This window comes from Melospiza georgiana, chromosome 5 (genome assembly GCF_028018845.1).
Source record: "Melospiza georgiana isolate bMelGeo1 chromosome 5, bMelGeo1.pri, whole genome shotgun sequence".
NCBI lineage: Eukaryota > Metazoa > Chordata > Aves > Passeriformes > Passerellidae > Melospiza > Melospiza georgiana.
In genome coordinates this window covers 51099287-51238197 of record NC_080434.1, presented here as the reverse complement: position 1 = coordinate 51238197, position 138911 = coordinate 51099287, and the positions used below count along the sequence as shown (strand labels likewise).

Sequence of the window (138911 nt, the reverse complement as noted above, 5' to 3'; positions counted from 1 at the left end):
AGAGAACTCTGCTAGAAGATGAAGTGGGCTCAAGCCACAATGCTGTACATTCCTTGTGAATTGTGGTGGTCCCCTCCTTCTCATGTTATCTGTCCCCTCGGTCCTGCACCCCCTCTCAGGTCTTGCAGACCTGTCTCATCCCAAGAGAATTTCTTACTGCAGCAAGATTTTCCTTGTCCCTTTTCCTGTCCTTCAGCTAGCTAGGAACTAACCTTTGAGGAGGTTATAGCATGGTGCCATAAAAGGTAGGATTATCTCACCTGTGATGTAGGTGAGCGAGTGTTTACCCAGTGGGCACCTTGATTACCAGTGGGACACAGAACACCCAGAGTTGTGATTGTCCCACCAGCTTCTGGACTGTTGAATATTTACCACTCATCAACCTGATTGTGAGGGAGGCTTCTGACCATAAAAATATCCTGGTCTTATCTGAGGTTTTTATATCAGCCTTAAATCTTTACAAACTTCTGCATCTGAGCACAGAAGACACCGACTTCTGTGACCACCCATCTTCCCTAAATTCTTCTCTTTCCTACTTCTCTTCTCAAGTGTTGATTTGTTACTGAAACACTAAAACTGACATATTTGTAAAAGAATCTGAATGGCATTGTACTTGTGTAGAGATACTCAAGTTGCCAAGTATTTGCGGTCCTCGGTTAAATATCTTTTAGCTTTTGGGAGAAATATTCTTCTACATGTCAACTCTTGCAACACCTCTCCACTGGAAGTCTTAGGTTTTGTAACTCTAATTTAAAAGTAGCCATTGTTATGTTTGAACATTAAAGATTGCTTGAAAAATGTCATGTTATGAATTTTCAAATCTGTTACAACTGGGGACATTTTTGTTATGTTCCCTACTCCACTAATGGATTGAATACCTGGTTTCAACTATTTTTAAGACATATTTTTTCCAGAATGCTCTGTTCAGTTGTCTTTTTTTTTTTTTCCTCAGTGGGTTAAAGTCTGTTTACAACAGTTCATGCAGTTTTTTTGTGCTGAAGAGCAGTAATCACCAGGTGAGAATGCTGTGTTGTGGTATCTACCACAAAGTGCCACATTCAGGCACCAAAAGGCTCCACAGAATTGTTATCAAAGACTAAACCAGACAAAGATGTAACTGAAAATCTCATCTGTATTAGCTTCACAAAACTTGTTATGGTGTGTTACAAAATTAAGAAATTGATGTCTGTTGCAATTCAGTGAAGCCAGGTGGATAGGCTTCTTTGAGATGTCTGAACTGACAATACAGGGTACACAGGAAATGTAGGGATGGCTTGATATACTCTTGATTGTGCATTCTAGAGCCAGTGCAAAATGTGAGGCCACTGGAAGCCAGCTGATTTTTAAAATAAATTTGGAAAGAGTATAGAGTAATGGGGATTTTGGTTTCATGCTCTGTGAAAAAAACCAGTTCAAATTTTCACAGCCTGGTAATTTTCAGACTCTCAAAGCAAAAGGTGCTTTTCCCCGGGAGCAAACTGTGAGACACATATATTTTAGTGCCTGTAATGCAGTTTTCCCAGAGCTATAGAACCCATGTACTCAAAAAGTGTGGCAGCCCCAAACAGAGGTTGAAATCTGGACACAGCAGAACCCAGCTGAAGATTTGGCCCAGTGGTATATTGGGGTTTGCTGCTTGCACAAGTGCGGCCCTGTTCTCTGTGGTGGGAACAACGAGGGACTGCTGAGGTCTCCTGTGAAACTCTTCCAGGGTGGTTTTGCTTGTGTTTACTTGGGTAACAGGGTCTGGGTACTGTTTAGAGGTTAAAATCTGGCTCTGGTATTTAAAATACATTAAAATGACACATGTGGATTTTCAATTCCTTTTGCTTTGAAAAACAGAAAAACAGAAAAAATGTTCAGCCCTGCCTTGGTTGGGTCAAGCTTTCAGCTGAGAGAAGGGACCTTGCCCAAATATTTTCCTTCTGTCTTCTCAAACAGATCCCTTTCCATTTGTTGTTCAGTTGCCAATCTTCTTTTTGCTTGTTATTAAAACAGGTTAACAGTTTTATTTAAAAAATAATTATTTTGCATACAGAATTCCCAGGCTTTTAAACTTACTTGATATGCAGCACACAATAGAAATATTTTCTACCAGTAAACAGTAAAAATATGTTTCAAATAATCACTCTTGCCCCCTCCCCCGATTTTTCATGGAGAAAATTATTCAAGCTTGGTAGATAGAATTGATACTGTTTTGCCTGATATTTGCAATTAACAGTTTGCAAATTTTTGTGGGAACTCTATGTTTACTAAAGTGTGTGAACACAAACTAGCTGATACTTGTGTTAATAAAGAAAATGTGTTTAAGGGACTCTATATATGGCACCATTATAAAAGAAATCACCAGAGGGATCGGACATGAAGGAAAAAGAAATGTCAGCACTCTTTACATCTCAGCCTTTCCTGTACTACTATAGCATTTGAGTGAATGCAGCCATTAGAATAATTTACAATAAATAGGGCAATCCATGTCTTTTTAGCACTTTCTCTTAGTGCTTTGGTTGCACACAGCTCAGGTTAATATAAAAGGAATAAAAAGCTTCATTTCAGAACATCAGAATGCTTGTCTGCTCTTGCCTTTGTGAGCAAGTTAACTACCTTAACTTAATTACAAGTCAGTTCAGCTTCTTAAACAAGCCAGATATGACCACAACTGGATTAGCCAAACTCCCTTGCTCTGAAATGACAACAACAAATTTATGTCCTTGAGTATGAGGAAATGTATTTTACCTCTCAGAGATTTCCTTCACAATGGTAAGAGCTGACCAGCTATCAGCATGTACCTTGCATGGCAGACCTGTGTGCCCTTCACCTTGTGCTCTGAGCAGCCAGATATTTGAAAACAAAATTCAGGGGGAAAACAACTTTTGTGTGTATCTAGGCATTTTTATTATATAGCTGCTTACCTGCAGCTGTGGTGGCCTTTCCACTGGCCTGGACCTCTTGCTCACTGTGATGTGACACTGCAGCCTCGGTGTGTCAGCAGGGTCCCTGTCACTTGGGAGGCAGAAGGGCATCATGATGAAGCTGCCCTGTGTATTCAGCAGGACAGAGGAGATGCTCCTTAGGACTCCTCTTACCTGCACCCTAGGTGACTGCCCTACTCTGCAAACAGAGCTGGCCCTGCCTCAGTCAGACTTCTGTCACTTACAGGTGGCCTGCAGTAACGCATTTATTTTGTGTGCCATTTCTAAAATCAGTGTCAGTATCCAAGTCACTGCCAAGGCCTGGCTTCTGCAGCCGCTGTTGTACTGGTAGCTGGATTTTGTACTCCAGCTGCTGCATTTTGGAAGTGGGAGGAGGGGGGATGTCTCAAAGCACTGAGATGTCTCAAAGCACTGATGTCTCAAAGCATTAAAACCTGTGGCACATCCCTTCCTGAGAGTGGGAAGCTGGCCTCCAGCCTTGCATGAGAAGTGAGCTATTAGCAAGCAAAAGAATAGCTATTTCTGCCTTTCTGGTTATGAAGTGAATGAGTGACATGTCTGTCTCAGGTCTTTCTCAACCACCCTACGCAAGGCTGGCAGGGGCATTTCTGTCGTTGCTCCTCTCAGCCTGGTATGATTCATAGAGGGCGGAGCAGCAGGGCACGGGCTCTGTGTGGTGCTGTGGTTGTTTCTGTCTCTGGAAAAGAGGAAGGAAACGACGATTGGTGTCTTCACTTGGTGTGAGGCGCTCACTCGCCGCATCTGCAGTGTTTCTGAGAAGTCTCCAGTGGGCACTGGCTCCCACTGGCACCCAGCAGCTCTGGACTGTGGGACTGTGCCTCAGAGGACACAAGCTGAGCTGGGACAACTCTCATGCCAAGACCTGGGTGTCTCCCTTCACTCCCTTGGCTGTCTTCCCAAAATGCTCTATTGCTGTTCAGTTACCACAGAACGGTGAGACTTTCAAAAGAGATGTCTTTGCTTTGAAAAGCAAGATCCCTTCCAAGTGTCATCTGCTCAGGATGTGGCTGTGTCTGCTAGCTACAGTCAGGGCGGTGGTGGCCAAAGCTGCACAGCCACTCTCAGGGTGAAAGGGGAGAGATCCAACCCTGATACTTCTCAGCTTAGCCGATGAATTAAGTAGAAGCAGCTGGAGAGAGAGGTGTCTTATATGCCAAACCTCTTCTAATACATAAGAACTGCTGATTTTTCTCTTTCTTAGAAAGCTCCATTTTTAAAATATATGAAATGTTAAGTGTCTTTCTGGCTATTGCCTTATCACTTTCATTTATCTGTCACCGTGACACCAGATCTGACACTTAAAGGCCAGTGATGCAGTGTTCTACACAGCATGTGTCTGAGCAAGCGTTAAAGGTCACACGATTCCACAAGAGACTAATTTAGAACTTCTTATGTGTCTTGGGCATTGAAGTGTATACAGGTATTTTAAATTATTCTCTTGTATATGGAATTAGTGCTGGTATCTGATCCATCATAGAATTATTGATCAACTAAACCAGAGCTGCAGTCTTGGCTCATAATTAGGGCATTGGCTGAGACAGTGATCTTTGCTGTTCAGTCCCTCCCCCATTGTGCAGAGCTTGGCCCAAGCTCAACCAGGTCAGGTGGGGAGCTTTAAAATTTAACCAGGCTCTGGGCCAGACCTGTGTAAGCCTGCACAATTAACTTCTAGCTACACAACTCCAAACTGACTGGTGGCATGACTGACCAGTTTAGGATCAGCTTGACCCAAATGAGTTCATTTTGCCTGAGCCTGCTCCCCGTGGCTGTCTGGTGGATGGCAGGAGATGAACTGCAAGCAAGAAATGCTACTACACAGACCCACTGGATGTCTCTGGCCCACTCCTGCAGCTGGGTGACACCAGGCAAGCCACGGCACTAGTGGGCCTCCACATGAGATGGGCACAGGCCAGTGACCTTTTTTAAAGCACATTCATTTGATCATGAAAGATCTTGCTGCTCGTGGGTACTTTTGCATTTGTCAGGCCTGTCAGTTGTTCCTTCTCACAGGCTTGACCTGCAGAGTTTGCTCAGAATGGATCTGTAGCACACATATTGGGACTAGGACTTTCCAGAATTTCAACTCACTGAAGCCACAGGGAGTGGGTAAGCATAAGGGACAGAAAGAGAAGGGACAAGATACAACAAAAAATTAATTGCTTTACTACTTTAACAGTTTGTAATTAACATAATTCCCTTTTTGATTTTACAGAACATCAGTATGGGTTGTGCTAACATCTCGTTCATCAATGACATGTTTAGAAATCAAATTCTTCCTGAGAGAGTTGTGCTGAATGCTGGGAAGGTAGAGAGAATGTCCCTCTATGGTTATTCCTATCCCTCTTTTTGGAGCATGCTCTTACATTCCCTGTAATGACTAGGGTTTGGGCTGGAGTGATCTCAGTGTGTGCATCATGAACATTCTTACAGCCCTTTGTGATGGTAAAGGTTTATTTTCTGCAGAGGGAGCAGTCAAGGGTACTAATTTAGAGTCTCAGGCTCACAATGAGGTACAAGACACAATTTGAGGAGATTAACTAAAGGGGAGGAGCATCTCACTCTGCTCCACATCTTCCACAACTTTCCATCTGGCTGCCAAGAAAACCAATGCAGTGACCTTGATTTAGAGCATTCTCAAGTTTTTGTCTCCCTGTTGTGCAGGGATATATCTCTGTTATTTTTCCATGAATATCCAGAGACATTTAAAGAAAATGAGGCATCCTTACCAGACATATTTCCCTCTTTCAAAGCTGACATGTGCTTCTGGCTCCCACTACAGATAGGTCACAATTTAACTTTTAGTTTACAGATGAAAGAAAACCCATGAGTCTTGCCTGGCAAAAACTGCATCTTCCCAACCACACCCTGCAAAGAATAGCTAGTTCTGGTGCAGCTGATCTCTGCAATAGGTGACAGCCAATGCTGGTGGAGTTGAGTCTTTGGGAAACTGTGCAGAAGAGACTGGAGGAATACCACTACATTGTTTATTAAATACATGAGGGATATGGCTTTGAGCTAAGAGCACAAATAGCATATGTATAGCTATATGTTGGTTAACTGGGTTAAAAGACTAAGACCTGATTGGGATCTGGGACAAATCACTCAGGGATGCTATTGAAAAATCCAGAATTAACAGGGCATTCACCAAGCATAGAATCTTAGATGTGTGCAGGGTAGTAATCTGGTGTGGTGCCTATGATAGAAGAATCGAAACAATGGGAAAACTGAAAGCTAAGGCAGGGTGAAAAAACCTGCCTTTAACTTCTCAAAATCAGTCTGCTGAGCTGTGTGTATCATGAAAAACATGAGAAGCTATGGGAGTGCCAGGCACGATGAGTGAAATATAGAAGCAGCAGTGAATCGTGTATTTACATCATGAAACTGGAGTCTGCAAGCACCAAGAGAGGATGCCTGGCATGGGAAGAGGAGAAAGCAAAAGCCTGGGAGCTCAGAGGTGCTCTTCACAAGAGCAGTGAACAAAGTTGCAGCAGGAGATGGGCCAAGTCAGCATGAATGTGGATGGAAATTACATTCATTTCTGTACAGTGCTGAGGTATGAAAGCAACTGCAGTGCTAAAGTAACCCCTGAAAAAATCCCTGGGCTGTGGAAAAAAGTTATACAGGGCCTCTGAGGACTTGCAGGTGCATAAGAAAATAGGGAAATAAAAGTCTTTGAATGGACCAGGGGGTCCCAAAGCTGTTAGCGCTCTGTGGAGGTGATGCTGTGATTTTCTGGTGGGAACTATGGACAGTGAGATTCTGAAGCATGAGCCTGTGCTGGTGTTCCCTGGCAGACACAGGTTACAGGGAAATGAGCCACACTTTCTCTGGAGCCCAAGGGGAAAGAGGTGAGGAATCAGCCATTTTGCTGGAAAGGTCTCCCATATGCAGCAGCCTGAGAAACCCAAGCTATGACCAAAACAAAAGAGAGGAGCTGTGTCAATATCCAGGGTGGCAGCAATGGGTCCCCAAGGCCCTGTGGACATCCCAGGGGCTGTGGCAGGACCATGTCTGACAGCAAGACTGAGTCTGACACATCCCATTCCCTGTCTTGGCTTGGCTGAGGTGGAGGGGTGTGGGATACAGCCCTTTGAGGGACACCTATAGCCCACGCAGGCAGAGGTGCCTGAGCTAAAGCCACTGGTCCCTGAGGCAGGCAGCTTGTACCTCTGTTGATATGGCACTGAGAGATGGGCTCACCTCAGTAACAGATCCCACTCAGACCTGCATTTAACAGGGTGCAATGGGCTTTGGGACTGGGCTGAAAGACACTACGTGTGGTGGAGCACCAAAATTTTCAAGAGAAGCTTGCCAGAATAATACAGCAATCACAATAAGAGGTACAAAAAGGAATTGAAGTAAAATAATGACAAGTTCATTGTGTGCCTCCAGTGTGTGCAGAGTTTTACATGACAGCAAGCAGCTGTGAGGAACTTTGCATCCCTGCAAGCATTTTATGATTTGGTGCTCCCACTAGGATGTGAGTGAAGGAGCCACAGCTGGATCAGGCAGTGACTGTGGTGGACAGAAATCTGCTCATCCTTGACCTCACAGATATTGTGCAGGACAGAGGGAAAACAGGAGGCAGAATCAGAGACCAGCAGGGTCAGACTCAAGTCTACAAAAAAAAAAAAGGTTTTCTGTCAGTACTTTTTATTCACTGGCAATGTAAACGAAGGTATGTGGTAAAAAACATCAAGCTTTAAAACATCAGCTAGGTAGATAGGATTGTCACTTTTGGGGGGTAGTGCAGGGACTCCATTTTTCTCCGTGGATGGAGGATCAGGGCACAAGGCTGGTGCCAGATGTATTTGTACTCAACTAAGAGGCAGGAGATGTGCAAGTCCAGTTGTCATGGGCCTCATCACACCAGCTGGAGGTGTAAAACACCCATTGTGCTTGACAATGCAGTCAGTCCTATTTTCTGCTTCTCTGTGAGGAACAGAGCGTGGCCTGGGGAGCCAGCCTGTAGTACCATGGCCTCACTGACCATGTTAAATGCTTGGACCACGTTAAAAGCAAAACTCCCTTGTGAATTCCTCTGCATTCAATTACTCAAGGTTGTCTGGGACAAGATGTAGAGGATTGAGCCACATTCTGCTGATATGGTGACCACCACCCTTGAACCCATTGGCAACACGATGTCAAAAGAGCAATATGGCTTTCTTCTTGCTCCCTGTCTGGCCTGTTTAGCACAGGAGATTCCCATCTATTTCAGTCCAGAGGCCTCCACTGATGATCTTCCAATATGTGCAGTACAACCTTTGCAAAAACCTTTTCCCTTCACAGGCTGAATGCACGGGTGAATCACTGAGAATCAGGCCTGCATCTTGTGCCTCCAGTGTGCTCCAGATCAATGAGAAAGCTCCCTCTTCATGTAGCAAATATCGATCAAATTGCAAAACCAATTAATTCTGTCAGAGGTGCTGCTTGGACACAGCAAGGCAACTCTCTTAAGACAAATATAAACTCAGACATTTCTACTGTGCAAAGAGGGTGAGGGTCACAGAATGAAAAATACCATCAAGCTGAAGGATAGAGATGATGCAGTCTGCAAAAGCTGACACAAGCTGGATTTTGTGATCACTTCTCCATGCCCTTTGTAGAAAAGAATAAATGCTGCTGGTGGTGTAATGAGAATTCAGTCATGTACCTGTGCTTTAGGGAGCTCAAGTCTGAATAATCCCTGGATGATCCAAGAATTCACAGATTTAGCATCAGTGGCCACAAAATTAAGCCCAGAGTAAATGGCACAAACAGGAATAATTCTTTTTCTTTCACTGAAGTGTCCAGCAGTTTGATACTTGCTGTGTCCAAGCAGCAGTTTGTTTAGCAAACTGTTTTTATTGGACCACAAACCTGCACTGAGTTTCAAATTCATGGACAGCTTGAACTTATTGCAAGGAATAATTTTACAATTTTGAGGTGTATATGGCATTGCTGAGGAGAACATAGTTCAAACATGTAAAATAAGCTTACTGGGATAGTCTGCACACCTGCAGATGAGAACATCTGGAAAGCACTTAAGTTCATAGCTGTACTGAGACCACTTTATCAAAAAGTAATGAAGAACCATAACAACAGCAGGGCTGGAGGCTCTAACAATGAGAAGACTGTAAGGATGTGGTTTGCTCTCGAGAAGGTCTTCAAAGAAGCTAGGAAGGGGAGAGAGAGGAGAGAGGTGGGCTGCTGTAAGCAGAACGGCAGGAGCTAGAGAGTAGCAAAAGGAAATAGCTGAGGCTGTAAGAAGTGAAAAAAGTTGCTGAGAACTGAAGAAAGCTGAGAAGAGACCATGTTGCTGAAGGGATCTTTTTGTCAGCCCTGCACTCCTGTTTTCAAAACTGTTCATTATGCGGTTTGCAGCACAAGAATTCATTTGAACAATTTATTCTGACGTTCCTACTAGGAGAAAACCAATGTGATATCTCAACTAGGAATTCCTTGGGAAAAAAATAGACTGCATGAGGAATGACCTGCATTTGGTGGTCTATTTGAAGGACTCTTCAGTAAGGTCAGTCTGCCATGCAGGAGAGTGCAGAAGTACATCTAAGGCCACCCCCAACCCAGCACTCTCAGGCAGAGTTAAAGCAAAGTTTAATATGCACGCTTAAAAAAGCAAATTTTTTTTTTTGTACCTGCCCTGCAGCAGGCTGAGACACCCATGCATGGCCCTGTGTTCACCTCCCCACCTGCTCCTCTCCCAGACCTTGCCCAGGCCTCAGGGCATGTGTCCTTGGCTCTGGGGACTGGCACGGGGAAGGTTCCCCTTGGCCTGTGCAGCTCTGCCCAGGGCCAGAGCTTGGACCTGTGCCCACAGGAGGAAGTCTGAGCTTAGAAGCAGGTGAGATGGCTGTTTCAGTGGTGGTGCTGGGTGAGGGGGGCTGTGGAGAGAGGACAAAACAACATCTGTGAATGCCCTGGGGTGTGGAATGGCACAAGAACTATGACAGCCAGTGACACCAAGTGGTAGCAGCCAGGGTGCAGTTGTGTTTGTGGCAGTGAAATTGCTGATATTTTCCTTGGAGTCTGCATATTTAATATGTCTGCTTTGGAGCCTGCATATTTAATAAAAACATTATAGCTCTGGTAGGGAAACCCAAGGCTTGGTAGCCTTGTGTTGCTAAAGGAAAGGTTTCCAAGATACACCCTCACCTTAGAAGTAACCTCATCTTAGAAGTAAGATGCAAAACTTCTGGAAATGGAGGTATGGTGTTGCTGAGACCTGACAAGCATGCAAAGGTCTCATTTTCCAGTTGAGTGATCGGAGTAAAATCACCTAGTGCCTAAGATAAAGGGACACAGAAAGCCTTCAGAGCATGTGCTGAGGGACTGGCATTCTCCTATGAAGTCCTGCAGATGTTAGGTGGCTTCTGGTGGCACAGGGTCCCCTTGGAATATGAGCTCTACATACCAATGGGTTTTTGCAGGGTTTGCTTTTGGCGCAGCATCACTCTGAGCACAGCTTAGAGCAGAGCTGCTGGCCCACCAGGTGGCATTTCAAGGTGCTTCAGACCCACATGTCCGTCCCTGTAACACTGCAGAGGTATTGTCAGGAAAGAAGCATTGGCAGAATTGAAGAAATGTGGGGTTAGCAATCAGCAGCTGCTGGCAGTGTGGTCATGGGCTGTGCTCTGTCCTCTGCTTGCAGAAGTGTTCTCATGGGCTCCATCAGCGCCAGCTGCTTGCAGATGTGCAGCAGCGTGGGCAGGAGTCTGCCCTGCCTCCCACCCACTCTCCCAGAAAGCAAACCCAGAAGCAGAGCAGACATAAATAGGTGCTTCTGACATGTGATTCCCTCTGTCTGTTCCAGACATTGGTAAGGTGAACCATGCCCCAGAAAAATGTGTTGCTCAGTCTCAACTGTAAAAGGAGCCTAAACAACTTGCTCAGCCTTAGGTGTCCATACTGTGACATCTGAAGGTGGGGAGATTCATTCCACCCTTGTCTACAGACAGTGCCACAGACCAAGCGCAGCTCTGGGACCCTCCCTGCCTTTTCTGACATGGGTCTGGTGAACCTGGCACAGCTACTGCTGCTGTGGTGCCTCCATGTCACAGCAGAATGGGTGAAGCTGTGTTTCCCAGGGATCTGTGTCTCAAAAGTGGATGACTCCAACTCAGATAACAGCTTTTTCACATTTCCATGACATTTTTAATACCTGAGAATCTCTGAGGTTATTGCTTCTCCACTGAATTTAATTGAAATTTGCCAGTGACTGAACAGGTTATTGAAAAGAAAACAAGCAGAAAGCAATCACATCAGCCTTGTTTTCCTAGGAGTTAAGGTGAGTAGAGTGATCACCTTATTTTTGTGCTTAGTCTGATCCCTAGGGAAAAATCTTTCCAAACACCATATTCCACAACATCATACACAATTGAGACACTGCTATTGAAACTGTGAACATACATATAACAGATTTCTACTTGCATTTACACCTTATTTTATATTACAATGTCATCAAGAAGGATAGAAGCACTTGTCACAGCTATTGTTTGTCTTTCTGAAGATAATTGAACTTTACAGGTTCTTTTTTCCCCACCAAAAGCAGAACTATAAACTGCCAGGAATGACTGTACAAGAAAGCAGCATAAAGGTATGATCATGTATATTTGATGTAGGATCAAATAAAACTCAGAGGAATTAGAGACAGAGATAAGTATATGGGACTGAATCTTTGGAGTTCAAATTCTGCATCAAGATCAAGACAGGGACATTCTGCCCTGTAGATTTGAGGCATTTAATCTCAGAGCAGCCACTTCAGAGCTTTCCTGTTAGTGGGGCATAAAGTCAGTTGTGATGACTTGATGTCAGATTTAGGATTTATTGAGACAGGGATGGATATAGATGGGGTGTGAGGGATGTGCAGTGTGAAGGCACAGCCTGATGCTAATAAAATGGGTGAGCCCTCCCTCTTTAGCTATCTTTTCTTATAAAAGAATCCCTGTTAACTTTGCAGCTGGAGTTACATCCAGAGAGAAATCCAGAGTTCATTTTAACACTGGGTTAACAGTGAAATTTGTCAGCTCTTGGACTTTTAGCAGATGTGTTATAAGTCTAACCATTTAAGTGAAGAAATGTTCACCAGTCACTCACTAAGGTTAAGACATTAAAATCTTTCACAACATGGTGCACAGTGTTTGGGCAATCACCCAGCTGGAGTATGTCCCTCAGTCCTGAAGGGAATGGAAATTATTAAACTCAGCACAGGCTTAGTGAGCTGCAGCATGGAGAGAGGTTCTGGCTCATCTACTCTGCAAACAACCACATGAGGCTGCAGTTTTACTTTTTGATGTGGTCTCATTGCAGAAGAGTATGCCAGCTGAATTATCAAAATGAAATACTATTCCTCTTACCTGCCTAAGCACTTGGTAATTTTACTTGAGGTTTTGGGGGAGGAGAGGTGAAACTGCTGGAGAGGGAATCATACCCACAGTTCAAGCAATGATTTAGTCCACAGTACCTCATAGAGGAGCTGAGGTCTCACAACTGGTGTCACTCCTGATGCCCTTCATGGAGGAGGAAAGGAAGACAAGACCTAGATCTAGAAAGGACCAGGTCTTGTCCTCTGAGGTCACACACATAAGAAACTGCAGTGAAATAGGGAGGCCTCTGCTGCCTGCATGCCAGACAATGTTTGCTGTATAAAATCTTTGGTGAGATTAGGGTGTGCTCCTGTTCTTTTATCAGAAGGATGTAATGAGAGAAGGGGCAGCTCTCAGACTCAGAGTCCCTCCTTTGATAGCAGATGAACTTCCCTCTCCCTTACTGCACACATCTGTAGATCACTGTGCTGAGCTGCTGCTTGGATGTGGGAATGGTTTTTATTATAAGCATGCCTGGTATGTATTTATAAATTATATTTATTTTGGCAACTTTCTTACCTATACCAAAAGTTACTAACAGCGGTCACAGGCACTGGCTACTGAACACCTTCCCTGTTGTGTGGTCTCCAGCAGATCCTCCTACTGCAAATAGTATTCCCCCACTTTAACATTCACTAGTCCTTACATTAAACTTCACCTGGAGTATTTCCTGAGTGATGATTTCAGAACAAAAAGTATTTCACTGAAAAGTTTGTCACTGGCATTCTCATCATTTGTCAACCCTCCTTCAGAGATAAATGCCACGGGGACAGTGGTGAGATGCTTCTGGGTTCAAAGTGATGAAAAATTGTCTGTTTGACATAAATTAAATTGACCTGGAAGTTTCTGACTCAGCCTGATCAATTGCAAGTGTACATCTCCAAGTCTGAAGATAAGATTCTTGGCTCAAGATAAGAGCTCTTGCCTGTGTAATCTTACTCCTCTTCTGAATTTTAAGTGCTGGTTCTTACCTAGGATGAGAAGACACACCATCATATAAATGAAACCACTGGACAGCTCTGTGAAAGTCTGAGCTCTGTACTAACAAATATTTGGCTGTTTGACCCTTTTATCTCCCACTCAACAGGAGATAATATACCCTGTTCAGTGGGAGCCTGACCATTTGAAAAGGAATTGAAGTCTTTTTTATCTTATACCACAGAACAGAAATATGGCACCCCAAAATAGAGACAGATAATTCGATTAGAGGATATGTGAAAGCTTTAGCTTTGCCAGGGAGCTAATTCCCTCAAAGGACACAATCTGGACTGGATTAGAGGCAAAGCTTACTGTGGAGTAAACTGCGTGGTTGCAAACCTCTGGGTGAATGCTCTTGCTCTTTGATGAAGTGTGAAGTCATTTACACCTTTTTGCCATATGTTTTGCTGAGTGGGAGTGTGTATGCAAGGGTAGTTACCATGGAATAAATGACATGCTGTAAAGTCACACTGTCAATTAAATTTATTTATGTGCCCGTGCTTTTAGCCAGAGGAACACCCTGTTTCTAGATGGTGGGTGAGGAGCAGTGTGAGGAAAATGCACTGTCAAAACAAAGCTGCCTCTGTGCACATGTAGTAGGAAAATCAAGTGTTTTTGAAACAGTACGATCACAAATAGTGTGCCTACAGGCTTCCCCGTGTTCTTGGCTGTCTCAGTCTGACTCAAAGGTAGCACATGGGGTCAGCCCTGGAGAGCTGCAAAGGGAAGAGACTGCTGGCAGAAATGGGAGACTGAGTGTTTGAGATGATACCTTCAATTCACGTGCCAATTAAAATTGATGGGCACCCAGATCCTTTCCTCAGGGTTTGTAGACACAAAAAGAACAATAAAAAATATTATTCCTGGCTTCTGCAGGGCAAGGTGGGGAAATTTTGTGAAAAAAGGAAAAAAATCTGGACTTGCATCAGTGCTTACTGTATGGTTAGAGGTGTAGTGGCAGGCATGCTCCTGAATGTTTGGCCCAGGAAGCCTTCCTCTGTTCTCTGCACTCACACTGGGCTTGGCTGCACTCTGCCTGTGGGAGTATTACCATGTGCTGCATCACTGGATTTTTCAGCTTAATTTTGCTCCTTAGTTTTCCTCCAGGACTCTTCAGAGCTCTTTATTTTTCCTGTCTCCCTGGTGGAAAGGAGATAGGTAACAACACTTCCACTCAGGTTAGGATGAGCAAGTCCAGCAAAGGGGATGTGCTCAGGGGGCTGGGGAAGCCTGGGAAGCTTTTCCTGACCCGTGAGAGCTGCTGGCAGCTCCTGATGCACCACTGCCCTTGCCCAGCTTTTGCAGCCATGGTCACAAAAAACTAAGTAAATTAATTGTGGGTTTGGGTTTTTCAGCTACCTTCTTTGAGTGATATTAAGTACAGAGGTTAGTGGTGGGTGTTAAAATACTCTCATGGCTCTGGAGCTTTTTCACAAGGGCTCAGATAAGGTGGGGGAGTTTCTTGTGTTCGGTGCCGATTGGAGAATAGACTCAAGTATGCTATGTGGCTTAACCACAGGGACCTGTTTTCTTTCTCTGCCGGAAACACCTGCCAAAAAAGCTGTGTTCACTTGGGCTCTATAAAGAAAAACCCCAAATGAAACGTCCAGCCTTATAGCAACAGGTCAGGAGGTGATACTCACAGTACACTTGTTTAAATTCAAAGCATCTCACTATGCCAACTGGATATGAAAAAATTATGGCTGTTAATTAAAATGAAGTGTCAAAATAAAGGACCTAACAATGCTTTCCCTATCATAATTACCAAAGAAATACCTTTAATTCTTACTGAATTGGCTAACTTACAAGAAGAATACGGTTGCACTCAGAAAGAGTCAAACTAAATATGTGTGGAGATTTTCCCTTACACGGGGAGAGTGGTTTATGCTGACAGAAACAGAAGCTGAGGGTGAGTGGGGACCTGGGGTTTTTTAACCACAGGAAGTAAGAGCTCGCTGGTCCCTCACCCAAAGAGCCATGTATTGGGCTGTGAGGTTGAGTTCCCCTGGAGACAGGCAATCCAATTGCTGCAGTAACTTCTATGGACTGAACGTGTCCCAAAGGCTGCAAGCCCCCAGGTAATGCATGAACACATCTGGAACCTGATTAGGGCTCTCTGATGAGCATGCCAGGGGATCCAGATTCACATTCACAAATATGAGCAAGACGATTGGGACCATGGCTTGTAGTAAAGCTGCAGAAAGGGAGATGCCTTGTGTGCCAGGGAATTCACAGATTGTTGTCTACTATCACAGCTGTTTCTACAGAGTGAGCTTCCTCGAACTAAAGATCTTCTTGGAAACTAGCTGCAGGGCTGTGGAGTGCAATATGATGCTGGCTGTTTCCTGAACACCCAGTTGTCACCCCGTTCAGTTGAGCATTGAGCACTCTGATGCGAGGCACTATCCAGGATGCCATTTCTTCAAAGACCCTTGGGTATGAGAGGTGACACTCAACCTTGTTATGATCATGCTTCTCAGACACTACTCGTGTAATCTGTGCTAAAAGCCTAACAAGTGCACCAATTACAGAGCGAGTATTATTTATGTTAGCTATCTCTTTTGTGTCCTCAGCTGCTTTTGAACTGAGCAGGGCCAACTTTGATGTGTCAGCCAGGCTTCAATTAAAGGCTACTTTTGAACGGGATGTATCCAGGTTTGATACATCCTTTCAAGAGGGATCAGTGAAGGATGCTAAGGATTGTCAAGGGAAGGCTTCTCTAGGTAAGGAGACTGAGACTGCAGCAGGGACAGGTAAGGTTGGGTGCAGCTGTGATGGAACTGCAGCTTGGACAGAGGAGTAACTTCACTGCTGGTGTCACATTATCACCAGCTCTCAGCTTTACTTCTCATCACACTAGACAGTACAAAGTGTGCAGATTTGTATAAAGTTACATGTCACCCCTGCAAGCAACGGCCTTTGACAGGGTGTAAAAAAAAAAAAAACAACAAACAAAAAAAACCAACACAGAGAAGTTCTTGAAAGAAAACACCATTTAATGTGAGATTACACAAGGTCAAAGTGCAATTAGAACAAACATGCTGAATACCATGTGCACTGCCCCACAAGTCCCAGTTTTAAAACCATGATATTTCATTCTCAAAACCACCACAGGTGTGAAGTCCCTTCCCTTCCACTTGTTCCTCCTGTTCTCTCTAGCTTTACAGAGTGCTGAAAATTCAGTCTGTATGAAGTATAAAATTTGTGCATTGCAGAAGATTCCCTCTACCGAGAAAGTGCATCAGAGACAGAAGTAGGTCTTTTTCAGAATCTTCACCACCGCCTTGCCATTCTGTTAATCACTTTGTGGGAATGCCCATGAGAAGCTCCTGTTAGGGTTCCTCAGCCAGAAGGAGTGCACCGCATACTGGTTTGGAGGGAGTCCAGCGAAGCGAAGGCCAGCGCGGAAGACAGCGAGGAACTCCCTCTTGGTCACAGCCGTGCTGTCTGAGTGCACAAAGAGAGGGCCCTCCCCTGGCGGCCGTGCTCTCACGTAGGTGCGGAGCGCCTCAACAGGACAGACCCACATCTCTTTGCGTAGTCTCAGCCGGACCAAGCACCTCTGTTGGCCCATATGAGATGGATGCAGAAAAAGGGCTGCACTTCCTTCTGCCAGCTGGAGGTCACTCAAGTACAGGAGGTCTGGCTGTGCCATATTTGGGTGATTTGCCACCATATCTCCTATATGGAGCACACCAAAAAAAGCTACAGTAAAAATGGCACGATACAACAGACACTCATAAGGAGAGCTGCACACAGACTCCAGAGTGCCCAGGAGAGATCTTAACACTTCAATTGTTACAGGAGAGTATTCATCATTTGGATGGCTAGTCCTCCGTTTCAGCCTTGACATCATGTGACAGAGATGAGGATCTGGAAGAGGATCAGGATGATTTACCATTCTGGAGATGAAGGACAGTCCTTCCACATACGTTATTATTTTCGTGGGAGGCTGGTTCTGGGACTCCATGGCGACCAGAAACTCTCTAATTTGTTCAACTGGAATTGGCCAGACTGCAGATAGAGACATGCTTTCTCTAAAGCCAAGAAAGTTTTTCAGGCCTTCATGGTAGACTTGCCATAAGTGTCCCTCTCTCGAGTCCTCCAGTAGCTGCAGAGCCTTCAGGGGCCAAGGGCCCAAGGAATTCTCCTCAGGAACCTGGCTGAGCTTATCTGCTGAAAGAAAACCATGTTAGTAATGGTAAACAAAAGCAGATAGAAGTTCCCTCCCTTTCAACATGCTTTAGCCTTTACTTGAACTTTTTGGGAAAAAAAGTCTGTCCCATGCATTCTTACGACTCTCATCTGCAGAATTTTTTAACAGCCAGAACACAGGAGGAGGATTACATTCTCAAAACCCACAAACCACCACTTATTTGTCTCTTTAAAGCAATATCTCAAGCCTGGTGACAGATCTGACACCCAATTGCAAGGTTTCTGTGACCTCAGACCTCCACCAGTAAACGCGAGTGGCCGGGAGTGACAAAGGCACCACAAAGTTAGAATATATTGAGGAGTTCACAGAGGTCTCAGAAGTCTTCCAACAGTGTGGTCAGACCTCATGGAAGAACCTGGCAGGACCCTACCCACCTCCCCCACCACTCAGCTGTCCCCAAGGGCACAGTTACCTCCAGCTCCTTCCCCGCTGCCAGCCTCCAGTCCCCCGGTGCCGCCCGATCCAGCGCAGCCACCGGGACCGCACGGCAGCCACTCCATGCCGGGCTCCCGCCGCAGCAGCGCCAGCAGCGCCCAGAAGGGTGAAGGGGCAGCCGGCAGCTGGTCTGGTCTCTCCATCACCAACGAAACAGCAGCCTCGCAGCGAGAAGCACGAAACAGCAACTCCTCTCTGGTGCCGCGGTGCTGCCCTTTTACACCCTGGCCCTCCAATGCCATCTGGAACGCCCCCCGTGCGCGCCCTGCTGCGGCCCAATCCGAGCCTGTGCTGGGGGTCCCTGCGGGCCCCCCATCCTGCCTCCTCCGCCCTCTTCCCACGGGGAACCCTGCGGGGGACTTGGCTGGAATGCGACAATTCCAGTGCCAGGAACTGCTAATCGGCCCATTATCGCCTCCATTGTGCTGCAGCTGAGGCCAAGGAAGGAGCAGAGAATGTGTCCGCGGGTGGCTTAATCTGTTCCCGGCCCTATTGTTCTGCCCTGCCACAAACCCGTGCCATTTTGTTAGCAAAAGGAGAGTGCCAGCAGCAGGGGGACTTACAGAGGCAGTACAGGTCTCTAGGACGGCCAGGAGTAATAGTCAGACCTTGACGGGGTGGAAGCTCCTCGGGAAGGCGGCCGCCGCCGTCCCTGGACAGCTTTCTTCAAAAAGCTTAAGTTGTCGGCGGAGGAGCCTGGTAGCTTTGGTTTTTTCTTAGGATTTTTCTGGGATAGCTGCTCTGGAAGGCAGCTGTCTCGTTGAACCTTGCAAAAGCATCTCAGCCTGCACTTCAGCGGGGGAAGGCAGCTGAGTAATTCAGAACAGAGCCAGCTGCCCTCAGCGATTCTCTGCCAAACCTGGACACCACATCTCGCAGAGTCCAGGAGGTAACTGGGGGGGTAATACAAGTACATTTCTCTCCTTTTTAACGTTATCACTAAACCCACTCACAGCTCAGACTCTGGCAGAGAACGAATAAAGGCCTGGCGGTTTCACACCTTCCCGTTCTCAGGCCGCGCCCGGCTTCCCATCCCCCACCCAATCAGCCGGGGCAGCGCTCGGACCGCACCGGGGCTGTTCCGAGGAGGCCTCTCGATAAAAGGGCCCCCAGGGCTTAGCCTGGCAGTCTCCGTCCGCTGCTCGTCCCGCTGCCATGGCCTGCTCTGCCCCTGCGGCCTCGCCCTTCTGGGACATGCTGGCGCTGCTGGCCCGGGAGCCGGGCATGGAGTGGCTGGAGCCGAGACTGGCCGGGCGCGGGGTCACCTCCCCGCCTCGCAGCCGGGAAGCGCCGCGGAGCGGTAAGTGCGGGCCGGGGCCGGGGGCACCGCACCGGGCAGCGCCTCGGTTCTCCTAGGGTTCTTGTGTGAGGCTGCAGGGTTCGGAGGGATGTGTAGGGAGAGTTCTCTCTCCCAGGCTGGGAAATAATGCTACCTACTGGAGGGAGTGGGCTGTGGGACCTTTGTTGTTACTTCTGTGGCCATCCCTTAGTTTAAAAATTGCTTTCTATTTGTCTTCATTACTACTCGGCAACCTTGTAAATTCGCGGAGTGTTACCACATCCAGTGCCTGAAACGGGCTTGATATGTTGCTTGTTTCTTATTTGAAAAATATATCCGGTGCTCCTGTGCGAGAGCTGCCTATGAGACAAACTCACAGCGTTATCTGGAGGTGTGATGCGCTCAGGAGTGCTGGAGTCTTCATTGCCGTTTAAACAGTATGCTTATGCCTCTTGTCATCCTGTGCTGATGTGGATCTTCTCTTGCAGGAGGCGAGATCAGTTATCAGCAGAAGCATTCCTTGAGACCTTGGCCTCTGAAGACTTTGTCGTTGCTGGAGCACTCAGGGGACAGTAGGCTTTGGCAAGCCTACCTCGAAGGACTGAAGAAATTCCTTGTCTTCAGGGAAAGCACGGGAATGCCTGCAGCCTGGCCAATTCCAGTGGAACAAATTAGAGGGTTTTTGGCCGTGGAATCTAATTATTCCTCCTCGAAGACACTCATATACGTGGCAGCACTTTCTTATTTATCAAAATTGACTGGTAACGCTGATCCTCTGGAAGATCCTATGACCTGTTGCATGGTGACAGGGTTGAAACGTCGAGCGGGTATCCTGAGGGATAAATACTTGCCTGTAACAATTGAGATGTTGCGGTCTCTCTTAGGAGTCCTGGAGTCTGCATGCATAACTCACTATGAATGCTTATTGTTTCGTGCATTATTCACTGTGGCTTTTTTTGGGGCACTTCGAATAAGAGAGATTGTGGCCAAGCACCGTGATGTACTGCAGCCTGAGCTGCTGTACCTGAGCGATCTCCAGCTGACGGAGAGGAAGGCGCTGCTTTTCCTGCCTTATTCTCCCGTGGATCACGAGAGGCATGTCATCGCGCTGGCGCTGTCCGGAGAGCCGTGGGTGTGCCCGGTGCTGGCCCTGCGGAGCTACCTGGCGGCCCGAGCCCGGCAGGAGGGGCCGCTCTTCGTGCGCTCGGACTCGCGGCCCGTGACCGGGCGGGAGTTCCGGGCGGTGCTCAGGCGCGCCCTGTGCCTGCTGGGGCTGCCCCCGGAGCACTACGGCCCGCACTCCTTCTGGCTGGGCACGGCCCTCACCGCGGCGCGCTGCGGATACCCCCGGGAAGAGGTCACTCGCCTGGCAAGATGGCCCTGCGTGATCCCAGGGAGATTCCTGCCGAGGAGAACAACGGGAGAATAGAAGCTAAGGAATCATCTTCTTTATGTAGAGTCAAATTTAGCTGTATAGTTTGTAGCTTTTGACAGGAATTTAGTGTTAACACCTGAAATTAATTTTCTACCTCACAGTGGGGTGATCCTAAATTAACACAGAACTTGTTTGTTCTGTCTGTGTTTTAAGGTGGGGGAATGTTAAACCCTTGTGCATGAACTGCATTTTTATCTTGTATAGTATCCTTATTATCTTGAGATAATAAATATTGCCTTTTTAAAAACAGTTTCTGCCTACTAGTACTATTGCTGGTATTTACTCAGAAATCATAATCGTGGCTTTGAGAGCAAAGAATGACAAACTAACTTTTCTCAGTTTGTCATTCTTTGCTCTCAAAGGAAAACAGAGCTTTTAAGGTACTAGTTCTAAAGAGGAAGCTGTTAAATAGTATTGTATTTTGACATAGCTCTACACGTTTTGACACTAACATTTCACTAAGGTCAAAAGGAAAGTATAAGCTACATTATTAGCCAAATAACAGACACCAAAGGATGATCTTCTTAAAATGTTGATCATCATAAAATGTTCAAAATAATACCTTTTGCTGCTTAAATGGATGATAGTAGCTTTTCATCAAACTCTGCCTCTGAAAAGATTTAATTTAATCTTCTAGACTCAATTCCCTGTGAGCATAATTAGCTTAATCAGTATTTTAAATAACAAAAATAGCACATGGTTCACCTAACAGTTAATGATTTCCTTAGGATGTGCTATATGCTGGCCTTAATTTGACCTGCTTTTTTCCTGAATTTTAAGTTACTTTTTTAAATTGAGTTTTCAACCATAACCATTAAGTACAATGGCTTGAACTGGAAGTACAATTTCTTATTTTGGTGTTAATAGCATTCGTAGCACTTTGATAGCCTCTGGTGGAAAATATTTTTCATCATATGGCTGGATGGGGACAGGAGTTGGTGAGTCAGACAATCCTCTGAGAACGGTGGTGAGCAAGCCTTTTAGATCACCCTTATTCCTATCACTGCTTCCATCCTGTACTATGACTATAGCTCAACAGCGTGGTTTTGTATCTTGCTCTGCACTGCACTCTTCTCTAACGAAGAAATTATTATGGGGAACAGAAAGATGGTAGCTGGCTGAAATTGAATGCTGACTTCATCTCCATGTGGGTAATCAGCCGTGATTTCTGAGACTTTTTGGTTTTAGTTGAAATACACCCTGTCCATGCAGGGCAGCCCCTCAGTCTCTGCTGTGCACAGTGTTGGGCTCACTGTGGGAGTTACCTGCAGCACAACAACACTTCTGTGGTTGTGCTGATATCAGAGACAGCAGCTAAAAGCTGTCTTTTTCACTTCTTTCCTTTGTTCACCTGAACAAAGGTGCACAATAATTTCCATTTCTGTGCATGAAATCTTCAGTGTAAATAGAGCTAAGCAAAAGTAGCATCTCCCCAGGAATTATTCTGAGGTGCCCACCGGCTGCTGCGGCTCTTTAGGCCGAGCAGGTACTTAGAACACACCTGCCTAAGGAAGTGCTTTGTGCTCCGTGGAAGCTTTGGGTTTTTGCTGTCCCCTGTGTATGTGATGTGTCTGCTCACTGGCTGGGGCTCCATCTGGGCAGGCTGATTTCTGGTGTTGTCTTTTCACCTTGCTCTGAAAGGTCTGTGTATTGGCCTTGTGTTGCACGGCTTCAGTCGTGGTGGGAGGGGGAACTGCAGGGGTGGCTCTGTAGAAAGAGGTAAAAGGGGCTGCCCCATTCATACTTTTGTTACTCCCAGTACCCAAATATTTTTTAACAGCCTGACAATTTAACTAACTGCTAGGACTCTTCCTTTTAATTGATTTCAGCAATAAATTGTGTTTCCCAAATGGGGATACAGGAAAGTTTTTTGCAAGCATTTTAGGGGTACGAATAGCTGTCCTAGCAGACAGCAATGGTTATATTAATGCTTGCACATTTAATATAGGTGCTGTTATGAAAGCTTTTAGGTAACTCTGTCTTCTGGGGAACCTGGTATTTGGCAAACAAATGTCATGATGATTGCTCAGGAATATAGGGAAAGTGGATGTCTGCCTTATCTGTAATTTCTATGTCTCTGATACACGAAGCAGAAAAAAGGATTATCTTTGCTCTTATTTCTGCCTACGTTTTATACCTATAGCCAGAGTTTTGATCTTGTACTATTCCCTAGTGGAAGTAAAACCTCAGAAGCGGCACCTCCTGCCCCTCCTTCTCCACTGACCTGGGTGTCTGCAGAGTTGCTCCTTTTGCATATTCTCGCCCTTCTCTTGCCACACTTACATCTGCACGATAACTTTCTTTCTTCCTCCTCAGATATGTTATCACAGAGTCACTGCCACCATTTCTAACTGGCCCAGGCTTGGCCAGCAGCACGGCTGTCCTGCAGCCATCTGGCACTGGCTCTGCCTGACACAGGGGAAGCTCCTGGCAGCTTCTCACAGAAGCCACAGCTTTAACCCCCTGCTACTAAAACCTGGCCATGCAAACCCAACACACTAGTTCTTTTCATTTAGCAGTTCTACAGTATAGAAAAATAATAGGCAATAAGAAGGGTATTTACTTCAAGGTGTAAAGTAGGGAACTACTTCATTTTTCCCTACCATGTCAATTAATGGTTTCATGCATTTTTATCATGTTCAGGATGAAAAGCTAAGTGTACTGACTAGAAAAAGCTAAAAAAAACCCCTTTGTCATAGGTTGCAATGCAAGATGTAACCAAAAGTGTTCTATCACCATCAGTTAAAACCAGGCAGAGCAGTGTTCTTTATCTCTTCCATGACCCATAACTCCAGGGGGGATGTCCTCTGTGAATAGGCCAGCTATCAAAACCCAGTAGGGTAGTTTTCTTTATCTCTTCCATGACTCATCCTTTGTCTAGGGAAATATTAATAGGCCATTAAGTCTCACTGCATCTACACCACCACTAGACCTTCAGAAGAAAACTGCAGCCTTCTACAAGGCCACTGCTTCAACAAAACTGCATCTGTCACTCCAAAAACACTGCAGCCACCATTTCAATTTGACTGCTACCAATACCCTGACCAACAGGGTGCCAGGCTGTATTCTGACTCTGTCAGTGCTGTTTTGTATTACTACATTTTTATTTTAATTTTCCTAATAAAAACCTGTTATTTCTATTCTCATATCTTTGCCTGCAAGCCCCTTAATTTCAAAATTATAATATTTCAGAAAGAGGGGGTTTACATTTTCTATTTCAAGAGAAGCTCCTTCTTCCTTAACAGACACCTGTCTTTCAAACCAAGACACTCTTGCATTACTGATGGCTCTTCTGTGGGATTTCACTGTATTATGTGCAGATACTGGTGAATCATTCATGTGAAAGTTCAAACTCTTAAAATTTCTAGAATTTTTAATTGTTAATTTAAGTAGCTAGACTCTTCAAGAATGAAGGGGAAGTAATAGAATAATAGAATCACATAGAATTTTTTGTTGAGATCTTTAAGACCATCCAGTTGCAGCCACTCTGCCATAGGCAGGGACACCTTTACTAACTTCACCAATTTACTCAGAGCTCCATCCAGCCTCCAATGCCTCCAGGAATGGGGCATCCACAAGTTCTGTGGGGAAACTCTGGGAATACCTTATCCCTCACAAAGTGAAAAAAAAAAATAAATCCTGATATCTAATCTAAACCTACTGTTTTAATTGGATCCATTTCCCATTGTCCTACCACTACATGATCCTGTAAAAAATCCCTCTCAATCTTTCTTTTAGGCTCCATTCAATTACATCATCGCTAAACCTTCTCTTTTCCAGGCTGAACAATCCCAGGTCTCTCAGCCTTTCCTCATAGGAGAGGTGCTCCATCCCTCTAATCAGCTTGGTGGCCCTGCTCTAACAGGTCCATGTTCTTCCTGTGCTGTGCCCCCAGAGCTGCCTGCAGCCCTGCAGGTGGGGTCTCACCAGAGCAGAGCAGAGCAGAGGGGCAGAATCCCCTCCCTGCCCTGCTGCCCACGGGGCTCTGGATGCAGCCCAGGACACCTTTGGCTCTCTGGGCTGTGAGTGCCCATGGCTGGGTCATGTCCAGCCTCTCATCCAGCAGCATCACCAAATCCTCCCTGGCAGGGCTGCTCTGGGTCTCTGCATCCCCCAGACGGGGCTGATACCAGAGGCTGTCCTGACTGAGGTGCAGCACCCTGTGTTGGTCTTGTTAAACCACAAGGGCTCACTTCTCAAGCTTGTCCAGGCCCTTCTGGATGGCACCGGGTCCCTTGGGAGTGTCAACTGCACCACTCAGCCTGGTGTCATCTGCAAATTTGCTGAGGGTGCACTTAATCCTTTCATCTATGTCCTTAATGATGATATTAAGTAACACTGGCCCCAGTACAGATCCCTGAGGGGCACCACTGATGTCCATTGACCACTACCCTCTGGATGTGACCTTTCTACCAATTTCTCATCCATCTAGCAGTCCACCCATCAAATCCATCTCTTTCAAATTTAGACAGGAGGATGTTGTGGGGGACTCTGTCGAAGTCTTTGCAGAAATCCAGATAAATGATGTCTGTAGCCCTTCCCTTGTACCCCGAGGCAGCCACTCCATTGTAGAAGGCCCCTGGCTTGGTCAGGCAGGGCTTGCCCTTGGTGAAGCTGTGCTGGCTCCTCAAATCACCTCCCTGTTCTCCACCTGCCCTAGCACAGCTCCTAAGAGGATCTGTTCCATGATTTTCCCAAGCTCAGAGGTGAGGCTGACAGGTTGGCTGTTTCCCCTTTCTACCCTTTTTAAAGATGGATACAATGTTTCCCTTTTCCCAGTCATCCGGGACTTCACCTGACTTTTCAAATATCTCTTTTCAAATATCACAGAATATGGCTCAGCAACTCTATCAGCCAATTTTCCCCAGACTCTGCGGTGCATCTCATCACAGACTTATGTGAGTGCAGGTTCTTCAGGTGCTCATAAACCTGATCTTCTCTTACAAGTGCTCTGCTTCCCTCTCCCATCCTGCTGCCCACCTGCTCGAGAGGTGTGGGAAGAAAGGCTGGTATTAGAGACTGAAGCAAAAAATTTGTTGAGTACCTCAGCCTTTTCCTCATCCATTTTTACCAATTTTCTAATGTTGTTTTTCAGGGAGGTGACACCTTCTTTGAGGTTCCTTTCCTGGTTTACATATCTGTGCCTAGGGTTTTTTTTTTTCATTAAAAAGATCAAAAATTTTTCTTCTACACCTGGTTGGGATGTATTTGAGTCGCCTGCTCATTACTCCAGTACTAATCAAACACATGTAAATCTTATATCCTTATACAGCTAAAATTTTAAATTTTTTAATTGTTAAGAAAGGCTGTACTCATACTGTTGATTTTCATTTACAAAATTCCAAGCAATCATCCAAAAACCTTATATTGTTTTCTTCATTTCAACCCATAACAAATGTATTGAAATGAAGTTTCTTAACTGAGCCACTGTGCTTACAGATACTTCAGAAAAGGGATGCTGTCTTCAGCTGAAATGGTGGTGCTTTGTTCCCGAGATACAGATGACTCTCTTGTGCCAGAATGAGTGTAGCTGCAGAGTTTGAATAAATCAGCAGGTTTACTACAATATTTTGCTCAAGAGGAAATATTTTTGCTTAAACCACAGCATAATGTAGGTTGTTCATGCTAGGACATTTTAAAGAATGTCAGTGCCCATGTACCACAAGATGTTTCAGTAGCTAAACCCATGGTTTATCAGAAGTTTTTTTTCCCTCAGAGATGAGTAGTTGCTGCTTGCTTTATCCCACAGGGAGGTTTGTTTGGGCCTAAATGCATTGTGGTAATTTAGAGTTGTGTCCTCCCCTATGCAGTAGTGCCATATTTTGTGTTGCAAGGTGGATGTGAGTTCACCAGGAAAACATATGTTTTCAGGAAATGCTAAACCCTCTATGCAGGTACCCTTGTGGTCATGATGAGTTTTGGTAGTGTTTTAAAGGGCTGTTCCTATCAATCTCTAAATTTTGGAGAGAGTGAAACTTCAGTTTTGAATTAGTGTCTAAACTGTTGCCTTTCAGTCTCACCTCTTCAGACATCAGTTTAATGTCTGGGGTTTTTTGTGATACACATACAAGCTGGGACACCTAGAGCCGTCTTCAGCCTGGAATGGGAGCTGGGAGACTTCCTTCTGCTCCAAAAGCTGAGGTAGTGTGCTGCCTTCCATGGCTCCAGAGTGACCATCAGGAGGAAGATGTTCAGCACACTTCTGGCTGAAAAAATGCAACCTAGAATTTTTTCTCTAATTCAGCTTGCTTTGGAGCATCAGGCTGCCTATCAGAGCAAACTTGTGATTTGTGTCTAAGCCCAGAGGTAACCTTTCTGTAGAGCTCAGATTCTGCAATTGGCCATTCAAAGGCATGTTCCAAGCTGGAAATTATCCCAATGAGAAAGAGCTGTGTATAAAATAGCTTTCTGACACCTAAAATTATAAACTATTTTTGTCCTTAACCCTGCCAGAGACTGATGGACAAGATACTAATGAGCTTGTAAGCGTTGTGCTGGAAAACGGGTAACCTGCTGCATATTAGAACACATTAAGTAATACCAGATTTCTAGGTTCAGAAAGTTTCTCTTCAGGGGCTGGGAGGTGGTGGCAGAACTCCCTGTGTACGTGCATAAAAAAATTTATATTCAGAAAACCCTAGAACTGTAACATGCAAATGAGGATTTCCCATCTCTGGAAAATGTGGCTAATATTCTTCATTATCTCATGAGCTAGAATTGTGAACTCTCCTAATGTATTTCCTATCTTCTGTGTGTACAGCAGGGTGGAAGAAAATATGAATGAGTGTGTTGGTTTCGGGTGGTAGGGGATTTTTAGAGAGAAGGAAGGAGGAGGCAGTAGGTGGGTGAGAAAAAATGAGGTGGAGAGAAACAAGTTGCATCTAAATGAAGAGCTGTGTGCTCTCAGCTGTTGTTACCCGTGCTGTTAAGAGCAGTTAGTCTAAGGAGAGAAGTCTGACTCTGAACAGTTAGTGTGCTGCTTGACCCTATCACAAGATAATATTCAGTAGCAAATGCCGTGAAGAAAGGGAACGCAACAGCTTCTGTGGGGAAAAATTGGCAGGAAGGCAAGTAGCAGACTGTGAGACATTTCTTACAAACTGTGCTTAGAAACCAATCTGTTCTTCTTTATTGTTCTCTGATGGAGGGATGGATTATAAATGGTACAGACGGCCTTAGGCCTGTGATAGTATAGTATCTGCAGCTTTTCCAGTTGAAGGCTGAAAACTCTTAATGGTTTTTATGCAAAAAAGGGTAAGAATCCATTAAAAAATTCTGAAAATGTACATGTAAAAACCTTAGGCTCAAGAGCAAATTATTATTTTATGTAGGAGAAGAAGGATTGAAAGAACAAAATTCTAAATATGTTTTTACACTTCTTACCTACATTGCTTATAGTTTGGCTAAGGTAAATATCTAACTTTGGAAGTTTTAATATGAAAGAGATCTCTCTTATGTCATCTCTACTTCAGTCTGTCCTATTTATATTTTTGATGATGTCTATAAAATAGCATATGTGTATCTAGAAGCATAAAAAGTTAAACGTGTTATGTGAGTGGTGCACAAGCTCAGTGCCCCAATGAACGGTCCATAACACCGCGAGTTAACAGCTCTGTTAATAGCCCAGACTCATTCCCGCCGAGTCCGGTGTTGGAGCAGAGTTGGTGGGAGCGGGGTTGGCCGCTGCGCCGGGTGCCTCGGTCCCTCCGCAGGGGCAGGGGCAGAGGTGCCCCGCCTGGTGCCGGCTCCCGGGGTTGGCACGGCGGGAATTCCCTGCCCCGGAACCCCCGGGCCGGCTCGGCCCTGCCCAGAGGGATGTCCGGGAAGAGCCGGGATCCAGCCACCGAGCGGTTTGGTTCCTTCTGCTCATCTTTCTCTTTAAAAGAACGTCTTGGCTCACCGTGACTTACATAAAATGCGTGGCAAAGGATCCGCGAAGCTGATGGAAGCAGGCGGAGACGCGATGGGGTTTTTGGGTGATCGGTAGGCTGGGTGACAGGGCCATCTGCTGGCACAGGGACTGCGACAGCATCCCGGGAGCTCTGCTGGGAACGGCTCTCCTTCTGGGAGGGGTTACGGCTCCATTCCAACCTGCCAACACCCGCCACTCCTCTGAAATTACCCTTGTAAGCGGCTTCGTATCTTGTATTAACTTCTGATTTGGTAGCAGAGCTTTTTACTGTAAAGAAAGACAACTCTCTAACTATGAATTTAAGCTTCATTAAAAGTTAAAAGGGATGTTTAATCTGGGAATAGTATTGCCTTAGATCATGCCAAAACTTAAAAACTATGTTCTGAGGAAGTGTGGGTTTGGAGAAGAATCCCTCAGAACAAGGAGGGATTAATGTGAATGCTCGGCATTCATACAAAATATATACATTAGGGATATTTTGTTTAAAAATACAAATCAGACATAAAGAAGCCAAATGGTCTGTCATACTAACACTGTTAAATTTCTTGTGTCTTCAATATTGAAAAGGCTTTTGGAGGTGTTTGAGTTTACTTTTGCAAGCACTGTGCACTCAATGCAGCATCTCAAATGTAACAAACATGTCTGATATACATGTGTGCTCATGTTTACCTGTCTGTATGTTTAGTTTAAGTACATCAGCCCACACTGCTTGACGTGTGTGTATTGCTGGTGTAACAGGTCACACGGTTGTCTCAAGCCTGTGGCAGAGCAAGGCTGTCCTGGTTCCAGTAGTGTTTATAGCAACTCTTTTAAAGCAGTACTCCTCATCACCCTAGTGATTACAGTAAGAGATGTTGTGCAGTAGCTCCTTGCTGACAGAATGCCAATTTATTGTAGACTAAAATTATCCCCTGAGAATGCACTTCTCTGACTGTATTGAAAAATCTTTCGCCTTCTGTCCACGATATTTGTTGTATCTAGCATCACATACCTTCATCCCACAGAAAATGCAAGTTATTACATACTGCCTGGGGGCTGTTCTGACCTTTTTGACTTCTAAACAGTTTTCTACTTTTTTACTCCTTTGACAATTCTTCAAATTAAATGACAGAGATGGATTCCATTACAGGAGCTTTGACCAAAATTTTTTATTGCTTACCTAGTAAACCTGGCCATAAATGCAATTGATTTATAAATCCCACAAAAGCACAAACATTAGCCAGTGACTGCTTGTAGTGCTGCTGTGTAGAAATTATGTGTATGGAGGGATAACTTTTCTTCTGGCCAAAAGATTGTGCAAGAGCAAAACAACAATATTTTATGACCTCTGTGGATCAGGAGTATTCTGGACCAATTTTTTTTTTCTGGTAGCTCATTCTATATTTTCACTTTCTCTTTGAGTGACTGTTTTCTGTTTTCTGTTCTAAAAGGATGGCAGAATGGACTGCAGTATATCACGAAGGATGGATTGGACTGCAGAGAGGAGGAAGCAATCTCCTCTCATCTGAGAAACTTGGAAGAAAATGTCTGTGGTACTAGGAAGATAACCTGACAACATGAGTAATATAGACAGAGCTGTTGAAGTTCTGACCATCAGGGTGAGATGGAAGGCCAGGTAAGGTATTGTTTCATATTCACATTTTTCTCCTGAAACTCTTTTGGCTAAATGTAAGTGTGGTAACTAATTTTTTTTTTTTTTTTTTTTTTTTTTTTGTCAAGTTCAGCTGTGAAAAATTGTACTGTATAAGGGAAATGGCATTTTTCCTGCAAAGTCCAGTTTTACTCCTGATTCACTGTGCTGAGTACTGGTCTCCAAGTGTCTAGACCTGTTAAAGTTCTTGTTTGCACAGATATATTGGGCTATTGCAAATATTAAATGTGTTTTCTGCCCTTGGTGCAACTGCCTCTCTTCCACGTGGCAACACTTTGCTAATAAAAACCTTGTTTTATCAGCGTGGGAGTGGCCGTGGGTATTGGCTTTTTTTCTGTGTGACATTGGATGTGTGATGTACAGTGTTACTATTCCTATTAAAGTACTGAGTCAGATCACTTTCTTGTGAAGGTCCACAAGTTCCATAGAACTGTTCTGAGCGGGATATTGCAGAACATAAGTGCAGTAAAACAAAGCCCTCCAAAGAACTGTAAAAGGATTTGTCATAAATGGGACGAAATCTTGCATTTGTAGTACAATTGCAATGGAGTACAGTTTTTGCACTGATACCCAATCTGCCGGTTTTCTGTCTCAGCCCTGGCTGGGGAGCAGCGGCGCTCGGGTTACTCGGGGAGGGAGGGCTGGGCAGGGACAGAGCCCACGGTCGCTGCAGGGCTCCGACAGCTGCGAGGGACGAACGAGCTGCTTCTGGAACCGCACCCGTGCACCGGCACCTGGATGCTGCTGTACTACCTGATCTGCATCCTTGGGTAGTTTTGGACGGTGGTAAACACTTCTTTGCCCTTGGGTGAACAGTTTTATTTAAGGTCCAGAAATGAAGATGAGGTGCCTCTCCACCTTTTACGTCTCTCTGTGGATGCTGTGCACAGCAGTGATACTCAAAGGTGAGAATACTGCTTGTTAGTTAAATGTTGCACCAAAGTTTATCTCATTCACATAGGATCTTGTGACCTGATCTACCCTACATGGCTGAGCCCCAGAAGTGTTTGATCTGTTTAGTTTAACTCTGTGTTTGATGCATAGACAAAACGGTCATGTACGACCAGAATTGCAGCGATCTTCGGGAAGTTTTGATTTGTCGGGATATCTTTTTAGTCAGGAAGATTTGCTTTGAACTCCTAATTAGCCCGGGAAGTAGGTGTGAATCACCAGAGATGTACTCCAAAGCACTTGTCCCCTGCGAATCGCCACCTGGCATTTGCTGGAGCCTTGCAGGAGCGCTGAAGCGATAACGACCCGGACAATTGGCCATTTGCAGGAGCAGCGGGTGCTCCGGCCAGGCCGGATTGCACCCAGAACAGAGGCGAGGAAGGTGGGCACAAAGCGGGTGAGCGCCCATCACCGGAGATCAGCGCGACAAATTAACCCTTGTTTGGCAACAAGCTGGGCTTTGAACCAGATAAGGGAGAACACCGATAAAAAGCAGGTCCTGTGAGACGGGATAATACTTCTTATCATGTATGGTGATACCGGTCCTCTCCATTATCTGCTCTCATCCTTTCTTTCTTTCTTTATCTTTCTTCTGTATTTTCTGAAGCTTAATCTCTATGTTTTCATATTGTTTCATTTCTATAGCTCATAACCGATACGACTATGTACCTCTTTCCCATTGCTGGAATTGACGCAACTTTTAAATTTTTTTTGGTGACTTTAGTCAGGGCTTTGCTCGCCTTTGCCCGGGGGAGGGGAATTGAAGTTAGTCTTCAAAAGACTTCACCGGGTAAGGTCTGATGGGTTTAACATCTACAGCTGGGGAGTAGCCAGAAGGTACCCGGGAAATAAAGGAACATTAACAGGTATTACTGCCCCGGAGACACTTGGTCTGGGAAAAGGTTGATAAGAGAACCAAGGAATGAGATCCGAATTAGTATCGGAGGTGAAGGGATCAATAACCAATAAAAGATTGAACTCTAAGGACGGTGTAATTTAAAACGAGAGAACTTGAATTTCTTTGGGGTTTTTATGTGTAAATAAGTGAAAAGTCTGGTAAAGAACCATGTAGGATGGAATGATTTTCACTGCACAACACGAGCATGTGTGGATGAAGTAATTTCCATTGCAGGTCCTGCTCAGAATAACATCCTGCCCAGAACAAAGGATGTTATTCCGAGCAAGACATAATAATAATAATAATAATAATAATAATAATAATAATAATAATAATAATAATAATAATAATAATAATAATAATATTGTTGTCTAATTCTCCAACATGGAAAAGACTGAGTTGGCGAGTTTCTGTTTTCCCTGTAGTTTCAGTGGCAGCGTTGCATCAAATTGCTCTAAAATAAGCCTGCCATACATAAATATGTGCATTTATACACAACCAGTCGTTCAGTGTTGTTTCATTCTTGCCCATCCCAAGGGATCTATCACGAAGAACCTCAGTTACCCCACCTTCAGGGGTGGCTTTTAACAGAGTGGTTCTGTTGTCCTTGCCCTTTGCTTGCAGAAATTTGTGTATCTATGTAAAGAGGCTACCTAGAGAAACTGTGATGTGCAAAACAGTATGAAACAGCAAAAGTATTATTTCAAACCTCAAGTTTCAGTCAATTATCTTTAGTATCTAAGTTTGGATAACAAGCAGCATCTCCAAATACATGGTTTGGAAAAGATGTTGGTGCACAGATGTATTCACACAATTGCCAGCTTGTGAAGAAAAGCAGCTCAGACATTTTACAGGTGGTAGTTTAAAAAGAAAAAGACTAAATTCTGGAATTAGCAGGAATCTTACCAGTTCTTCATTTGGGGACATACCAAAAGCCATTAGCCTGTGAGTAAGTGTAATTTCAGACCTTGTTGACTGTAAGTCAGTAATATCTGCCTGGGAGAGTAATTTGTAAAATAAAAGTAATTATATTTACCTTCAAAAAATGTAAGAATTGCTGTATACACTATCTTTCAGTGGGTGTGAAAAGCTCAAGTTAGCTATTCACTTGCTCCAGTCAAACGCTGTTTTTATTTGAATAACTCAATCAGGTACTCTTCTGTATCTGAACTAATGATATTCTACCATATATGAATGATAAATATTGTTAGAGCAAATACTGCTTGAAGCAGTAGAAAGAAGGTGTATTCTGATGCTGCTCAGTGCTTAATCTAATGTACTGAACAAGTCCATGTTTTATAGCTGTAGAATCAGCCAAAGGGAAATATGCTCACATGCTGTTTAATGAACTGTTTGAAGACTACTCCAATGCTCTGAGACCAGTGGAGGACACAGATAAAGTATTGAATGTCACCCTTCAGATCACGTTGTCCCAAATTAAAGACATGGTGAGTGAAAGTAGAGTTCTGTTTTTCTAAAAATATGCAGAACTATACTAGCTGTAAGCCTTTTGTTTGGAGTAGGAAAAGCATCCTTCAGTTTGTTGTGACAACTTCAGGAATGCTTCCTCAGGGGCAGGGGACAGGGGGTGCCCTGAGGGCTTGGGGGTGTGTTCTGTTCTCCAGATTTTGTACATTCTTCTCTGGTTGCATCACTTAAGGCTTCCATTATAAGTCTGGAAACCTGGAGCTGCTGAATTTTTAAGACTTCTTTTGTAGTTAGGTGTTGGTATCACACCCTCCAGGCAACTTTTGCTGAGTTTTAAATACAGCAAATGCTTTTCCTAAGCTGCAATAATTTCTACATAAAATCCCTAAAATTAGCCATCAGTAATTTTTATAAATATGGGGTTTTTTTAGACACACTTTTAAGGCAAAAGAAAATGTGTCTGGAAGGAGAAGGAAAGATTATTTTTGTGACTTCTGAATTATAATTTCAATGCCTCGCCAAGCTCTCAAAGAATTTCTGAGCCTGGATCTGTTAGCTATTTGCTATTCTGAAACTTGCAAAAAGAAATTAGGAAGAACTAGGAGGATTAGATACTGTGATTAAAACTAGGGAGGGTGCTGAGAGGTGAAGGTTTGCACAAGTGAAAGTCCACACCAGTGATTTTCCTATACAGTGTATGGGCCTAGATGCCTGTCTGAGAATTATTTTGTGTCCTGTTAGTATTCTGGCCTGTTTTGAGCACTACATCAAAGGCACATTACAAATGCTGTCTGTGTCTAAGATGTGATTTTGTCACCTTCAGCTAGAAATATCTCTACATTTTTATGCAGGATGAAAGGAACCAAATTTTGTCAGCTTACTTGTGGATTCGACAGAGCTGGTATGATGCATACCTCAGATGGGACAAAGATAAATACGATGGGTTGGATTCCATCAGGATCCCAAGCAATTTGGTTTGGAGACCAGATATTGTCCTGTATAACAAGTGAGTGTGGCTGGAGAAAATCAACTTGCATATTTGAGGGAGGGAGGGGGTTAAAGGAGGAACTGGCCTACAGAGTCTGAACTTTCATCTCTACTTACCTTAGCAAGGGCTATGTTTGTTGTCTTAACATTTGTTGTTGATAATCTAAATATTTTGCAATAAAGCTATAGACAAGACCTGAAAATTATGCTACACAGCAAAGCTTTTCTGAATTTCTCTGCACTGGGAATTGAATACCCTGGCTGTCTGAGGTGCTTTCTGCTGAGGCTCCTGAGAACTCTGGAAGATTGCCCACAAAAAGATGATACATAAAGGCTGCACTCCCTGTCTGCTCTCCCAGGCCAATACTGACCTGCAGACTGTTTTCATCCTTTAATGGACTCTTATCCTACTGCCTTCTGTTTGAGGTCAAGTTTGAAGGAAGTATGGCCAACAAATGCAACATAACTCAGCAGCACTGATGTTTGGCATTCATGGGCATTGTAAATAATGGTTATTAGTAAGTTCCTACTAAAATGCAGTGTAAATATGATTTCAGGAACATGCTTTTAATGGTGTGAAAGGAGGGTCTTCCCCATTCCCCACCTTCTCTGGCCCTCACCCTTAAGTTTTTGTCTGTCAATCCTGATTGCCATTTTTCTGTCTTTTAGGGCTGATGACGACTTTTCAGAACCAGTAAATACTAATGTAGTGCTGAGATATGACGGAAAAATCACTTGGGATGCACCTGCTATCACAAAGAGCTCTTGTGTAGTGGATGTGTCATATTTTCCTTTTGACAGCCAGCAGTGCAACCTTACCTTTGGGTCCTGGACCTATAATGGTAATCAGGTAGACCTCATCAATTCTCTTGATAGTGGTGACCTCTCTGACTTCATAGAAGATGTGGAATGGGAGATTCATGGTATGCCAGCAGTTAAGAATGTCATCACTTATGGCTGCTGCTCTGAGCCTTATCCAGATGTGACCTTCACGCTGATTTTGAAAAGGAAGTCCTCTTTCTACATATTTAATCTGCTGCTTCCCTGCATTTTGATCTCTTTCCTGGCCCCGCTGGGATTCTATCTCCCTGCAGACTCTGGTGAGAAAGTGTCTCTGGGTGTTACAGTTCTTCTTGCTCTGACTGTGTTCCAGCTGATGGTTGCAGAGATCATGCCCCCATCTGAAAATGTACCTTTGATAGGTGAGCTTTACACACTTTGTCTTTAAGCATGACTTATTAATAGCAGGGCTGTATGTCAGTGAATCTTCATGTAATTTGTGATTTCTGGGAAGATAAATTTGCTGGATTTTTGAAGCATAGTGAAGTACTTAAAATATGTGTGGAATCTGTATAGGTATGCTGCAGTTTTTAGAAGTTATTTTGTATTTATTTTAAATTATACATTAGCCAGCTGTTTTATATTTATTAAATATAGTTAGAGATTTCAAATGATGCTATCACATCTTGAAGTAAAGCTGGTAATTGAAAACAATTTTAGAACTAACACATGAAGTATAATCAAAAGCTATAAGCACAAGGTCAGACTGTTTCAAGATATGTTTCTGTCAGATGCAGAAGGTTGGATGGCCTGACTGGCACACACACCGTTGACTTAATATCTGACAATTGGTGCATTGGATTATAGTTCCTGGGAATTCATTATGCTGAAATTTAATTTTTGTCTGGGAGTTCAGGAAAGTTCATGTGCAGTGAAAGGAACCTAGCTCAGCTTGTTGTCTCTATTCCCACACTCTCCCTTGCCATCCATCCCAATCCCTTTGGAACTGGGCTCGCTCACACCTGTCTGTGGCACACTCGTCTGTCCTGCTGCTGCTGTCAGCTCTGCTTGTCCTGCAGAGCTGCAGAGCAGGGCTGGGAGCTGCTTCTCTCTCAGCACAGGCTGGTTGGGTGCTCAGCTGTGCTGGGTTCAGCTGCCAAAGCAAGGGCAGAGGAGCAGAGCTTGTGTTCCCTCCAGCCCTGTGCTCTGACCTGGGGCTGGCAGCACACTGGCTGTGGGTGCCAGCAAGGTCTGCCTGTTCACTGGATCTGCTGGTGTGGGCTGCATCAATAGCTCAACCCAAGTGTGGTCATCTCTGTTGTTAAGACCTGAGGAAATGGGATTTCCAAGGTGCTGTGTGAAGCCATTGGCATGGGGATTTTGCAGATACTATGAAAAGAACAAGGCTCTTGAGAAACATTGAGTAATCAGAGGTCTTAGCTTGCAAATATTTACCATGCTAATACAGTAGTCACACACTCATCTGATAAAGACATGCCAATAATGAGTTTGAGATTTTATTTTAATGGCTTTTATCTTTGTTTTTAAATGGTGAATCCTGATCTAAGAGAATTAGGGTGATTAAAATTTTATTTCTCTTGCATCTATGCTTAGCACCTGTTATCATGTTGTTGCTTCTCAGTGAATTTTTTTTTATTAGAGTAATATCTTTAATATAATTTTATTTTGTGTTCTAGGGAAGTACTACATAGCAACGATGACCATGATCACAGCTTCCACTGCATTGACAATCATTATCATGAATCTCCATCATTGTGGCTCAGAAGCAAAACCTGTTCCACAGTGGGCCAAGGTGGTTATTTTGGACTACATGTCAAAAATCTTTTTTGTTTATGATGTGGGTGAAAATTGCACAAGTCCAAAAAGAGAGAAAGAAGAAGAATGTAGGTTAGAGGGGGATGATGGGAGTCAGAGGAGGCACCAAGAGGTAAGGAGTCCTCTTTCCACTAGGAACGATGACTGCAATCTCAAGGAGAAGCTCAATGGAAATTGGAATAAAAGCTATGGAGTTCATGGTGAAAATCTTAATTGCTGTTCTTGTTACAAAATGCTGATTAAAAATATTGAGTATATTGCTAATTGTGTTAGAGACCATAAAGCAAACCGGGCCAAAGGAATTGAGTGGAAAAAAGTTGCAAAAGTGATGGACAGGTTTTTCATGTGGATTTTCTTTATCATGGTGTTTTTTATGAGTGTGCTGATCATTGGGAAAGCTGCTTAACTGACAATGAATATGTTCCTTTTGTAAATCTGAATATTCCATGTTACTTTGTTTAGGAGGAGTTCAGTGATAGGGGTGCTTTTGAGATCTTTGTCTTGCATTCTGTAACAATAAACAAATTGCTCCTGTAGGCTGTGACAGTGAGTTGAGACACAGCACAACTGAGGACTTTGCTGGTGGCTGTCCTTGCCTTTCAGTGTGGGTGAGCTGGGGAGGCTGCAGGATCAGCAGCCACTGTTCACCTTGGTGGGAGGTGGCTGTGGCTTCAGCCTCTCCGGGCCAGAGTATTGCAGCAGTGGAGCAGACAGCCCACCAGGGAGTTCTGTATTCACAGGGCTGCACCTCTGCCCCTCGCAATTTGATCAGCCCTTTCTCTCTTCCAGGGGAAAAAGTGTATTTGTGATATGGTGACATTTTCTGGAGATCATCTCTTCACAGCATTGCCTTTTTCCCTTTTATTTTAACTTGACTTGAAAACTTATGGTTTTTGTTCCAGTTCACTGATCACTGTTCATTTCATAGGCTCTACATGCTGTGCCTTTAGTGTCTAATATGGTTGAACTTACTGAATATGATCTTCCTCTTTATCATTTTCTGCTGCAGAATATTACTGGGTTGTTACCATGGCTCAAGTAAACCAGATTCCCAAGATTTCTTCCTCACTGAGACAAAGAGCTTCTTTTCAATTCTTACTCTTGAGCCTAATAATAGGAAGAACTTCTCCTGTCCTTCCTACATGTCTCATTGCCCTGGGCATTTGTTCAAGATGTGCATTTAAATGTTACTTGAGACTGCTAAAATAGGAGGCTGTGACTTCTGTCTTCTCTCACTGTATTTACCTGCTAGTGTTCACCCTTTGTGTCCCTTGTTCACTCTTACAAGCTCTTTAATGCTTAAATTTTAAACAGTTTACAGGAATGCCAAGGTTGCTCTGTGCATTACTTAGCACAAAATTATGATTTACAGACTCTTTAAAGTAGTGCCATAGTCAACGCTCCTTGCTCAGCACCTTAGCTCTTACATATATGGGGAAATGTTAGTTGCTGACAGCACCAAAAACCCCTGTTCTGTGTGTTAATTTCTGTTAACCCTCTCAGACTGATAGAGCTCTGGAGAATGTCTCTTGCAGTAAAGTAAGAACCAGTACCACGGGCATGCCCATGGCAAATAAATTGCTTTTGCAAAGCACCCTGAACTTTGAAACCATGATATTCTAGATGCAGTGGGAGAGGTAGAATGGCATTGTAATGGATCCCAGTCAAAAGTTCATGTGATAAAGCTAGTTTTCATAATTGTTGCAGTTAATAGGAGCATACCTGCAAATCAGTAACTTAAGAGCAAGGAGCTAAACTGGTAAAGTGATGCAGTTGTTATGCCCAAATTTATTAGAAGAAAGGGAATTGTTCTTTTTATTTTGATGATGTAAATGATGCATTGAATTGCTAATGGCAGGTTTTCTTTTGTTCTGAATAATTAGCACTGTAAACTTATCTGGATTCTCATACATAATGCAAGCCTAAAGTCCAGGTTTTAATGTAAAGCTAAACTGGGTGACTAGCCAAGAAAAAACTCAGTATGTGGAAAAAGTCTCAAGTGTGTTCCCTGTGTATTATCAGTTCCCACTCAACCAGGGTAACTTTGAGTGGCTCCTTTAGAAGACAAGCTGTTCATTTTCGTTCACTGTGCAGAAAAATGATTGCATCCCTTTGCCACATAGTTCAGGGTCTGGCACTTACACTGCCTGCTTGAGGAAACTGGTTTGCTCTACCTTGTGGAAAAAATTATTGTCTGGAAGGCTGACGGAGTAAGGTATTTAAAGATAAGGGCAAAATATTCAGAACAGGAGCCTTCAGCATGGAAAACTGATGACCAAGGGTTTATTTAAGGCTTATGGGTGGCATAAAGAGCTACTGTTCACAGTCTCTTACAATATAGGAACAGGGTACATGAAATGTACACAGTGTGTGGCAGTGGGAGAGTCTGTACAACATGCGATGAGGCTGAAGAACTCTTTGCAACAGGATGGGTGAATGCCAAAAGATTATATGGATTTCAAGACTTGAGGGAAAAAATAAAAGAAAAATCTACTGGCATACTTCTAAATACAGTCACCAAGCATTTAAAGGAGGAGCAATATTTTAGGGACTCATGACTACATGTTCTTCAATGCTCTTCATCCCACTGATGGCATCCACTAAAGGCAGCTTCCAGATTTAGACAGCTCCTTAGTCTGATTCAGAATATCTTTCTTAGAAATTCAGATTTGTCTGTGTCACTCTGTTCAAAACAAACTGCTGCAGTTGTGGGCTTTCCATGTGTAAAGGAAAGTTTGCAATCTTAGGTGGATTGTGGGCCTCTGTCCTGCTGGTGCTTTTCAGTACTCTGCATGCTTGGATGATGATGTTGAAACCATGCTTTGCAATTGCCCAATACTTTTTATGTGAAGATGTGATGCTATAAGAAATACTTTCCTTGCAAGAACATGATTTGAAAAATAGTTCTGATGATTCAGCTTATTAACAATTAAATTTGCTTTTAAATTTTTATCCTTTTCTTTGGATCACCAGACATTCTCAAGTGTTTCTTTCACCCTTTGTTTACATAAGGTGATTTTTCTTGATCTTGTAAGAAAGACTTTTCCATTTTTAGCTCATAAGAGTCCTGGATTTGATAAAGATTGTGAGTAGAAGATGATGAGTGCCAGTAGAAGCTGGTCCCTGAATTTTTGTGATGCTAGGACCCTTGAGCCATGTCCCTGGACTTGATCATCATTCAGGGTAAAAAACATGATGTGACACTGCTTGCCATGATTCTGGTACAGGGCTGACCCACGGCCCATGCTGCTGCCGTGCAAGGGCTGCCTGGTTTAAAGCTAGCTCAGGGGCTTCTGACTAAACTGTGGGGACAGTAGCTTAGGCCTTAATGTTTGCAAAAAACTAGAATCATTTAGATTGGAGAAGACCTCTGAGATCATCATGTAATGTCCAGTTATTTCTTGAACAGCTCTAGAGATTGTGACTGCACCACTCCCTGGGCAGTTCATGCCAACCCTTTCCATGCAGAAATTCCATCAAGAAGAAACTAAATCAGCCTTGTGTGTGACTAGGCAGAACTGCACGTGGGAGCTGTAGTGCTGAGTGAGACAGGACTGTTTAATTTAATTTTATCTGTCTTGGTCTCTTCCTCTTTCCTTTGTGTGCCTTGTGCTCAGATCCAGTAATCTTTGAGGAAGAAGAATTCCAGAAATTAATAACTATCATTCTATAACAGAAAATTAGCTATTTATGCACTGAGTAACTCTGTTTACCATGAAGGCAGCAGGGTGACTTTATATTTACTGAGGAGAATGATGATGCTGTAAAAACACTGTTTTAGCTCTGTGTGCTGCAGAGGCCTTCAAGGGATGAGCTGACAGATTCTTTTGTTGCACCATCTCTTGGCAGAGAGATCAACTCTCCTTTCTTGTACTGAGTCACTGCAGTGTTGAAATGAGGAAAAATAGGAACTGTCTCTTGTGATGCCTTCACTGCTCTTTTCACAAGCAGAATTACAGAGCACAAGTGTAATGGGATGTTGGGGTGTTGAATTTTCAATGGTGCAGAAAGACACAAGATGGTCTTTCCTAACCTAGGAAATCTGTTTGTGTTCATGGAAATTGGAGCAAGAGGGTTCAGACTAAACCAAAAAGGATCATCCTGAACAATAAATGAGATTCTGAGAGAGAAGAGGTATTTCCTATGTTTCAGGAATTCAGATGTCACATTCTAAGCATCTACATCTTTTGTCCACTGGTTAGCAAAGCTTGGTTCTCTGACACTGCCAGAATTATGATACGTCTCACAGTCATTTCTCAAGAAATGCAGGAGTGTGCAATAATTCCTGATTGTGCACCAGTCCCAGTCTGAGAAGCTGACCACCTGAGTGTGATTCTTTTGGAGACAGGAAAAGGAGACCACGGGGTGAAAGGCAAGTCCTCTCATTCTGTTTACAGAAGTGTGAAGAATCCATCTTTTCTTACAAACTTCTGTTATTCATTGAAGAAAAGAATATATTGACTCTTGTTTTCTTTCTTAACATGCTTTAATCAGTGGCAATATATAGGACCAAAGGCGACCTCTGTAGTTTGTGTGCTTTGTACCTGCAGGCAGAGTGAGTGACCTAGAGCTCAATTAAAGGCTGAACATCTATTTTCCCACTGTTCTCTGAAGTCTACTAAAAAGGAGAAATCTTTCTTCTTCGTTAGAGGCAAGTCCAACTCTGTGAAGAGACACAGAAGGTAGTGAAGGTGTTTGTATCTAGTTTGTGCTGTGCCAATTGGGGCTTCATTGTGTCCAGACACTTTTTAAGAACTCCCTTTTACCTTTGCAGTAAGGAGTAACAGAGATAGCGAGTACCTAGCTCACTTTTGTTCTTACATCTGTCTTTCTAAACACTTCTGTGCATTTGATTCCCAGTCTGCAGGCCACAGAGCACTGAAGATCTGCAAGACCACCAGGAGGACACTGCAGCACCAAGGTGAGGGTCTCAGGTGGTGCCTTCTGGTTCCCTGGGCTGAGGGATGGATGCTGGTGGTGAGCTAAGTCGTGCCTGAGTCACATCAGCTGCTCTGTCTGGCCATGATAGTACTGGATCTCCTGTCAGGGGCACTTCTAGCCATTGCTGTTGAGAGGACAACCCAGAGGCACCTTTCAGAGGCGAATTTCATCAGGATTGAACACAAATCTAACTGTAGAGGGTGGGCTGTAAGCTTCTGAGGAGCATAGCAGGGTGGAAAATAGGGTCTGTGAAAAAGCTGGTGTCTGGAACTGCTGTGGTCTCTTCTTTGGTATCCCTGCTTCAGAGTAGAAGTCCATCTACTGAACATCCAGGAAATGCAAACTGAGATTAAAAAAGGGCATCTGCAATTTCAAGTTGGGTTTCTATTCTGCTTTCTGAAGACATTTATTTAAAAAGTGATCCACTACTACTTTTTAAGTAACCCATCTAGGATCATGGGTTTTTCTGGGGAGCAGGTATTGTTGTTTTTACCTCTGCCATTATCATGTTCTGTGTCTTGGCATTCACACAGCTACTCACAACAAATCTTTATCTCTATTTTAAAAGAACCTGAAACAGATTTTCATAGGTCATTATTTTTATTTGTATCACCCTTCACTGAACAAGATTTTATAAATGGTGTTGAGAGTGCTGGAGAGACTGCACATCACAGTCTTTCCTACATTTCACTTTTATTGGAAGGAAACACTAGTTTTCTTCAAAAAGAAGTGAAATGATTAATTTCACTTGATTAATTTAAATGTGATGCCAGAGATGTCAAAAGAAGAGTGGAGCAAAAGATCATATGCTTTTAAAAAATTACTTAAATTTAACCCAGATTATTGTAGGCAGAGTGTTTCACTGAATAGAATTATTAAACTGGATTCACTGGGTATTTGCTTTCTATGTGTCTGTCATCACCAACAGACAACTTGATTAATAGCAGTCTTAAATGCTGTATAATCACATCATACTCTGGTTTTGTTTGCTTTTGAATTCTCCATTAGCATGCTTAACAACAAGTTATCAGGAAATTTTTTGAGGCAATATAATATGAACAAATAAAGAATGATAGCATCATTAATGCACACATCTGCATTCTTCTGTTGTTAGTGTGCCATAGATAAGTCATAGATCTGGTTGTTTTATTCATTCTGTGTTTTCAGTTCTAGCTGAGCACTACCAAGCTGTTCAGGACATTGCAGTGACAAGAGTGCCTTTTGTTAATGTTACATTGGAGCAAAAGCATACCCTAACAAGAAAGGTAATAGATGGTAAAGTCATCTGGAGCAGTCTCCAGCAGTCAGAAAAGACCTTTACAGAGAAAGCATTTGGCTAGAATGTGGAGTCCATGTTCAATGGGGATGGAAGTGTTGGTTTGACTTCCAAAGAGCCACAATTGCTTAGGGGATGGTAGCAGACACAGCTGTGCTGCAAAATAATGCCACAGAATGTCAGCAAAATGAAGAAGAGGAAAGAGATGGGAAAAGCTAACTAAATATGGAGTGAAAAATGTAAATTACTGAGACTATTGATCAGCACCTGTGGGTTCACTAGAGCACATTCAGGCAGTGGGATAGCTCCTTTAGTTCTCCATGTGCCATTCACTGGGCAGCTGTGTACAGAGGTGGGCTGCTGGCAACCCTGGGGCTGCATCCCAGCAGGGGCTCTGCTGAGGGGTAAGGGGTGGCTGTCTCAGTCAAGGACAAGGTGCCAGCTTACCCCAAATCATGATGAGCTGTCCAAGCCTGGATGAGCTGTCCAAGCCTTCACTAGCTTGATGGATTGGTGGGACCCTGAGGACCCACTGTCATCACCTCCTGGTAAAGCACATCTACTTCATCTCTCTGCTCAGTTCCCAAAAGTGTCTGGTGGCCTTCAGCAGGAAAATTGTAATTTCTATAGTCTGGAAGGTTGGCTTTCTCTGGGCTACTTGGTGGCACTAAGTTCCTTCTGGCACCATGATTATTCAAATAATTTTCTGTCCAGCTCACCCATGTTCTCACAAGAAGTTGGTAGCTTCCTCCACAGGAGGCCTGACATGGCTCTTAGCTGTTATGGGTGTATTTTCTTGTCCTGCAGGTTGTGCCTACTTTTGATTAGCATTTTAATATTCTAGGTGAATGCCAGCAAGACATTTGTGGTGAATTAAACTTCTGTTACTTTTATCTACTGTTTTTAACATAGCTGAAAACAGAATGGTGGTCACAAGGTAATCTCTTTCCTCATAGTCAAAGGATGAGAATTCATGAAAAACTTTATGAAAAAGGCTTACCATTAACATCCCAAACCCAAGGGTGAACTGGCTTCTTACTCCCTCACTCTGAAACAGTAGTGGAGTGCAAATGCTGCTCAGGTATGGGGAAAACTTCGTCACCTTTAGGTACAGTGTCTCAGCTCTGCTCTGGAATGCCATGCCCACTACCCTGCAGAGGCTGTTTGACCTGCAGCAAAGAGCATTCTCAACACCTTGGTTCAAAGTGGACTGGGCTGGATAAGTGGATATTTGGGACAGCACCCTTGAGCTGCATGAATCCTCAGCAGTGCTTCAAGCCAGCAAGTTTTGTGTCTCCAGGAGCATTATGCTGGGGCCCTAGACTGCTGAGGCACCAGCAGCAAACCAGTCTGGGGGTCCTGCCCTCAGGGGAATGGTGGAGAGGTGAAGGGTGGTGGAAAGAATAAGTCCAGGGCCCAAGTGTCTGCTGTGAAAGTTCCTTCTGAGGAGGTAGTTCCTCATCTGAATCCTGAGACCTCTAGGGGTCATACAAGTACTGTTCTAGTTCCTGGGGTGCTTTGAGGCCAGGCTTGAAGGCAATTAAAAAAAACCCCACAAAAATAAACAAAAAAAAAAAGTAGCTCTTAGCCCTGAGTGTGCTGTTTTCTCCAAGATGCAACAAGTGATGCAGCCTTGCTAGCACAGCTGCTCCTGTTAATCCTTTATTAAGGACTAAGTAAATGAAGGATTCTATCCTATGGGTAAGAGCAAAGATTGCTATCCTGAAAGGCTCCTTCGTTACTTCCTCAGAAGCCATGCTTTAATTTATAGTGTGATTCAGGGGCCAACACTCTTAGGAAGAGATCTGATTTGAGCTAGGCTCTTAGTCCTTGAAGCACTGCAGGTTGGAGCTTTCAAGAGCAGTGGAGGTTGATCCCTACACTTGGTCAGACTAGTCTGGTATATTGCTGGGACCAAGGGAAAATGCCTGCTGGAGACAATTGGAGCTATGGCAGGAGAAATCTGAGCCCTTGACCAGGCTGTGAAGGTAATTTTCTCCATAAGAGCCCTCACAAAGCTGTGCTTTGCATTGGTGGATAGAAAAGTGTGGCTAACACCCCAGAGCTTTGGCTGTCACTGAGCAGTGATTCATTGCATCAGTCTGTCTCTCCAACATTCCCCTTGCCAAGGAGACCAGAGCTGGGCATGATTTTGGGACAGGACACAGCCAGGACAGCTGATCAAAGGGTATTTCATAACACAAGACATCTGCTCCTCTATAAGAGCTATGAGAAAAGAGGAAAGGAGGGTGGTGGTAGGGAGGGGGTGAGGAATTTTTCTTCCATGGCAACTTCTGTGTGTTCTGAATCCCTACTCCCCAGGAAGAAGCTGGACATCATCTCCTGATGGAAAGTAGAGAACAAATCTTTTTGTTCCCTTTGCTTCCGTGCTTTTTGTTCCCTTTGCTTTTGCTTTATTAATCTGCCTTCCTCTTTATCCATGAGGGGTTTTTCCCCACCTTATTTTCTCTCTCCCTCTTCTGCTGAGGAGGAGAATGGTAAGAGTGACTTAGTGGGTACCTGGTGTCCAGTGAGGGTCAACCCACCATACCAACTTAAACTTTTATTGTTGCATCAGGTTACAATCCTCTGGAGAATTCCTGAAGTGTAGAGACTGTGCAACTGCTCCTGAGAAGTGACAGATGTAATAAGACTGTGTTGGAGGTAATTTGGTCCAGCTCAAGAGACCCAGAGCACTCTAACTGCAGCCTGGGCCTGGTTGATGCTCTAACCTTCCCCCATGACGCTGTTCCCACTTTCCCTGCTGATGTGCTTTGTAGGTGGTGCTCTCAGCCCAGCCGGGCAGGTGGCTCCTCCTTCCCTCTGCATCCCAGGGCACTCACACCTGGAGCTCTCCTGCACATGGCAGAGGGGAGGAGGAGTGCTGCTCAGCAGGCAGAGTGGCTGCAGACACCCCCAGGCTCTGTCATCAGTCCGGCTGTACTTGCTGGCATGGTGATATGACCAGCCTGGGGGCAAGGACTTCATCTTGTGCAGCAGCAAAACATCAGCCACTGTTCACTCCCACTGTGCTGCTGCTGTGACAGCTACATTGCTCTTCTGTAACTTATCTTTTCTTTAAAAAACCTACAAACAGAAAAAAAAATAGCTGGAACAAGAAGGTAAACGTTAATCAGACCTGTATCAATATTGTCTTAAATCCATGAAATACACAAAGCCTTCCCTATAGAGAAGGAACATGGCACAAATACTGATTTCAGAAATTCCTGACATCAGAAAAGCAATTAACTGAAAAAAGGAAACCTTGTGAGAATGCTGTGGGACCTAAAAATTGCAGGTTTTGCACACAGGTGATGGGGCTTTATCACAGACTGGAGAGAACCAGTGGGCAGATCTGCAGTGCTGTGGCATCTAGTTTTAATGAGATGCTTGTTTAAAGATGAGGCAGCAAAGTGTTATTATAGCTCTGGGCCATGGTCCTGCTGCTGCTTGTCTTACTGTGACTGAGGCTTGCTCTTGTGGCTTGCACATCAGCAAGCAACCCATGTTTTTTTTCTGTAGCAGGATGTATGAATAAATTGCTCTAGATGGGGGTGAATGCAAGACAGAACAGAAACATGCTGGGTTTTTTTTCATTGTCTGCTTCACTGTGTTTAGTGGGGGTGCTTAGCTAGGACACTCTGTATTGGTATTGACTTCCCAATTCCTTTTATTTAATGACTGTAGCTGTTTTTCCTTTCAAAATTAAGCATCTCTTGACAAGTTTAGAGATGGCATTTGTAGAAGCAGAGCATTGTGCTGGAGTAGCTGCTTTGGTTAAGTTCTGGATCCTGCTGAGGATCTTCATGCCCTGGTGGCAGGACCAGCACTTTGGAATTATCCCAAAAGTATGGCAGGCTTTCCTACAGCTCTGTAGTTCTCAGTGTTGACCCTTCAGGTGCACCCAGGCATTACTGATGAATAAACAAACACAGGCAATTTTTATTAAAGAGATGAAGATTTCTCTTAAAAGAGATTAAATCTGTAGGGAAAGGGAATAGGGACTTCATTTAGTCCAGGAAGAGCTGTGGTGGGGAGCGGGTGTCGAACAAAGCAGAACTTCGTAAGAATTTTCTGACTTTTTACCTGGTACGTGAGTTTCCCCTCTTTTTATTGCTCCTGTGGCTCATGCTGTCTCACTCTAAGTAAGATCTCTCCAAAGAGCAGCTTTATCTATACCAGGTAATTCACCTAATTGCATGCTATTGAAAGAAAAGGGTTTTACTCTTGTAGGGAGCTAGAAGTTCCAAGGTTCATGGCAAAACTGAGAGAAAAAGTATCTTTTCAAGGAGCTATACAATCCCTTGTAGTTTGCTTTTGTTCTCTTAAATACTGTCCAGCAGCTCTGGATCCCATGTGGAATAAGTTTACTTTTATGACCTCAGTATACAACAAGTGGTTTTGCATACCTCTTCTGACACCAATGCTAATTCCTTTTGCTGCTCTTGGTGGATGTTGCACAGCCTAACTTCTGTCTTGCCTTCTTTGCTTTCAACCTTGCCGACTTAAATGCCAGAGGTTTATTACATGCTCTCTGTCTGAGTTAATTTTTTTGGCCTCTGAATCTACTAATTGCCATTTGTAAATTTTCCTGGTGGTAAAGGTCACAGAGATAAAGATTGGCCTCCATAGCTCAACCTCTTGGCACATCTCAGGTTATGAAAGGCGGTGTTGAAGTCTGCTGATTAAATTAATTGCTCTTCTGAAATTTCATCATAAAGAAGAACTCTTTTGCCTTTGTAGTTTACTTCCATAAAATTTTTGCATCCTATCTCAGAGCTGGGTTAGGAACCTCTTATTTTACTGGAGCACAATCAGATGGTAGAAAGAGTTTATGTTGGTCAAACATAAACCTGATCCTGAACTGGGTGTTGCATAGATGCCTTCCTCTGCTTCATGAGACTGGAAGGCATGCTGCTGATTTTGCTTTCCCTCTAAACTTTCTGCCTTTGCTAGGGACATCTCTGAGCTGGAAAAGCCTGAGAATAAAGCTGGAAAAAAGCCTGAGAATAAAACAAGAGTGTTTTTGGTCTCTAAAGGCACACAAACTAGCACTCAACATTCACTCTAGCCCCTGCAGAAAACTCACCCATGAAAGTGTGTGCTTCTGAGCATAAGATGCACTTTCCAAAGTTATGCTTGAGTGCCAAGAGGGGATTTGGTGCCCTAAATTAACCTATTCCTATTTGAGGGAACCAAGAGCAGTGTAGTACCAGGATGTTGTCATAGGAAGCAGGTCTCTGGCTGTTCCTTACATCCAGCACTCCTGGTTAGCCCTTGCTCCCTTCACTGGAATGCCCTCTCCTGCTGCTCCTGACAGCCAGAGTCCAGCAGGGTGGGGACAGCTGAGTTAATACCAGGTCATGCAGAATAGCCCTTGATGTGAGCTGCTGGGGAGGGCGTGTAAAAGCAAATGCCCCTGTCCCTTCTGCAGGCTGTCCCCTCCTGCCTTCCTTTGCTGGGGTGGTTCTTACTGTGCTTATTCGCTGGGTACAGCATTGCAAAGCTGGCGTTGCAGCTCTTTGGAGCTGTTGGAGTACAGCTGATTGTGATGTGCTGACACTTACTGAAGCTTAGCAAGCTCCCCTGAGCCACTGCAGCAGAGAAGGCAGAGGTAATCAACCCAGGGACTTCTCAAATACCTCCTTGCTGTACTCTGGTGTCCCTATGGACCAGCATTGCAGCATTGCCCTTCCTACCAAGATCACCTCCAAGGCAATTGCAGCAAAGCCATTGTGGTACCTCTGAAATATAGATTATAGTTTTTAAAATAAGCAATATAGTACACATGTGGCTATATAAATCACAAGGCAAGATATAATAATTGCATTTATAGAATTATAGAACGGTTTGGGTTGGAAAGGATCATCTACTTCTAAGCCCCTGCCACAGGTAGAGGTACCTCCCACTAGACCAAGCTGCTCAAGTCCCTATCCAGCCTGGCCTTGAACATTTCCAGGGATGGGTCATTCACAATTTCTCTGGGCAACTTGTTTCTGTGCCTCACCACCCTCATAAGGAAGAATTTCTTCCTAACACCTAATTTAAATTAACCCTTTCTCAGTCCAAAGCCGTTTCCCCCTTTCCAGTCACTACAAGCCCTTGTGCAAAGTCCCTCTACAGCTCTCTTGCTCCTCCAATTCCCAGTGCTGGACCCCAGCTCAGGCAGAGGGGCTGGGGCCAGAGTGCTGCAGCTGCCTGACCACCCCTGGCTGCTCTTCTCCATGCAAGTCCAGGCCTTTGGGGGTTTTGCAGAGCATTTGGAGAAGAAACATACCCTATAACATCTGTGTCCTCTTGTACTGGGGAAAAGCTGACTTCAGCTGTTTACAGGGTCTTTGCTGGATTATGTTTTTGCACAGAATTTATGAATACAATAATTAAATGTACTTTTGAAGCAGCTTTTCTGGCTCTTCATTGTAGTGAAAGTAAGGGCAGTTTTAGGAAAAAAAGGCCCTCCAATCAAGATCTAAAGGCAACATCCAAAAATATTCTTAAAATGCAATTGCCTTCTCTTTCCAGAACATCCAATCCTCATGTCACCTCCTTTTTTACTTAGTCATTGCACTTCATTTTTCCAAAGCCCAACTTCACAGTTCCTCTGCTCTATCATTTCCCAGCTTGGAAATCATTTGCAGCATTTCCTTGATCTTGGATACGTGAGATTCCCAGCTGGAGCCAGACTTTGTTGGCCCTTGTGCACTGGACATAGTTGATACATTAGCAGTACTCTGCCCAGTCTGTCCATGACATCTGCTGCATTTCTGCCAGATGTCAGGCTATCTCCCTCACCAGAACAGTGTTTGGGCATGATCTGAACAGCCTGAGCACCTATGGCAGCCCCTGGCACTGAAGTTGCCACCTGCCTGCCAACACAAATTGCTTTCTGCAATATTGGGGCTGTTGTAAGCTTTATTTGCTCTTGTGGACTGTCTGCTGTTTCTCAATTTGAATTGCCTTGTGGAAAGTAGCTCTTTCATCCATAACTCCTTCCTTAAAATCAGTGATAGCAAATACCAACATGTTCAGAAATGCTCAAGATGAGATTTTCAAGGGCACATTCCTCTAAACTGAGTTTAGCGCCTCAAAAGCCAAGACAGAATGAGGGCTAAATCTTCAGAACTGCAGAGGAAATGCTGCTGGATGGGTAAGCATGTCAGAGTAACTACCACAGTCTCCAAAGGTGAATGTCCCTTCCTACCTTCCCAAAATGAAACATTATTCTCCTTCTATGATTCAGGCCCAGGAAAGTCATGTATAGTTTAAATGGAAGTAATGACAGAAGGTAGAGGGAGTGTACTAAGTACCTGTGCAAAATGAAAAGGAACAATGTCTGGTTGAGCTTCCATCTGTTTTATTTGAGAGGGAGAGTACTTGTGTGTTGACAGTTGCTAAATAAACAGAAAACACGTTCATCTGCAGAAATCCCCCAAGCTGGAACTGCCTGGAGGTAGAAGGGATGCTGGGGAACTGTAGATAAAATTGTCCTGTTCCTTCTCTTCTCTGGTTATTGACTTCTGACAGTGGTGGACACTAAATCTTGGGATAAATGGATCCTGCATCAGACTCAGCACAAATGCCCATAAATTCTAACTGTGCAGCTGCTAAAGAGATGGAAATACCTTCCTGGGGAGTTAATATATTTCCTCCTGTGTTGTAAAAGGTGTGGAAGCAAATCCATCACTCCTGCTTCTTCTCCCCTATTCATCTTGGGCTATTCTGAAAAACAATCTTCTCTCTTAGCATTCCTTTCAGTAGCAAGCAAGCTGAGTAAATTCAAACTGCTTTGCAGTTTGGGCTCAGCAAATGTAGAAGTAGGAGTTCAAGGCAGTCACAGTTGTCTGTGTTCTGGCAGAGACCCCCCATAGTACACTGGACCAGAACAGCCATTGCATGAGGCTCCTTATAATGGGAATGTCCAACCAAAAATCAGAATTTCACACGAGCAGTTGCTTTGGCAACAGCCTGTTAGCAAGCTGTCATCTAGCAAGCTGCCAGGGGAGCTCTTCAGCGAGTGGGGAGGTGTTGGCAGCTCGAGCCCATGGGAGCAGAAGTGATGGGTCAGGGCTGCAGCGCGGGGGCCGGTGCTGCGGCTGCCCAGTGCAGCACTGCTCACTCAGTGTGTCTGTCCTGATTGGGATGCAGCTCAAGTGGATGCCTCTGAACAGCTTTTTGGCAGAAATTTCACAATGATTTGCCCAGCTTTATCATTTGTATCATAGTTCCTGTATCAGCTTATCCTTGTTATTGAGACTTTCATGTCAATTTAAATATATCTATTTCTAGCTTTCATCAGTTTGAGCCTCTTATGCCATCTGCTAGATGTCCAAAAGTTGCTTTCTTACTAGAAAATTGTGATCTGCTATATTTACTCTTCAATCAGATATTAGCTCATTTGGACTCATTTTTTGTCTTTGATCAATAGATCCTATAAGAGTCATCAAAAGCTTTTGTTCCTTCTGATCAAAGTGAAAAAGTAAAATGTAGAGAATCACCTCCATTTTCCTTAGCATTCCTCTGCTTTTTGAGAAGAAGAGCCTTATTCCTTGTCTATTTTCTCTCTTCTACGCCTTCTTAAGGTTCATCACTATTATATCTTATATTTTGGGTTGCCATTATCTTCTTGGATCAAGCAAAGCCCTAATTACATTGAATTTCTATATTAAAAACACTGGGTAGCAGCTCCTTAGCCTGCTCTGCCATTTCTGGAGTGAAATTGCTTCATAAAGCTGCCCTTTGTTTTCATTGTTGACCTCTTGCAGGTTTTTCCACTCTGCCCTCACCTTTTTGCTTCCCCCTTCTGATTTCATTAAAAGAGCAGCTTTCATCTTTTGTTTTGGGAGGTGTGTGTTTCCATGGGCACTCCTGTGCTGGCTCTTTTGTGCTGCTTTCCCATCAAACTCAACAACAGCAGAAAACTTACAAGGGACAAGACCTGAGGCCTCTAAGCCCTGTCCAACCCTGTGACATTGTCCTGCTCATTACACCGAGGTTGTAATGTCAGACTGCAAGGAAAAGCATTCTGGAAGAGCACAGAGACAGAATTTTGTCGGATGATGACTATACTTCCACCCCCTCTACTCATTTTGGGGCTTATTGTTTGGCCAATTAAGAAATAGCCAGGTAACAACTAATTAAAAAAAAAAAAAGGACTCTACTGGTAAGACTGGAATTGACAATGGGAAACCAGAAAAACTCTAAGAAAGCCTGTCAAGATTAATTTATAATAATGATTTTAAATTTATAAATTTATAACAATGCTTTTAAATTTAGAATTGAGGTATCAGAAAGCTGTTCTGAAACATCTTTTTGGCAGGCATGTTCTCTTTTTTCCCCAGCATAACATGTGGTGCTAGGATGTCTTAGTAATCTCTTCTTAAAGACTTGTCATGAAATACACAAAGTCATCGAGTTATGTGTATATAACACTGTTACATGTGATCCCTTATCTTATACAATCTGTTCCAGGGTGTTCCTAAGTTCTGCCAAAGTCAAATCCTGAAATGCTTCTTGGTAGGAATTTTCCATGGTTGTGGTAAGATGAGAAGCATGTAGCTGTGCGCAGGTGCAGTCTGATATGCCAGTCAAACCAGACCCACAGAGGAGGCCAGCTCATCCTTTGCTTTTCATTAATATTTTCGTCTGTTCCCTATTACAGGCCATGTAGCCTCTGTGGATCACAGCAGCCAGGCCAGGTCTCCCCACAGCTTTCCCTGTTTGCAGACATGAAAATCCAACCTCTCGGAGGTGAGCGGTGGTCGCGGCGTGTGTGAGCGCTGCTATCGCTCGGATGCTGACCCCATGGCAGGAGCAAGGGGAGCAGCAGCCTCTGGGCAGCGCCCACGTGTGAAAAGTTATTGGTGCTCAATCCTTCTCACTTGTGGCTGCTGCTGCTGCTGTGGCCCCTCCTAAGCCCTGGGGAGATGTGTAATGCCATTGTGCAAGCGGCGGGCGAGACAGCAGAAGAGATGAGAGAATTCTGGTGGAGTAAGTTGTCGGGGAATGGGGGCTGTGTTGGGCCCAAGAATTGTCCTAGCAATAAACCTACTCACAAGAATAAATGGGAGCAGGAGAGCTGCCAGTTCATAAAAAAGGCTCGTAGCAGAAAATATTGGGCTGAGCACCAGAAGCAGCCTGACAGGCAGAGTCACAGTGCATTGCGGCGTTGCCCAATTTTATGTACAAGATGTTTTCTGTGCCAAAGGTGGGGCTTTCACACTGCTCTGCTGTGCCATGCTTACCTGCCAGGGCATTGCTTGGTGTGCTGCTGCTGCTGCTGTGCCCTCAGCATTGCCCTGTGGATGCAGGCAGGCTGAGACGGGAGCAGATGCTGGGCTGATCCTGCAGAACCCCCTTGGGCTGCACAGCTCAGCCCTCTGCCTCCTGCAGTGGCTCCTGTGGGGACGTGGCACACGGCATCAGGGAGCTGAGCCTGGTTAAACACAAGCCCTCGCTCCTCCCCTTGGGTCCTGCAGCCGGTGGGAGCTGGGGCAGCCAGGCTGGGGCTGGCAGCAGCCATTCCCCGGGCTGGTCACAGGTACCTGGGCTGTGGGGCTCACCCACCACTGCTCTGGGCTGGTCAAAGCTGAGCCAGCTCCAGTCTGGAAACCTACAGGTCATTCTCTCATAACCCCTGAGAAGGAAAGCCCTGCTCAGCCTGTATGGGTGTCCAGCTGGCAGGTCCCAGGAGATTGCAGCAGTGCCTTTGCAAAGGTACATTTCATCTTTAGCTGTTGTCACACTTGGGCCAACATTTCTATGGATTGAGCGGACTTCAACAAAAAGCTGTTTAAATAATATGATGAGACTAAGGTTGTCCTAAAGAAGATGTTGGCATGTGTTAGCATGTGAGAGTGAAGCCAAACAAAAACCACCAAAAGTGAAAAGCCACAGTTCTCAGAAATCACACCACCCTAGGTGCTGAAGAAGACAATCTCCAGTGCCCAGCACTCTGACAGCTGCAATTGCACCCCTCAGTCATTTGAGGTCTGTTCTTTGTGCTAACAGGAAAATCAGAGCACACCCTCTGGACTGCACCAGGGCAAGCCATGGGCACAGTCTGCAGAGTTTCTTCAACATCTTCTGTCCCCATTAAGGTTTCCCCAGCCTGTGTCCTCATCTCAGCTGACAATGCTGACTAAACATTGCCTTGCCAAGGACTCATAACCTCACCTACTGTGTGTCTCAGGGGCCAAGACTGCCCTGGTCCCTTCATGCTGGCCCCTGGGGATGCTCCATTAGGAAGGAGTTGCTGAGCATACCCTGGCATCTCCACACATTCTTGGAGCATGCTCCTGATCCAGGGTGGTGGCAGACCTGTGCCTCTGGTTGGTCTGAACTGGATTTCCCTGTCACAGTATAGCAGAGTCTGCAGCTCCCCAAACACCCAGCTGTCATTTCAACAGTTCATGATATTCTGGAGATGAAGCAGAAGTTATAGTAATTGCTGCTGCTCTATCTCACAACATAATTGGCTTTTGGGAAGTTGTTACTCATACTCTGGGTGCAAAAGGAAATGGTGGGCAATCCTCACCTGTGACGAGCTGACATGTCCCTAAATGCCACAGCCAGGGAGAAATAGTGAAGCTCACTGAGAGTTTTCAAGGTAAGAAAGAGTATTTGGTCACAAACAGATGCCCAGTCCCAGCCTTACCTATGTTAACCAATTCTGTAATATTTTTTTTCTCTCTTGTGCGCAAATAATTTATAGTAATTTAACAACAACCTCATGAAATTCACTTCCTTCTGTTGAAAAAAAAAAGACAAGAAAAATAGGATTAAATATCTCAGTTTATCTTTCCACATAGGTCACATGGCCAAAGTTGATTGTAAAATGTTGAAATACTAGTTTGAGGTGTAGCCAGTGCCAAATGTTGTACATTTCCGTGTTCTCCCTCCCCTCCTATCGCTCACAAAGATGTCACAGAAAGACAAGGAAGTTCATTTTCTCAGGAGGCAGATTTTTTTTTTTAGTGTAAATTTAAAATATAATTTATTATGCTTGAATCTAATCCTTTTAGACCTTGTTGTTGTCCTAGTCCCAAATCCAAAAGGAGCAGACTGAAAAAAACTCGTAGAAGCCAAAGTGTGTAATGAAGTCACTGCATCTAAGAGTGTCTCAAACCCCCGTGAGCTGCAAGGAGTGGGCCCAGAAATGTGAGGTGAGACCCTCATGTAGCCTTCTGTGGAAAGAGCAGTGCAGGTCCCTGTGTTTTTGGGGCGTCTACAGACCCAGGCAGGGGCTCAGGCAAAGGCGAGCTGGCTGAACCTGGTGAACACCTGCCTGGCAGAACGCTGAGGAGATTGGGGGTTTGAATCAGCATTTGGGAATTTGGCTCCTGAGGGTCATGGGTGTGGAGGAGTTTGGGACTCAGAGACAGTACAGTGCCATACAAAACTTGATTTTTCTTCCCAGCTACAAATTACAGCAGACTTCTATGACTTGTTTTTCCATGAGCAGCAGCTTATGTGTGCTATGGTGGGAGCAGCTTTGGTGCTTCAGTGCTCTGCCGAGCTCTCCTTAGCTGCCCCATTGCTGCCTGGATGCCAGCATTGCAGCTGCTGACTAGCATTGTGTCCCTCCGTGTCCTGCACAAAGGCTGATGAGCCAAGGATCCATCTACTGCAGTGAAGCCAAGCTTTAAGGGAATTCTTGGCTTATCCACATGGCCAGAAAGCCTCCTGCAAGGGACAGCACCTGAAATGTCAAAGGCTCAAGGAGTTAAGGATGCCCTATGCACAGCCAACGCATGCATAACAACTTTAATAAGTAATCCCTTGTCATTACATGCCCTTTGGAGTGACTGTAAGACACCTTGGTCCATAACCTATGGATTTGTTACAGGAGTGAGAATTGCTTATTGCAGTTATTGCTTCAAAGATTTGGAACAAAGGACCTGCTTTAAGGGTAGGCTGTTTTGCCTCTGACTGACTTAAGTGCATTTTTCTCTCTGCTGGTTAGCTTGAGGTCACTTCTGTGGGTTGTGTAGGCTGTTTGCAGGGGTTTATTTCATGCTTCATGAAGATCTTTGGGCTTACCTGTGGCTTCCTGCTTCCCACCAGTGCACAGATTGCAGGCAGTGGCTGAGCCAATGATGAGCTTCTGTGACATGGCAAAAACATGCAAGGATGGGCTCAAAGTGCAACCTGGCTGGCAGAAATTATGTGTGTGTGTTTGGAAAGAGGTGAAAAAAAAAAAGAACACAAGCATATTTTTCTTCACAGTAGAAGTATGATGGTGTCAGCCAAAACATGAAAAGTGACCCAGCTTCCTCCAGGGCAGCCACCACCCCACAAACCAGCTGTGTGCAGAAGCACAGGAACAGTCAGGGTGAGCACCAGGTTGGTGATGGTGTGTCTCCAAATGCCCTGGGGAAAGGTGGCTGTGGGGAGCCCTGGTCAGAGGAGGTGAAGCCCCAGGGCCCATTGTGGAGCAGAGTTTTAACATTCACAAACTGTTAGGTGGAGATGTCTGACAACTGACACAGCCTAGACAAAGACATCTGACACTATGTTGGGAAGCCACAGGCATGTGGTACCTGTGGGACAAAGCTGAGCGTGCCAGAGCATTTTTCCCTGTAAAATTTTTTCGTGCAGGCAGTCCTTGACTGGTCATCTCCCACATGCAGGATTTACAGTTTTGCCTGAATCAGGACTGTGAGACCGAACTTCTGTCTTCTTTGGTTAGCAACCAAGTGCACTCCAGTTCTTGTCTTCTGGCTGAAGGGAAAAAAAAAAATCTGATCTAATTCATCAACTTGACAGAAAATGTTTCATGTGGAAGTACTCCTACAGTTCCAAATTTCTGAAACTTACCGTTGTCTCTTTCCTCTTTGAACAATCATAATTGCATGGCACAATCTGTCTTTGGGCCAAAAGGGAGGGACTTGGTGCCACAAAACTACTTTTTTTTTTTTACTCCCTAGCTTGCAGCTTCTCCCTGCAACACCATCCTGACCATTTTGCTGCCAGGCAGGACTTGGCTCTAAAACTCAGTCAAGTGTGATTCAGCATTTAATTGACACACTGGAGCATAAAACCTGAATATTACTGGCTTTTAGATGCACAGCAGAGGTATTTTCTCTTGTTACAATGTAGGTCCTGGGTTTATTTATTTTACAGGTCAGCATAATGGGCCAGTTTTGTGGCTGATTGGCATCCAGGGAGCAGAGAGTCCTGTAAGTGCTCAGGACTCATTCAGACCAGAAGGGTTAGGGTTGTAACCCCAGCCACAGAGAAGGAGATGAAGTACTACATCTACCTTTTGGTATGTATGAAAAATGCATTTTACATGTACTCTGAGTGTTTTTATAGATGAGATGTTGCCATATCAGAGTGACACACTTGGATTTCTTCTAAATCTGCTCGTGTAATAGTTGTGTCACAGTTGTGCTACTGGATGGTGTTTCCTGAAGAAAGCCAAAGCTGGTTTTTAGCATGGTTTTTAGGATGATACCAGCCAGGGAAGAGCACATCTGTTCTTCAAGACCATGAAGAAAGACATTCAAAAAGGGAACGGGATCACCTTGATCCTAGCATTCTGAGTTGTCACAGTGCCCAAGGCCTCAGCAGAGCTCCTGACATTCCCAAGGCAGCAAGGTCATCTTGAAAGCACAATTGCATTTCTCTGGCATTGTTTATGTTAATATCCTGAGAATGACTTGCATATTTCAACCTTACGACGAGTTAATAATTAATTAAGATCTCACAAAACTGAAGACAGAAACCAGCAGTCTAAAAAAATAAAGAAATAATCTTGTAAAGTGTATGTTTAGAAAAAGTTGTGTAGATTAATTTTCTTGGATAGTTTGGGTAAAGGGAAAAAGGAAAGAGCAGAAACATTTCAGTGTGGCAGAGTTCATCTCATTTGGAAAACATTGCTTTTTGTGAAGGTCATGCCTCATGTTTAAACTATAAAGGACCGGGGTTTGCTGGTGGTTTCTTTCTCATCCAAGTGAATTATTGAATCATTGAGGCTGGAAAATACCTTTGAAATCATCAAGTCCTGCTAACCTAGCACTGCCATGATCACTAATAAACCATGTCCCCAGGTGCCACATCCATATACTGTTAACACTTCCAGGGAATGGTGATTCCGCCACTTCCTTGGGCAGCCTTTCCAATGCTTAACCACCCTTTCAGTGAAGAAGTTTTTCCTAATGTCCAATCTAAATCTCACCTGGCACATCTTCAGGCCATTTCACCCTGCCCTGTCACTTGTTGCTTGGAGGAAGAGAACAACCCCCACCTGGTTACAATCTCCTTTTGGGCAGCTGTAGAGAGTGATCAGGTCTCCCCTGAGCCTCCTTTTCGTCAGGTTAAACATCCCCAGCTCCCTCAGGTGCTCCCCATAAGCCTTGTGCTCCAGACCCTTCCCCAGCTCAGTTGCCCTTCTCTGGACACCCTCCAGCCCTTCAATGAGCTTCCTGTGGTGAGGGGTCCAGAACTGGATGCAGGATTTGAGATGTGTCAGTGTTGGGTACTGGGGGAACAATCACTGCCCTGGTCCTGCTGGCCACACTGTTGCTGACACAGGCCAGGATGCCATTGGATCCTTGGCCACCTGGGCACTCACTGGCTCATGGTCAGCTACCTGTGGACCAGCACTCCCAGCTCCTTTTCCTCTGGGCAGCTTTCCAGCCACTCTGCCCCAGCCTGGAGCACTGCCTGGGCTTGTTGTGACCCCAGTGCAGGACCTGGCAGGGGCCTTGTTGAACTTCATCGTGCTGGCCTTGGCCCATGGATGCAGCCTGTGCAGGTCCTTGCAGAGCCTTTGGCCCTCCAGCAGATCAACACTCCCACCTGACTTGGTGTCACCTGTGAACTGACTGATGGGCACTCAGTCTCTTTGTTCAGGTCATCAACAGGGACGTTTAACAGGACTGGCCCCAGTACTGAGTCCCGGAGAACACTGCTCTTGGCTGGCTGTCAGCTGGGTGTAACTCCATCCATGGGTGTAACTCTGGGCTTGGCCAGTCAGTCAGTTTTTTACCTAGTGAACGGTGTGCTCCCTCATGCCATGGGAAGCCAATTTCTCCAGGAGAATATTGTGAGAGACTGTGTCAAAGGCTTAGACAACTTCCACAGCCTTTGCCTCACCAACTAAGTGGGTCACTCCTGATAGTTCCCTTTGGAAGGTTTCTCCTTCCACTCCTTCTTGTAGATTGTTGTCAGATTTGATATCTTCCAGCAACTGGGACCTCTCTGGTTAGCCAGGACTAGTGCCTCAGACTTCTCCACAGACTTGGTATTTGCAGCAAATTTTCTCCAGGTATATTTACACTAAGGAAACAGCCAGGGAGTCTAGAACACTGCAGATGAGGTGCAGCTTAGCTTTCTGTGTGTTTGAAGCATGGAGCATGCTGAAATGAAAAGGATCAACCAGTTCCCAGTGCTCCTGCTTGGCAGTGAGGATATACAAGGAGATACAGGAATTTGTGCATGGGGTGGATGGAAAGCACAGAGAGATATTAGCTGCAGCTCCATCCACATCTAGGCACTGACTCTAAACTGCATACAAGAAGAGATTTTGGTTGTTCAGAGGATGCTGGAAGAATGGAGAGATGCCCACTGAGCGCGCTGGGAAGGTCACTGTCCTCTGCAGGTGGTGGGACAGAGGAGTCAGTGGGACAGTTCAACTCCCCTCCCTGCAGGAGCCTGCAGGGATGCTGGCTTCAGTGCCTTGCTTCCCTCCTGCCCTAAAACCCTCTTCCCAGCTTGGAGGGGAGCACAGCCTTGCCAGAGTGGGAGGTTGCAATGAAGTAACACTCTCTGTTTTTAAAGAATGCTTTATTCACTACATCCTAGAAATGTACCATAAATGGAGCAAGAACTAAATAAACTCAGAGGCTTCTGACAATACAGAGAAGAGAGATACAATAAAATATCTAAAATATCAGCTCTTTTGAGAATAAGGCACACTAGTTTTGTTTCTTTTTTTAAATATATATACTTTTTTTCTTAGAATAGTTTGTTCTTAACCTAAAGATGTTCACATTTCAAGTTATTAGACTTACCTCAGTAGTAGTGTACATGAAATGGTTTAGAAGTAAATGTCAAGACAGGCATGGGCAGGAGGCTCAGCATGACCTGGCTGCCTGCATGCCTGGGTCCTGCCTCCATCCCCGGGTGCTGCCTGCTGCTACCCAGGCATGGGCAGCACCCACTGCTGCCTGGGGACACCTCACGGTTTTCCCTCATTGGCTCCTTTCTCTTCCTGCCATCTCTGTGAGCAGCAGGCCCCTTGTCCTGTTGGCAGGGAGAGGATCAGTGGGAAGGGAGCCCTCACCCTTCCTCTCTCCTCTGGGGGTCAGCCATGGCGTGGGGCTGGAAGGGCCAGCCGAGCCCAGACCACTGGAGTGCCTGTGCTGGCCCCAGGGCTGTTTGTGCACGGCCCAAGGACCCACGCTGGCCTTCAGTGTTGAGCCATGCAAGACCTTAGACTGGAGGAGGCAGTGCTGGACTCTGGCTGGGGGCTTGGCCCTTGGGCTTTGCCCAGATCTCCTCCTCTCTCACCCTGCACAAGGGCAGGACCTTGGGGCTGAGGTCTGGCTGTGCTTTCAGGTGTGCAGGTACAGACAATAAAAGTTTCCTGGGAAGGGGCGTGGAGGGGCAGAGTCCAACCTAATGGGTAACCTCACAGTGCTTTTACTAATGGGTTGGCAGGGTCAAGGGGAGCTCAGATTGTCTGAGCAAGAGCACCTAAAATACAACTGCTCAATTTTGAGGCAAGCAAAAGCAGTGTATTAAAAAGGTCACTTAACTGAGCTCAATGTGGTCTGGAAGTGGTTCAGTTGTCAAAATATGGCCAATGTGAAACTCCTTTGGTATGTACTTATACCTCAAAAAGTAAAGGAACATTGTTTACTGACTCCCTGCTTCTCACCTTTTGTCACCAGACTTGTGTTTGTAGAGCTGATGCACTTCATACAAAGGGCAAGATATTTTTTACCATTTTAGTCTATTTTACATTCACTGTACTACTAAATAAAAACCTTTAAACAGGCCACAAAACACTGCAAGAATATATTTACTTCTTAATAAAACAAATTTTTTTATAACATTGTAATAAAAGGTTTTTGTTTTGTGGCAAACCACATACCATGTAAATTTGCAACATAAAATGCCTTTAAAATGAATATTAAAAGATATTTACAAGCTCAATGTCTTAAAATCATTGGGTCTAATCACTCCCACCCCTGATGTGCATGTACAACTCCAGTTGTGGAGAAGGGGAATTAAGAGTGGAAGGGAGGCTGGGAGGGAGGCTAGCCCTGTTTCACTAATTCCAGTATCACTACCACCCCTAGTACCTTTGGAATTTCTCATGGAGCATGATGGAGCAACGAGTAAGTAATGCTGCACATCCTCTTGGCGAGAGCGTGGCTACTCTTGCTAACAGCAACACAAAGTGTTCTCAGTCACTACAACATATACTTCAAAGAATAAAATGAAGAGCATTGAGAAAAAGCCTTGGCTTTATACTGGATGAAGATCTAAGTCAAGACACCTCACGTGAAACGCCAGCTACTTGCTTCTGTACGCGCTGCAACTACAAGTAGCTTCAATAAATAGAAAATCCAGTTGCTAAGGAAAACCTGGAGCCTTTCTTTAGCTGAAAACAAGCCTGCAAATCACACTGTGAAGAGGTATGTGTGAGGAGGCTTTTTTCTTTTCTCTTTCTTCCAAACAGGCAATATTAGTTACTTGTGATTTCAAATGAGAATGAGCAGATTGTATTAATGCCAGCAAAAAATGCAGAGGTCTTGCACATTTTTCAAATTGCACTTTCCAGTATAATTTTTAAATAAGATACTTGTTGTTTTCTTCTTAAAAAACAAAAAACAAAACAAAACACTAAGGTATGTATTTAAATATTGAATATACTCTTCAAAATATATTGTTAAAACTTTCCCTAGCTGCTCAGGTGTGCTTTTTAATATATAGCTGATATATTATTAAAGGCACTACAAAATAGACATCTCTGGAGTGCAGAAATTACTAAAAAAAACCTTCATACCACAAATATATTGAAAATATAACTGCTAAAAAAAAAAAGACCCTATGCAACCCTACTGCAGTGCATATAAATGCATGTCAGTGGTGGGCTGGATGCACCGAGGTCCTTTGGAAATGTATGAATACAGGCATGTTAAATTTTTAAAAATAGCCTAAAAAAGTTAGTGAAAACTTCAAGCATAGAAAATATTTCAAACACGTTTTTCTATGACATTCTTCACTTTCTGCATTGTTTTACCAAGCCCAAATGTTTACTCTTTCGCGGACAGTTCTTTCTTCATAAATAGTAAAGTGTTCCTTCAGTGTGTGTTTCGCCAGCACCCTCCTCCGCCGACAGTGTCAGTACGTGGGGTAGACGTCGTGGATGGGCACCTGGATGGCGGCGGCCGGGAATGCCGGCGGGATGTAGCCGGCGTAGCCCCCGTAGGCGGCGGCGGCGGCGGCCGCGTTCTTCTGTAGCGTGGCTATTGTGGCCGTGGCCGCCGCGGGCGCCGCGAAGGGCACGTAACTTGTCCCGTAAATGCCGGCGGCAGGGATGCGCTGCACGCCGGGAGTCATGGTGTACACCGGCGTGATGGGGCGGCCCTGCAGGGAAAGGGAACAGACCTCGCAAAATGCGCTTTGTTGTGACACCCCATTTCCGTGAATGGCAAAGCCCCAGAAGGGAAGGGGGTGATGGAGAGGGTAGGCAGTGCGTGCCCTGTTGATTGAGAGTTTACGCTGCCAGGGGAGGCTGCTCCCCCCTCACGGTTTGGGTCCCCCACAGCGGGGAAAGCAACAGCCCAATGTGCAGATGTCTGACAGGTGAGATGGACTTCAGGGCTCTTGGGCACTGTGACACCCTCAAGAGCCTGTCCTGAATGGAGCAGGGCAAGGGAGCAGGCTTTCCCCCCAGCCTGGGTATGCACAGCAGGATGCATGGGAAGCGGGATTTCTGTGCTGAGCTCACCTGGAAGGGAGGAGGTGTTGACACAGCTGGTATTACAGCTGCGGCTGCGGCCGCTGCGGCAGCTGCTGCACTAGCTGGGTCCTGCTGGACAGCTATGGGGTTGATGATGTGCTCAACAGTGTGGATTTTGCCATCTTCCATCATCTTGGCTGGTGGTGCGGCCTGAAACATGGAGTACTGGGCACCAATGGCAGGGATGGCCACTAGGAGAGACCAGAATATCAGATACACTGGGAAAGAGTTTCCAGGACCTCCTGTCAAAGACTCTCCCCCGCAGCTGTGCCAACTCTCCAGCTGTGATCCTGTGCTGCTCTCAGCAGGGCAGGTAGCCTTTTGTGCAGGCAGGGGACCTGGGGCATCTCTTCCCTCCCATGCATGGGAGCACCATAGCTGATGCACAGTGACAGGCTCAGTGCTGCTTGGTCCAGCATTGTCCCCCATGCTCCTGCCATGAATATCCTAGGGCCAGTCCTCCTGGGGAGTGGGAGCTGTGACCCAGATTTACACAACCCCTTCTGACCACTGCTGTCCTTCTTTCTGGCTGAGAGTGGCCTGATCACAGGCAGTAAGAGTGTGTAATGTCCCAGTGAGTCCCTGCTCCAGCTGTTGACATCAAGGAATATGTAGCTGCCATAGGAAGAGCTGCTCCAGGACAGAAAGTTGTGGTTTCTACTGCAGAAGTTACAGGCAGAAATGGGTCTGCTTTACATGCCATCCTTTGGCCAACCCTGTGAAAATATCAGCTCTGTTACCAGCATTTCCCAGGACTAGCTTGGCTAAATATGTTTTATGCCATCTGTTTGCTACTGGAGTTCTGTGTCCAGTTCTGGAGCCCCCAATATAAGAAGGATGTGAACCTGTTGGAGCAGGTTCAGAAGATGTTAAACAAGAGGGAGCACCTCTGCTGTTAAGTCAAACTGGGAGAGTTGGGGTTGTTTAGCCTGGAGAAAAGATGCCTCTGGGATAAAGACCTCTGCTGGAGCTTTTCAGTACTTAAAGGGGTCCTACAAGAAAGACTTTATGGTAAGGCCTGTAGTGATAGGACAAGGGGTAACAGGGTTAAACTGAAAAAGGGTTGGGCATAAGAAAGAAATACTCTATAATGAAGGTGATGAGACACTGGACTGGTTGTCCAGAGAGGTTTTGTGTGGCTCGTTATTGGAAGTGTTCAAGTTCAGGTTGGATGGGCCTTTGAGCAACCTGATCTAGTTTAAGACATCTCTGCCCGTGACAGGGACATTGGATTAGATGATCTTTAAAGTCCCTTCCAATGGAAACCATTCTATGGTGCTGTGATTTCCATCATTGCCTCATATTGCACACTTCAGCATTCAGCTTGTTAGCTTGTTAGCAGTAAGGCTATTCACAAGGAAAACAAAGAAATCCATAAATAATGGATGATGGACTAAGAGATGGCGTTGGCATTTATGGGAGGTGCAGCCACTAAGCCAGAAATGAAGCCAAATATGTACACAGGTTTATTTCTGTGCAATGGAACTTTGCAATGTTAAAGTGTGCAGTTATGCCTGGTGGAAGGAGGTGACAGAAAGCATTACTCTTGCTCTGATGCTGGAGACTGCAACAAGGAAGCTGCTCAGATATCTTTCAGGCAGAAATGTGCTCTCCACCAGTGGACTACCACTGTTTCCTCAAGCAGAGACCCCAAACACATGAGGTTTTCCAGTTCTCCTTTTACACAGAGTCCACCTGGTCAGGTCAAACCGGTTTTGTCTCTGGTTTAAATATCCTGGATAATTTCTCACCGAGGCAAAGAGCTCACATGCTCCATTCTGCAATAACTTCTGGCAGAAAAACCGTAGCAGGTATCTGGGGTACTGGGGTGACCTCCCAGGAGTATTCCAACTATTTGCAGAGAAATGAGCTTTAAGGTTGGTCTAAACAGTAGGCAGGAAACTGTGCAGTCAGTACATTTCTACTCCTCTGCTCTGGTAATGTGCTTTCAAAGTCATACCCTCTTAATAACAGAGGTAACTCTTGTGTGAGGTGCCTCTTATTAGATCAGCTGATGTGACTGGGGAAAACAGACCAGGTGCTGCTGTGCTCAGAGGCTGTGCTGGAACCATACAACAGGGGAAGGTCTAATAAAAAACCCTGAATCTCAACATCTTCAAGTGTAGAAACACTTTGGCTTGAGCTTCAAGCTTTTGTTTGGCAGTCAAATGAAATATAGACACGACTAACATGCATGCATTTCCAAGCTCACTTTTCAAGCATCCTTTAGTAATACCTGGAATTCCTAAAGTATCTTTGCAAACACAGGTAGCAGTAATATTTTCTGGGGGCGAGGGGGTAGTTTTCTCAGGAAGTCTGATCTTTCTCCAACTCTAATCTTAACAGCCTTCCTTTGTCTCTAGACTTCTGATATTATCTCATCCAGCTGTTATGAGGAACTCTTCACAGACTTCATTAGATGCAAGCTGTAATTTTCACTGACATAAATGAAACATGTTTTGGGAAACCACAGTAGCTCTATTATTAAGCAATCTTGCCATTTACAGTTTACTTGGAAAGAAAAATGAAGGAGAAGACATCAGGACTTCAGGATGGGGTCCCCATCCCCTTCATGGACCTTCTTCCTTAGGCTACTTTTCCAAATAAAAATCTTTCCAAACAGGATCTTGAGGAATTGCAGAGCTTCAGCTTTCCTCTTGTTCACTTGGGAATGACAAGGGCTGAGCACTCAGCTGGCAAAGCGGCAGAAGGAGGCAGTCCCTGCCCCAGCCCTTGGACTGGCCCATCAGAGCCCAGCAGAGATGAGAGCACTCCTGTAGGCACTGCAAAGATGGACCTGAGGGCTCCCTGCCTTGCTCCTTCCCCATGCCACTGATGGAGATGGAGGAGCTTGCCTCACCCAGGGACTTTCCTGCAATGGGAAAGCCCCAGATCCTTTTCTCAGCCTCATACCACTGGAGCAAGATGGACTAAACAGGGCAGGGCTCCAGCCTGGCTGGAAATCTAGGATGGGCATCTCCCAGGGTGAAACTAGCATTGAAGACCTTAAAAGAGAGGAAGATTTATCTTAGTCACCATGTTCTGGTTTCCAGGACTAGAAGGAGAGGCAAGTCTGCTTCCTCCTAAACAAATGCAAAAGGGGAGAGGAGGAGTGGGAGTTGCTTTAGTCCTTTTTACTTTGGTCTGAAGAACTCCCAGATATTTGTGTCCCCTGTCCCGCTGTGTGCCTCTTGTGTGAAGAAAGTCTGGCCAGGGCCAGGAGGCGCTCAGCACAAGGGAGCACTGAGCCCCAGCCCTGGAGCCACCCCCATTGCTGCAGTTGCAGTTGTGGACTGGCCCTGGAGGGGTTCTCACACGCCTGAGACAGGGCTTGGAGTGGGGGCCTGCCCACCACCCCTGCTTTCCTCCCCTCCTTACACATACTAACCTGCACCAGGCTTAATGGCCACTGGATTGACTGCAGGTAACTCCAAGTTGGGAACCAGTTCGAATCCTTTCTCCTGCTGCTTTCCTTTGCCTTCATGGTACCTGCTGTAGATTCCACGGCCGGCGGAGTATCCCCCCAGGTAGGAGCCCCTGGGACCCGGAGCTCTGTTGCCAGCTGCGCCTCGCCCTCTGCCTCGTATGCTGCCTGCTTATGATAACAACACAGAAGATGGTGAGTAATGGACAGTGACAGCCCTGTGGGGAGCACGAGTGACCCCAGGCTGAAACCTGGAGGCTTGCACTCAGAAATGTGGCTGCTTAAGTCAGCATGGTTGAGTCTTAGTGACCCTGCTTAGGGAAACAGAGGTGCCTAAGAAGTATCCAGTAAGCCTATGCTTGTTTAGCTTTTGATGTTTGTGAGCATATATTAACTGCTCATTTATATTGATGGAACTCTTGTGGTGAGTGTTACAGGTTCAATGCAGTCAGTAGAGAGTGAGAGGATCCTCTGGCTGATTTCTGTGCATTAGGAAGAGCTTCTGCTTTCAGATGTCCTCCAGAGAAGACCAAATTTGTCAACTGGCTGCAATGGGACTCTGCCAAGATGGCACAGCATCACACCTGCCCTTTAATCAACTTTGTCCCATGACTGCATATATTTTCACTTACATTGTTGAATTGTTTTCTCTGCTATTTTATTAGGCGTATATAACCCATTTCCAATAATATTGCCTTTATTCATCTTAGTGACTACACATCTGTTCTGACAGCACTTTGAACACTGCAGTATTGATTTACTTTATGATGACCTAATTGAATTTTTAGTCTGTTACTCAACTCTGCCATACTTCATTGCAAGTACAAACCTGGAAATTGAGAAGAAGTTGAAATTCTTGAACGATTACGGTTAAAAATACTTCTCGGTTTATGTGGGAGCTTTAAGAATATATTTATGCTAAATTGCTTCTTCTATGGAAATACATATCAAATGTCAGGAAACTCTAATTCCTGTAAGTACAGGACAATTGTAATTATAATACCAGTTATAGCTGTTAGGGTTTTTTTATGAATAAGTGATTTTTGGTTAATTTTTAATGACTATAACAGATAACTAATTAAGGTATATATAATAAAATAATTTTTTTTTCACTCATGTGATTCCTTATGCTTGTAGTTCTCAAATGTCTTTATGAAGGACAGCATTACTGTCACTTTAATGTGGAAGGTAAATGACACCTAGAGAGCTCCTATCTAAGGCTTTCCCTCACTCCTTCCTTTTGGATAGGTCACCATACCCACACTTTCAGAGCACTCTGTCATAGGATCCAGCTCTTTGAAAGGAGACATCAGACAATGGAATCCTTAGACTTGCTCAGACTTAATACATTGCTCATAAAACCCAGATCCATCTGTTTGCCATCTCATGCTTGGTTTTTACCTATACTTAACCCCATATTTGATATCTTTCTCATACTATCTTGCACATTTGCAATTATTTATAGATATATACATTTTATGTATTCAAAAACTAAAGTAAGACCCAACAGAAATATGACAAAAAGGCCTATATAAGAGTATTAAGAAAAAATAGCGTAGTACTAGCTGTCCTTTGGCTGAGGCAGACCTCTGGCATCAGCCTAAGATCAAAGCTGCCCATCACATCCCCTAATTGTGCTTACTAACCTTTCACAAAGTAATCTCTGTTGGGCCCGATCAAGGCATTGTATGGATATCCATAGTATGCCAGTGTGTATGGATCACAAGAGTAAACATAGTTAGGCTGCTGCGTTACTTCGGAGGTTGCTGCAGCCCCTCCTTTTGCTGCTTTCTGGTAGCGAGTGTACTGCTCCTTGTCTACAGGCTTGGCCAAGGTAACCTCCAGGCACGAGCCCTCTAGTTCAACACCATTGAGGTTGTTCATGGCATGAATGGCATCTTCCCTGGTTGTAAAGTGCACAAAGGCGTAATCACGGATTTTTTTCACTCTCTCCACACAGCCAGGGTTAAACTGACCGAACACCTTTTTAATGGTGTCCTCTGTGGTCTCAATCATTAAATTCCTCACATATAAGATTTTAACAGTCTCCATGACATCTTCATCCACATCTATCTCTGGTTCTGCCCAGTCAACAGCAATTTGATGTCCCCACAGCTGGATCCTTCCTGGCATGAGTTTTCTCCTGGCCATGGCTGCTGCTCGATGGCTTTCATACTCCACAAAGGCAAAGCCTCGGTTCTTCATCTTGTCTGCGGCGCTGGCGTACACGATGACATCCAGCACGCCTTCTGTCACCTTGGCAATCTCTTCCAGGATCTCCTCTCTCTTCTTCATCTTGGGAATGCCTCCGATGAAGAGCCGGCAGTTATCCACGCTGCAGCAGACGCCCAGCAGCCTGCCGGGGCGGATTTCGTAGTTGTTCAGCTCCCTGACGGCGCGCTTCGCCTCGTGCTTCTGGGTGTACATCACGAAGGCGTAGCCACGGTTCTTCCCATCGAAGTCCATCATCAGGCGCATCTCGTAGATGCGGCCCACAGACTCGAACACAGGGACCAGCTCATCCTCGTAGACGTCGCGGGGGATTTTGCCCACGAAGACTTCGCAGCCCCGCGGCGGGTGCAGGCCCTCCCAGCCGGGAGGAGGCCCTCCGTACTTGCGCTGCCCGTTCTCCTGGATCATGCTGTACCCAGTGCGGGCCATGAGGGCCAGCAGAGCCGCCTCGTTGGGGGCACCGGCAACGCCTTCAGGCACTTTTGTGGTGGCCACATTAGTGGAATCATTGCTCATCCTTGCAGTGGAATCCTCAGCGGTCATGGTGTCAAACTCATTCACAGCGTGATAAAACCTGGCCAAATGAAGAAGGAGGACACTCGTTAAAAGCTATTAGCTACCATGAGAATTTCACCTCTCTCTTTTATTTTCCTGTGGTTGTTCTGCAAGTTTGTTTTTCAAACTGGGACTAAGGCTGCAGAAAAACAGAGGAAGAAGTCACACCAGCCTGAAGAATGTTACTGCAGGGACAGCGCATCCTGGACATAGGCAAAGCTCCTCTTTGAGGGAATGGTCGAGGATCACCTGCTCACACATCCCAGGCATCAAGAGCTGCTGTCACAGGACACCAAAGGCACATGAATGGATGCCATCAAGTACCTCAAAATCTCATGACATCTTTGAAATGGTAAGAAGGAGATTGCACAGAATTGGGAGAGAGAAGATACTGACAGGAAGACAGAGGTACCCTACAGAGCCTTCTCTTCCCTCTCAGTCACTCATCAGTTAATCCATTTACTCCTGAACAGCACAAGCCCCAGGTGCCATATTCCATGGTGAAAGGTGGCAAATGCATGAGAAGCACCAGACAGCTTCCATTTGATAACAAACCCCTTGCTCCTCTAGACCTCTGCAGTAACTGTCAAGTAGGAAATAGAAAATACACTTTAGCAGTGGGGGTGGGGGACAATTTGTGTTCTTTTTGTGCAAAGAGTGATCTGACAAGTTTCTGAGTTGCCTACTGCATGTGTTACAATGTCTGAGGTGTTTGTCTCTTCCATTATTACAGCAGGACTTGACAAAAGCTGAAGAGAATCACTTCTTTATGAGAGGCTGTGCTTTAAACCAAGCATGGCACTGCAAGCCTGCAAGAGGAAGGTAAATCACAGAAACCTTATTCTGCATTTGAACAGAGGCAGAGAGCAGGAAGTGAAGACATACAGGAAATGACCATGCTAACAACCAAAACTGCAAGACAGTGAACGTTCTTTCTGAGCACAATTAAATAAGACACCGTGGACTCTGAGAATAGTTAGTTCATCAACTTTTAAAGCTGCAGTGGTCCACCAGACAATTTAATACAAGTGATTGTATATGATATGGACCATTACATTTTAGTGTTATTTGCACATTAGGTGCTATAGCATTTATCTGAGTAAATTGTATTTTCCACAAGGACCTTGGCTGTAAGGAATCAGAGAGCTGTGGACCACACATCCCTGTATGGCTTGTTTGCTAGCCACTCCCTCATACAAGTAAGTGTGCAATATTTCTCACGAGAATTTCTCTGGCTTTTGCTTCCAGACAGGATTAGATAGACTAAGCAGTCTTTCAAGACCTCTGCTTATGCCTTCTAGTGATATTTAAGTCACTGAATCACAACACAAGTCTGTCTTTCGAATAGAACTTGCAGGCTAAGCTCACAATTAGTCACTTGCACCCAAAATTACTGGGTTTTGGTCTTTTGACAGTTCTCTAGAGCTTCAGCCTCTTTCACATTTGCTATATACAGGGATGAGGATCATCCCTCCTTCTTCACCCCACGTCTGTCTTGCCAAAGCCTGCTTCTTCACACCTTCTCACTGGCAAGTCACATGTAGTTGGGGAGAGTTTTTTCAATTCTAACCTCAAATCCTCTATAGAAGCACCACGTGCTCTGGTTATGTCCCATGTAGCAGGCATGACTTGTGTTTACTACTCTGAATGCCACAACCTTGCATTCAGCCCTATCCCAACTGCATTTCGAATAGATCCCACCTATTGAATGTTACACTATTGGCTCCTTCCCATGGTCTTCTACAACTCCATCAGTCTTTCCTTCACTGATTTATTTGTCATGACTTGCATTCATCACCAGTCTGTTGATGGAACTGTCAAAATACACTCACCCTTGTAGGACACTGCAAACTGCTGTAAGAAATGTTCCCAATATATACGTTTGACAGGATTATTTTTTATTTTAAATAAAAAAGGATGAAGCTTCAGAGAGATTTATTTATTCTATACAGTTTTCTTATTCAGTGAGACATAGGTTTCTCTCTGTCCCATAATTGCATTGGTGACCACAAGGAAGATTTTTCATTAGTGCAGCAAGCCCAAGTTCACAAAAATATCAGCACAAATTTTAGGCACCAAAGCCTGATTTGTATGGTTCACAAAATCTATTAAAATCCTAGTAACTTCAGCACCTCAGATTGTTTTCAGTAAAGCTCCTGAGCTGTCCAGAGCTGTGCTGGTTTAGACCCAGAGGTGCCTCTGCACAAGCCAGGGCAAACACTGTTGAGCCTGGTTCAACTCTTAAATGTATTTGGAATTAAGAAACCAGACCTCTGAGCTTTGGTCTGTGGTAATACCTGATCCTGCACGTGTTTTTTGGCTATGAGTGTTGCATGCTGATGCTTCTGAGACATTTTAATTTAAGAATATGGAGAGCAGAGGAGAAGATAAAGAAAGTGGAGAGCAGTAAAAGTGATGCTGATGCTCAGGCAATACTTTACTAAACATGATTCCTTTGAAGCCAGATCTGTCATGAATAGCTTCTTGAACTGTTGATACACATTTCTCTCAGATTCAAACATCACCCTTTAACAGTTATTTAACAGACACCCTTTAACACACATTTTAATTTTATTCCTGGGAATTATTTGAAATAATTAAGAACTTAAGATAGAGTAAAACATCTTCATTTCTCACTTGACAATTTGCTCCTAGAAGTGTAACTTCACCTTTCTTGGAATAAAAGCACAGCTGGTTATACAAACACTTTGGTGGGAAATAATCATTACCTTTACATGAGCCACCTGTTGGCAAGTCAAGTACTTACTTATCACCCCAAGTTTGGCTAAGTTTAAAAATTACCAATTCCATTCAAACCACCTGTTTCAGGTCAACTCACAAAATAGGTCCCCATATCTCTGTTATCTGCAGGGCTCTGGGGCTCTGTGTCTGGGGCTATAGTCTGGAAAGCTGCAGATGGCTACTGGGTTTGTGAGGGGAGTTGAAACAATCTCCCTTGAGCCCCAGAAACCAGTTGGTAATTCAATGGCCATGCAGGTGATTGCATGTTCTCCAGCATTTTGCATTGCACCAGCAAGATGATTTCTCATATTGCAAGTTGTACCTGAAGCTGCTTCTAAGTGCTGCTGGCCACCTTTGCTGCAGACACTGCCACACACCATTTGTGATAGTGCATCATTAAAAATTCCTTATGAACCTAAAATGCATTTATCCCTATGTAATTTGTTTTGAATCAAGATTCATGATCAAATGTGGTTTGGGGTTTTTTTCCTGTGCAGCTACATAGAGCTGGGTTTCATAAGTAAGTCCTACCTAAGAAAGTTATAATGCCCATATAGCCCTAATTTTTGTAACTAAATACACACTTAACAACTTGTTCATTGTCGTGCTACACAATCAACACCTTGACTAAGTTCATATAATCAACACCTTGATAAATGTTACCAGAACATTTATCATCACTGATCACCTGTAGCTTGATGAGAAAATGCACAGCCTGTCTGGTCTGAGTGCTTTTCTCTTCTGCTGCTACTGCCTTTCAAAATGGGCTACCAACACAATTTAACCCTTTTCAGACTAAAATGCAATCCCTCTCAAGAAAACAGTTTTTGAAAATACCAGTTTCCAAAGTGTTCAAACCTGCTTGTGCATTTTTTAAGTCAACAGTAAACTGATTGTGAAAACCTGCTACCCTGTGTTGCGGGTCTACACAAGGCACGGGCTGGTAATATGGGTCTAGTGGCCTTAATAAAGACAAACTGATTTCCAGCACCCAATAAGTGAGATTAGTGCTAGAAAAGGCAAAAATTTAATCTCCATTAAAATACAGTGTCTTGTGAAATATAAGTGCTTGGTTTCTAGACTCTGAGGAGGAAGGCACATCTGATCTTGATAACATAGATTCAAAAAAAGAGAGACAGACACATACATTTTTAACAAGAAAGGTTGTGTTTTGGAGACAACAAAGTTTTAAATGACTCACTATCAGGCCTGAGACAAGTCCTTGGCTTCTTTTTAGAAAAAGGTAAATCTTGCTTGATTGTTCACACCAGATGTTGTTAGATGGATGCTAACATCTGCCAGCCTACCAGGAGTGAGGCTTACCAGCCTCTCAGGAGTGAGGCATGAATGAGCCCCTCAGTCCTCTGTTCCAAGGACTTCCTTGCACAGGTGAACTAGCAGACATACATGTTGCACTGAAACCATTCTTGAGAAACTCCTCTGCTGCCAGTAGGAAGATTGTAAGTAAGTGTTGCCCTAAACATGAATTACCTTCTCTTTAAAGGCACTTACATCCCACATCCCAGAATATTAAATGGCAAGCTTACTGTGTTGGTAGTGACTGACCTAAAGCATACTGTGGACAGGCTGATTAACTGAGGCAGGTATTTTATTAAGTAGAAATACCACACCTTGATCAACAACAATGCAGGGCCAGATGGTGATGTCCCTTGTCCCAGGGCAAAGGCAGCTTGGGGCGCCATCAGGAAAGCAATGGCCAAAGTCCACAAAGGAACTTATCCCTGGGTAGTCCAGCACTGGGCAGTGCCCTGTGAAGTTAGGCAGACACGTTCTCCTCTGTTGATCCTAGTGTGGTCAAACAGGCTTTTACAAACACAGGGACACAGCCAGTGTCCTTGTGGCAGTAACTGTGTGTCCACCTCACTCACGTGCTCCTAGAAAATGAGGTTGTTTATGTCTGGACTTAATTCACCCCCCCCAGTTTTGTGTTACATGGGTTTAGTGGCATCATCTGTGGGTGACACAACTGCTGGCAGTCCCAAAGCCTGGGGACAGGTGCCAGTATCACCACAGGCAACAGGAGAGACCAGGGAGATGTGCTGTCTCTGTGATAACTGTCCAGGGAAGGCATGGGGACACCTGTGCCCCACCTGCAGACCCTGTACTGCACAAACTCCCACTGAGCTGACAGGGTGTGTCCTCATGGACTCTGCACAGCTACTGCTTCCTTCAAGAAACTGCCACAGCTTTGCATTTTAAACCACAGAGGGAAAGACAGTTGCTGAAATTTCAAATACACCCAGTTGGCAGAGGAAAATAACAGCTACTGGCTTAAATGTGACCTTCCTGGTATTTTACTTGAAATAATGAGGGAAAATGTTGATCCTGATGATGATGATGATAGGCAGCAGCTCTAAAAGCATGGCTGTCATTAAAGCTCTTTATTTTCAAATCCTGACTCTATTCCCATGACAACTTTATATTCATAAAATGCATACAAAACCAACAGCTTACTAAGAACAACTTTGTAATTTTATCACAAACATCAGACACCCCAGAAATGCTCCTGCTGAAAACAGTTTGCCTGTTTAGAGATCTATTGGCTGAACAGAAAAATTCAACAGCCTCATCAATTCTAAATAAGGTAGTGACTTGTGCATTGCTTCAAGTGTCCTGTGCAAGTTACCTCCCTGCTTAAAGATGATTACAGTATCATTATACCTCACTTTGCTCTTTCTTGACAAGACTGTCACTCTTTTCCTCCTCATTAGTTTCAAAAATGAGCTGAACAAAGCAGATGTCTTTGTTGCCAAAGCTGAGCCATGGCATGCCCAGCTGCAGGATCTGGGCCCAGTGTGGGGATCAACAGGAACTGGATCACACTTGGTTTCCTACATTCTGCCATTAATGAAAATCAGGTGTCCAAAGCTGAAATTTGTGAAATTTGGGTCAGTGCAACAGAGCACAGCATTTCAGTACAGCTTTTTGGCCAAGGCCCTTTTCTGAAGGTCTTTTAGGCAGGAAAGCAAAGGTTGGAAGGGATGGATGATGCCTTCACCCTTTTACAAAAAAGCCATACTTGAGGCCAACAGGACATGACAATGTCTGCAGTGCGTCAGACACATCTTTACCTGCAGCTGAACTGGGTGAAGAAGTTGCTGCAGGCTAGGTGAAACATTTTGAAAAGGTGAATTTTCATAATCTGTATCATTTTGGCAAAACTCAGTGGAAAAAGTGGTGAACTGAGTCAGCAGGCCTGAAGGGCAGGAACAACGACTGGCGAGAGGCTTGATGAGTAGCTTGTGATGAACGGCTTGGAAGAAAGTAGCCTCAGAGATCATTGACAGTGACATGTCTGTCTGCTGTGCAATTTATCCTCCTGCCAGCACTGCTAAAGGACTGCTTATTCTCATCATCATCATCTGCACTGGGTCATTGAACTTGTCCCTCTCCAGCCAGGGTCAGGAACGTTTTGGCTCAGGTGCTGCACAAACACAATGAGATGTGCACGGAGCACCATTTGCTGCACCACATATTTCCCACGTATGTTCAGACAAGAACATGCACAAGCAGAGGCTCTCTGCCCACTAGAAGTATTATGCTTAAATATAGAGAACAACAATGCCTGAGAGGTAGGATAAACCAGACTATTAAATCCTGAGGCTAGCTGCTGAAATTAGGACAAAAGGAAACAGCTGCAAGTTGCACCAGGGAAGGAAAGATTTCCTCATTGAAAGGGCTGTAAGCATTGGAACAGGCTGCTCAGGGAAGTGCTTAAATACCAACTCCAGAGGTATGTAAAAGATATGCAGATGTGGCACTTAGGGACCTGGTTTAGTGGTGGGCTTTGCAGTGTTCAGCTAATGGTTGATTTCAACCATCTTAGAGGTCTTTTCCAACTTAAAGATACTATGATTTTACGAAATTCCCACTTCTACTATGGTGACAATTAGCATTCTAATCTAGAGCCTATCAACAGAGTTCTGATTGATTGCAAGAGTTTGTATTTCATGCTTAAACTCCAGTTTTATTCTGGTCAGCTGGTTATGTTCACTTTGTATGGGGCAAGTTAATGCTCAAGGCCTGAAGTACAGTTGTCAGGGTGGATTTACTGCAGGGAGGGCCTGTGCATGGTTTTTAGTTGCTTAAATTTGTCTTAAGTGGCTAAACATGTTAAAAATTGTTTGTTCCATTTAAAACTCACCAAAATCCGTTGACTGTAACTTTTGATTGTATTAGGTTCAAAGAAAGAAACAGAAAATAAAGTGTAGTATTCTGACAGTACTCACACGTAGCATGACTCCCCTGACATCAGTTACAAGACTCTAATGGCTGCAAGAGGGATATATTTAAGATAGGGATGAGCACTACAGAAAATCCTGTTTTAAAGGTCTTACAGAGACAGGTTATATTCTCCAGGCACCAATCAAAAGCAATGTATTTGGCTTTAAAAATTGTAACAAAATTACTAGAAATCTGTTCTTTTACTTCTTGCTCCTTTTTAGTAGGAAAACACCTGAAATTATTCTGTAAATTAATATCCTGGAATTTCCCAGGTTAAAACTTGAATGCTAATCAGATAATTCAACAAGGAATTTGTACAGTCGACAATTGGCTACAGCTTCAAACTAGGATTTGAAGGTTAAACTTCTTATTTTCACCTTTATCATTAGAAAAATAACAGTTAAGGATCTAATTCCCCTAACCTTGTTATATCAGTTCCCATGGTGTATTAATCTGGCCTCACAGAAATTTATGTACAATTTAAAAAACGGAGCTAAAATTATGATTCCCCTACAAAATAAAGGCACCTTGTGTTGTGCAAACGTCCTGCCTATCCTGTTACCAACTCTCTCTGCATCTTTCTACGGTGTATTTAATCTTGTGTGTGACCCACTTGCATTTTATGTAAGCACTATCCATGCCTAGCAGTGAACATTCCCAGGAGGAAGGTCCCTCAATGACCTGACCCCTGCTTAAAAACTGCAAAAATGATATTCAATGAGATATGAGTAATAAGTTTGGGTAAGCAAAACCTAGTGCCCCCTTATTTTATAATGCACTTTTCTGCAAGTCATTCAGAACTTTGTCCAACAAGTTGTGTAACCCCTGTGTTATCCTGTTTGCCCCAGCTCCATCTTTTACCCACTCCATTTGACACTAATTCATAACTCTCCCCTATTTTGATAGGACTTGTTACTGGCTGAGGCTGAAGTTATTACCCTGCAATGTATTGAAGCCACATGTTGGGGAAGGCTGAGAAGATGAGACATGGTTTGTGTAATCATTTTATCAGTGGTCTAAATCAGGGAACAGCACAACCATCCCCTTCTCCCCAAATTCCCATATTTCAATCTAGTCAATAAAGTCCATCATTACCATGATCAGACAGGAAAATGTGTGATATATAAATTTCAGTGTACTCTTTCCTATTCTGGATAAGCTGTACTTGATGGGAATTTTTTTGCAGCATTTCTTTACCAAAAATGAAATTCAGCACTGATCTCTGCAGAAATGCTGATACAGGTTAGTGTGTCCTCCTCATTAACTATCTGCATTAGAAAGCATTCTGCTTGGAAAGGGAGAAAGTTTCATTCGGGATCGACTAGAAGCTTGCAAGCTTTTGCCATAAGAAGGACAGGAGAAGCAATGTTCTGCAACTGAAAAACAAAACCACAACTAGACTCATCTGTTAATCATTACATGGGAAAGATAACACATTCACTTATTTCGCTTCTTGTTCTTCTGAAGAAAAATCTTATATATGAACACAGTGATTTAGTTCAATAATTGAAAATGTCTGTCAAAGTCTTTGCTGAACTCTGTGGTAAAGGAATTTATAACATAGTATCTATCTGTCTGTCTACCTAAATATTACATTAGTATGTTCCACTCTGCAGTGCTATCAATAGTATCTTAAAAAGTTCATCATCTGCAGCTTTTCTGATCAAACTTTTTCCTCTAACTCTCCTGGAGATTTCAGAGTGAAACATAACACATTCTGCCTGTTCATATAAAGTCTACTTGCTTATCAAATTTACTACAATGAAAACAGCCTCAGAATTTTGAGTTTACCCTAATCCCAGGCACTACTTTCATTGCAACACTCTAATCTCTGTGTATACCACGTGAGCTCCGCAACAACAGGGGGCCCAACCTGCAGCCCGGCTTTCAGCAGGAGGCAGAGATTCCAGGAAAAGCTGAAAGTGGCTCAACGTGTTCCCTCCCCCTCAGGTCACCGAAATGAAAATCAACATAAAGCAAACCACAGTTGGGATGTGAACATGTGAATGTTCACTGCTGAAAGTACATTAAACTCAAAGCATTTGGCTTAGTCAGTGGCTCGGATTTTGTCCTTTTTTTTTTTTTTTTTTCCCTTTGTGCACTGACATTTGACCCTTTTTATAATATGCACCTTGCACTGCTGAAACCCAGTTAGTTATTAATTAAACGGAGGTACCAATGGCTGACTTGTGCCTATCACCATTTTAACTGCCTGTGCACAGGAGTGGGGGCTGGAAGGCAATCGTCCCTCCTGTGAAATTCTGTAATATCGGCAGAAAGGAGCTGCAAAGTGCAGCAATTTGTACCTGACCTCTGAGCTAAGGAGTTTGTACAGACCTTTGAACGTTGGGTTGGAGGATTGAGAAACAAGATTTACAAGTACAAGGAAGAGATTTTCAGCACTTGTTACCCGTGCCCAGTGTTAATATTATAAATTTAAAAAAATGTTTAACCAAGGCAGGAAACCTCTCAGAGGGCAACTCTCCTGTGCTGGGTTAATTCAAGACAATTTAAGTCTACTGAAATTACAGCTCACTTGGAAATATCTATGGTTTTGAAATGAAATTTCTGTTCACTCCAAAAAAGGACTGGGGTTTGAGACACATATTATTTGAAATTAACCTTTTGCTGACCTTAAGTGAGATTATTTCTCTTTTAATTAGAAGCTGAAGAAAGAGGACAAGGATCGTTTGATTCAATAAATTTTTTCAGCAAAGACTGGAGGTAAAATGCAGAATTGAATGGAAAACATTAAAAAGACTAGCAAAATCTTTGTTAATTTTATTTTTATGCAACATATTATCTAAACTTGATTATACAGTGCAAATCTGTGTGAGAACCCATGGAAAAATAATCAGACCAACAACATTACAACAAGTTCCTGACAGACAGTCATGTGGCCTTGCCTTGACAAACAAGGAGGGCACGTTTTGATGTCCCGTTGGATTAGCCATGTCAATTTAATTAGAAACCTCTCTCAACTCTTACAGACACTGGCAGGGTCTTTGGTGCAACACCATCAGCTAACACCAACTGCAGACTGCATTGAGTGTGAAGGCCTTCAGAGATAACACTGAAAAGGACGTCCTTTCTGCAACCCAGTCTGCCAGGCCATGGAGCACTGCAGGGCACAGCGTTTGCCATGACATCCCTCAAAGGTTCTGAGCACAGGCTGTCCCCCATGGCAAGCCTGGATGTGCGGGGGCAGTGGGGGTGCTTTACAGACACATTGTGAATCATGGTTTCCATCCCACCTAGCTCAGGACAGGACAACATCATGCACAGCTGCTGCATCTGGTCCACATGTAAACTGACATTTTTGTCATTGGCTTTAATTGAACCTTACTTTCAGCAATTGCATTTATTCTTTTCCTGGTTTAAGTTCAAACTTCGCTATTGTTATCAGCACTGACCCCAATAAAGCAATAAATTAATAATGAAATAAATAAGGGTGAACAGATTAGCGTCATGTGTCCAATGTCACATACAAGTCTTACACATCTCACATGCTGCTTAAGTAGAATATGAATATCAAAGCTGACTTTCTGTAATGCTTTCAAATTTTCAGTATGCACATTGAGCTATAAAGATTCATTTGTATTAATAATACTTGCAGATATACCCTGTTTACTTAAACCTTCCTAGCCACCTTCAATCTACAAACCCCAAATTCTGCACCAAAACCTGATAATCCACTTTTAAAGTTCTATTTTTTATGTCAAGCTCTTGAAAAAGCAGAACAAAACACCAGGCAGCACAGACAATGGCAGAGACAGACTGACTGAAAACACAATGTCAAGCAGTTGCAATTGGCTACCTTTTGCTTCCTTAATTTAAGATAGCAGAAAAGATATCTCAGAACCATGATTTTGTTTTCTTCTGTCTAAAATATCCATGGCTTAGTGTTCATTGTTCTGACATTTTTTTTGGTATTTGCTATGCAAATTCTTTTAGATATTCACATGTTGATCTCACAGCTCAGTCTCACAAGCAGTTGCTTAATTCTCAAACAACCCCTTAGGACCCTCTAAAGGATGGCAAACCCCTGAACTCAAACCTTGATGATGACATAGTTTTGGTCTCAACCCCCTGATAAATGAAAGCCAGATGAAAAGCCCTGCAGAGCAAACAAGATTTCCCTTACCTCTCCGCTCCTGCGATCGAAGTGCAACAGGTTAAGGGGACTCGCGCCTTTGCCCGAGCAACCTTTCTTCCTAATGGCAAGAGCTGTGCAACCTGGTTATAGAGTTTATGCATCTCTTTATTGGCCAGCGAGCGTTAGCCATTTAAATTCCTTGGGAGTCATTTGTTAAGGGCTCTTAGGCTGAGGCTAAGTGGGTGGGACGGGAGGGAGAGGGGATGTTAGTGCTGCCAGACGCGGCGAGCTCTCCGAAGTGGTTTGAAGATTAATAGAAAACTATCTGCAACGAAGGGATCTTTGGAGGGAGGTCTGGGTCCAACCTTCAGGGAAGCATAGGAACGAGAAATTGTAACATTTTCACAGGTAAAAAGAGTTTGAAGAGAAAGATTTCATTCAAAATTCAAAACTTGGAAAAAAAGGAGTGAAACATGTACAAACAACTCCTTCCTAGCACAAGGCGTTGTGCAAATAGCTTGGGTTACTCACGACAGATAAGATAAGAAAAGGGCATATTTTGCTTGACTGCATGAGGCTTTTTCAGTGAAATATTTCTTTTTCTTCATGTATGTCTGGTAAAATTATTTCAGGCTGCACTGAATCAATTTACCTTTGGTTGTAGGAAAAACAAAGGGTCTGCAGCTCCTGGAGACAGAAGCAGATTTACTGAACGTGTCGGCGGTGGGACGGTAGGAATAACTCAGCCTGTGCCGTGTACCCGACATGCACTGTGTCAGCAGTAAACACGGAAACTCCAACGTGTTTGCTCAAAAGGAAAAAAAGCACCTGGTGCAGAAGTAAAAGCACAGGGGTGGTAAAACATGATTCATGACAGTAGAAATGGTCTGTACATAACAACGGAGCATTAGGCCCTGGGAGCACTTAGGCAAAGCAAACAACACACCTTCTCGAGCAGCCAAGAGGAGGAACTGCTCCCAAACACTCTCTGGATGATAGATTTGCCCAGTTGGCAAGCAGTGTGCGCAGCCAGCCGGCGGGAGAAGAGGGAGCAGGGCAAACCTTGGGAGATGGCTCATTTCTGGGAAAGGAGACAGCCTGGAGAAGGTGGGAAGCAAACAGCATATTGCAGTAGCAAAACAACTACAATCTTCAGTCCTTTCCCTGGTGTTTTTTACAGGCATAACCATTTCTTTCTTCTTTCTCTCCTTTTTTACTGTTTTTTCCTACCCCAAAAAGAAAGCTTGATCCAAACCTCCATCCAAAGCACACAAGCAACAACCTCAGGGCATGCACATGTGCAAGGAAAAGTGTCTTAAGCTCTCAGTGACAAATAATAAATACAAGTATATTCTGCGGAATCAGTTTGTTTGAGATGGTCTTACATAATAATTTAATCTTGTCCTCCGAATCCTTTATTCTGGGCATGTAAAACTTAAGAAATAACCTCAAATTGCCAAGTCAGAGGCTGGTCAATAGGGAAGAGGGGTAAGGGAGTCAGTGGGGTGTAGAGATAAGCACTCTAATATTGGACGGCTCCAAGTTAGAAAAATGTGGAGGGTGGCAAAGACTGGCAAAAGAAGCATCTTTGTGGTGGTTTCTGAAAGCAAACAGGAAGGAGACCTGTTCTACTTACACTGCAAACCAATGGGTGATTACAATCACTCTGTTCTGGATTTTTATTCTTGTTTATCCACTGTGCTGGGCTGTGGTGTGTTAGGCACTGTACAAACACACCTGGAGCCTGGATCCTGGTCCCAGAGTGCTGGCAGCCCAAGTCTACTGTGCAAGTCTTTCATCTTCAGAATTCATCCCTGCAAATGTTAAGCTGTAAGAGCTGCAGAGAAGCAGGTACTGCCCTGCAGGCAGGGAAGCTGCAGCATGGAAATTTAAATGGTTTACCCAAGACTATGGAAAAAATCAGTGTCAAAACTGGGGGAAAAAATCTAGGAGATTCTGCCAAAATAAGATCCATGCCTTAATGCCACTGATCTCCACAGGAAAGTGAATAAAAGTGAATCAGCAGTTATGAATTTGCAAAACTCCAAATTAATTTATTTTTAAAATTCAATATCATTCTCTTCATATTTTTCTGTTGGAAAACAAATCAAACTTACAGCTAAAAATATTGTAAAGTGAATTCTATCAGCTACAATTGTATGTGTACTTGAATGCCCAGAGAAGAGTCCTCTGATGTAAGTGAGAAAGCACTGATGCTAGTGAGCTGATGGGCTCATTTTCAGAAGGCTGTTCAAGGCTGTATCAATTAGGATCATGTAGGGAGGCCTCTCAAACCCATGGCTTTCATTTCATATGTTCACTTTTAGCTGCATCCTGTTGTTAGTTTCCAAGTTATTTTCCCGTTATTGTTTAAAGCAATGATCATCAACAGATCATCTGTTGCAGGGTATTCCGAGGTGTTGCCATTCCCAGTGGCAGAATTTAAAAATGTACTAGTTTTTCCTGCAGGCTGTGCTTTTATAAGGAACGTCAGAAGTTAGGGCAGAATTCTGCAGTGCGTCGCCCAGCTTTCCCTGACATTAGACACCTGGTTTCCTTTGACTTCAAAACCACTGTGTTCACAGTGATTGCACAACTCTTTATGTACTTCTTTATGATGGCACGTAAGGAACAGTGGAAAGTGTTAAGGGCAGAGCCATGCAAGCAGCAGGAGAATGGATTGTATGTACACCACATGCTCCTCTCTTCATACAGCATCCACTGCTCTGGGCTAAAAATATAAGCACTTCTTTCCTAATGTACAGCTGCCTACAATGAACAAAACCCACCCACTGTTACAATAATAACATATATATCTAGTTGTTTTGTCATTTTAATTATTGACCGTGAAGCAGGGGCTAAATCCTAAGAGATGTGAAATGAAAACTGTCCAGACCAGTCCATGCCCATGTTTCCCTTAAACCTTCCATTGCCTTTTATTCTTTCCTGTAGAGGGATTGCAGGTGAAAGATTTTTCCTAAATAATTATTCTCCTGAACACAGCGATAGAAAAGAAATGTAAAGGAGAAAAATGATATTCATTGGAATATGGTAATGCCTGTGAATGGGGATCTTCTCCCTGATGCAGAAAAGACTTCCAACAAGTTGGTGTGCTCCCCTCAGCTGCCTCTCTTCTGCAAGTACACAAATAAACTGGCCTTTACAGATGGAGTGCACTGGGCTCCTCAGTGTGATGTTGTCTAATGAACCATTGAATCTGCCTCTGAGATTTTTAGAAAGATCAAACCCAAATGCTTTGGGAGATCCAGAGGCTGAGCATAGGCTTACAATGTCTGGATGTCATTGTCCAGATAAGAGTGAGTGGTTTTGATAATTATGGTAGTAAATAGGTTTTCAGGAGATATTTCGTTATGGAAATTTAGCATTATGTAACAGTGCAGACATATGAGCAAGTGAAATAAGAAGGGAGAGTAAGGAGTGAGCAGTGGGTTGGCCTTTATGATTTTATTTGCTCTTCAAAAACTGCTGAGAGACTGCAGTAGGAAGAGAAGGGAATGTACCGAGTGAAATATTTCACTGAAAGGACACATGAATGTAAGAGTGACTGGCAAGGTCTCTAATCTCAGTCTCAGAAAGTCTTGATCACTATATTCACACATAAACCCAGAATCAGTCACAATACAGCTACAAAAATTGGGATCTCATAATGTAACAAACAGCCTTTTCCTTTTCTATAATTTCCTTCTCTCTTTAACAAAGCCACTCTGTATTTGGCGAAACAGGTTCCCACATGTTTATAGAACAATTTTATTGCCTATTTGAATGTTTAAAGGGACAACATCACTTTATTTAAATTAATAACATGTTATTTTACACGCGTTCTTATACAATGTGAGTTAATACAGCAGATTTTGTCATTTCCTGACTTCCCTAACCTATTGCAGACCAAAATCTGGGAAGATCCTTCAGAGAACATAAAGTCTGTAACAGGCACAGCTTTCCAAGTTCTCTCACACCCAAGCTGCTTCTATGCATAACCTATGTCAATGTTTTAACCCTTACCTTGCCACATCACAGAGAATTACCCTTTGAAAGATGGACTCCCCATCTGCTCTGCCAGCAGCCACATGCCTTATCCCGCCATGGAGATGACAAAGTCACAGCCCTGAAGGTGGAGTACCAACAGGGGGAAATTTGGCCAAGGACACCTTGTGCTTTCCCATTTTGTTTTTTAGTCTTGGGCTTTTCTAGCTCATGGGCAGTAGGATTTGCTCTGATAACCTTTCTGGTCACTAGGCAAAGGTTTTGTTCTGTTTTTAGCAAAAATTTATTTTATTGTCATTCTGCAATGAAAGTCGGCACAGAGGATCGCTGCAACAGTCAGGCTCAGTTTCCCCATGTAGAATTTTGTGCTTTCATTTAAACTTGAAAGCAGGCTTTAGGTTCAAAAATATAAGACAGATACTGAATAAACCCACAGAGTGTAATAGCTTTTTAATTAGCACACAAAACAGGAGGAAACCGGCAAAACACAAAGTAGTTTTTTTTTGGTTTTATATAGCCATAGTCATTAACATTTCTGTGGCATGTTTGCTTTCCATTCAAATAAATACAAGGTGGGTTCTGGATGGACATATCTACAAGGGAGGTTAATACAATAATTGCCTTTCAGTCCTAGGGTAAATAAAACACTCCATAGGAAAAAGGTTTTGCCCTTGCTAGGCTGATGTGGCTGCACCAGACCACTCTTTCACACCACAGCTAAACTGCTGCTGTCTGCACAGGGTCCATCTCCATCCTTACTGCAGCCTCTGCTGGGGCGGCCACAAGGGTTTGTGCAGCTGCACCACCACCCACCCACACCACCTGAGCACCTGTGCTGGCAGAGGGGTAAAACAGGGTGGGACCTGTCCCTCTGCCAGCACTGCTGGCTTAATGCATTTATCAAGTCACCAGCATTGAGCAAATTCATGGGAAAACAGGGGAAGGGTTTCTTTTAAAACCTGCTGAATCAAGTTTCAGAGCACAGCTCCTCCTCTGAGGAGGCCAATGAGATTCCACAGTGAGGTAAAGGACAGCCTTTCTGTAACACCAAGGAGCTCACTGAATAATCCAGGGAGACCAGAAGGTAGAATAGTAAAGTGCAACTCTTTATTAGTCTTTATGCAGCTGGGGAATTTTATTGAGGGGCTGAAGGTCCTGGAGGAACCAAGGAAGGAGGGGCAGCACAGCAGTGTGAGCTCAATAGGTCACCAAAAGGTACCCAATGGCCACCTCCTGTGGCTAGCAGGTATGAAAATGAGTGTGGTTAGCACACACAGTCTCTTCTAGTAATTGCTCTGCCTTTTTACAGTTCACAGTAGAATATAAGGATATTAAGGGAAAAACTCTTCCTCCAGCCAACAGGCATCATCTTTGGTCAGGGCATGAGCTTTTCTATTTTCATTCCTAATGTCTTATTGAAAATTAAGCAATAAAAATCACATGGAAATTGTGTGTAAAAAGAGGTTATCCAATAAGGAGACTGACAGAGTTTCCTTTAGGAAGGCAAATTTATTTTTCTGCCTCCCAGTAACATGGAGGAAAAGTTTAGACTACAGGAGACTGAATGATCTGCTGGGGAATTTAAAATATCCATTAACTCCAGCATCTCTAATATTGTATTTTATTACATGTCCACAACTTCCATTTTTCAGAAAACTGGTTTACTATCAGGATTAGAAAAAGCAGCTTTTGGTGATGTTGGCAGAGTCTGCACTGGCGTGCACAGCAAAGGCACCTTTATCAGAGAAGTCTGTGTTGAGCAGGCTGCGATGGGACTTCACAAGAAAGGAATTTGCTGTGACTCAGTCACCCATCAGTGGTGGGTGCTGCCATGAGACCAGAGTGGGGTCACATCTCTTGACCCATGGCACGGCAGATTTTGGCCATGTGGTCCAGCACAGATTTACCCATGCTGTCACACACCTTGCCTAAGCTCAGCCCAGCACTGGCTCCTCCTCTGCCAGCCTGTGCATCCTGTCTGCTCCTCTCCACTGCTGACCTCCCCTAGGGCAGGCAGGACTGGGGCTGCAAACCTCTCTCCAGCTCAGCTTTCTTCTCTGCAGCCAGCATTGCACCAGAAACGAGCTGCAGGCATGCTGCTCCTGAGCCACTCTTTGGGGTGACTTGAGCTATGTTGCCAGTCTGAGGTGTGCTTCTGCCGAGTAGGAAACAGGATGGATTTGCCTGTTACTCCACCAAATGTTATCTACAGCGCAGGCAAGTGCTAGAGCTACATCTATCCCCAGCCACCTGCTTGGCACACAAAGAGAAGGGGAACATGAGCGACTCTTGACAGAAACTTTGCAACCTTGTGGTAAACGTGCTCACCTTAATGAAACATGCTTAAATAGTAAAAGGGCACTTTCACCTCTGCAGCTGCACCTGGGCCAGGGCCCGCTGCTGGTGTGGGACCCTCAGGCATCATCCCCTGACTGCCAGAGCTGCCCAGGTCACCCTGTGGGGTACAGCCAGTCTAATTAAACTTGAAAGTGCTCAAAGGCTGTGTTAATGGGCAGCTCTCCATAACCACAGTGAGGTGACTTTTTTACAGAACTACAATTCTGCTATAAAATGCTTCTTTCTCAAAGAAAAATCTTTGAGTGCTGGTGACATACCTCAGTTGGTATTTGACAAGATAAACCAGGAAAAGTGTCTGGTTTCAAGGACCATAATAGCTGAAATAGTTAGGAATGAAAAGAATGGTCTGAATGGCTGTAATTATTAAATCCACTAGCCAAGTTGCTCTTTCCCTTTCTCAGCAAAGAAAATATCTCTACAATGACCCAGGATCTGCCATTGACAACACCTAAGCAGGAGATATATCTCATTCAGGAAAAACCTAAGTCCCATACCTCCTATCTCTAGGAGAAGGTTTGTATTTTCAAGAGGACATTTCCAAACGGGCAGTAAGACTTAAGTCAGACCTGGAAGCTACATGAAATGGTCCTGAGACAGGGAGACACCTTTACTTTGGTTAAATGAGGGGCTGTAGCCACAAAATGAAATGTTCTGTGCAGTATCTGCACTCTCAGCTCTGCTGTGTTTCTCACATTTCTTCTCTGCTCCAGGATGGATGCAGACACTTGGACTGCCCAAGCTAGACCCTGTGGTTGAGGCCACCTTGTTCTGGGGGGAAGGAGAAGGCTTCATCTAAAAGGTTGTCTGCTGTGCCGTCTTTGGGTTCAGGGAACACACCCCAGCATGTTTTATTTGTTAGGAGAGATATAACCCATGTGATCAACTGCTCTGCTGTGGGGCAGAAATAATGCTCACCATGCACCTGAGATATGAGCTGTTTGCAAGGATGCATCTGCAGTTAAGCTGGAAATTGCAGCTTGTGACAAATGGCAATCAATATGCAGAGATACTCCATTTCTTTGGAAAAAAAATTAAAAATCTTCTCAGGAATTTGAAAAGGTCAGTGACTTTGCCCTTCCTAAAAATAAGCAAGACAAACTCACTCCTAAAGGAAGCACATTTAATTGGTGGGAATATTGATAGGTTACGTCTTCAAAGTAACCATTTTACCAAATATCCAGAGAAGGAGCTGCAACTGTCTCTATGCAAGCTAAAATGGTTGAAATGTGACCTTTGCATGGCTGTGTGCTGTCCTCAGAGAACTAAAGGAGGTAGGCAGAGACTTAAGCACGAGGACATTGCCCTTCCTGCTGCCTCACCAGTGAGTATTCCATAGGATTAGCACAGAATGTCTGCATATGTATAGATAATATATTGCTATCTAGCACATAGATTAATGTGCCAACCACCAGGTTGTCATCTGTCCAAATACTCAGACTTTCATGTCACTTCTGAGGTCTGAATTTTCTATCTGTAGGAAAAAATATTTGTTCTGTTTATATTTAGAGGTATATGAAGAGGTGGCTGAAATTTTGTAGATGTATTAAGTTTATTTGAATGAAACCAATACACTCTTGGTGCCACATCATCATGCTTGACATGAACAATGTCATATCAGGACTTCAACTTGACTTCTCGTATGTTTCATGGTATGAAACTGGTGGTATGTAAAAGAGAGCACATTCCAGAAAAAGCAAATAAAGCTATCAGGTGGTGGTGAAGTTTGTCTTGTTCTAATCTCTGGCCTTTGAAAAGTGAAGCAAAATTATTTTCTGAAGATGTACCACAAGACCACTGAAGAATAGTAAGGTTATTCTGAGGCTTTAAACTGTTTTTCTTTGGAAACTCTCAATTCTTTTGGGACCAATTATTGCTAGAAATTAAATCTAAGTGGATTAAAATTGCCTTGATGATGCCAACAAAAGAAATGTCTTTATGCAGTTACTAGGTTGCATCATTTCAGAGAGGAAAAAATGTAAGATTTTGACTTTGTGTATTTACTCCAAAAAAGACCAATTTATCCAGTTGAAAAGGTTACTTAGAAGATGAAACAACACTAAAAGAGCACTTGGGGAGCACAGCATGGGGGTTACTGTACATGCTGTGGCACTGGTGACCTGGAAGAACAGGAGCCTCCACAATGCCTGCCTGTTTCTAACAGGGATTCTCAGTCATGCTCAGAGCACAGTCAGCTTCACAAAAGGATCAACTTTGCTATCTAAAGCATAAGACAGTCTCTTGCATTTTATAGCTAAGAAGACAGATTTCTGAAACAAGCTTTTCCATAACCCCTTCTCAATGAACATTGCATTTTAGGGCATCTACTACTTCCCAAGAGACTGAAACATCTCTCACTGCCTAGGCTCCCCTTTGACACAGTCAGAACCCCTTCTAAATACCACAGGACAATGCTGCCATGGGTTATGGTGACTAACCTAAATACCATACAATCACAACCACAATACTACCATGGGTTATGGTGACTAACCTGCAGGTTGTTCTTCAGCTGGCTGCCAGAAGGAGGTTTGTGTCCTGCTAAGCTGTCACACACCTGGTGCCTCTGTCAGCAGGGTGTCCCCAGCACCCGGCCATCCACTGCTTCAGGACCTCAGCCAGGGACTTTGGAGGTCACAGAGAAGTAGCAGGACAGACCTTGTGCTTTCAGATGCTCCTTTACTGAAACTGTCAACGAAGCCTAAATCATTACAACCCCTAACAATGACTGGAACTGATTAAAGGGCATTTTACAGAAGGTTCCTCCCTGGGTACACTGTGATCGTGTTTCGCCGGGAGCAGCCAGCTTCTCTGCTACTTCAGCTGGCCAAAGGTTAGCGAGTCAATGTGAACAAAGTCCAGCTGTAGTTCATGGTTAAAAGGCTAAAGCCACTCTGGCTCTAGCAGTAAAGCTGCTGTGACACTGAAAACACACAGATAGAAACTACTGTACAATTTGGAAGGGGAGAGAGTGCATTTCGGCACAGAAGGCAAACAAGGTTTGCTGCCGTAACTGTGCAAACTGGCAATAATAGACTCATTGTCTTTGCCTGAGTTAATTTCCCTGTTTGCACATCCTAACACTTGCATGCCCTTCCTGGTTTTGCTGAATGTGTGGTGTTCCCATCCTGGTTTCCTAAAAATGGTCCCACACCCTGGCCCTGCAGAGCCTACAAACTTGTGGCATGTCTTCCAGTCTTTCATCTCCTCATTCCCACTTGTGGATCTCTGCACCAGGGGCAGTCAAGCCACTCATGGGTGGGGAGAGGTCTCAGGGAGTTCATGCAGCCTTGGGAAAGCCAGGACTAACTCTGAGATTACATTTATATGAAGCTGAGGGAGAAGCAGTCAGAGCTGAGCTTTTCCCCAGTGCTGTATGGGGAGGCAGTGGCCAGCAGGGCTGTACAAGGTGCAGGTGATGGCACCCATGGCTTCAGCAGCCACACAGCCTGCAGGACAGGGGAGAGGCTGGGAGGATGGGAATTGCTGGGAACCTGGACTAAAGCTGGAATTTCTCTATAATCCTACAGTGGTATTGTAGAAAAGCAGACTTAGCAAGTTGCGTTAGTCATAGATCGGCCTGCTATAATGATTTTAAATCCTTCAGTCCTTCTCTGTCAAAAACACACCAAGATAAGTACAAACTAAACATGCTCAAGAGCCTTTGAAGACTGTTTGGGTGACTAAATACTGGGCTTGGGAGGTCTGACTTTAATTATTCATGTCTTAAAACAGCAACATATAAAAAACCAGTTCTGTCCTTCAAACACAAACTTGAATCACTCACATATTGCCCAGGTCACAGAAACTTTATTGAAAAAAGTACACAGTAACATTCTAACCCTGAGTAAAAATCAATTTTCTGAGACTATGATGTACTTTATTTCATTAGGCATAATTTTTAATTTAATCTAGACTTAAAGAAACATATTCCAGAAGAGCTGACCTTATAATGAAACAAGGAAGAAACACCGAGGACAGGTAGAAATCTGAAGAGCAGAGGATATCTTCTGATAAGGATGTATAAGGGAACAATCCCATTGCTTGTCTGCCTGTTGGTTTGGAAACCTCTGACAGCTAAGGTACTGCATGCTACTGTGCCTTTATTTCAGCAGAGGGAAAACACACTTTATTTATTATCCCATTATAGGGCTTTGTTTCTGATGTCCTTACACTCAAAAGCAGTAAAAGCACCAAAACAACACACTGTTTAATATCAACAGTGCTCTTGTTTCTCATCAGAACAGGGAAGTCAGTGCTTCCTCAGCTGCACAGCCAGAATGAATATAATTATATGTTTAGACTGGGATTATCAAAGAAAAAAAGGAACAGTGTGAAAGCAGGGCAAATTTATGATAGCAGCAAAACCTGTTAGGAGTTCCTCTAAGTGCCTGTCAAGCTACGAGCACAATGTTTTATAAAAACTCAGTGTCAGTTCTTAGCTCAGAAAAAGGAACCAACAGAGGCAGATGTGGCATGGGGAAAAGAAATACATTGCATTTCAGTGCAGAGTGGCACACAAGAGCCCCAACTTTTGTAGCTGGGAGAGAAGTTACTGCTGGCATCTCACAACTCAGATAGGTTCTCTGCCCTGCTTTGCAGCAGTTCTTTCTCTTGGTTTGGCCCATAAATTACGTTCTGGACATGAAAGTTCAATAGAAACTTAGTTCTTAAAAGGACATTTTTTGGTTCTAATCATGTATGCTCTGCACCAAAACTGTGTGCAGTCTCAACAGGCCATAACATAAGCACATTACCTGGACTTTAGCTTTCATATCTTGAGGAGGAGCTGCAGAAACTCCCTTCTGAACAAGGATCACTTATACTCCTAGGAGGAGATTCCTGGTGAAGGAAGGACTTGCCCACTGCCTGTGCTGCACCTCCATTTGACCTGTGAGACAGCAGGGCATGGTACATGTGTCCTGTCCATTCCCAGCCAATGGACCCCTCTGCTCTCTCTTAGATCCTCTTTTAGAGAGAATCAGCCAATTCTTCCTGACCAAAGTCTAAATGTGGCTCCAGGGACAGACAATGGATCAGCTAGTGCCAGGAATGGCTGCCTGGGCTCATGCAGCAGAATCTTCCAAGAGCGTTGTTGCACTCCCAGGTGACCCTGTGTGACCCTGAGCTCTGGTCAAATGCACATCTTCAGTTTCATGACACCTCTCTGCTATCCTTCAGGAGCTGACAGCAAACAAAAAGCATATGAGAAATTATAACTATGCTTAGAACTAGGAGGGCCATCCCATGTACTAGAGAAGACGTGGGATACCTGTTATATGGATGAGCCAGCCTGCTCCAGAGAGGTTAGCAAGCCACCCCCAGCTTCTGGCACAAATAATACATTGATAGAAATTTGAATTAATAAACTGTCTGCTACCTACTTTTATTTTCCTTGAGCAACACAGCATAGTTAGTAAATATAAGTGAAAACTGTTGGTTACAAAAGTTACTCTAAACAAAAACAATATCTAGGAGGCAAAATAAATTTGGAAGTCTGAGGTGCAAGCTGCACATGTTTAGTGTCATACCTCCAAATGACTTTCTGTGATTCTACTGAAACCTGCCAGGAAAAACCTACCCTGGGGTCAGGTGAGGCAAAATTTATTTTCCTTCTGGTTTCTCAGAAGTGGAGTTGTTGTATGAAATGTGGGCCTATAACTAAAAGGTTATTTCATTTATAAATGTGCAGAAACTTGCATCTAGCATTGGACCAATTAGAGGATGCTGTAAACACTCCTGTGTCTGCCCCCCTCTCATAGGCATTTGCACTGCAAGTGGTGAAAAAAAACCCCACACAAATGGAAATGGCATCTTCCCCTGGGAGGAGACAGGCAAGCAGAGGAGAGAGAGGCACATCATGGCACAGCCTGTGCTGACAGCCTTAAATCACCAAACAGGAATGAAATACTGTGCCATTACACCCAACTTGCACAGAAAGCATCCCACTGCTAGCAGGTGAATGGGAAAGTCATATTTCACAACCAGATTTCAGCAAGGAGGTCATGCTTTGAAGATGAGAGGCTGTGCAAAAGAAACAGGCTATTTTTAAAAGTGAAGCCCAAAGCTTGGAGAAAACCTGTTAAAAGGTAGCCGCCAGCACAGCTGTGTTTATGGGTCTATTCAACCAGAGAGCTGGCTCATAGAACTTGAGTGCAAGCAATGATTCAACATCATGACCCAAGCAAGAAACTGGAACACTCCAGAAACAATCTTGGCAAGGGTTCATTTAATGAGTCAGAGTGTCCTGTTATCTGATGGCATGCTTTTACATGGGGGGAGCTATTTTAATTGCTGTGTAATAATCTGAGAAGCTGCAAAGGGTTGAATGCTTCCCCCTTCAGTACCTGCCCAGTCAATGTCCATCATGGTTGTGCATTGTGTCCTCCTCAGCAAGGCAAAACTGCTCCCTCTCCACTGGACCCATCTGGTCATGGGCCAGGGCATGGAGTCACCCTGCCCATGCCCTCCGGACAGCTGGGACTGTGGCCTGGGCTGCAGCTGTCCTGTCCTTTCCTCTGAACTTTCCTTGTTTTTATGGCTGGGGAAAGGGTCCCATCCTCCTGGTGTTTGCGTCTGTTCTTTTTCACATGAGCACCAAGAAGAATAAATGAGAAATAGAGCATGTTCAGGAATCAGAAATAAATCCTATTTGAAAGCAGAAGAGATGATTCAGATGGGTACATTCATTCTGGTGACGGTTTCCATAAAAAACCACCTCCCAGCCTCTTTACTCAGTCCCACATTAATTTTCCAAAAAGTCCCCAGCAAAACCCAAATATTTGACCCTTTTGATCTGTTACTGATAGAACTGACAGGAGAATTATAGACACTATGAATTAACCATATGACTAAAAACTGCCAGTCCCAGATATTTTTATAAGCAAACAGGAAAATCTATTTCATGTAAGAAAACCACCAATGTAATATGCTAATCTGAGATGTCAAAAAGCTGCTCTCACAGCTAAAAATATTTAACACTTGTAAAGTTGCTTAATTAGAAGAAAACAGTGTGTGTTTTTTTTTCTTTTTTGATCAGGAGAAAGTTATATCTGGAATGGTCAAATGCCAATTGCTGAACTATATGCAATCACTTTTCTGTCAGGAATTGCCGTAATCTCTAATACCAAAACTCCACCTGCAGATATAGGAATATTGATTATTAACTGCCTTCCAGAGTCAAGGTGATCAGAGGGATTAAAGAGATCTGTTTGTCAGGTCCTTGCATATGCTCCCCTCACACAAACTCACAGATCTTGCTTGCTAAGAGCCTGAAGGACACAAAGCAGAGAGGTTTCCAGTGCCTGCTGTCTTGACACAGAAACTAATCCACAAGATAGAATAACTCTTTTTAAAATTGCTAGCAGTTCACTCACAGAAACATAATATTAACATTAAATAATTTACATAATTTCAACTCTGGAAAACCTGAGTTTAAACAAAACAGCAAAATCCCTGGAACTGGATTGGACAAGCAGGAAAAAAAAAAAAGAGGAGACACAGATCCTATCTTCAATAGCCTGGCATTTTAGCACAACTCTATTCCAAAAAATTTACTTCCTATAAAACCTGTAAAAATCTGTCCTTTTGAGAATAACCTTCCTGCCCCCTTCCTCCCTGCCCCCACCTTTCTGTTTAATGTACCTTTATGGCATATTCAAGAACAAAACAATCAGGCCTCAAAGTTCAGCACCGTTATCAAATTAAGTGCCAGTTAATAACTTGCCAAGGAGAGCAGTCCTGGACTCTGGACACAAAGTCTAGGGAGGTCACTGGAGTGTCCTACATAGCCAGGGCTAATGGAGATCTGCACCATGAAGTTCTGTTACATGGTGCTAGCACAGAGTCCCTTCACTTCATCTGGTAGGAGTTTAAGAAGGCTGCTCATCACCATAAGGAAAGAGAGGGAAGAATTCTGGAAAGGATGAGTTTATCAGTTTTGCTATTGTCCATCAGAAATTATAAAATTTGACTAAGAATGGTTATTATGTGTGTTTTTGAAATAATTCCTTCTTGATCTGTTTTTAACCTAGTTCTTTAGTTTTCCACAAAACAAAGCTCTAATTAGACTCCTGATGCAGCAAAATATCTAAGCAAGTGCAAGCAGTTTAAATTTCATCACATTAACACAATTATGCTGTGTCTAAAACTACATATGTGCTGTTGGGGGTGGATCCTTTCTGCATCTTCCAAGGTGTAGCCATAAGTCAGTAAACTTCCTACCACTGTGGTTAATGAACAGAAGAGTTTCACTGTCTTTTCACACTGCCCTAAAGACACTCCCAAGTAATTCAACAATTCCTTTATCGAAACTTCCTTCTTTAAATGCAAATGAAGAGCAGAGCTGAGCCTACAGTGTTGAATGAACATAAATTGAAATGCCTTAACCGGATTTAATTTCCATGCCTTCCCTCTTCTGTTAGGAAGATGTGTCATCACAAAGTTTAAAAGAAATCTCTCTATATATCCTCTTTCTATTTACAGAGGGCTGCTCACCTTTCCATTTCCCACTTTTAAGATGAACTAAAAAGAAACACATTCTTCATTGAAACATGTCCTTTACACCTGTGCAGAAAGCAGTCACTTTGGAAAATGCTCAGTTGCAGACATGTACATATTCCAGTTAGTGAAAGTCATAGCATTTGTTTCCAACATCAACACTAACTTCCCATTTCCATCAAAATATTCTGCAGTACAAAATGCAGTACTCTTAGAGTGAAAAACTCAGCATATAGAACAGTACCATATTCAACAGCTGTGCATGACTCTAGCTTTAATGTGGACTATCTGTTATTATGGTGGTAGTACAGAATCATAGTGGTGGTTTTCACTGTGGCTGATCAGAAAGAAATTTTCTTCAGCCTCATTGGAGCAACTGCACAACACAAAATGGATCAAGAGAGTCTGACTTTTGTTCAGGGTGAAACCCCATTAGGGCTTTGAGGACTGTAGCCTGTTGAGCCTGTCAAAATAGATTTGCACTGGATGTACTGGCCATTCCCCTCATCTCTGGATTGTGAAAAGGAGGAGCCTGTTGCCTGTTGTCAAGAAGACAGGCTTGTTTAGGCCCTTTATATTGCTCCTCAGCACTCTAGTCCTGGATTTCCAGCCAAATGACACCTTTCTGCTATGGGGTGTGATACATTCCTGAAACAGGCAGCTGGTCATCAGCCCATCTTTCTGCTCCCCCACTCCCTTCTCCCACCATCTCCCTGCTTGTTTCTGTGACGTTGCTCCCTTCCATGGAATTTTTCTCAATGTTGTCCTGATACAGGACAGGTGTCCAGAGCCCTTTTCCTGCCTTTCAGCCTTCTCTCAACCAAGGGCAGCAGGGTTCCCAGGCCCACCACCATATCAAGTCCTTTCCACAGAGATCTCTGGATCAGTGGTGCTCATTTGGATAGATGTACTTGATCATCTCCCACTCTTCCCTATGATATTGGTTTTGCAGGCACTGTAGTATGATAATGTCAGCATTACTCAATTTCAAACAGTGTCCCCTCTGCTGAGAGATTCCCACCTGACTGCTGATGCAGAGCTAAGCTTTGCACTTCTATACTGATTGACAAGAAATTGTAATAAAAATGTCGAGTAGATGAAAATATAGGAATTTATAGAATGGGGTCCATAGGCACATCCTACGAATTTTTTGGTACTGCAGCCTGTTTGTCCCTGGCAATCCATTCAGAGCTATCCCTGAGGTTATGTCCATATAATGACCCAGGCATGCATTGCCCTTTCAGACTTACTCATGAGCACAGTCCCTTCAGTATGTGGGATGTAATTGCAATGTAGGTCCCCAGGATAAAGTTAACAGGTATAAACCTGCCACCAGATAGAGGAGGGTTTGCAGAATCAAGATTTTATTTATTATTCCAGTTGATTAACATCAATGGAGCAAATAATCTTGCAAAATTCATCCTGAAGAAGCCTATCCTCACATTTTCTATTGTTAAGTCCTTAGTTTCAGGTTTATAAAGTTGTCTGCCCATACAGAGCTGATTACAGGTGTGGTTTGATCATTTCTGGGAATCATTCAAGGAAGAGCTTCATGATAGCTTCACAAGGCTGTGACTGGGAGAAGCATGAACAAGAGTGCCATAAATGAGGGTAGCAAAAGCTGTTTCTGTGCATTACAGAATATTTACTGAACAATGTTCCTTTTAAAGCATCCCAAATTTTTCAGGTGAAAGTATTCTGTTCAGTAAAGCTTATCATGATCCCAGCTAACAGTTTGTTTAAGGGCTGTTGTGGGGGCTGTTTCCAGTTGCAGTAACAGAGACTTCCCAGAGGAAAGAAGAGCAAGATGTGCAATTTTTCTGGAGACCATTAAAAACTACAGTGCTGCTAAAGTACAGCAGCATTTTGTCTGATAGTGTCTTCACAGGAGGTAGGAAAGACTGGAATAATGACTGTTTTCTGTAGTTCTTCAAGAGGGATGAGAAGCTTGTAGGGGCTGACTCTTCACTCAAAACTAAAAAAGATTTGGTTTGAACAATGTATTAAATTTTTAATCCAAATACTCATTAGATGCAAGAGATACAATCTGATGACCTCTCAAAGCTGCTTCTTTCAAAATACAAAGGTTCAATGGCACTATGGCACTTTTGCTCAGTGTCTTTTTGCTTTTCACCCTTACAGCCTGGGAGTTGCAGGGAGTCAGAATACTGTGCTATGAGAGGTAAGCCTTGCTTTAGTTCAGCCATTAAAAAACATCTATGCACAATTATTTGTTATTGCTTCTACTTCTGCCTTCCAATGTGCAAGCAAATGGTGTTTGATACTGACAGCTGTTTAATGCTGGAATTAAAGGGAAACATTGTGGCCCAGCACCAGGGAGGGGAAGGCAGAACTGCCATTAATCTGGACAGATATGCTTGATCATGAACTCTGTACTGCACTCTGATCTGTGCAACTCCTGGCTTCGGAGGAAATAAAAGTTCTGAAAGTTATTGCAGGAAGCAAAAATTGCATAAAGAAATATCACTGAAAGCACACATTGCAAAGAAGGAAAAACTAAATCAAGATCTAAGCACTCATTCCTCTTTGGCACCATTGAGAACCATATATACATGCATGCAGCACAAAATAATTTCTGTTTTTAAAATAATTAAAGTTACTTCATTTTATGGAATTTGTATTTCACATTCAGCTGTAATTCATAGGTTAACTTTGTGTTATTTTAGCAAAATTGAAAAGCTGAGGTTTTAATGCATCACTAGTACTTCTGCTCAGCTAGAAATGTGCAAAGGTAAGTTTGCTTGTCTGTAATCACTGTCTTAATGTTTTCATTTTACCTTATAATTTCTTTCACTGCAACAGAAAGAGGAGAGTCAGCTTATTGTCTCAAAATATGCTTCTTCAATTGGCTCTGAAAAAATAAATAGCTTCCCCCAGAAAACTCTTACTCCTATAAAAGAAAGTGCCCCCAAGTAAGATTTACACTTCTGCCTTAAGGAAATAAACTACTGAAATGTCAGTGTTTTAAATTGCTCCCAGAGCGACACAGAGAGCTTTTTCTGGTCGTGTGGGTCATGTACAAGTAGACTTCTATAGAAAAGATTGTCCAATATTTAGAAAGAAAAGCCAATAGCTTTTTTTTTATAGAAGGAATGAGTCTTCTGCCAGAGGCTGCAGAGCTCTTGCTCTCCTGCCCCAAAGCATCTGCAGTGGCCATAATCAGCTGCCACGCAGCTGTCAGGGGGAAAAAAGGAAACTACAAAGTTGTCATTTGGGGTAGGCTCTTAGACAAAGAGGTCCAACACAGCAAGACACAAGTAACCCATCTGACCCAGGTGATTTGTTATCAACATCTTTGTAAGGGGGAATCTCACCAGAGGTGTGATAGCTGCTGCACAAACAAGTGCAGTAAGGAAATGCAAGCCACCAGAACGAGCCTCCGGTGCAGGAGGTCTCTGGAAACAGGGCCTGGATGCTCCTCTTGGCACCCTCCCAGTGCCAGCCCTGTCACTCACCCGCAGAGAGCAGGGACTGAGGCTCTCCCAGCCTCCAGAGGGGCACTGCTCACCCTGTGGGGCCCTGGCAAGCATGGGCAAGCTGGGAAATCCTGACACTTTCCGGGGAGGAGACAGCAGAGTTTTGCAATGCCCACGCTGCAATCCTGGCTGCATGAAGGTTTTTGTTAGGCAGGATTTCTTTTTTTGCCATTCGAATATCTGGCCCTGACATTGGGAGCATCACTCCCAAAGTATCTGAAGAGATCATTTCCACTTAATATGCCCGTTTAACATGGTAATTTCTGGTTCAAATATAAATTAGAAATTTAAAATAGCAGCATTATGTGAACTTTGTGAGATGCAGGACATTTTATTTCATATAGGTTTAGCATTAATGCCTGTGTCACAGGAACTGCCTTTAAGGCTGAAGAGAGAGTTGTTTTTAAGCAGCAACTGTATAACTAGCCCAGTCTAAACTCTAGCCTCAGTCTGTTTTGCCTTGTATGTCCAGAAAAAGGTTTTGCAGAGCAGATTGTCCTCGTGATCCCTGTGCAGCCCTGCTGTTTTCAGTCTATGTACACAGGTTCAACCAACTGAAACTTGGTAAACAGCTCAGCTGAAAATCAAGCACAGGGGATGAAACCGGTTTACTTCATTGATATGTTACTATTTACCGAAACAATTTAAATTGTTCACAATTTACGGATTGTCATGGCTCCCTTATCCGGAAAGTTGTCTCAAACAGGACCTAAACACTGAGCAGGTTTTGTCTGTGAACTGTCAGATATGATTTTACCACTTTTTTTTTTTTTTTTTTTTTTTTTTTTGGTTACTGCAAAAGAAACTTTTACAACAGTCCAAATTTACTGTCAAATATTGTTCCTGGGAGGAGAGGGCAAGAATCCCACAACACTGTGAAACAGATGAAAATCACAGGTTTTAATCAAAGTCATGCTTTATGTCTACAAATTCACCAACAGACTGAAACTATGATGCAACCTTTACCAAAATTTTATTGAATCATATTTCAGTCCTTTAAAGCAGCCTTTTGTGGGAATCCAGTTGCTTTGTTCTCCAGCAACCTTTCCTTGCACTTTTCTCTAGGAGTTTTAGTACTGTTAAGAGTTGGAGCCATACTTAGACTACTTTTAATAAAGTAAATGTATTACCACACTCTACTACAACTTCACACCACAGAGCATGTACTTAGCATAAATATCATGTAGTGTGCAAGCGCAGGTAGCAAACACATCAAGAAAATCTCTGTCACATCAGGAAGGATATAAACATGAAGCAAGCACAGCCAGGGCCAGACATGGATAAAGTGGAGGCAACAGGTTATTTTTTTTTTTAAATCTCTTGCATTTTGTTTAGCACACGAAACATACGGATGATAAATCATGAATACAGTCAACACATCATTCACTTCACATTGAACCCTCTTCAGGATTATTTGACAGTTGCCTGGGGTGTAAAAAGTAATTTCTGAGGAGTCACGATATGTACTTTTATAAAAGTACATCCAGATCAGCAAAGCACCCATGGAGGATGGCTCCTGCACGAATGAGTCAGTTTCCACTGCCTGGCAGAAACTTTGAGTCACTGAGCAAAATTAAAACAATTCTTCGAATCCATTCATCTAAACCCGTCTGAGTGGCATATGCATACTAGGAACTTAAATCCTGGCATTTTTTCTGTGCCTAGTGTCCACGTTCCATGTTCCAAGGAACATGGAAATAATCTTAAAAAAATTAGTCACTTTGACTATTTCTGCAAAGCTCAGTCAAAAATCAGCAAGTGTTTTTCAGCATGAGTCACTGCCCACATCCCCGTTGCAATAATTGGATTACACATTTTCATTAAAATCTCTGACTATTATTCCTACTCTTCAGTTAGAAGATGAGCAGAAGTCAGGTTTGGGTTTTATTAGAAGGCAATGACATTTTCAAATGCAATTATGCACTGATTTTGTTTATTTGAAGACACAACAAAATCCAAACTAATCAAGCGTGAGTTAATCAACCCATTATCTAGGCGACCCCGTTCAGCCAACTACAGCTGAAAAAAGCAAACCGCAAAATAGCGAGGCTAACTCCTCTTACTCCTTCCAAGCTTTGGCAGACCCCATAACCCGGCACCGCTGCCCTGCTGCCTTTCAAGGCTGGGAAAATGAAAGTGGAAAGGTACCTGTGGAGAAGCTGCGGAGCTCCCGCGGGCACGGCTGCCGTGGGCTCTCGCTGCCTGCCCGGGCAGCGCTGCGCTCCCGGGGCCTCGCCCGCCTGGTCAATGTTTTACCAGGCTGGGAGCAGCCCGTGTGTGTCCCACCCTCCTGGCAAACATCTGGGCCACAAGGCAGCGCCGGGGCCACGGGGCAGAGCCGGGCTGGAAAGGTCGCTCCTCTTCTACCTGCCCGGCTCTCCGCAGGGAAAACAAAGCACTCCAGAAAACGAAAACTTGCTAAGAGGGAGATCTAGGGAAAGCGTGTCGTGGAGGGTAAAAAAAAAAAGGTACATAAGTGGTGCTATTAATAGATAATTTGTGGCAGGTAAGTCATGATAACCTTTCTCTGTATTGTTCTGAGGTTGCAGGCAAGCCTAGGCGTGCCTTGCTGAGGGCTGAGTGAATGCTTAATTTGTGGGAGTACATAAATTTCCGAGTAAATCTTTTGCATAAGACAGCACTCAGACAAATGACAGCTAAAACTCCAAAATGATAACAAAAAGACTAAAACTGCATGACAAAATAATGTAAAGGGAGCTTAAACACAAAGACAGGGGGAAGAAATGGCCAAAGCAATCTGCAACACCTCGCTCTACTCCCGTGCCTTGACTTTTCTGGAGTGCCTCAGAGTTAAAGCTCCACCTGCGCTAAACAGAAGTTTCCTGTTCTCAGGAAGTTAACAATTGCAAGCAGAGGGCAGAAGAAATGGGCTGGCAACAGAGCACAGTGCTGGTAAGGTGACACTGCTGCTCCCTGAGGAGGAAAGGGCAGCTGCTGAACTTGGGAAGCACCCAGAGGCTGGGACTCAACATGGAGTGGCTGCTCCCAGCATGGGAGACATTTTCTGGACCTGGTACACAGATGTTCGCTCATGGAGGAACAATGGGAAAATTTAGGCTATGTTGTATAGTTCTGGTTTTGTGATATTGCCTTGTCTGTCACGGGATTTCAATCCTGGTTTTATGGAAGAGCAATTAATTTCATCTCATTTGGATCTACAGCCTAAACAGTATGTATTTTAATGTACATATTTGAGGAGAAAATCTACACCACAGCTGCTCCAGCTAGTCAGATTAGCTGCTGAGACCTGCCACGTGGTGCAACAATGATCACTGTAATGGGGTCCATATAATGGGGCTGCTGTTGGTCTGGATCTTGAACAGCCTTGCGAAGGGTTGGGGATGTCCATACCCGGTGCTGCTGGGCTGAGGGACACCATCTGGGTCCAGTCAGGTTGGAGAGGCACTCTCTGCCTGCTGGGTTCACTGCTGTGTGTGTATCACAGGTGGCCAGCAGCACAGCTCCATCCAGCTCAACAGCTTGCACACACATGTGACACCGTTGCCTCAGCAGTGGGCTGTGGCTTGACTGCAGCAGATGTGTCACTGGAATCAGGAGAGCCTTCCCTGAGCCAGGAGTGCCCAGAGCCCAGGGAACACCTGCAGGGGCTGAGGCATGGCCACTTGCTGCAGTAACACAGGCCCCGTGGCTACAGCCTATTCCAGATGCCCAGTGTACCCAGCACACAAAAGTCTGCTCAGCTCTCCAGGGTCCATTTGCTCTGTGTGTTTTCAGGTGTGTTGCTCCCTCCTGCATTCACCTCCCATCCCCTTTAACCTGGAAAAGGAGAGGCAGAAGGGAAATGTCTCATGCATTTGGTACTATGCCACCATGGCAGCAGCCTGTGACTGCCTACTAGGATGGTTCTATACTGGGAATGGGCAGGATGCTGGCCTGATTAGAAAAGGCATGTGGACTTCCCTACAGCTGCTACACACAATCCTGCTGCTGTAGGGCAATCTGCAAGACTGATCAATACCTCTTGCATGAACCTCATGAATTCCCAACACCAATTTTTATACCTTCTGCATGAAAATCCCTCCCAGCTGCTTTACAGCATCTGCTCCCAGCCTGTGAGGAAAAGTGCAATAATTGTGCAGGGGAGGGAGAGACTCATCTTCCTCTGCCAGCTTCTCAGGCTCGTAAGCCACATTCTGATAACCTCTATGTGCCTTGCTGATACCACAGTAGGAGTAAGAACACCCTGCTAAATCCTCCACTCCTTGGAGTCTCAGCTGTGGCTATCAGCTCCGAGACCCCCAGGCAGAAGCAGGGGATTTATCTGAAAGAGCTTATCTAGGCTTAAGACCCTGCCTAACCAGATTTAGGGAGCAGAAACTTCTCATGGCAGTCTTGCTCCTCCTGGTAACCAATGCTGCTCACAGAGAGGTGCACTAGAAAGGCAAGGGAGAAGGTCCAGCCAACCTGTTGCTCTCTTCAGTTTGGATAAGGAGCCCATTCAAGATCTCTCAGATTTTCCCAACAAAACCTAGTTGGAAAAGACCATGTTTCTGTGAAAAGATTTACTTTTCACAGTTTAACATTTTCTGGTTGCAGTAGCATTTCAGAGAAGACTGGAGGAGACCTGGCCACAGATCTCCATTAGATAAAGTTTTTGTCACTGCTGTATTCCATGTCATGGTCTGGACTTTGGCAAGTTGAAAACTGAGGCTGCAGTGGTGAGATTTGGGAGTAGAAGAGCAGCACACTGGTACCTGGGTTATGGAGCCAGCTCAAATTTAGTTTGCCTGGCAGCATAGACAAGGTTACTGCTTGTTATGGGAAGGTTGTACAAATACTCAATTTTCCATAGTGCTAACATTTCTACAAATCATGTTAGCCTGGTACAAGCCTAAGAAAGTCAAATAGTGTGTTGTATTTACACTCTGAGGGCAGAGAACTTCGAAGAAACTCAGTTATCAGTTGTAGCTGCCAGGTATAGCTACCACAGAAAAATGATGGCTCTACTACAGCACACCTAAAGTTGTATCATGTCCCCCATGGCAAAGAGAGCAGTGGAAAATGTGATGGGTCCTCCCTCTGAAGTTGCCCTTGCAGATCAGCTGATATAAAGCAACAGAAACTGAACCTTTTTTTCATTGTTGCACAAGAAATAAAAAAAGAGCCTTCCCTGTATAGCCATCAGCTTGAGAAAACTCAGTCTGTTATTCACACATTTTCGTCTCTCAGAGATGAGGTTTCCACAGGGCTCAGAGAGAGGAAGATGCTTCTGAGGAGGCCGAGTCTGCCCTGGTGTCACCTGGTCCCAGGTGTGCCCCACCAGGCTTGGGCAGGTCTCTGGGGTGGGCTTCTGATTAACACATGGCCCACAGAAGGAACTGGGGCCCATGGAAACTTGGCATTTCAGTCTCCTTTCAGCCTGCAACCTTTGTCACAGAGCACAGGTTTCAAGGGCAATGTAACACTTGCATATTTACTCACTGTGGATGGAGGAGGTGCCGGGTTGGACAGCATACAGACGGTGAAGTCAAACATTAATTTGATACAGACAACGTATGACTTCTACTGGCTTGGGAGCAACTAATACACAGGGACATTAAAACTGAGAAAGCACCTAAAATTCACAAAGCTCTTTCAATGAAACACCAATTTACTTACAAATTGTTAACAACCTTAACAACACAGAGACCAAAAAACAAAACTAAAACATGGGTATCAGGTAACAGAGGGGAATTTCTGTGAATCTTAAATAGAGCTTAATTTTGTTCCAGTTCTCTTTCAACAGATGCATTTGTATTTCATCCTGCAGGGCCACCCTTGCTTTGGAAAAGAGTACAGGCAGATCCAGAGGGGCTGCTGCAGAGGCTTTGAAAATTTTCCATTGCCAGTAAAGAGCCTGCATCTGAGCACATGGGGCTATTAGGAATATGTTTAGGCCCATCCCTAAGCAACGTGTCGAAACCACCTCCCCAGGAAATACAGCACTGATCTCCTCCTAGAGGAGCTACATCCCCCTCTCTGGAGCAGAAGGATTAGCAACTACCTGCTGCTGCTAAAAAGCAAGTGGGAGGGGGAAATAATGGCTGTGAGCTGTGGAAGATCTTTATCACAGTAAAACAGCAGAGACCTGAAGTATGAATTGAGAGCGCTATTTCAACAGCGGCCTGAATGCTGCACACATGAGGACACCTCTCCAGCTGTGGGTTTGATTGGGTGTCTGGGCTCCTGGAAATCCTATCTGGACATGCCAGCAGTGCAAGATCTACAGTCCTACCATACCTACTCATCCTTTTGGTCCATAATTTAGCATCTTGTGCTGAGCTTTCAGATCAAAATGCCCTGTAGATATTCATCTATCAGAGAATGAGTCCTCAGCACTTGACAAAATACTCCCCTGGATGACAAAAGAGATGGTAAGGAAACTGAAACATTGCTGCTAGCTGATCCCAGAGCTGTTTGGCTTGTGGTTTCACTGCATAGGAGTTGAAGTCATCACTATTTCCTTAGAGGGAGCAAACCTTGCAAAATACACAAGATACGTAAGAAAAGTTGCTCATGATTCACAGAGAGACCAAGTGTTGATGGGGAAGAACACTTGCAAGCAGTTTCTGTAGAGCTGCTACCAAAGAATGGGCAACACTGATACAAAATTATATATCAGGTTAGAAAACATCCTACAAAAAGAGGCCTTTTGGCAAGAAACAAACCAACATATCCCACCTTTCTTGTTCACTCCCTTATTTGTAGCTTTTTTTCAAAAATAGTATTACGAAACATTATCATCCAAAGCTTTCAGGGAGTATTGCCTATTTTTACTCTATCTTGTTTTGTAAGACCACACTACACTTGTGATTTGGCAACTTCACACTGTGGACAAGTATTTCAAAACATTCCCTTCTTATGAACACACAGCTGTTAAACCACTTTTACATGTATTGCTGCATTTTGGGGTGCCACCCACAGTCATTCTTAGGAAAGGACCTAGGAAACTCAGTGCTTTAAAACCAGGGATGGACATACCCCATGGGTTTGATTTTAATGCAAAACTCCCCCATCTAAGCTGCTTCTGGGATCTGCTGATGGGGCGATTTTATGTAAACAAGGAGAAGCTCAGGCTTTGGTGGTGTTGATTTGGTCAGGATCCTCACTAGACAGCTGGGAGGGGTATTTGTGGCCTGGAGGCTTTAACAATGTCCCCATCTTATCCCTGGGCCCTTGTATCCAGTTGTGGAGACCAGGTGCAGAGGGACAGATGGACAGGTCTGGGAGGAGATGCCTTCAGGAGCACTGTGCCACCACAACTGCCTGGCTGGCACACCTGCCCTGGCAGCACTGGGATGGCACTGCCTGCAGGTAGCAGTGTCTGTGGGGCACTGGTGTGTAGGGACCATGACATTAATTTATTTATTATCGATTATCCATTATCCAGCCTTATGTCGAGATACATTAGGTTTTTAAATGCTTTGCAAGAGCTGACTGGACATGTGGAGCTCTAAAAAGTTATTCTAATAAAAGAGAATACATGTGTTGCTAACAATACTTTAATTCTACTTTCTTGGGCATTAACATTGGAACTGAAACTAGCCTGTAGCCATTTCAGCATTGAGCATTTTTCTTACTCTGTCCTTGGCACCTTATGATAAATTTTGGCAAATATATGCTCTCAAATTCAGTTCCTAACATTTGATGACATGAACCTTCATTAGACTCCACAAGTGCAGCTAGTTGCTTTGAATAAACCCCAGGAGACAAATAATGTTTCTAATTTAAAATAACACTTAAGAAGGTAGTACATACAGAGATTTTTACAGCTGAATGGAAAAGAATGGGTCTGAATCAGCCTTTCCAGAATATACTGCCAAGATGATGAATGAAATATTTTTATTCTTATTTGCTTTACTCAAAATCTCAGAGGAGATACTGATATGGATCTCTGTGAGGCCAGTTCCTGAGGACTGTACTTACGTATTTGGAAGCTATTATTTACTTAATTATCTCCATGCAGCCCAAAACATCCCAAAGTTTCAGTACACAGATGCCTTTTACAGCACATCCACCTCATCACCAAATTCAAGGCACAAGGAAAAACATTTTTAGAGGAATGGGATGAAGATCTGAAGGTTGGACCCACACATGGACCTCTTGCTTTGTGGTTTTCCTATCAGCTGCTGGTAAGAGGTGTCTGGCTGACTCTCACTTCTCTCTTTTGGTAGAACTCAATAAAGAGCTCCTGCCTAGAAATAGCAGAATGGCTAAGACAGAGGTGGAGGTAGATGGGTTACCACAAAAGCACGAGTTAGTTGAGGATGCCAAGGGATAGAGTGAGTGACTTGATGATTGTCTGAAAGGAAGTTAAGAGAAAATCTGGAGATTAACAGACATATGGTTCAGGAGGAGCAGGATATTGGGAACTGCTTACAGGGTGAGTGATAGATGCAGAGGAAGGTGGGATAGAGCTCAAAGGCATCTTGTGAGTAGAAGAGATAAAAGGAAATCCACAGTTTCTGAAGGGAAAAAAAATAAGATGGGGCAACCCGGCTGCTGAAGTGAAGTTGTTTTGGAGGGACAGCTGATGAGGCACAGTAATGCTTGTGAGAAGGGAGAAAATGAGGGTTGAATTGGAAAGAGGAAGTAGCAAATACAGGATGTGCAGATCATGGCTCTGAAGGAGGGCCTGTGAGTCAGGTAAGATAACAGTGTACTGGAAGAACATAACCAAAAGGACATCTAGTCCCTGGGTGAAGGGAGAATTGGTGGGTAGTGTGCTTCCAAGCCATGCATCTGGCCCCACTGCACTGGGTGCTGGAAGCTGCTCAAAAGTTGAAGAAATGGAGTCCATCTAGAGAGAGAAATGGGAAAATGTCAGAGGGACAGCGCAACGAAGCCTGACCACATTAAAAAAGGGACAAAATTCCTTGTGTGGTGAAGCTGGAAGGATGAAAACTATTCAAGAGGGACTGGTGGGAAAACCAAAGTGATGAGAGCTCAGAGGTTTGAAGATCAGAAAATAAACTGCCTATGGGGATCTGATCAGTTAGGGTGCATTTTTGTGACCAGGGTGAAGTCTTGCTTCACTTTCAAGAAGTCAAGCAAAGCTGTGAGGCTGAGAAGAGAGAAAGCTAACAGGGATATGGGACATTGAATGACAGTCACTGTGCTGAGAAATGAGAGATCTTTGGGGCAGCAGGAGAGAGCCTGAGGTGCAAAATTTTGGGAGGCAAACAATGGGGAGCAGTGTGTCAGCAGGTGGTTGAGCAGAGGGAGGAAGGAGAGGCAGTGCTGGGTGCAGCCTGCAGGGACTGAGCTTGTTAATCCTTGCTGGCAATCGGCGGAGCAGTGTCAGAAATGGGCAGGCACCGTGGCCCCTGCAGGGCAGCAGGGAGGGCTGGGTCAGGGTGAAGGGAGGAGTGGGAACTGCAGGGGGAACAGGTGAGGAAGAAAAATGTCAAATGAACCTTTTTCCTGTTTATGATGGAAATACCCTCAAGCAGATTTTCATACTAATTAAAAATATTAATATAAAAGGCTCCTAGGAAAACCAGCAATGCCCTCTCTACAGTAGCTACATCACATGTGCAAACAAAATATGTTGTTAAACTTAGTTTTTTTTCTATGTAAGGACTAAAACTAGATATCATTTAGTCCTATGCACACACAGCCAGTAATAGTTTATGCTTGTGGAGTTCCCATCTACTGTATGAAAACTAGAGAGCTGAGTAACACAATGTTCTGTACCAGAAAACGACAGCATTTAGCCATTCTACCAGCTCCCCAGAGAAATTTTATGGTGTTTCTATTTCTTAAACCTTCTAGTAACAGTGAAAGTGGATCAGGTTAGTCAAATCCTTGTCCAATCTGAACTTGAACACTTGCAGGGATGAAGCATCTCACATCTCTCTGGGTAACATGTTCCAGCATTTTACCACCATCATCATAATTTTTTTTCCTTATATCTAGTCTGCATATTTTATCTACAGATATAGATATATTAGATAGATAGATAGATAGATAGATAGATAGATATAGATATATCTATTTACCCTCTTTTACTTTAAAAACATTACCCTTGTCCTATTGCAACAGGCCCTGCGAAAAATTTGCCCCCATCTTTCTGCCTTTATCTACTGGAAAGTGCTATAAGACTTCCCCAGAGCTTTTTTTTCTCCTGGCTGAACAACCTGAACTCTCAGATTTTCCTCATAGGAGAGGTGATCCAACCCTCTGATCATCTTCACAGCCTTCCTCTGGTTTTTGCTCCAGCAGGTCCCTGTCCTTCCTGTGCTGAGCCCCCCAGAACTGAATGCAGCACTCCAGGTGTGGTTTCACAGGAGTGGAGAGGGAGAATCACCTCCCTTGGCCTGTTGGCCACATCTCTCCTGATACAGCCCAGCCTGTGGTTGGCTTACTGGTCTTTGAGAGGACACTGCCAGCTCATGTGCAGCCTCTCATCCACCAGCACCCCCAAGTCCTTCTCCACCGAGCCATTCTCAATTCCTTCATCCCCCAGCCTGCTCTGATGCCAGGGGCTTCCTTTACCCAGGTGCAGCACTTGCCCTCAGCCTTGTGCCTCGTGAGGTTCCTCTGGATCCACTTCTTGGTCCCCAGGGATGGCATTGCATCCCAGCTTGGCACCATCTGCAAATGTGCTGAGAGTGCACTCTTTGGGTTTTTGTCTTCAAAACAGTCCCCTAAGCAGTGAGGAATTAAACACCTGAAAGTACTTCACTTGATTCAACACAACTCTATTTGTTCCATAAGGACTTTGAAGAGCACTGAAATTTTGCCTATGTTGTGGACCCCTAGCTGGATCATTTTTCATCAGTCATGGAAAACTACATGTTTTTCCTGTTTTTTAAACAACAGAAGAGATGGATGAAAACAGCCATTCAGAAATAGCATACAAAGAGTCCTAAATGGATGTCATAGACCACTGTGAAGGGAGATGATTAATCATATTTTAATTAATGATTACCAAGACTCCAAGCATCACCAGATTATGAGAAAGGTCTTAGAAGATGCCTTAGTAAAGATTGCTAGACAGAGTCTAAGTCACTCAATTTATCACCATCAAAATACCAAATGCTGAACCCAAACTGTTAGTGTCCTATCCCCAAGTGTGAGAACAGTGCTACAATACCTGTTAGCCGGGTTTCTTCATGATTGATTACTTTCCTTTTTTTTTTTGTTTTACAGTTTATCACCTGAATCTAGACTGAAATGTGATTGGTAGTTTGAAATAATCCTGAAGTATTCTACAGTGGTAGTTGGTATTTCATGTTACACCCATGTTCTTGTGGGCTTTCAAATCCTCATAACAGTGTACATTTCCTTAGCCTTTCCCTTGAAGGAATCCCAGCTCACTTGTTCTTCACATGGTGCTTTCACCTCCTTTGACATACAGTCAGCTCTGAAGGAGAACACTGGAATGATTAAAGTCAGAAATTAAAAAATAATACTTGGTTTCATTAAGTTTACTGTGACCATTTTGAGTTATAGCAGAGCCATTTATCTGATCTCACACATTAGTCAGATACTGGTTAAAAAGTAGGGATGGGAAACAGTGTCTTGGCCACTTCTAAAGATTTTTGTTCTTAGTAAAGGACAATGCTGTCTCCAGACACAACGTACCAGCAGCAAGCACCATTCATCACAGGAAATGTCAGAATGCTGTCATATATTTAACTATTAAAATTGAAAATGGCTCCAGATCATGGAAAGTGTTTCCACACCTTCACACATTGCTTGGGGTGGCAGTGGGGACATCAGACTTCTCAAAAGCAAAGAACTGCAGAGACCAAGGAGAGATCCAGCACAAAAAAGAGCAACGACTCTGATGTGTTTTTTCTGGGGCCAGCCAAGACTGCTAAAATTTCCTGTTTGCCACTTATACTTGTTTTATTTGAAGAAACAGATTATCTCCTGCTAGACGCTGGGCCCATTTGGGCCAAGTAAGAATTGCCATTGCAGCACCTTTGCAGAGATATGGCACATAGCTGGAGCGAGCCTGCCCTCTCAGCTGAGCTCTGGCAGCCTCACCCCTCTCTCAAGCTCACTCCCAGGCTGGGGCACCTTCCAGAGCTGGGCCCGTGAGCTGCCACCAGGCAGATCCTGGGATCCTCTCCCAGCACGGGCACGAGGAGCTGGGAGAGCAGCCAGGGCTGGGAGTGCCTGCCGCCCGCCCGGGCTGAGGTGTAACCCCAGCACACCCAGGACAAAGGTGAAGCTGTTTCCTCACCAGAGGCCGCTCGCAGGAGTGATGGCAGTGCATGCTAAAACACCCTCACTCCTTGGCACAAACAAGTGAGGGCAACCCAGACAATCTAAATAAACAAATAGAAGCACAGAGGGAGGAAAAAAATACACATTTTGGATTTGCTGCTATTCTTCATGGGTACATTTGACACTTAGAGGTTAATACAGTGGATGCCATGGTTTCAGTTATTGATTGAATCCAAGTTGCTGAGCCCATTTCTCGTTTCTCACTGATGTCATTTATTGATAGGTTGCATATAATTTCATTTGCTTGTGGTTAAGTAAATCATCAGTGAAATTCTTTATTTTCTTGCAATGCTAAAGCCACTAAAAACATGAACAAGACATCGATGAATATAAGCCTGTGGGATCACACTGTGTGTGAGCCTGAAATTCCAGACTGTGAATCAGTCTGTCTGGCAGAGCCTTTAGTGATCCTTTGTACAAAAATGGAGTAAGCCTTGTTGAAACTTCATTCTCATTGGTGTGTTAGTCAATGTTTTGGGTGTTAGCATCTCGCTGATTGCTTGATGTGTTAAGGAACAGTAAATAAAATGGTAGTGTGTAGCTCATTTGCTGTGCAGATCTCTCACCTGTGATGCTGTATCTCTGAGGGGAAAAGCAAAGGAAAGATGGATTTATAAGCCCAGGGTTGTACCAAGGAATTGTTACTGTTAAAACAAAGTTCACTCCATCCTTGTTCCTTCTATATGATAATTGGAAATGAAGGCAAAGTGTGTATTTTCTTAGCTCAGCTAAAATCCCTCCCTTGCCACCTGTAGACCTATGTAAAGTAGTATATGCAAGGAAGGAAAGAAGATAAATGATGTTCCAGAGAAGGTGAAAGGAATTCTCATGGCCTCATTAAAAATACATTCCTGGAAAACTGGTCGCTAGAAAATAAATTTTCTATTAATTTCATTCCAGTTGAGTGAAGAAGGAAAAGGTGGAACTATGGCAGTCAGTCAAAAAGAGGTTTCAGCCCTATCATATTTTGGTGACATTCTTTTAGAAACCTGTGTCTCCAAGATCCTTTTTGCCTTGTGAATGAGATACTGAAGGAATATCCAAGCTAAATGTCTGCATTTCTAACCTAAAGAAAAATACCATGCTCAGTCATGAAAATTAATGTGCCAGTCAGAACCCACTGACATCCCTGGGACATCAGATCAACTTCTTTTAACTAATGAGTCTGCATTCTTCATTTAAACCAATTAGCACAGTTCCACTAGAGTCAAGACAGAGGTCCTGTTTCAGAGGGCTTCACAGCAGAGCTTCAAGCAACGTGACTAATATCAGGAAAAAGTGGCTTTATTCCCTCTGAAACAAAACCTAGAAGCTCTATAGCAATTAATGCTTATATAAAAAACGTAAATAATGCATACACCATTTATAAAACTTTATAAAAGCCTGTATTCCAGGCAGTACAGCTATGTACACATCCCAAAAAATGCCCATGTGAAAACATGCCTTAGCTCCCTGCAGCCACAGGGAGTCACATCTTATGACCACATGCATCTCTGCACACATTTGACACAATTCTCATGATTTTGTGTATATATGTGTGCACAAAACCTGCAGTATCCCTTTTAGAAAAAGTATTTCTAAATAAAAATATTTATTATATTTTCAAGATTTTAGAATGCTTATTTAAATAATTTTTACCATTACTAAGCCATAGGAGTATCAGAGTGGTTTTTCCTTCATAACACATATTGCATATACTTTGTCACATTGTCACTCAGATGATAAACCCACAAAACACAGTGGGCCAGAAGCAGCTTCTCAGAGCTTCCCCTCCTCACAGCTTCAGACTTTAAGGCAATGGAATTGCACTGATGCTTTTCACTAAGTGCTTATCTTTCCTGCTCTGTAAGAGAAGGGGATAAATAACATTTTTTTTCTGGTAGTCTGAAGATAAGCAAGTTAATTTAAACTACTGAGTATAATGTTTCTTGTTATATATTCTCAAGTACAACTGCAATCTAAGTTTTGCTGCATTGCTGTGACCCATGTTTTACTTATTTGGAGGACAAAGGAAGAACTTGGGGTCATTTGTTAATCCACAAACTTTTAAAAATTATTTTAGTTACATAAAAGAAAGCACAGATCTCAGTTCTGAGTCTTCCTATGCACAAAAAGAGGGACAAAGTGGAAGAGAAGGGACAGAGAAGGTGCTCTTGGCTAGGGCAATCTTGTCAGGCTAGTTTAACAGGGTTAAAAAACCATCCTAGTGTAAATAAATGGGAGCACTATAGCACATGGCTTCACAAAGCATAGCCTGCAATTTACTGGACCCCAGACAAAATACACTATCATGCAATGCTGCCCTTGCCACTGAGCCCTACTGCAGTGTCTCCCCATGCATCTGGTGCCTATGGCCATGGTGTAGGGGACAGAATGATCTGCTTCCCAGAGGTACTGTGGCACCACTGCTCCCTGCAGTGCTCTCCCTCCAGCTCAGGCATAGATGGGAAGTCAGTGCGCCTTAAATTAATCTACACATCAGAAAACTGATATACAATTGGCTCACAATTCAAATAAAAATATAAGAACAGTGTTATTATTTCAGATTTTTGGGGATTATGTAGCCCAGTAACCTGTCTGCAGCAGTGACAAAAAACTGACCCCCGAAGAATAGCAACAATGGGATGAACATAATTGGTCTTTTCTGCAAGTTGTCTCCCAGTCTCCAACCATTTTCAGCTCAGGGGCCTCCTCCAGGCTGATCTAGATTGCCCAGTGGTGGACCTCTCTTCCAAATACTTGTCCAGTCTTCTCTTGAGTGTCTAAAAAAAAATTGCTGTATCTGTCATAACCTTCAGCAAAGAGTTTCACAAATACAGTATTTGCTGCATGAAGAAATATCTCCTTTTATTCTGAAAATGGCTCCTAGATCTTTGTCTAACAGTCATCACCTCTTGCATTGGGAGAGAATGTGAATAGCTCACCCCAAACCACAATTTCACACCACCCTGGATTTTATAGACCTGAATCAAAGAAAACCCCGTGGTGATCTCTGCCTGAGCCTGAGCCTACTCAGCCAGAGGCTGACTATCACATGTGTTTGGTTGCTTTTTTTCCAGGGGATTAGGGAATTTACTAAAATGTTCTTATTGCCCAGGGTCTCAGCACATCCTTGTGGCAAAACTTCAGCCCTCACCCACTTGCTGGACATTGAGCACACTGAGCACAACAGCCACACAAAGCTTGGCGTGGGCCACTGGTCTCAAATATTTCATTGTCAGAGTGTGAGTGTTGAATTCTCTTCATGGTACTTTGCAAAGTACCAAAGATTTTGCCTTACCTGGTGTATTAAGTTTTGGATATTATAGGTAAGATCCCCTCACTACTTAGGTGCACTCAGTAGCTTTTTATTGTATTACCTGACATCATGTTTCCCTTCCATCACGTCATTCTGCCACATTTTAATTTGCCTTATGGTTTGCTTTCAGTTAGTTGTAAGTAAGCCAGAAACCAGAACTTTTAATGGTCATCAGCACTGTAAGCACTCATATATTTATTGCTTCCTGCAAATATTTGCATGTGATGCTACTGAGTAAGATTTTTAGTTGCCTTCTGAAAGTAAAAAATTCATGAGCTCAGTCAGCAGACTTCTTTAAAATCTGGCTTCCTAAGGAATGATTTCTAATGCTCTATGTTTTTGCTATTTTAACTTCTCTCAGTAAGTGGGCTGGAATGGAAATCCTGCCTGATCAAGCAGATCTTGTTCAGGCAACATACCTTCAATTGATTTTACATCCATTCATCAGAATGGTTTGCTTTATAAATTGATTTTATGTCTAGCTAGAACACAAGCAAATATGTTTAAACCAGGTACCCCATGTTTACATATGCACCATATGGCTACCTGGTTTACCTCCCATACTGGGGCAGGAGGGCATTTTTAATTATTTACAGCAAGGGCAGCTCATCAAAACTACATCTCTAAAAATCAGCTTGGCCAGTCATATTCCTTACAGGTCTGTGAAGCATCCCAAAAGCATATCCTGCCCTGCTCACTATGCAGACCTTGCAGACATCTTCCCCTCTGCTGAGGCAGGGGAGGGCAGGCAGGGCTCCCCAGCCCTGAGAGGAAGCAAATGGCATCCTGAAGAAGAGCAGCTGGAGCTGGGAACGAATATGTGCAGAATGGTGGGACAAATGTATCAAATACCTCGGGTTAATTGACAGTCAATTAAAGCTAGTGCCTAGGAAAGCTCTCATGATATTGCAAACTCAGGGCTGAAAGTGGTGGATATAGCAACTTTAAATAGAAGATGCTGATATTTTTTCTCACTTATTTACTTACTTATGTTTACTATGTTTAGCGATTTTCCAAAGCAAATTTAAGATGATCATATAGACCAGAAATAACTCCATGGCAGCACACTCAATGGGGGTGACTTGATCAGCATCACTTCTACTGGCACAGATGTTTCCAAAACACCACAGTGGCAGCAGACACAGCAGAGGAAGACAATACTGCTTTAAAAGTGCAGTGAAGTGATACCCCCGTGAGTCACCACTCATGGCCTTTCCCTCCATTCTCAATGATCACAATATTGCTGTGGTTTCCCCAGGGACCTGCTGGAGGAGCACTCTTAAACACTTCACACAGCCCCCAGACCCCTCTGAGAGAGAATGCTGGAGAAACAGCTTGGACCTGAGAATCATTAATGGGCGGGCTCATGGGTGGGCTTTGCACAGCCAGGGCCCTGGTTCTGTGGCAGAGCTAGTCTCAAGTTAGTAATTGCACGTTTAGCATATTATGCAAGCATTGATTCCTGCTTTTTCACAGGTATCAATTCTGCTTTGTGATAGCCACTCCTTTTCTCACTGATTTCACGCGCCACAGGAGCCCAGGTCCTGTTGGCATCAGCATTCTCCCCCCAGCCTTGCCTGCCCTGCAGCAGTGACCCTGTGCTTCCTGGGTTAGGGCTCGTGTACTGCTCATGCCATGTTTGTCCTGGATTCAAATTACTAGGATCAAAAGTTCAGCAGGTTCTATGCTCAGTCAGTCTGTTTATATGTTTATTTGTTCCAGTAACCTGCCAGGTCTTCACAGGTCTTAACCATCCCGTGAGAAGATCTCTGCCTTTCTTCAGAGCTGGCTTGACTTGTGCAAGCACAAACTGATGGGCTGCTTTGGGGGGAGAGCAGAGATGAGGAGTTAGTGGAGGATCATGAAATGCTGTTTGGAGCCAGCAAATTGCCATTAAAGAATGCTGCCCACTTATGTAGAAAAACTGGGTGCCAGCCACTCACCAACCCTGTTATTCAAGTTCTGCAGCCTGCAGCAAAAGGCTCCTAGAATTAGCTCTCCCAATCTGGTGGTGAGACACTTCTGATGTCTGAAATGGGCTTGCCTTGGGGTTGTTAAATACCTGCTCCATGTGATTGGGCTAATTAAAAGTTTTTAGCCAAACAAACCCCTGTTTGTGAGGGTATAAGAGCTAAGAAGATTAGATGTTAGTTAAACTAGACATAACTGAGAAAACAAAGTTGCTGCTGTTAATTCTTAAAAATGCTGCCCCACTGTGTGCGAGTGAAGGAGTGGATAACAAAATCAATAGGTGAAACAGAAGTCTCAGATGACAGGTATATCCCATCAGAAAAAGTGCTTCCTTGAATTCAATATTGTGATGTAACAGGACAATATATTTATTCTACACAGAGATGGCAAAACCAGCTTTAGAAAAAATTAGTCTTGATCTCCTGTGTTCTTCTTGCAAAGGACATGTAGGTATTTTCCATTATTCTATAGATTTACTACTACAGCTCATTGACTAAACAGGTGTAAACAAATCGCCCCAGAAGCTGGCTAAGCACAACTCAATTCCACACTTTGATCAGAAAGATTGTCCTCTACCACACTGAGAAACTGGATGAGTCTCATTGTTGTACTGACCAGTCAGAGCCTCTCAAAGACTTTCTACCCTGTCCTTCCAGGGGGGTCTCAGTTAAAAAGAATCAGCTTCTTTTACATTTTCATAGGAATCAAAAGTCAACTGTTTTCTTCTTCCAGTAGGGAACTGCTTGCAATTGCATCCCCGGTAAGAATAGTTTAGGGAAAATTGAACTTTGATCCGCAGCATATTTGTGCTGAATTTGTTTCCTCCCTACAAAAAAAAAAAAAAAAAAAAAAAAAAAAAAAAAAAAAAACTAAAAAAAAAAAAAATAAAAACCCCACAAAATCCAGGCCAGTAGTGCCTCCAGACTCCTCCTTCTCCCCCTCTGCAAATAGACTCAGATCTTATGCTTGCTTAGAAATTCTTGACTTTATTCCCAGTGAAACTGTTCAGTTCAGCAGCAGCCAGCAGCCCTCTCCATCAGCATCTGCTGCTACCTGTCATTTTGCCTTGTTTCACTCCTTCCTGGGCAGACATCCCAAAGATCCCAGGTTTTTATCTTGATGGCTTCGTTCTCTCCTACCAGCCTCATTCTAGAACACCTGCTAAAGCTGCTAGCACTAATTATACTTTTATTTGAATGCAAATACTTTGCTTGGGGACATAATAAGTATTCACCTGATTTTGGAGCCTCTGAAAGAAGGCTGTTGAGCTGATCAGTGCCAATGAGGAAGGGAGAGATGTAAGAACTACCTCCACAGAAGTAAGTGAAGTCAAACCATGTCAGTGGGCATTCCTAGGCCCTGGAATGGAAACAAATTGCACCTTATAAAGTCCAGAACAGCTGACACACTTTGGACCCATGTCATTTAAGTACACCAGAGGGCAGATCATCACTCTCCCAGGCACAGACTGAGGCTCAGGGTGAGCTCTGCATTGTACCTTACACACAGCGTGGGTGTTGCAGCCATTGGGTTTTGGCAGGTGACACAGCATCCTCCTCTGTAGGCAGCCAGCCCCTGTGCCAGAGAGCAATTCTGGGCACATCTGATTTACTAGCAGAGATGTAGCTAATGGGGAACAGAGATAGAAAACCAAACTCCTTATTTAACAAGTAAAATAAAGAAATCTTTTACATCTGGAAATACTGAGGCGGATGATCAAATAATTAGCACTGCAAGTTTGTACTGCCTGCAGCTAGAAGAACTGCTCTCTGTGGAAGCAGGAATGTGGTTGAGCCTGCAAAAACGTGATAAGGGATCTGTACCTACGATTTTTGGATGGTCTGCATACGTCACAGGTAAGTTTCCACAGAGTTGAAGGAGCATTAAGGACTGGACTCCCATGGAAAATCTCCCTGCTCTATCCAGCTGAGGATGGCTTGGCAAGCAAGTGCCAGTGCCACATTTTCACTCCTTCTGAGGAGGTGTAGCAAAACTAAAGGTGTAGAAACAACCTTCCTTTTTTGCTATCACAAGGTGACCCCAGAAACAGCAATTAGAAACAGTCTTTTTATTTGCTTTTCTCAACCAAATAAAAAATCAATTTCAGTTAAATTTTTCCCCAGCACTTTAGAGGTTCCTTCCATTTCCACATAAAATGCTCACAATTGAAAATTGGAAATATTTTCCTTAGAATTTTAATTTTTATACAGTCTGTTTTGCAAACTCGACCTAAATAGTTTTATTTTTACGAAATATTCACTTTTGGTAAGTATGTAAGCTGTTTACACATTTTTATCCTAGCTGGAATCCCAATGAGCTTGCATATTGTAAAGAAAAAAGTATGGGTATGGATTTCTATGCTGATGTTTCATCACATGTGTGGGCTGAGGCTGGCGGTAGCTATGAAATACAAATGTAGTATATACAGATCTTGCTGATCTAGTAGAAGTATTAAATAACAAATCTCCTGGCTCTTTTTCAGAAGATGATTCAAGCAATCCATAGGTTCCTAGGCTGCTGCACGAGATCACAGCCTGATCACACGTGTATGATGGCATAAACAGATGAATAATAGCAACTGCATTTTCAGTCCCACCCACATTTCATCTTATTTTTTTAAATCACATTACACCTACACACAATGCTTGGCAAGGATTGACAAACACAGACTACAAGAAAACCAATATGTTGTTTTCTATATGTGTGTATTTCAGGAGGAAGTAATACCTGGGGTTTTTTTCCCCTGTTTTTCCTTGTTTTTATTTTCAAGGAAACAAATCTGAGAAAACAAACAATGGAAGTCATTAGTTGCCATGGGATTTCAAATGCTGAGTCCTAACACAAGTGCAGGTAAGATGGGACTGGAGCAGGAGTCAGCTGAGCTGTCCCGAAGTATTGCTGCCTGGCCTCCCCGTTGGGCTGCTGTCAGCTCCAGCACATGCCATGACCTTCCCTCTGCTGAGAGCTGGGAGAGCTCTGGCCTTGCCTTGAATGGCAGCAGGACCAAGCCCTGCCCAGCCAGTTTCACACTCTGCCTGTTGTGCGTGCGTGCCAGCGTTATGCAACGGGGCGAAAAATGAAAACCTGTCAGGCACAGAACTGGTGCACTCAAGGACATACTGTTATTTGTCTTGCAGCTTTGCCACTCTACACTCTGCTTTGCCACAGGGATTAGCCATGTGCCATTGATAGCTGCCATGATAAAGTCAACCAAAACACTTCATTTTTTAACTTTCAGAACATGATCTAAACTTTTGAGGGAAATGGCTTGCTTGGCATCAAGTTTTTATTAGAAAAAACCCCAAAATTAAACTGGAAAAACATTTACTTTTCCCAGTCTTCTTTCCTCAATTTTCCCTTCCTTTGTCCCTCAGCTAACAAAGCAGCAGATTGAATTCACATCCCAATTCCTTTATTAATTATTTTTTCAACCAAGTGAGTAGGTATTGTAATTGCCAACCTTTGCTTTCTGGAAATTCTTTGGTGTATTACTGCATAGCAGAGTGGTGTGACAAGGATAAAGAGATTAGAAGTAATTTCATATAACTCCTTCTGTCAAAATCTGCAGAGGGTTTTTACTGGTAACTCTGAGTGTTGCTGAAATTCTTCATTAAAAACTTTCAATATATGGACAGGAAATCTCTAAGCTCTAAGACACAAAGTAACCAAAACAGAGGGAGAGAGGGAATATTAAGTCAAAGTCTGAATAGAGAGGGAATACAAAGGAAAAAAAAAAAACAACTCACCCCACTCAAGTACTACAGTAATAATGCATGTTATCTCCAGGGGGTTTGACAGCAATTTAGCTTTGAAAGCCAGAAAGCCACATGCTGATTTTCACCAGTTTCAAGTAAGTGGGCATAACCTGTGCAGACACAGGCTCTCCCTACTAGCCTTAGACTGCCCAGGTGGCTGTGACCTGCTTGATGGTCACTACTGCAAGCTGCCTTGGCTCTCACAAAACCCAGGCTGTGCTTTCCCTGTTTGTTGTACCAGCACACTTCACATACAGCCTAGATGGGTGAAATCTGGCCAGTAGACAGAGAATGTTTCCTAGTGTGGTTGTCAGGGATGGCCCCTAGCACTGTCAGTGTGAGAAAGCAGAGGTGAGGAACACAGAGAAGAAGTAACTAAATATGATCTGGCCAACACAGCTGGGCCAGCCTACAGACCTGATAAAAAAGCTTTGGAGACAAAAAGAGGGTGGTTTGCATTCTCTGTGCTTGCTCTATTAAATGAACACAGGAATGGACAGACATTAAATGATAATGTCAGTCCTGCATCTTTTCAAAAGTCGCTATTGTGTTATAAAGCAATCTCCAGGTATTGCAGGTCCTCCTCAGGGCCTGTGGCCTTGCAGAAGAACAGAGAAAGTGCAGATAAGCATGAGCACAGGTGCATGAAAGGGAATGTACTGCTACCACCATGGAGTGGGAGAGGAGTATCATTGCTCTGTCCCCTATTTGAGGCGCATACTCTTCTATGTTTTTGGGAGGTCCTTTTCTCTCTTTGTGAATCATTCTCCCATTAGTTTCCACAAACATGTTCACACCTCAGGTTTGCTCAATGAAGACTGTAGCATAATCTGCTGTGTTGCAGCCCACCCAGGGGCAGGAGTTTTCATCCTTGTCTTTGGCAATTTGCTATGAATGAGGGGGATTGCTCTGTGTGCTTCATTTCTGATCCTGGATTTCAAGTTGGTTGATCAAGGGATATTTTCCTCTGCTAACTGCAGCACCCAGTGCAACAAGTGTTTCCCAGTTGTCCACTTCTGCTTGAAAAAGAACCAAAGCTTTCCCAATATGCATTGTTTAGGAAATGTAATGCATTCAGGTTTTGATCCTGCACCTTTCTTGAGGCACAGTTGCTTTTGGTATGAGAGGGAAAGCAGCCCCATTGTACAGCTGTGCCTCAGCCCTGGGCTGCCTGAAGGCAAAGTGCAAAGGAGAAACACAGCCCTGCGTGGTGGCCAACCCCGGGTGCACAGTCCCATCACCTCAGCCTCTGACCAATCTCCTGCTCCTCTCCTGAAAACAGCTGAACTTCAGGCAGCTATCACTTGTAACTCTCATCCAGCAGGAAAAGGAGAGTAAAACGCCACAACAGCACAGGGTGAATTGCTACATTTGACTTCTGCCACTTTACAGGACACTTTAATAAACAGATCTCTAGAAGAGGTGCACTGTGGTGGCCAGAACCATGCTGAACATATTCCCTAAGTAAGGGAATGTCTAACCCTAGTACACCCATCATGGGTAATATCCCAGTCCTCAGCACACTGTTCACTGTATGTCTTCCTTCTTTACCCCCCTATCTTTTCTTACCATGCAGAGGACACCAGCCTCATTTATGTTTTCATCTGTTTTTTCAGCTGCAATGCTGTCAGCAAACGAGGCTTGCCCTGCAAGGTTTTGGTCACCTGTCCTGCTTGGCCAGTCTCATCAGATGTCCAGCTGACCAGCAGGGATGCATGGTCCCAATGTGGGACTGCTGCATCCTCAAACCAGCCCCTAAGTCAGCACAATTCAGACTGTGAGTGACTCCCACCATGAGAAGCCATGGCTCACTTCTCCCTCTTTTACCACAACGTGCAGGGATGGGGATAAAACACAGAAAGGGGCCATGGCACAGAAATGACAACGCAATATCTCCCCTTCCCAGCCCAATACCTAATCAACCATTGGTGATGAGGATGCCTCTGCTTGTGAGTTCTCCTCCTGGCCCCACACATCCCTGACTAGGCAGTGGCAGGGTGCTGGCATCTCCCTACTCCAGCCACTTATTTCTGGTGTACTCCAAAGCAGCTCTACAGCCCAGGAGGGACAAAAGCATTGCAAGGCTTTCCTTGGGTACCCTCCAGCCTGACAAGTGCCAGGTACCATTGCCCTCACTCCCATGTTTCACCATGTTTCACCCAGCCTGGGTTTGGGTGGATCTTGCAGACGTGTGCATGGGTGGGTGAGTGGTGCAATGTGCTGCTCCCCTGGAGCACCTAATGTTTGGAACCTGCAAATTTGATCTCACACTGCTCTGGACCCTCATGGCAGACAGGGGCCTCCTTTGCCTGACATGCAGTAGGGAGGGTGGCCTTGTTCCTGCAGAGAAGCTGGGCTCAGACACCAATAGTGGCTGCTGTCCCCAGCATTCTGCTAGAGACAACAGAGGTGACAGCACCTGACGCACTGCAGGAAAGGGGAATCCACAGCTAAGGCCAATAAAGAGGCTCTTGATTACAGCTTCCTGCCTTTGGTCTGCACATGGATCTTGTGTGTCACTGGACAAGTCATTTAAACCAAGCTTTGTACAGCTGGTGACCAGTGGCATGTTCCTGGTTTCCAGATGGGAACATTTTCTGGACTGCAATGTGCTTGCAGGAGCACTTAGAGCTGCAAGGGAACTGTTTGGGAAATGCATTTTGAAAATGTGGATCTGAAGCAAAACTAAGTTTTCTGGAAAGTGGAGTCATGAGGTGAGCAGTGTGACTGACTTATACTAGTAGCTGAAGTACAAATAAAACAAGAAAAGAGGACAATTTGTTTTGCCTTGAGGCAAACATTAAATTTCTGAACTCTTTACCCTATTTTTATCATTAAATTTGGTGATATTTTCTAAATTAAATTCCACTCTAAAGCAAAAATAAAAAAGTGATTGCACAATTTTGAAAACATGGAAATAACACATCAACTTATTTGTGTACCTGTATTTGTGACTGTCCAAAACAACCTCTCAGCTTGACACAAGCCTATAGCTAGAGCTTGTTTACCCTTAGGAACACTCTTCAGTGAAAATGACCTTTATCAAAGCAAGTTCACCTGTGCCTGGCCCTAGCATCCCAAACTGTATAATTAAAACTATGGCAAACTTCTTCATTTATATCTTGTGTCCCTATTTTTTAGTAAATAAATATCAAATGGTTGTTATGCAGATTATCTCATTACTGTTTGTAAGTATTTAAATTTATAGTAATGAGCACTACTAAAAAGCCAAAGAGTAATAAATCTCTCTTCAGAGATTTGGAATTCAAGAGCATGAAACATTTACATCCCAAACAGTAGGACAAAAAAAAAAAAAAAAAAAAATTTAAAGTTTATTGTCCAATCTCATTTTTATGGATGGTATATTGCAAGGCTCCTTCAAAAAGCCTCATCAGCACTGAATGTGTCAAAAAGCCACGATCATACTATAATAATATATATAACAGAAGGCAAACTAGGATTGTGCAGACTATAAATCTGGCACTTCACGTTTTTATGAGCAGGATATAGCTGTGCATGGTTTCCTAAGCTTCCCTGTTTTTGTTTGTTTTTTTTTTATGAAAACAGAAACCCAACCCCAAATTCCATCATGAGGCATCCTACTGATGCATGTGTCACCAGAGGGGTGGCACATGATATTTACTGCTTGGACTTCTGTTTCACAAAGGAACAGTAAATGACAAAGGCAGGGCAGCAGCAGAGAAAGAGGGAAGAGGCATGAGTGGGGGACTCCTCACAGCTTCTTGAGGGAAAGTTAGAGTGGTAAAAATCCTTGAATTCACATCCCAAAGTGCTTTGGCTGCATCCAGTCACCTTGGATGACTTGCCCTTTCTTCTGCTCCTGCCCTTGTCCAATAGCAGTGCCTCAAACTCCCACATCTCCCTCCTGTCACTGTCTCTAGCCCAGGGAACCCCAGCCTGGCTGCCTCTGAGTGCAGCCCCCATGTCAGACCTTGCTCCCAAATGTGCAGCCTCCCTGCCCAGCCACCTCTTCTCAGTCATTTCTGGGTTGTCAAATCCCCTTTTCCATCAGCCTTCTGACTCTGCATCAGCTCTTCAAGGCAGACAGTGCTCATCTCTCTCCTGCCTCTTTGTGTCTCTTCTTCCTCTTCCCTTCCCACTAGGTTCAACCTGTTCTTCAGGAGCCCCACAGCCCAGCACCTGTTTCTTTGCTTTCTTTATCTTTAGATGCCCTATAGCTGCTCTTGAACACAGGGCAGAGAGCCCAGCAGGCTCATGCTAGAACTCTGACTCAAGTTTTCTCAGAGCACAGGCAGCGTCAACAGTGGGTTCGGGGACTTGGACGTTAAAAGTTGAAGTTTCCAGTAAACACATGGAAACTCAGTTTTCAAAGGTTCACATCCCGCTTTGACCCTCCACAAGAGCTACTTCCCTGCTTGAGGTCAAGTACTTAGTAAACCTTAGGAAGAAGTTGCAAAAGTTTGAAAAAAAGCAAATTCTCTAGCTTTGATTTTCAGAAATTGTCAAACACTTTTAGGCTAAGTGACCCTTAGGTCTCTATACAGGCAAATGCAGAACAATTCACAGGCCTCAGGTATCTTGCCATGCAATGCAAACCTTTGCAAAATCATGAACAAATAAAAATGGTCTCCTAATAGAAAATGCAGGACATTCTTATTAACCAGAGATGCTCTATCTTCTTCCTTTTACATCTACTTGTACAATGGAAACTTTTGGATGGTAAATGTCATACACTTGGAGCAGTTACAGCCCCAGATCTCTGTAGGTTATATTGTGTGGACACTTTTTTCCACAGAGTTCTAGAGTGGGCTACAACAGTTATATCTGCTTATCAACACTAAAGCTTCAGGCCCTTTAGCATTACATTTCAATCTGCTTTTCCAAAACCAGTGATCTGAAGCAGAAACTTGGGATTGTCCCACCAACATCCTGGGGACTCCCTGCTCTCCTCAGTCCCTGGAGTTCTACAGCAGGTGCTGCTCACTGCTCTGTCAGCAGGACCTTGCTCTCACTTCACAGGGACACAGCTGGATCATGAAATGCTGGCGGTGCCCCCTTCCCGTCCCTTGACAGCCTGTGCCATTGCAGTGCTCCATGGAGACCCCCTCACCCCAGGGCTGTGGGACTGAAGGAGCTGAGGCCAGGAGCCCAGGGGCTGCCAGATGTTTGGGTTAGTGTCCAGCTGGGATTGGCACCTTCCCTCATCCTTCCCCAGGACTCACACAGCACAACGACCCAACCCCATCAAAATGAAGGCATAAACCAAACACAGAAAAATCCCTGAGATTTGCTGAAGTTCCCCACCGACTGGCCATAGCAGACCTCACAACCCGGTGGGACTTTCAGCTATACCAGCAGAGACCAGCAAGCACAAAACAGACATCCACAAAAACCACTGGACCCTACTGCTGTTAACTCATGTGTGTTATTTTCTATGGCAAGGCAGGGACATGAACCCAGGTTTCCTAAGTTTTACACTGGTGCTTTTCCTGCAAAACCAGTCATTTGTATACTTTTTGCTTCTTGCCTGGCTTGTTCTACACCCTGTTGCACATAGGTGTACAATAGTACCCGTGAACTCAGAAGAAACCTTTATTTAATAGTGACTGACATTTGCAGGAGCTTTAAGAATGCAATGATTTTGGCATCAGTTCCTTTCCAGGTAAGGATTAATGAGCCAATGTGTCAAATACCACCTGATGTTCTTTGTTTGAAAAAGGCCACGTTTCAAAATGGCAGCAGCTTTCAGATTTTTTTTCAGAAAGATTGTGCTTTGGTTTGGAAATAGGGAAGCACAGCAAGGATTGCAACACAAAACAGATAAGATTAGATGAAGAGGAAATGTGATATAAGTGGTTTGGATCAACAGAAGGACGAACAAAATTATGTTCATCTCACACTGTTCATGTTACAGTGCTTGATTTAGAAGACACAAAAGCAGTGCCCCTCATCAGAGATCAGGCAGAAGCTAACCCCTCTCTGTGTCTTGGTATTGCGGCTGAAACCACATTTAAACAATGTAGAAAAGCAGTGAAAAGGAAAGTCTGGTTCATCCACCTTGCCTGTCATTGAAAGCTCCTGATGTTGGCCAGAAGGGAGTTCACCCCTTTTGCTTTTCCACGGTTCCAACACCTGTACACCCAGCTGTTTGCAAGGATGCAGAGTGGGTGGTCTGTGGGGCACCAGGGCGCACACACGCCAGTTCAGAGCGCGTATCCTGTGCCAGGATCCCTGGCCACAGTGCCAGACTCACTGACTGACACAGACAGAGCATGCAGAGAGCATGGAGACCCAGAAACTGGCACCAGGGCCAGAAGGCAAAGGTGAACCTCTAAATATGGGAAAGCAGCGAGCCAGCTTTGAACACAGAATTCCAAAAGAAACTTGCATAGCAGCAGCAACTAGCAAGCTTAGCTAATCCTCTTTGCACCAGCCTCAGCTCTGCAAAGGGTTTGTCTGACCCATTTGTGGGTATTCCTGGGGCACAGGGGAAGGGTGACCTTGTATCCACAATCAACACAATTACAGCTCCCAAACTGCAGCAGGATCCTTTGTGATTGCTTTGGAGTACAACAAAAAAGAGAACATGGAGTTAGTTGCCCATGTGTGAAAAACATGAAGGTGCACCTGAAGATACTACGAACTTACACCCCAGCTTACAAACCCCCTGTTCAGCCCATGTCTTGTGTACTGGCAGCATGCACTGGGAGTTGAGGTCTTTAACTGATTTTCACTATTACCAGTATGAAGCTTTATTGAGAACTTAACCTTTCAGGCTTACAGATGGAAGGCATTTTCCATAAAATTAAGTTTCTCATACTGCCCATGGGAAAGTAGACCTCACTATCAGCAATTTTGCTTAAACTTCCTTTGGATAACTTGTAGTTTTTACACAACTTATTTATTTAGAAAAAAACACCCTGCTGTATCTGTTGGAAAATACAGAGGCAGAGATGCTTCATGTTTCACCTCTTTTATATATGTAGTATATTCTTTAACAGCTCATCTCTTGTGGCACTCAAGAGTGTATTTCTGGTATACAGAGGGAGAGAAAAAAATATGACCCAGTGGGCAAAATGATCCCATAAGATCATCTCCCTGAAACAGAGATAAAAATGGTAACTGACAGTGCTTTAGGAGTTGGAAATCCAGCACTGAGACTGATTTGTGTTGATACCTCTAGCGCACATGCTGTTTATATATATGTACAAATATACAAATATAAATACTATATTTTCCTTTTTAAAACAAACCAAGCACCCAAAACCTCAGTGATCTACAGATGGAAATGCCAGATTTGACTCAGATTTCAGTGTCCTTGGTAAAGGCCAATGAGATGGACACCACAACCTGCTCTCAGCAGCCCCAGAGCCCAGGGACTAGCAGGATCACTGTTAACACCTCTCAAATCCCTGAGTTTTTTTAAAGGTGCCTCTCTTCCCACTGGCATAGCACCATAAACCCATCTTTGGGACATGACAGGAATCAAAAAGCCACTGTTGAAACTCCAGATAATGCTCTAGACAGGGGAGGGGGAAGAAGCCCTGAAACTCTTCTGTCAGCAAAATGCTTGCCCTGGGCTCTTCTCATTCTGATGCAAAAACCAACAGACAAGACCACCAGTGCCTTTGGTTTAGCAATACTTGCTGTATTTACTCAGGGCTTCTGGCAGCTCATTCCACATTCCTCACAGCTGTAGGATTTATACAGTGCCCTGTATATCAACCAGACAGTGTACCTGATAAACTTCCCCCGAGGCAGGTGGCCATGGGAATGGCCAGGAATTTGTGCAGGAATTTGCACAGGAATTTTCTTACTTATAAGGTTAGCAAACAGTAAAAACTAAAATTGTTCACCAGTCAGTCTTGCTGCTTACCAAAAGTGTAAGCTTGCTGATGACTCCCTGCAGAAAACCAGAGCTTTCCAAGAGAATTAAAGAGCAACCATGGGAAGACACCTTCTCACCACCTCCAGCAAGGACCTGCAAACACCTGTGGTGAATCACAGGTCAGAGAACAGACCTTAAAATATCAGGGAGGGCTCCCAGTTGGCAAGGCAGAGAGGGGCAGAGCAGCACAGACACAGTTGTGTTCGGGAGCTGTCTCAGACCCTCTTCCCACTGATCACACACCATGGAAGGCAGGGCACTGTGCTGACATCCCAGATACCTCTTGCCACCCCTGTGGTGCTCAGGAAGGTTTATTCTGCACACATACAGTCTGACCTGTGACTCACATTGGTAAGCTGAGACTTGGGACTTCAGTATGTGGAAGAAGCCTGTAAAAGCCTTTTTGTTTATTGTTGCTCAATACAATTATCCTCTATGAAAATCACATTTTTTCCTTCCCTGCAGGACAACTGTGGCCTGTTTGAGCCCTGCCCAGGTTGAAGCTTGCTCTGGGCCCTGGGGTTGTGCAAGGCTGCTGGGCACATCTGCAGCCACCCTTGGCCTGGGTGCTCAGGGTGAGCAGACAGCCTTGTCAGTAGCATTTACTCATCCCATTTGCTTTGTAAACACTGACAAAGACACCACAAATGGTAGCAACAGCAAGCACGTTCAGATCTCCTTGACCCAGCCTGAGGCACCTCCATGTTCATTGAAAGTCTGCACTCAGTAAGTCAGATAAGTTGTGACTTTTCTTGCCTGCTTCATGAGGCCAAGAAGCTAAAGGCAGAATCCACCTTCAAGAGCCACAGACTATTGTGCAGTGCCAAAAGTTTGAATGCACTCACCAATTAAGTCTAGGTCTGCTTGCAGCCTTAACTGTGACTATGCTCCTGTGAGCTTCTGGTGCTGTATTAGTGCTACCTTTAATGAAAATGCTAATGACAGTGAAATGCTTCCTGTGAGCACTAACACTCACATTAGGATGTGGATAGTAGTGTATGAACTCTGGTGAAATTTCAGCATACAGTCAACAGAAATTTTACTGCCAGAAACATGGCCTCAAGTCACGGTAATAATGTTAATATTTAATTGAGGTGAGTTGAACGTGCTCTTTTGTTGCAAAAACATCTAGAGGACATGTCCCTGCGTGCATGATCGTGTTTGACTCTATCTTCCCTCCTTGCCTTTCATGCTTTTTTCCCCGCTCCAGCTCTTCCTCCCTCCCCAGCCACAAGAGCTCCCACAGTTGCACCCTGCATACTGCTCACACCTCATACCCTCTGTTTGTCACCCCAGCACAACTTCCAGTGTTAAAGACCTGTTAGCCACAGTCTCTTCATAATTCCACCCTTACAGGGTCCTGAAATCTTGAGCACAGCTTTCAAACCCTAATAAAGCCCCTCTCTCTCAGCTTTTCTGATCCCGTTTGGGGATCAGACTCAGTGAACTGACCTTTTCCTCCCCTGTCTCCTTCCTCCTCCACCTCTTCCTCCTCCTCCTCTTTTCAAGGATTGCTCATTTGTCATTTTCTCCCTTCCCTTCTCTTCTGAGCCCTGCAAATGCCTCCTCTTCACCCAAGTCCATCACCTTCCTCCTTGGGTTTTGATTCCTCATTTTTCTCTTCTTATTCCTGCTGATTTATGCTGATGACCCATATCACCCTCTTTGTCATGCTATGTCCATTTTAACAATTCTGTTCCTCTTCTGCCCTTATCCTTTTCTTTTCCTCATTAAAAAGGACTGTTTATTTGGCATGCACTGTCCAGAGGCTTTCTACTGCTGGGTTATTCCTGCACTAAACTACAAGTGGTCCCATTCAGCACCACCCATTAGCCTCCCCCATTATGTCCACTATTCAGCCTTTTTGCAATTTCCATTCCATCAACCCTCATGACCTCTCCTTTGCTTTTAGCCCTTACCTCTATACCAAGTTAAATTGCAAAATCTCCTTACATTTCAATTCTCTTCGATTTTCTTCCCTATAATATCCAGCCCAACCAACACCCCTCAGTTGTTTCTCTTCTGCTAGAAAGGTTGAAACACTGTCTCCTGAAAGCCCAGCCATCACTTCCAGCTGTATGTGGATAAAGCAGAGCCTCTAATACTGCCCCCCTCTCAAGGAATACCCAAAGTCTCTTTTCTCTCCTTTCCACAGTGACCATTACTGCTCTGTTTGCAGGCAGAGCACAATTTTTATTTGGGCAGCCTTTCTTTCAAGGTACAGCTAAGACCTGTTGATGCTTTCTGCATGCATGTCAAGGACATCGGCTATTCTCTCTGCCCTCAAAACTTAAATGCTTCCCTGGAGTCTCACCCTCACATTAGCTCATTAATGGTGACAATCCTTTTTGCTCTTTCATAATTTGATCCACTGTTGATCTACAAACTTGATCACTGTTTTGTCTTCCAAATATTATTTCAAGAGTCATTTTCATACCTTTGAATGTGCCACTCATTTTCTGTGCTCCTGTTGATCCTCTTTCCGTCTTCTAACAAATAAAATAGAAGGTCCTTACACACAATACTTGCCTAGGCAGGCAGAGCTGAATAGTATAACCAGGTGTCTTTTGTAGCTTATGAACACCCACTTTATGCTTCTCATCATATGCCCTTCTGTTTTCCTTCATAATTCCTCACTGGGACTGCCTCCCTGGTCACAGCTGCAGAGGAACTTTGCTCACCTCTCCTAAATTCTTTCTAAAATCTCTCCCTTGCTGCTGAGATAGCCCAACAGCAGCCAGCCTGCTGGCATGCTGCTCTGCTCTGTACCCAGCTGACCCCTCCACCTGCATCCATCCATCCCCTGCCTCTCAGCAGCAGCTGTGTTGTGCACAAACCCCGCTGGCAGTGGCAGCCCTTCCGCTCCGCCTGCGTGAGCGGCTCCCTGTAGCAGAAACACCCAGGTCAGGAATCCCAGCTCTGTGACACAGCAATCATAAATGACATCTTCAATGTTACTGGGAACTCAGCTTGCTGAAACTCAGCCCACACCCTGACTTGCGGTGGAGCTGAGTTTCTCTGGTAAAAGACAAAAAGGCAGAAGCAGTACCTCAGTTTATTTCTACGGCACAGCTCCAGCCCATCCATTGGGTACTCAAAAGGCCAAAACATGAAAGCAAACTCTGAGCTACATCACTTGGGGTGCTGCTTTTCCAGAGTAAACCTTCCAATGGCTCTCCCATTGGCAAATAAGTTAGGAAGCCTCTCAGTTTTTAGAGGCTGGTTAAGCTGTTCTCCCTTTGGAAATACCTGGAAGCTACTGTTGTCACATTGTTATTGGTTGAGGATTCTCATGCCTTTATAATTTCTTTCCATCTCATGGCAAATAAGCCCATCTGTGCTGTCTCAGTCTCAGCTTTATGACCTACCTAAGCAAAAGATAATATCCAAACTCTAAGCATATTTTGTAAAACACACTTTAAAAATATCAGAAACCTCTTTCTTCTTTTCAAATAAAATCTTACTTGGGATCAGGGCAAATGAAAGCCTGGAAAGGACAAAAATGCCCTCAAGTATCAGGTAGTCAGCTCTGCAGTTACTAAAAAGTTGCTTTTCTCTGTTGAGTTTACTGTGTCACCAAAGCCCTACCAGCCATAGCTATACAATGCCTGCATTGTCTCAGCAAGGCTACTGAGATGTTCCTGATCTTGGCAAGAGCTGGGTCTATCCAGAAGCATTTTATTGAAAAAAAATTACTACAGCAGAAAGAAATATTATTTTAGGCCTCATACTGGAAAGATAAAGGTCAGAGTCCTTCCCTCTTACTAAGGGAGCGGACAAAAATATCCTGTTCACAGGATCCATTTTACAAACTTGAAAATTGCACCTAAAAATCCCCTTATGAAACAAATTTCAAAGTGACTACAATATAAGGAAGGATTTGTTGGTTTAAGTCATCAGTAATTTGGAGATTTCAACTTCATGACAAAAGAGGCAACTACATGTACCATATACAAGCATGGAGATAGTCTCTGTATACTCTTTATGTTAGATCTGCTTCCTTGCTACAAAGCAAACCTGATCTTTATGTTCACCTTTGTGTTTATAGTTGATTTTTTTTTTTAACAGGAGCAGGATCTGCCCATGTTTCTTCACAAAGAGCACATACTTGCCCCTGCTAAATTTCTCAGTAAATTCTAGCAATATTCAGATTCAGGAAACTGCACACAAGTGATCAGGACCATTTGAATGAAAAAGCCAAGACCACCTTTTTCTTTCACCCATAAATGTGGTGCCACCCCTGCTGAGTGGGTGGCAGGGGTTTGTCACCCTAGCAGAGCAGTGGGCCCCATGGTAACCCAACAGGTACTCTCACATCACTCCAGGTAACCCCTGGTTCTCTCTAGCTGTCAGATGCTCCCACAGCTTTCACAGAGGAGGGTGTAGCATTTCATAGAGTGGTAGCAAAATGAGGGGCTCTGCCATGTGGAGGAGACCAAGACTCCAAAATGTGGGAAGCTGCAAAAGCAGACCCCAGTGCCAGGGATAGCTTTGCTGAAGCCAGCCAGGTGAGGGCCACGCAGGATCAAGGGTTCAGACCAAACTGACATAGAAACAGTATTCCCTGAAGGCTCTACCATCTCCACTGCCTATATTAAATCTTTTTATTACAATGTTTGCAACTTTAAAAAAAATCTGTTGCATTGAAGGCAGCATGTTCTTTTGTTTTCTAAAACTTCAAAGGAAGATTTTGCATCCTCAGCTGCAGCAGGGACACTCAGAAACTATTAGCAACCCTATTTAAATGCCAGTCAACACCAAATATTTCCCTAACAACACTGAGGGCCCGGAGCCTGTGTCTCAGAAGAGGTCGGACCCCAAAAGCACAAGAGGGTGCTGGGGCTACGAGGTGAGGTGGGAAAAGCCGCCCTCAGCTCTCGGGATGCACAGCTCTGAAACGAGCCCGGAGAACAACCTCTCTCAGGACGGGAATATGCAGGGGAGCGGCGGGAGGGAGAAGCACTGTGCAGGAGGAGTGTTGAATGTGCAGGAGGAGTGTTTGTCTCTTGGTTTATCTCGCAGACAGCGGTCTGTAGGCTTGGAGCCCGCCGGACACCGGCAGCGGCCCATTCCTGGCGTTATCTCCACCCCCTCTCGGGGAGCGCAGCTGCCTCCCGGTTTCCAGCTGCACACCGGGATACCAGGCTCCGCTTAACACCGCGGGCGGCCTCTGCCCCGGCCTCCCCGCAGCGCTCCCCGCGCCCCACGGCAGCCCGGCGGGACCGGGACAGAGTAATTGCAGGCTTGTCCAAATTATCGTTTGCACAGTCTGGGAGACACATCAGGGCACCGATACTCAGCTTGCGTTAGCCTCGGGCGGCTCGTTTCAGCCCCGTCTAATGCTGCTCCCGCCTTCTGCCAGGTCAGCTCAGTTGAGCCGATAAAATTTAGTAGGGATCTTGCGACCTGTAAGGTCCCAGCCCATCTTTATCCATTACAATAGGCTGGCTTTTGCTCAAAGTTTTATTTCAAGTTCCTGAGAAGAAATGAGCTGCACAGCCTTTCTTCTAAAAAAACTTTAAAATCTGCTGTTTCTTTTAACATGAACCCTAGTATTTCTCATCTACTCACGCATATCACAGCGTGAAGAAGATGCCTGATCTCCTGATGGATACATGTATTCTAAACGGTCTTCAGAAACTTTTCACAGATAAGGTCCCATTCTTATGCTAATGTCTATAACAGATTGGCAGACAGCAGACTCAGAGCCCTCTTGTCACCTCCCTGTCACTTGTGCCACGGCTCTGTGGTCTGTACAAATTACAGCATTTTAAGTGTTCAAAAAGAAAAAACAGCCATGAAACGAAACACTACTTCCGAAATTGACTCCAAAGACATTAGGCAAGTCACGCTGTGCTTTATCTTTGACTTGGAGAAACACATATTTTAAATTAAAACTCTCAGATCTGCAAATCACTTCTCAATCTGTCCTTTTTTAGTACCTGTCTGTGCCTCTCCCCTGTCATCTTTCTTCAGAATCACCAGAAGTCTGTCAATTGGAAGGAGTCACCAAAACTCCATCGAAAACGTCTGCAGTTCTCTCCATTTCCCTTTCCCCCGTAAAAATACTTTAAAATACATTTTCTGAGTGAACTTCTGGTCGCTTACATTGTCAACCCAATCAGAGAGGAGTGAGTACAATCCAATGCCCAGCCGAGGACGGAGGAAGCGCGGAGCAAACCGAGCAGCGGCGGTACCTACCTGGAGCCCACCTCAGCGCCCAGCACCATTCGCAGCGGCGGCCGCGGCGTTTTGGGGTAGCGACCTTAATGCATTGTCCTTCCTACCGCGCTGCTGAGTGAGAGTTGAGCAACTCCTTGCACTGCTTCTTGGAGCAACAGCTCTCCCAGCCTTAACCCCCTCTCTTGGCTCTTTGCTTGGTTGTTTGTTATTTTTTTTTTTTTTTAACCAGAGTTTTTGAGCACTAAAACTCGCAATTAGTACCAGCTAAGCCAAAACCCCTGCTCGCCCCTGCCCTAAGCCGCACATTCCAGGGCGCTGAGCTGAGCTCTCTGCCGGCACCGCGCAGCTCCGGCACCCCAGACCCGGCTTTCTGCCTGCAAACTCGATAAGGCTGCGGGAGCTCAGCAACACGCACTGAAACTCGGACAGGGGAAAAATTGGTCTCTAATCTCCAGCCTGGGTGGTTTTTATTATCCTCCTCCCCCCCTCCTCTCTTTCTCTCCACATTCACAGTAGCAAGGTTGTCTCCGGACTACTCCCTGCCTTAAACTCACCAAACCAGATTTTTACTCCCAACACCTTCCCGTAAATCTGAACTGAAATTTTACCCTGCTTGCTGAGTTCTGGCTGGCTGAGGGCCAGCCAGCATTCCTGTTGTTTTAAGAGGGCAGATTAAAAAAAAACCAAACCAAACAAACAAAAACCCCAAAAAACACCAACAGCACACCCCTCCCCCAACAAACAAAAAAACCCCCAACCCAAACCCCAAAACAACAACAAAAAACAAACAAAAAACAAACAAACTCGCCCCCCCCCTCCCAAAAAAATCAAACCCTCCAAAACCAGAGAAGAAAACCTTGAGAGATGCAAGGGCTTGAAGCAAACTTTTAGAGCAGCTTTACTAAAAATACTGTGGGATGGAGGGATTCGCGTTTATCTCTAAAGGGCTAAAACAGTGAGTTGGGTTTTTCTTTGACAGTGTCAGTCGTGAAAAAATACCCTTCTCAGCCATCTGCCTCCTTCAGGTGGATGGATATTTGAAAATAAAATAAACCTGTGGTACTCACCTGAAGGACGGCAGCAGGCATCAGCACAGCAGGGAGGGGAGCCTGCACCTTTGCCTGATCGAGTTACCCCGGGGCAGCCGTACCGCTGGTTTGAGAAGTGCCACATTTTACACTTTTCTGACCTAAAGTTACATGTGGTTTCTAGAAAAGGAACAAAAGAGAAACCAGTTTACATAGACAGAATAACAGCAACCAAGCCTTCTTTTAAACTCCGTGCGATCCCTCTGACCGTTGTCTGGAACGCTTAAAGAAACAATGAGGCAAGACTGTAAACTTTCTTACCCCCTTTTACCTTACTTGTCTGCGCCTGGCTAAGGGCTTTGATGTATTGAAACAAAGCACAAGACCTGTTTATAGTAAACGAAACCAACCAACAGAGAGATCTAATTCAGACTTGTGACTAAACAAACTGGAACAGGAAGCACACACCAGCAGATTTTTTTTTTTACGTAGTAATTCCTGCTAGCATTGTCATGAAATAGAAAAAAAAATGTTTTTCTTCTCCCTTCAATTACTTTTGTTCAAATGCAGGAGTTTTTGGTGGTGTTTTTGTTGTTGTTGTTGTTGGCTTTTTTTTTTTTTTTTTCTGGAGTGCAAAAACCCAACCAATCAAACAACCAACCAAAATCCCAAAACAAACAAGCAATGTTCCATCTGTATATGTAAATATTTAACAGAGCAATATTTACCACTGGTGGTGACCTGGAAATATTCTTCATCTATTTGTTTCCACATGTAGGTCATTTGTGCAACTGATTAGTATCATGACCCTCATCCCAATTAACATCTGTAACTGATGAGTAGACAGAAGATCTTCATCTAGGCTAGTTCAAGTCCCCAGTAGTAGATTAGAAGTCCTGCAAGTTAAATTTTTAAAGAATAAATAATATTGGAGCTCAAAAATAGTGAAAGAAATTGATTTCCATAATTCTTTATAATTAAAAAATAATTATTTTTATTCTTAATTAATTCTTAGCAATTCTAATTTAAGAATTCTTCTTAATTCTTCTAAATTCTAATCTTTTAAAAAGATTTATTCAGAGCTGGGTACCCACTATGCTGCCTTTTTTCTGGAATATTACCTGTACTTTTTGAAAGCAGTTTGTGCTTCTAAACAATTGTAAATCTAATTGTATTCTTTTTCAAGCATAGAAAAATCTCACAGGTTTTACCTAAGCAAATCCCTAAGACAGTTTTGCTGCAGGTAGAAACCAATCAAACTACTATTGGTATAATATGTAAAGCTCACAGTCAAATGTTGCAAAGTTCAAGTTCACAGTGTGTTCTCTCCAAACTATTGCAATTTAAAAGTTGATAAAAGCATGTGAGTCCAGTTTTAGTAAATGCATCAAGAATAAACAAAAAAAAATCTTTTAGAACTTACCTGCAGTAATGAGCAAATAATCACAGGGAAAATTTTCATTAAATACTTGAATTAAAATGGGAGTTCAGCATTAGCAGCAAATATTATGCAGTTAAATTCTTCAAGAAAAAATAGTCCAGAATAGTAAATAATGAGGGCTTTAGTGGTACAAAAACCTCTCAAGTATTCTTTAGTACTCTTTAAAATCATGACCCATTCACCCAAAGGGAGGTTTTCCCTTAGAATCCTCATCTGATAAGTTTGCCAACAAAGTTCTCAGGCAATCCATCTCAAGCAGAGAGAACCTATGCTCCATTTGCTCCATTTAGAGGAGCAAATTGGCTTTACTGGCAGAAGTAGTTCCTTGCCAACATGTACAGATTACCTCTAAATGAGCATCTCTGTAATACAATGGCTAGTACAGAAAATGCAAAGACATGTGAGTGCAGTGCCCTGCATGTCCAGAACACAGGTACACTACCAAAAGCCACGGTTGCACCACTGTGCTCAAGTCAACTATTTTAAGGTGTGCTGCTGAAGGTGTAGCTCTGCCTGTTCTACTGACTGCACATGTGCTTGTGGGCCTTACCTCTGAAAGCCAGTTCATGCCTTTCTGGTGCAGGATGCAAATAGGTTTCCTTGGAAGAACCAAGGATAGGAAAGAGTTTGACTTTCTTCTTAGTTCAGTTCAGCTGCAGGTGAAGTGTGTGACTGCACTAGAGGCGTCTAGTTAGAGCTAATCCCTGCCGGCAGCTCATCCAGCAATTAAAATTGCTCACCATCTGGGTGAGGAGACACATTCCATGGACCCAGGTGAGATTGCAGGGTACCACATCTCTCTGCATACTCCTGCAGGTGTAGGGATGATTGAGAAACATCTGCTCACAAGTTTTTAATGGATTTCCAGACTTTGGTGAGGAAAGCAATTTTTACATTTCTCATCTGCCAACAAAACAATAGTGCAAAACCTCTACTATTTATTGCTTGTGCTTTACTCTGGTTCACAGATTCCAGATCAAATAACAGGTAATGGTGCCAGGTTGTTCCCTAAGTGCACTTTCTCAGCACAAAGGAGAGGAGCAATTCAGGAAAGTCTCTTCTTGACCACCAAATGCTGAATGTATCGCAAGCTGAGATAGGACAAAAGCAACCTCAACAATCAGTTGTAGGAATTGTTGCCATTGAGGTTTCAGGTAACCTAAAATTAAACTTTAGATCTAAGTGATAAAATTACAATCTGAGACATTTTTGACACAAGGATTACTTTTCTCCCTTTTGTCCCAGTTGTCCAGCTGACAAAGTGTTCTGAGGGGTTGTGAGCTCCTTACATATGAAGGAAGGGGTGACCCACATGTAATTTGCTGCAGCACCCTCCAGTCTGTGTGTTAAAATGAAAGAGCAGTCACAACCCTCCAACAGGGAGAAGAAATTTCCTGTTTCTCTGCCAAGCCATGGCAGGGTTTCTGACCAAAAGAAAGAATTTAATGAGACCATAGCAAAGCAAATTAAGCTAAGTGCAGCATGATTAGGCTGTGAACACTAATCTTTAAAGGCAATAGTATTTGATTAAGAAAGGTGTCCTCCAAAACTGGTCTTAAAATTGCAATAAAAAATGTCAGGAGGTTTGGAGTGTTTTTTTGGAGGGCCGTGTCTCCTGAACTGTAATTTTTCCTTCTGTATATGGCTTACTGTATTATCAGTTATGTGAAATACCTATTATAGAGTTTGTCACTCCTGGCCAATAGCTGACTTCACTGCAGCAAGCAAACTGCATGTTGAAAGTTTGGTGACTGCATTTCATTAAGGAGATTATGGCAAAATGTTTTTTTCACCCTCTCTCTAATTGGGAATCTATGAATAAGTGAAAGTATATTATTCAAGAATTAATTTCTAATTATCAGAAAAGTAATTGGAGAAGTAGAACACCTGCTACTTTTGTCAAAAATGAAAAAGCCTCTACCTTAAACTCTAAATTTTGTTTAAGTTTTCTAACATAGAATGTTTCCTACTACAGGTTAAACATTTGAATATAATTCAGTAATCAAAGAGTCTGTAAATAAGTCTGCAATCATACAGCATTTGATTTTTTTCCCAGTTAAAGCTGAAGTTTGCAGAGCAAGCATTTCTGATAGTGGTCTGTGAAATCGTGTCCCTTCCTCGGATCTCAATATGCTTAGTCTGTAACACAGCATCTTCTTCCTC

At 43.9% G+C, this 138911-nt stretch overlaps 2 protein-coding genes across 2 annotated transcripts; one reads left to right on the top strand and one right to left on the bottom strand.

Annotated features, from left to right (window-relative positions):
- The first annotated feature begins 31054 nt into the window (after window positions 1-31054).
- On the top strand, window positions 31055-37505 carry CHRNA9 (cholinergic receptor nicotinic alpha 9 subunit). Its single transcript, XM_058024883.1, has 5 exons — window positions 31055-31124; window positions 33371-33516; window positions 34348-34502; window positions 35153-35685; window positions 36961-37505. Exons 1-5 carry the CDS (start codon window positions 31055-31057, stop codon window positions 37503-37505), a joined length of 1449 nt encoding a protein of 482 aa, XP_057880866.1.
- Window positions 37506-61503: 23998 nt separating this feature from the next.
- RBM47 (RNA binding motif protein 47) lies at window positions 61504-135414 on the bottom strand. The gene is made up of 5 exons (XM_058024506.1): window positions 135347-135414; window positions 68365-69524; window positions 66683-66889; window positions 63283-63485; window positions 61504-62918 (listed from the first exon to the last, which is right to left on the bottom strand). The coding sequence occupies exons 2-5, from the start codon at window positions 69491-69493 to the stop codon at window positions 62673-62675; spliced, it is 1785 nt and encodes a 594-aa protein (XP_057880489.1). The 5' UTR covers window positions 69494-69524; window positions 135347-135414; the 3' UTR covers window positions 61504-62672.
- Window positions 135415-138911: the final 3497 nt, after the last annotated feature.

What these genes read in the sequence shown, in the direction of transcription:
- CHRNA9 (XM_058024883.1), top strand. Translation starts at nt 31,055, where the DNA reads ATGAAGATGAGGTGCCTCTCCACCTTTTACGTCTCTCTGTGGATGCTG. An exon ending in TGTCCCAAATTAAAGACATG is followed by an intron (nt 33,517 to 34,347) that starts GTGAGTGAAAGT and finishes ATTTTTATGCAG; the next exon opens with GATGAAAGGAACCAAATTTT. An exon ending in GATATTGTCCTGTATAACAA is followed by an intron (nt 34,503 to 35,152) that starts GTGAGTGTGGCT and finishes TCTGTCTTTTAG; the next exon opens with GGCTGATGACGACTTTTCAG.
- RBM47 (XM_058024506.1), bottom strand. Translation starts at nt 69,493, where the DNA reads ATGACCGCTGAGGATTCCACTGCAAGGATGAGCAATGATTCCACTAAT. An exon ending in CAGAGATTACTTTGTGAAAG is followed by an intron (nt 66,890 to 68,364) that starts GTTAGTAAGCAC and finishes TGTTATCATAAG; the next exon opens with CAGGCAGCATACGAGGCAGA. An exon ending in GGCCATTAAGCCTGGTGCAG is followed by an intron (nt 63,486 to 66,682) that starts GTTAGTATGTGT and finishes GGTCTCTCCTAG; the next exon opens with TGGCCATCCCTGCCATTGGT.